This window comes from Aquarana catesbeiana, linkage group LG03 (genome assembly GCF_042186555.1).
Source record: "Aquarana catesbeiana isolate 2022-GZ linkage group LG03, ASM4218655v1, whole genome shotgun sequence".
NCBI classification, from domain to species: domain Eukaryota; kingdom Metazoa; phylum Chordata; class Amphibia; order Anura; family Ranidae; genus Aquarana; species Aquarana catesbeiana.
Window position 1 is genome coordinate 314,092,613 of NC_133326.1, and position 144,179 is coordinate 314,236,791.

Genomic DNA, 144,179 nt, shown 5'->3' on the forward strand with positions numbered 1-144,179 from the left:
ACTGTACAATCTCCTTTAGATCTATCAAAAGCTATGTAGTATGAGGGCCTGCCCTATTGGATACAAATAAACTACTTAAGGACCAGGCCTATTTTTCAAACTTCTTGTTTACAAGTTAAAATCATTTTTTTTTTTTGCTAGAAAATTACTTAGAACCCCCAAACATTATATATATTTTTTCAGACACCCTATAGAATAAAATGGTGGTTGTTGCAATACTTTATGTCACACCGTATTTGTGCAGCGGTCTTACAAGCACACTTTTTTTTTTACAAAATACACTTTTATGAATTAAAAAATAAGACAACAGTAAAGTTAGCCATTTTTTTTCTATATTGTGAAAGATAATGTTACGTAAAGTAAATTGATAACCAACATGTCATGCTTCAAAATTGCGCCCGCTCATGGAATGGCGACAAACTTTGACCCTTAAAAATCTCCATAGGCGAAGTTTAAAAATTTCTACAGGTTACCAGTTTTGAGTTGCAGAGGAGGTCTTTGACTAGAATAATTGCTCTCACTCTAACGATCGAGGCCATATCTAACATGTGTGGTTTGAACACCGTTTTCATATGCGGGCATGACTTACGTATGCGTTCACTTCTGCACGCGAGCGCGGCTGGACGGGGCTCTTTAATAAAAACATTTTTTTTTTTTTTTTTACTTTTTATTTTTACACTGTCTTTAAAAAAAAAAAAAAAAACATTTTTAGGTCACTTTTATTCCAATTACAAGGAATGTAAACATCCCGTAATAGAAAAACAGCATGATAGGACCTCTTTATTGTGAAATCTGGGGTCAAAAAGACCTCAGATCTCACATTTACACTTAAAGTCAATAAAAAACTAAAAAATAAAAATGTCTTTTTTTTCAATAATAAAAAATTTCCCCTTTAAGACCATTGGGCGTAAGTAACGTTTGAGGTCGCTTCCATCAGCCAATGGTATGGAGCCGAGTGCGGGCCATCTTTCTCTCACTCGGGTCCATGTCTCAGAGGGGAGAGGACTACCAATGGCTCCGGTAAGCGGCGAGGACCACCGGGGAGCGAATCTGCCCCAGAGACCACTTTTATCTGAAAGCAGACCGCCCGCTGCTTAAAAAGATACCAGAGTTATGGCAGCTATGTGCTGCCATAAAACCGGTATTCAATATCAAACAGCCGAGGTACAATGATGGCAGGTGGTCCAGATGTAGTTAGGAGGAACTGCTGTCTGCTCACATAGTTTGTAATAAAAACATCTTTGCCATTCTGAAGCTTCCCTCCAACCACTTTGTATATTATTTTATATATACTGTGATTCTGTACTTGCCAAATATGCTGCAGAAATCTCCCTCCACTGAGTCTGGCTGCAACCATTTTAACTGTGGGCAGCTGAAGCTGCTGCCTGTTCACTTCCTGGATTAACACAGACACACAGAGGCACACCTCCAGCTCTGCAGCCCTGCAGCTCTCATTGGCCCTCTTCTGACTCACCCCCCCTCCCTTCCTGGCAAACTCTCAAAAGATTGAGAGAGAGCTGTGCATGATGTCATAAGCCTTGGCTAAATACCAGACAAGAAATAGGAACTGGGCTGTATGAGGTATTTACTGGCAGAAAAAAAAATGTTTTATTATCCAAAGTTAAAACAACAAGGGCAGAAGATTTAATAGATGGAAAGATGAAAAATGACCGAAGATCTGCTTTAAATAGCTGTTCAAGGTGTTATTTTCACAGCCTTGGTTAATCTAAAATATGATTGTACAGATGTTGTACAGTAAAGCCACCCATAGACGGAGCAATTTTCTTTCCTGCAACCTGCAACCCTCCCATTGTGTTCTCCTGGCAGGGGGGTGGGGGGGAGCCATTCCTGCCAGGAGAACACCGTGATTACTGCTAGCAGCTATAATAGCCGCTCCCAATAATTGCATGTAAGATCCGACAGGCTGGTTGTACCTAAGTTGATTGATCGATCAACTTGGGTACAATCAGCCTGCCCATATATGATTTGAATCTTGGCCTGTCCCTGCTTAGGCAACCAAGATTCGAACTGTATATGGCTGACTTAAGGCTGTAATGTGTATGGTGTGATTTAAATTTCTATTTGTAAGCCTTAAAACCGTTTAAGACAGAGTTGCTTATTGCTTTTATTTGGAGATTTAACAAGCCTGCCATAAGATATTATAGAAAATATTTTGTCTAAACTGGAATTCTTCCTACATAATAACTCTAATACTGCATATAGGTCAATTATCAGGTTCTGCTGGCCTAATAATATATTGCTATATGCAAATATTGATGTACATTTAATATAGTGGCTTACTTAATTATTTGACGTAACAGGATGTACCACAGACACAGTCCTGTGGATTGACCTAAATGTCCACTTCACAGGTGTTTACTGCATCTTCATTACCACCAGTGGGGCTAGACATAATTAACATGCTATACCTATGACAGTGATGCATGTTTTTGCACTTTGTTAAGTAGGTTATTCACAGGGCTAATCCGTCTTTGTATGCACAACTCAGTATAGGTGTTCTAATAGGGCCATACAGATTATGTAAGTGGACATTATTCTGTTTGTGATATTCATCAATAAGTCATAACTGGTCTATTTATGCAGGACATGCAGCGTACATTTATATGCAAACTAGCTTGAGCACAGAAATATGCAACTAAGTAGTTCTTTTTAAAGATTTACCAAGTTCAGAGGCTCAAAGTCAAAACTCTGTACCAAATACAAGACCTAAATAGGAGTCTCGTGACAGAGGGGTTACTTCTGACTCCATGATCTTGGTGTTAAATGATCTTGGCACAGGAATACTTGTTATTTGTGCAGAATCTACCAGTGCAAAACAAGTTAACCATACAGAAAAATAGGGTCTGGCTCAGTTTCGGGGTTAGATTAGGGTTAGACAGACTTTAGTTTAAAAGAGAAGTATAGGATTTAAAAAAAAAAAGTATATTCATCTAGGTGGATGCAGCATCGATCCGATGCTGCAGCTGTTCATCGCCGTCTCCGCACTGAGAACTGAGCAATCAAAGTCTGCTGATCACTCAGTTCTCAGGGGACTGTCAGTCTTCGGCTCTCTGCTCGGCCCCTCTGGCACTCACTGGAGCGCTGTGCTGTGCAGGGGTGGGAGGGGCTTGCTCAGGTTCTCAGCGGAGCACAAACACAAACAAAAACTTCCTTTCACTTACCTAGTGAGGCCATGTGACACACTGGATCCAAAGTCTTCTACAACGTATCTGCTTCTCTGCAGAGGAGGAGGGTTCTCTTTCAGGTGTCCACATTACTATCTGGCTGATGTATACATATCCTGTTGGCTGTCCAGCAGCAGGATTCTCTCAAAATTTAAAAGACTGTAGGGATGTGATGATGTTAAGAAGAGGCAAGGGCACAAACGGGAGTACTGGTTCCACTGGTCATCACTCCCAGAATCGGCAGCAGTGAGAGACGTAGCAGAGTTAGGTGAGTATAAAAGAGGCTTTTATTTTAACCTGTGCTGAATAGATGAGGGGTATGGTGGTGAGAGGGAGTTCACTCAAAAATGGACGATGGACTCTAAAGTATTTTTTGTTTATTAGACTTTCACATTTTTGCATCCATCCAGCTCCTTTTTGTATTATTGTACTGTATTACACTATATACACATATATAAATATACAGAGGGGACGGAAAGTATTCAGATTCCCTTAAATTTTTCACTCTTTGTTATATTGCAGCCATTTGCTAAAATCATTTAAGTTCATTTTTTTTCCTCATTAATATACACACAGCACCCCATATTGACAGAAAAACACAGAATTGTTGACATTTTTGCATATTTATTAAAAAGAAAAACTGAAATATCACACGGTCCTAAGTATTCAGACCCTTTGCTCAGTATTTAGTAGAAGCACCCTTTTGATCTAATACAGCCATGAGTCTTTTTGGGAAAGATGCAACAAGTTTTTCACACCTAGATTTGGGGATCCTCTGCCATTCCTCCTTGCAGATCCTCTCCAGTTCTGTCAAGTTGGATGGTAAACGTTGGTGGACAGCCATTTATAGACCTCTCCAGAGATGCTCAATTGGGTTTAAGTCAGGGCTCTGGCTGGGCCATTCAAGAACAGTCACGGAGTTGTTGTGAAGGCACTCCTTCGTTATTTTAGCTGTGTGCTTAGGGTCATTGTCTTGTTGGAAGTTAAACCTTTGGCCCAGTCTGAGGTTCTGAGCACTCTGGAGAAGGTTTTTGTCCAGGATATCCCTGTACTTGGCCGCATTCATCTTTCCCTCGATTGCAACCAGTCGTCCTGTCCCTGCAGCTGAAAAACACCCCCACAGCATGATGCTGCCACCACCATGCTTCACTGTTGGGACTGTATTGGACAGGTGATGAGCAGTGCCTGTTTTTCTCCACACATACCGCTTAGAATTAAGGCCAAAAAGTTCTGTCTTGGTCTCATCAGACCAAAGAATCTTATTTCTCACCATTTTGGAGTCCTTCAGGTGTTTTTTAGCAAACTCCATGCGGGCTTTTATGTGTCTTGCACTGAGGAGAGGCTTCCGTCGGGCCACTCTGCCATAAAACCCCTGACTGGTGGAGGGCTGCAGTGATGGTTGACTTTCTACAACTTTCTCCCATCTCCCGACTGCATCTCTGGAGCTCAGCCACAGTGATTTTTGGGTTCTTCTTTACCTCTCTCACCAAGGCTCTTCTCCCTTGATAGCTCAGTCTGGCCGGACGGCCAGCTCTAGGAAGGGTTCTGGTCATCCCAAAAATCTTCCATTTAAAAATTATGGAGGCTACTCTGCTCTTAGGAACCTTAAGTGCGGCAGAAATTTTTTTGTAACCTTGGCCAGACCTGTGCCTCGCCACAATTCTGTCTCTGAGCTATTCAGGCAGTTCCTTTTGACCTCATGATTCTCATTTGCTCTGACATGCACTGTGAGCTGTAAGGTCTTATATAGACAGGTGTGTGGCTTTCCTAATCAAGTCCAATCAGTATAATCAAACACAGCTGGACTCAAATAAAGGTGTAGAACCATCTCAAGGATGATCAGAAGAAATGGACAGCACCTGAGTTAAATATATCAGTGTCACAGCAAAGGGTCAGAATACTTAGGACCATGTGATATTCCAGTTTTTCTTTTTTAACAAATCTGCAAAAATGTCAACAATTATGTGTTTTTCTGTCAATATGGGGTGCTGTGTGTACAATAATGAGGAAAAAATGAACCTAAATGATTTTCGCAAATGGCTGTAATATAACAAAGAGTGAAAAATGTAAGGGGGTCTGAATACTTTCCGTCCCCACTGTATATCCCCTATTTTGCAGACGCTATTACTTTTGCGCAAACCAATCAATATACACTTATTGTGATTTTTTTTTTTCTTTTTTTACCAAAAATATGTAGAATACATATTGGCCTAAACTGATGAAGAAATTATTATTTTTTGGATATTTATTATAGCAAAAAGTAAAAAATATTGTTTTTTTTTTTCAAAATTGTCGCTCTTTTTTTTGTTTATAGCGGAAAAAAAAAAAACGCAGAGGTGATCAAATACCACCAAAAGAAAGCTCTATTTGTGGGAAAAAAAGGACATACTTTTTGTTTGTGTACAATGTCGCATAACCGCGCAATTGTCATTTAAAGTGACGCAGTGCCGTATTGCAAAAAATGGCCTGATCATTAAGGGGGAAAAATCCTTCCGGTCCTTAACCACTTCAGCCCGGGACCATTATGCTGCCTAAGGACCAAAGGACTTTTTCCAATTTGGCACTGCATCGCTTTAACTGCTAATTGCGCGGTCATGCAATGCTGTACCCAAACGAAATTTGCGTCCTTTTCTTCCCACAAATAGAGCTTTCTTTTGATGGTATTTGATCACCTCTGCCATTTTTATTTTTTGCGCTATAAACGGAAAAAGACCGGAAATTTTGAAAAAAAATGATATTTTCTACTGTTAGTTATAAAAAAAATCCAATAAACTCAATTTTAGTAATACATTTAGGCCAAAATGTATTCGGCCACATGTCTTTGGTAAAAAAAATGTCAATAAGCGTATATTTGGTTTGCGCAAAAGTTATAGCGTCTACAAACTAGGGTACATTTTCTGGAATTTACACAGCTTTTAGTTTATGACTGCCTATGTCATTTCTTGAGGTGCTAAAATGGCAGGGCAGTACAAAACCCCCCCAAATGACCCCATTTTGGAAAGTAGACACCCCAAGCAAATTGCTGAGAGGCATGTTGAACCCATTGAATATTTATTTTTTTTGTCCCAAGTGATTGAATAATGACAAAAAAAAAATATTTACAAAAAGTTGTCACTAAATGATATATTGCTCACACAGGACATGGGCCTATGTGGAATTGCACCCCTAAATACATTCAGCCGCTTCTCCTGAGTACGGGGATACCACATGTGTGGGACTTTTTGGGAGCCTAGCCGCGTACGGGGCCCCGAAAACCAATCACTGCCTTCAGGATTTCTAAGGGCATAAATTTTTTATTTCACTCCTCACTACCTATCACAGTTTTGAAGGCCATAAAATGCCCAGATGGCACAACCCCCCCCCCCAAATGACCCCATTTTGGAAAGTAGACACCCCAAGCTATTTGCTGAGAGGCATGTTGAGTCCATGGAATATTTTATTTTTTGACACAAGTTGCGGGAAAATGACAATTTTTTTTTTTTTGCACAAAGTTGTCACTAAATGATATATTGCTCACACAGGTCACGGGCATATGTGGAATTGCACCCCAAAATACATTTAGCTGCTTCTACTGAGTATGGGGATACCACATGTGTGGGACTTTTTGGGAGCCTAGCTGCGTATGGGCCCCGAAAACCAAGCACCGCCTTCATGATTTCTAAGGACGTATATTTTTGATTTCACTCCTCACTACCTATCACAGTTTTGAAGGCCATAAAATGCCAAGATGGCACAAACCCCCCCCAAATGACCCCATTTTGGAAAGTAGACACCCCACGCTATTTGCTGAGAGGCATGTTGAGTTCATGGAATATTTTATATTTTGACACAAATTGCGGGAAAGTAACACATTTTTTTTTTCTTTTTTTGCACGAAGTTGTCACTAAATGATATATTGCTCAAACATGCCATGGGCATATGTGGAATTACACCCCAAAATACATTCTGCTGCTTCTCCTGAGTACGGGGATACCACATGTTTAGGACTTTTTGGGAGCCTAGTCGCGTACAGGGCCCCGAAAACCAAGCACCGCCTTCAGGATTTCTAAGGGCATAAATTTTTGATTTCACTCCTCACTACCTATCACAGTTTTGAAGGCCATAAAATGCCCAGATGGCACAAACCCTCCCCCAAATGACCCCATTTTGGAAAGTAGACACCCCAAGCTATTTTCTGAGAGGCATGTTGAGTCCATGGAATATTTTATTTTTTGACACAAGTTGCGGGAAAGTGACAAATTTTTTTTTTTTTGCACAAAGTTGTCACTAAATGATATATTTCTCACACAGGCCATGGGCATATGTGGAATTGCACCCCAAAATACATTTAGCTGCTTCTCCTGAGTATGGGGATACCACATGTGTGGGACTTTTGGGGAGCCTAGCCGCATACGGGGCCCTGAAAACCAAGCACCGCCTTCAGGATTTCTAAGGGCGTAAAGTTGTGATTTCACTCCTCACTACCTATCACAGTTTTGAAGGCCATAAAATGCCCAGATGGCACAAACCCCCCCCCAAATGACCCCATTTTGGAAAGTAGACACCCCAAGCTATTTGCTGAGAGGCATGTTGAGTCCATGGAATATTTTATATTTTGACACAAGTTGCGGGAAAGTGACAATTTTTTTTTTTTTTTTGCACAAAGTTGTCACTAAATGATATATTGCTCAAACATGCCATGGGCATATGTGAAATTACACCCCAAAATATATTCTGCTGCTTCTCCTGAGTACGGGGATACCACATGTGTGGGACTTCTTGGGAGCCTAGCTTCATACAGGGCCCCGAAATCCAATCACCGCCTTCAGGATTTCTAAGGGCGTAAATTTTTGATTTCACTCCTCACTACCTATCACAGTTTCGAAGGCCATAAAATGCCAAGATAGCACAAAACCCCCCAAAACACCCCATTTTGGAAAGTAGACACCCCAAGATATTTGCTGAGAGGCATGGTGAGTATTTTGCAGCTCTCATTTGTTTTTGAAAATGAAGAAAGACAAGAAAAACATTTTTTTTTTTCTTTTTTCAATTTTCAAAAGTTTGTGACAAAAAGTGAGGTCTGCAAAATACTCGCTATACCTCTCAGCAAATAGCTTGGGGTGTCTATTTTCCAAAATGGGGTCATTTGGGGGGGGGGGGTTGTGCCATCTGGGCATTCCATGGCCTCCGAAACTGTGATAGGCAGTGAAGAGTGAAATCAAAAATTTACGCCCTTAGAAAGCCTGAAGGCGGTGCTTGGTTTTCGGGGTCCTGTACGCGGCTAGGCTCCCAAAAAGTCTCACACATGTGGTATCCCTGTACTCAGGAGAAGCAACAGAATTTATTTTGGGGTGTAATTTCACATATTCCCATGGCATGTTTGAGCAATATATCATTTAGTGACAACTTTGTGCATAAAAAAAAAAAAAAAATGTGTCTTTTTCCCGCAACTTGTGTCACAATATAAAATATTCCATGGACTCGACATGCCTCTCAGCAAATAGCTTGGGGTGTCTACTTTCCAAAATGGGGTCATTTGGGGGGGGGTTTGAACTGTCCTGGCATTTTATGCACAACATTTAGAAGCTTATGTCACACATCACCCACTCTTCTAACCACTTGAAGACAAAGCCCTTTCTGACACTTTTTGTTTACATGAAAAAATTATTTTTTTTTGCAAGAAAATTACTTTGAACCCCCAAACATTATATATTTTTTTAAAGCAAATGCCCTACAGATTAAAATGGTGGATGTTTCATTTTTTTTTTCACACAGTAATTGTGCAGCGATTTTTCAAACGCATTTTTTGGGGAAAAAACACACTTTTTTAAATTGTAATGCACTAAAACAAACTATATTGCCCAAATGTTTGATGGAATAAAAAAGATGATCTTAGGCCGAGTACATGGATACCAAACATGACATGCTTTAAAATTGCGCACAAACGTGCAGTGGCGACAAACTAAATACATTTTTAAAAGCCTTTAAAAGCCTTTACAGGTTACCACTTTAGATTTACAGAGGAGGTCTACTGCTAAAATTATTGTCCTCGATCTGACCTTCGCGGTGATACCTCACATGCATGGTGCAATTGCTGTTTACATTTGACATAGTAAAAAATAAAACATTTAACGCAACCTGTGCCTACCTAAAATATATATATGCCAAAGCATGGGGGCATCCTCCCGCAAAAGGCAGGAGCAAATCGCTCCTCCACCCACTGCTGCCCCCACGCTTCGGCATATATGCTGAAGTATGTAACTGTGGTGGTGAAATCACCTCCGACAGCGCTGGAGTCACGGCTTTATATATCGTGGGAGCAAACGCTGTTGCTGTCAAGATAAATAAATCCGCGCTGCAACTGAATGGCGTACCTGCTAAGCAAATGATGGTTAACAATAAAACAAAGTAACATTACAGTATAACAGTAAGACTTACCATACCTGCAAAGCAAATACAAAAAAAAACTTAGTAAAAAATAAACCATTTAACGCAACCTGTGCCTAAAATATATATGCCGAAGCATGGGGGCATCCTCCCACAAAAGGCAGAAGCAAATCGCTCCTCCACCCACTGCTGCCCCCACGATTCGGCATATATGCTGAAGTATGTAACTGTGGTGGTAAAATCACCTCCGACAGCGCTGGAGTCATGGCTTTATGTATCGTGGGAGCAAACGCTGTTGCTGCCAAGATAAATAAATCCGCTCTGCAGCTGAATGGTGTACCTGAAAACAATAAAATGGTTACCAACAAAACACAGTAAACAGTAAAGTATAAAAAAATTGCATATCTGAAAAGCAAACATGGTAAAACATAATAACAATAAAACATTGCAGAATCGAATACAGTAAAAAAGAGCAGAACAATAGAGAGAGAATAGAGAGAGAGAGAACAATAAAACAACAACTATTTTTGTTGTTTTTATTTTATATTTTTTTTGTGTGGTTTTTTTTTTTTTTTTTTTTTACACTTTTTTTAGTAACTTTAACTTTTGTAAATGGTACCAGGTTTGGGTCTCTCAAAATGCGATGGCATCTTGGGAGACCCTGTGAAAGTGTGTCCTAGTCTGTGCAATGCTGTACCCTACGCTAATACTCAACTAGTGTATGGTAGCGTTCAAAACATTCACCCATGCAAAGACCAGGATTGCCAGGACAGGAGGGACAATAACACCGGGTGTCACGCCTAAATCCGCGCTTGCTACAGACACGACATCTTTTTGGGGGGGCTCGTTGGGTAGGGGTACTCGGGAGGGCATAAGGAAAATGCCTCTCATGCAGCCGGCCTACTGCATTTGGTTGGGGATGGTGAGGTGGAGCACCGTCTGGATACAGAAGGGCTCTGACGATCTCTTCCTGGAATTTAAGGAAGGATCCAGTCCGTCCTGAAGCTCTGTATAGCACATGAGCGTTCAGCAAAGCCAATTGAAATAAATAAACAGACACTTTTTTGTACCAGCGTCTGGCCTTACGGGCAACTAGGTACAGCGCCAACAACTGGTCGTTGAGGTCCACCCTTCCCATATTTTGGTTATATTCGTGGACACAGAGGGGTTTCTCCACAACACCAGTCGCCGTAGTAATTTGGGCCGTCGTGTCTGCATGAAGGGAGGTGAGAACGAAAACATTCTTCTTATCCCTCCACTTCATAGCGAGCAAATGATTACACTTCAAGCAGGCTCTCTCCCCCAGCCTAAGACGGGAATCTACAAGCCGCTGGGGAAAGCCCCGGCGATTAGGTCGCACGGTGCCACATGCTCCAATCTGCTGATCAAACAAGTGACTAAAAAGTGGCACGCTCGTGTAATAATTGTCCACGTACAAGTGGTACCCCTTTCTGAATAAGGGTGACACCAAGTCCCACACTATCTTGCCAGCGCTTCCTATGTAGTCAGGGCAGTTTGTCGGCTCTATGTGACTATCTTTGCCCTCGTAAACCATAAATCTACATGTATAGCCTGTGGCCCTGTCACAGAGCTTATACATCTTGACCCCGTATCTGGCACGCTTGCTGGGAAGGTACTGTTTGAATGACAAGCGGCCAGAAAATTTAATCAGGGACTCATCAATGCAGACAACTTGATGGGGAGTAAACAAGTCTGCAAAACGCTGGTTGAAGTGGTTTACGAGGGGCTGAATTTTGTAGAGCCGATCGTATCCAGGGTCTCCACGAGGACGACAGAGTTCATTGTCGTTGAAGTGCATGAACCGCAAAATCTGCTCGTATCGTGCCCTGGCCATGGAAGCAGAGAACACGGGCATATGGTAAATTGGGTCAGTGGACCAATATGACCGCAACTTACCCTTTTTATTTATGCCCATGTTGAGGGAAAGGCCCAGAAAGATCTTAAATTCGGAGACCGTAATTGGTCTCCAATCTCTGGCAGGGGAGGACTGGGGATTAGCGGTGATGGATTGACCAGCGTATAAATTGCTTTGGTCCACAATAGATCTATAGAGATCTTCAGTGAAAATCAGCAAATAAAAATCCAGTGGCGTAAAATCAACTGTTTCCACCTGAATTCCGGGTTGGCCAGTGAATGGGGGAAGTACGGGTGCTGCAGAAGTGGTGGGTTCCCAATTCGGATTGGCGAATGCAGCAGGAAGGGCACTATGGGCACGATGGGCCTGTCTTTGTCTTCTTGGTGGCAGCGGGACACTACTTGTGCTTGCCACCTCGCCAGCTTGAACTGCACTTATGGGACTCGCCACGTCACCAAGTGTTACTGCAGTGCTGGATATACGACCAGGGTGTACTAGGCCGCTGGTGCTTGCCAGTTCACCAGAAGGAATGGGGTCTGGTACGCCTGACCTTAGCAGGGACCACAACTCCGTCGTCAGAGCTATCTGTCATGGAGCCGCTGTCCTCTACAGGATCGTATTCTGTGCCTGAATCTGACAGATGAGTGACTTCCTCTTCACTATCTGTCATGCTCAGAAAAGTGTAGGCCTCTTCACTAGTGTACCTTCGATTTGCCATTTTGGGCTCTAAATTTAGGGGTATACTAGTGAGACTCACAAGCAAAAAAGCTCTTGACTGTCAGCGACTGATTCAGACCTTATCTGACCCTAAAAACTTAACTTATATCACCGCCGGGCAATTAGGGGGTTAAACCTTTATAAGGTAATAAACGGCGGGTGCCCTAAAACTATAAAAAACAAACTAACTAACCAGCGTCACCCGTAACACTTATACGGTGATCGCTGGTGAAAGGGTTAACTAGAGGGCAATCAGGGAGTTAAAACCTTTAGTAGGTAGTATATGGGGGTCCCTGTCGCTATAAAACACTGACAGCGAACCTATATACTTACCTCCCTAACTAGCGTCACCTGTGTCACTAATACGACGATCAGAAAAACAATCGCTTAGTGACACTGGCGACGGGGGGTGATCAAGGGGTTAACCTTTATTAGGGGGGGTTAGGGGGGTACCCTGGACCTAAAGGGGGTACCCCAGACCTAAAGGGGGCTAACCTAACTGCCCTAACACTTATAACTGTCACAAACTGACACCAATGCAAAAAAAAAAAAATGCTATTGGTGTCAGTGTGACAGGGGGTACAGGGGGGTGAAGGGGGGTGAAAAGTGTGCCTGGCGTGTTCTACTGAACGTGTTTTGTTGGTGCACTTACTTGGATGTCTTCTCTCTTCGGCGCCGGATCGAAAAGATCGAACAGAGGCACAGGAAGGATTTTCATTCGCCGGGAGCGATCGGGAGGGGGTGGCCACGAATGGATGGCCTCCCCCTCACCTCTCATCGTCCAGGAAGAAATGGCGACCGCCTCTGGCACCAGGGGAAGTCAGATCACGTATATGTATGTGATTCTGCCTGTCCGTGCCACCTTGCCGACGTACATCGGCGTGAGGCGGTCATCAAGTGGTTAAAATCCATACCAGACCCAAAGACCCTGGTATAGATTGGGGGAACCCCACGCCATTTTTTTTTCACATTTTTGTTTTGCCGGCAATGATTTGAAAGCTTGCAGCTGGGAAAATCAATTTAAATGTCATTTTTCTTTCTTTATATATGTCAGTTTTGCTGCAGCAGGTTCTATACACAGTACAGATGTGCCACTTTACAGACAGACTAAGGGGACCTCCCCCCCAGACACTATATTTTCATTTTTATTGGTTCACTTTAACCACTAAGCCACCGCCCACCGTCATATGACGGCGGGACGAGGCATCTCTTGTTCTGGGCGGACGTCATATGATGTGATCGCCCTCCCGAGCCACTAGCGTGCCCGCTGCGTCACTCGGGACCTGGTGCGCGTGCCCGGCGTGCCCGGCGGCCGCGATGAGCGGCCGCGATGAGCAGGATCCACGTACACACAGATCCACGTCCTGTCAAAGAGGAGAGGAGACCGATGATGTGTCCCTTGTACATAGGGACACCGATCGGTCACCTTCCCCAGTCAGTCCCCTCCCCCCACAGTTAGAATCACCTCCCTAGGTCATACATTAACCCCTCAATCGCCCCCTAGTGTTAACCTCTTCCCTGCCAGTCACATTTACACAGTAATCAATGCATTTTTATAGCACGGATCGCTGTATAAATGTGAATGGTCCCAAAAATGTGTCAAAAGTGTCCGATATGTCCGCTGCAATATCGCAGTCACAATAAAAATCGCAGATCGCCGCCATTACTAGTAAAAAATAAATAAATAAATAAAAATGCTATAAATCTATCCCCTATTTTGTAGCGCTATAACTTTTGCGCAAACCAATCAATATACGCTTTTTGCAATTTTTTTTTTACCAAAAATATGTAGAAGAATACATATCGGCCTAAACTGAGGAAAAAATTTGTTAAAAAAAAAATTGGATATTTATTATAGCAAAAAGTAAAAAATATTGTGTTTTTTCAAAATTGTCCCTCTTCTTTTGTTTATAGCGCAATAAATAAAAACCACAGAGGTGATCAAATACCACCAAAAGAAAGCTCTATTTGTGGGGAAAAAAATGATAAAAATTTCATTAGGGTGCAGTGTAACATGACCGCGCAATTGTCATTCAAATTGCAACAGCGCTGAAAACTGAAAAATGGCTTGGGCAGGAACGGGGTGAAAGTGCCCTGTATTGAGGTGGTTAAGCATCATTAAAATCTCTGTTCCTTCAAAAACAATCATATTTAAAAACTTTTTTTGCATTGATCCATGTTCCCCAGGGCAGTACCTGGGCCCCCATACCCTTTTTAGGGCCAATAACTTGCATATAAGCCTTCAAAATGGACACTTTTGATTCTTTAAGTTCGGGTTCACGGATTCATGAAAAACAGAAGTTGTCAGACAAATCTGATTTCTTTTTATGAGGCGGTAAGGTCCCCACACATGGCTAATGTGTAAGGTAAAGTCTACAGGCTTGGAAAAATCCGTTTGTAAATAGACAGAAATCTGGCTAAAAGACCAAATTCGGAGAGTAGTGGTTAATGATTCTTACTCTGAATGGTCTTAGGTTATCAGTGGTGTACCTCTAGGTTCAGTGTTGGGACCCTTACTTTTTAATATATTTATAAACAATATAGGGTCTGGGATTAAAAGTACCATTTCAGTGTTTGCTGATGACACCAAGCTATGCTGTGGAATAACGTCCTTACAGGATGTCTCCAACTTACAAGCTGACCTCAATGCACTGTTTCATTGGGCAACTATGTGGCAAATGAGATTTATAATTATAAAGTTATGCACTTGGGGGCTAGAAACATGCATGCATCATACATACTAGGAGGAGAACAGCTGGGGGAGTTAATGGTGGAGAAGGATCGGGTTGTTCTGGTAGATCATAAGCTTAATAATAGCATGCAATGCCAATCTGCAGTTTCCAAAGCGAGCAAAGTCATGTCTTGTATTGAAAGAGGTATGGACTGCAGAGAGAGAGATATAGTTTTGCCCACTGTACAAATCATTAATAAGACCCCATCTGGAATATGCAGTTCAGTTTTGGGCACCAGTTTATAGAAAGGATATAGGGGAACTGGGGGGGGGGGCACTCTTTATGCCTGGAAGAAAAGAGATTTCATCTCCAAATACGAAAAGGCTTCTTCACAGTAAGTGCTGTGAAAATGTAGAATAGACTCCTTCAAGAGCTGGCTCTGCCCAGCTCAGTAAATTGCTTTAAGAAAGGCCTATATTCTTTCCTAAATGTACATAATATAACTGGATACTAACATTTATAGGTAACGTTGATCCAGGGAATAATATATATATATATATATATATATATATATATATATAAAATTATTTTTGAATATGAATATACCCCTGTGAAAAGTGAAAATGTCCAAATTGGGCACAAAGTGTCAATATTTTGTGTGGCCACCATCAATTTCTAGCACTGCCTTAATCTTCTTGGGCATGGAGTTCACCAGAGCTTCACCGGTTGCCACTGGAGTCCTCTTCCACTCCTCCATGATGACTTCATGGGACTGGTGGAAGTTAGAGACCTTGCACTCCTCCACCTTCTGTTTGCTCCTCAGATGCTCAATCGGGTTTAGGTCTGGAGACATGCTTGGCCAGACCATCACCTTTACCCTCAGCTTCTTTAGCAAGGCACTGGTCATCTTGGAGGTGTGTTTGGGGTCGCTATCATGTTGGAATACTGCCCTGCGGCCCAGTCTACGAAGGTCAGGGGATCATGCTCTGCTTCTGTATGTCACATTTCATGTTGGCATTCATGGTTCCCTCAATGAACTGTAGCTCCCCAGTGCTGGCAGCACTCATGCAGCCCCAGACCATGACACTCCCACCACCATGCTTGACTGTAGGCAAGACACACTGGTCTTCGTACTCCTCACCTGGTTACTGCCACACACTTGACACCATCCGAACCATATACGTTTATCTTGGTCTCATCAGACCATAGGACATGGTAACAGCAATGCATGTCCTTATGCCCCGTACACACGGTCGGACATTGATCGGACATTCCGACAACAAAAGCCTACGATTTTTTCCGATGGATGTTGGCTCAAACTTGTTTTGCGTACACACGGTCGCACAAAGTTGTCGGAATTTCTGATCACCAAGAATGCGGTGACATGTACGACGAGACTAGAAAAGGCCATTTCAGAACCAAGCGCGGCACCCTTTGGGCTCCTTTTGCTAATCTCATGTTAGTAAAAGTTTGGTGAGAGACGATTCGCGCTTTTTCAGACTCGTGGTTTTCAGATCGTTTTCTGCTGTTCAGTTTGTGCTTGTGGGTTTGTATCTGCTCTTCAGTGCATTCAGCAAGCTACGCGTGACTTATTTGAGTCATTGTGTTCTTGTTCGTTCGTTACTGTTTTTCAGGTTGCTCTTCACAGGCCTTGCTGTTCTTCAGTGCGTTCTGTTATCCCGTTCTGAGCAGCCGACCGTTTTCTAGCCATGTTGCATATACGTAGAGTTAGTGCTGTGCGGGGGGCTTGGTGTTGGGGTCCTGACCTTGACACAAGTCCAGTCCATGAACAGGGTGGGGAGGAGTTCATGGACCAAGAATTGGTTGCTCCAGTGTGACCAGTTCTCTCATATGCCTTTGCTCTGTGAGATCCGTGAGAATAATCCTGATGATTTCAGGAACTTTCTCCGGATGACGGACCCCGTATTTCACCGTTTGTTGGCTTCGCTGACCCCCTATATCAGCAGGCAGGATACCTGCATGAGGCAAGCCATCACTCCGGAGCAGAGGCTTGTCGCCACCCTGCGGTACTTGGCGACGGGGAGAAGTCTGCAGGACTTGAAGTTCTCGACAGGCATCTCCCCCCAGGCTCTAGGGATCATTATCCCAGAGACCTGTTCTGCCATCATCCAGGTCCTGCAGAAGGAGTATATGAAGGTAAGATTTTTATCCTTTAATATCACATTTTATTGTATTTAATGTTTGATAATATATTGTATTTCTTTCCTTATTCTCTAATTACCATGATTGTAATATGCTGTGAATGTCCCCTTTATCCTCATTCATGCAGTATTTTTATCTAATTTTTTTTTTGTCCTTCATACATATTTGCCTTCACTGACCTCCCCAGCATGCTCTCCTGCCCCTATATTCACCTCATGTAGTCACTTAATAATGTATTTTATCAGCGCCATAGTAGTGCTTTACACCAAACACCCCCTAAAATGTTTTTTAATGTGATTGGTGCTTTAAATTCAGGCAGAGTGCCAGAGGCTTTTTTGTTGGGGTGTCCCCAAATCATTTTTAACCCTCCCTCCCCCCAACTACTAAGTCAGCTGATACCAATTCTCTATCAATCCTCAATCATCTACCTGCTGACTTTGCCAAACCCATACACACTATACCCATCTCTTTTGTGCTCAGATGTATGGATGAATTCCCCAAAGCATGTAGTGCAAGGGCCTGCCTGTATACTTTCAAATGGTACAGTTTAAAGTTTTTGTATCCTATTATTATCTTGATAGGTAATAGCAGAATGTCCAAATGTGCTGAAATGTGTACAATGTGTATTTATATCTTTGTATTATGACACTTCTTACCTGTCCAGTGGGCTGCCAATAGTGTAACTAAGGAGGGTCTGTTCAAAGTAATACCCATTATTTAGGCATTCATCTCTCAATGAAGTGGAGAGGGTTACCTGTCCAAGAGCTCCCCCCTATAATGTTAGAAATGGCCCATGAGAGGGGGTGGGGGAGGGGGAATCTGATAGGTGTACCTTATACTTTGGTGTTTAAAAATTCCCATTAATAAATGTTATCTTGATGTTGGCCAAGAAGGTTTGTTTCTAATCTGCTTTCCATGTTTTAATGTGCAAAAAGACTAATTTTATTTTTTTTCCCTCCACAGTTTCCTTCCACGCCACAGGAATGGCAGACTGTGGCCTCCCACTTTGCCCAGCGGTGGAACTTTCCTAACTGCGGAGGGGCAATTGATGGGAAACACGTCCACATCATCCCACCACCCAACTCGGGGTCATACTATTATAATTATAAAGGGTTCAATAGTATTGTGATGTTGGCGGTGGTGTCGGCTAATTGTGAGTTCCTGTATGTGGACGTGGGGAAGAATGGCCGGATGTCCGATGGTGGAGTCATCGCCCAGACGGAGTTTTACAGGCGTCTCCAGAATGGCAGCTTGGACTTGCCACCTCCAGAAGACAATGTGGAAGGACTCCCATTCGTCTTTGTTGCAGATGAAGCCTTTGCGCTAGGGGACCACCTTATGTGGCCATTCCCGATGAGGACCCTCACCCCGGACCAGAGTGTTTTTAATTACCAGCTGGCCAGAGCCAGAAGAGTGGTGGAGAACACATTTGGAATCATGGCCAGCCGGTTCCGCCTGTTTCTTACACCCATCCATATGGCGGAGTATAAACTGAATCATATAATCCTGGCGTGCTGTGTTCTACATAACTTTTTACGGTAACATTCTGTCAACTATGCTGGCTCAGTTGGGCCTGAGGCCGGAATTATAAATGAACCAACCCTGACGGCGCTTGAAAGTGGCCGTCCTGGCGTGCCCTCCCTGAGTGCCCATGATGTCCGGCTAAGATACCTTGAGTTCTTTGCGGGTAGGGGGGCCATCAATATGCCAGACAATTTGTGAAACCTTGATCAAATAAAAGAAAAATTAAGCAAATCTTTGGTGACATTTACTGCTTGTGTTTGTTTTAGATGACCCTGACCGAAATGTGGTGAGTCCTGAAAATGGCGTGATTGTGTAACCTTATACAAAGCACTGTTGGGTGTTATTTACTAAAGGCAAATACACTTTGCACTACAAGTGCACTTGAAAATGCACTGAAACTGCACTTGTAGTGCAAAGTGGATTTGCCCTTAGGAAATAATACCCATTCTCACAGAAAGCAGCAATTACATCACCAGAAAAGTGTTGTAGCGTTGAGACAATAATCCACACATTCTTGATTAACAATCTTTTTAATACCTTCACAATCACATGTGCATTTATAAAAGGTTTTTAAAAAAAACCAACATGTTTGTTGGATAACAATTTTTGGGGCGGCATTATCAAAAATAGAAATGTCCATTTAAGATAAAACAGGCATGTTTCAAAACAACAAGAAAGACACAAATCTTGAACTTACAAAGTTCACATTAGGTAGAACTTGAAGGCAATATCAGACATGAGTATTTACAAACTGTGTTTGATATTGCATTCAGATGGGGTGAAGTCACCCCAGGAAAAGCCAAATTTTGAAGATGCACACCAATTTACGAATGTCAACATGTGCTAGCTGCCATCATGGGGGATCAAGAGACGTGTTTTGGGGGAGCAACCCCTTCCTCTCAGCTACTTTATTAGGGAGGAAGGGGTTGCACCCCAAAAACGCATCCATTGATCTCCCGTGATGGCAGATAGCACATGTTGACACACTGTGTGCATCCTCAAAATTTGGCTTTTTTTTAAAAATCGCTAAAACATTTTAACATTGTACCACACAAAAAAACAAAGGGATTTGGAGGGGTTTTAAACTCTCCCCAAAACATCAATGATGTTATTATTTTTTTTGAATAACATCATTGATGTTTTTCTTGATGTTTTCCAATGCTAAATTACACCCCATGATCTCCCCGATCAGGATCTGTGTACTTTCCGAGGTGAAATGCCCTGGATCCACAACATTACGATCACCTAAAAAGATAGAAAACAACAAAAAAACAGGTATTATAAATATGCCGGCATCCATCTCTTACCTGAGCCTGGGGTCGCAGACGCTCACCTGTTGTGGTGACTAGTTCCACCACGTCTTCTTCCTCCTGCTCTTCTTGTGTTGGGGGTATTTCCCCTTCTTCCCGAGATGGGGGGTCTCTGGTCTCCCCGGATGAGGGGTGTCCTCCGAGTCTTTTCTCCCCTATGTAAAACAAAAATGGTATACTTAGCACACAGATATTTGATGGCAGAACTATAAATAGGAAACATTGCTTGGAAGTGGGGTACATTGTCTATTTTGGCAGAGTTCCAAGATGTAGAATTTTTAGTGTCCTTTGTCAAGCTTCAATACTTTACCTGTTTAGTACAAGCTTCACAGATGGAGACACCCCTATAGTATACACTGGAGCACCTGTGTGGGCCCCCTAATAAAAAGGGTGTTCTTGTGTCCCACACTAGTGCTCCAGGGTCCAGATGTGAAAACAGCTGCTGAGTGTCCTCTCCTTACACAGAATCTAGTTTGCATTTCATTCTAGTAACAAACCCATCTACACAACCAAATTATTTTCATACAAGTAGGCCCTAGAAAATGTGGGCAAATGCATATGGCCAAAACACTGGTGTTTTATAAGCCGAAAGAAAAATGTTTGATACGAACGAATAATGTGCCCATGAACATGAAAGTTGCCATTTTAAACTGTACAACACTTAAGAAAAGCACATGGAGCAGCACGAACGTAATAAAGACAAAAAGAATAGGAACACAGCACAACTACTTACTTTTTTGCAACACTCTCCGGATCTTTCTGTACTGCTCGTGTTCTCTTAATTTGAGGTCCGACCACCGCTTCCTGAGCTGATCTTTTGATCGACGTACCCCGAAATTCCGGTGCTGACTTTTGACCACTTTCGCCATGATCTTGGCCTTTCAGACATTGGGGTTGGGGTAAGGTCCATACTTTCCATCATAGTCGGCCCTCTTAAGGATGTCGACCATCTCCAACATCTCCCCAAAGGACATATTCGATGCCTTAAATCTTCTCCTTCTGGCTCGGGACGTTTCCGGATCCGGGCTTTCCTCCTCCTCGTTGCTATAATTAGCACGCACCTGCTGTGTCTCTGCCATGTGCTCTTCCCCCACTGCGCCGAACGAAAAGGGGCGGAAATAGACTAGGAAGAACGTCAGGGGCGGGCGGAGTTACACGCATGCGCAGTGTGTATAAAGCGTAACACGCGTGCGTAGTACGTACGATCTGTGAGCGGAGGAAGGAGCATCGGAGGCACCGATCGTGAGAACAAAGGTAAGATCTAAACTTGGGCCTATACTGCTTCTAAATTGAAGCCTATATTGTAACAAGATTAGGAGAGTTTGGCCTGACATTTGGGTTTGTCTTGTGTTGTGTCTTGCAGAGAAAATGGATGGCTTCAGCGACCACAATTTCCTCCCCCTGTTCATAGACAAATACAGGGAGCTGCCCTGTCTGTGGCACGTGAGACACCCCCATTACAACAATAAACAAAAGAGGCAGGCAGCGCTGGAGAAACTGCTGGAGTTGGTGATGCCGGTGGTCCCCACGGCAACCATCCCCTATTTAAAAACCAAAATTGGTGGCCTGAGGAGCACTTATCTTAGGGAGCGCAAGAAGGTCACGGATTCCCAGAGATCAGGAGCTGCAGCAGATGACGTTTATGTCCCCAGGCTCTGGTACTATGAGAGACTGCGATTTCTGTCAGACCACACTGAAGTCAGGGAATCCCTCTTCACTCTTCCTTCCACTCTTCCTTCCACCCCAGCTGAGGCTTCCGATGTCCAACCTGGGCCTTCCAGCCAGGAAGAAGTGGAGGAACCCAGCTTGAGTCAGGTATAGCATTCTTCTACAGATTTCTGGTCAATAAAGAAATGATGTTTACCAGATGTCATTATTGATCAATAATTGCTGATTGAAAAAAGTGTTTTACATATCAATAGACAGTAGTGGGCACAAAAAATTGGGACAAGAATGAAAAATGCTGGGATCAGAAGGATAGTCTGTTATATTTGTTAACATTCAATTTGCAACAGTCAGGAGGTGAAAATTGTGTGTGACTGATGAAGAAAAAACTAAAACTATGTCCCTTTTTCATACACAGGAAGACTTCAGCTAGGAGGAGGCTGTGGAATGTGGCAGCTAGGAGGAGGTGGGGCTAAGTTGCAGCCAGGAGGAGGCTGGGCTAAGTGTCAGCCAGGAGAAGCCTGGGACAAGTCGAAGCCTGGGACAAGTCGAAGCCTGACAGAATCGCAGGTTCCTCCCCTCCGCCTTCCATACAAAAGAGCGAGGAAGGTGACTCACATGCAGGATTCAGCACTCAGGCTCATTCAGGAGGCTTCTGCGTCCCTCAGAGCCTTACCCACTCCTGAAGAGGCCTTTGCCTGTATGGCTGCCACCAAACTGCAGGGCATGCAGGAGGGTCAACGCAAACTATGTGAGGACCTTCTTTATAAAGTCCTAAGTAAGTAGGTGAGTGGTGAACTAACACCCAATACCCACCTGAGTGAGTTGACCCCTCCTCCTGCCCCAACTCCACCACCAGAGCCACAGCGTGGAAGGAAGCGTGGAAGGAAGACCAGAGAGTGATGGCCCTGGGTTCAGTCTGGTCTGGCCAAAGATGCAGCTTCTTGTATGACCACAGCCTGGGGACACAGATGTCATCTGCTGCTTTCCGGATCTCTGGGACTTCTGGACCAGACTGCACTCCCTTAGATATGGACTCCTCAGGCCACCAATTTTGTGGGAAAATATTTGATGTCTGCCCTGGGGGTCCAAGGCTTCACCAATTTCTGCTGTTTCTCTAGTGTTACCTCCCTCTTTGTTTAGTTGTGAGCCCTTAATAAATGAAACTTTTGTTCAGTTATACTCTCCTATGTGTGTTTGCATTCAAAAAGAACAGTTTGTTTGTGAGGAGGCAGGTACATTTCAAAATACAATGTGAAATTAACAAGGGACACCAACACCAAGCAATTTCCTACAGATTATAAATAATACAAGATATCAATGGTGTTGTGGTAACTTGACACACAAAACACACACAAAAATATTATAGAGTAAAACACAACAAAAACAACAATAAAAACACAGCCTTGAAAAACAAAACAAACCCCCAAAAAATACAAAACCATCCTGGAATAAAACAAAAAAAAATGACAAACAACCAAAAACTAATTTGGTCAGATGTGACAAACTGAAATATATTGAGGGAATCCCAATAAATAATAAAGAAATAAGTTTGTGAGAAGTCTGTGTGAATATGAGCAGCAAAACTACTTCATTCTTCTCACATTATAAAGAAGAAGAGAGTGTGCTGTATTAAACCATTTTTGACATTGCAGCGTGACGAAAGTGCTGTAACCATTCCGAACGCTAATTTTACCCCACCGAGCTGTTCCGTCTCGGAATTTATTCTGAGCATGCGTCGGAACTGGCCACACACGGTCGGAATTGACGCGATCGGATTCTCTTGTCGGAAAATTTTATAGCCTGCTCTCAAACTTTGTGTGTCGGAAAATCCGATGGAAAATGTCCGATGGAGCCCACACACGGTCGGAATTTCCGACAACACGCTCCGATCGGACATTTTCCATCGGAAAATCCGACCGTGTGTACGGGGCATTAGTCTGCTTGTCTTCAGCAAACTGTTTGCGGGCTTTCTTGTGCATCATCTTTAGAAGAGCTTCCTTCTGGGACGACAGCCATGCAGACCAATTTGATGCAGTGTGCGGCGTATGGTCTGAGCACTGACAGGTTGACCCCTTAAACCTCTGCAGCAATGCTGGCAGCACTCATACATCTATTTCCCAAAGACAACCTCTGGATATGACGCTGAGCACGTGCACTCAACTTCTTTGGTCGATCATGGCAAGGCCTGTTCTGAGTGAAACCTGTCCTGTTAAACCGCTGTGTGGTCTTGGCCACCATGCTGCAGCTCAGTTTCAGGGTCTTGGAAAACTTCTTATAGCCTAGGCCAGGGATATGCAATTAGTGGACCTCCAGCTGTTGCAGAACTACAACTACCATGAGGCATAGCAAGACTCTGACAGCCACAAGCATGACACCCAAAGGCAGAGGCATGATGGGACTTGTAGTTTTGCAACAGCTGGAGGTCTGCTAATTGGATATCCCTGGCCTAGGCCATTTTTATGTAGAGCAACAATTCTTTTTTTCAGATCCTCAGAGAGTTCTTTGCCATGAGGTGCCATGTTGAACTTCCAGTGACCAGAGTGAGAGCAATAACACCAAATTTAACACACCTCCTCCCAATTCACACCTGAGACCATGTAACACTAAGATAATCACATGACACTGGGAAGGGAAAATGGCTAATTGGGCCCAATTTGGACATTTTCACTTAGGGGTGTACTCACTTTTGTTGCCAGCGGTTCAGACATTAATGGCTGTGTATTGAGTTATTTTGAGGCGACAGCAAATTTACACTGTTATACAAGCTGTACACTCACTACTTTACATTGTAGAAAAGTGTCATTTCTTCAGTGTTGTCACATGAAAAAATATAATAAAATATTTACAAAACTGTGAGGGGTGTACTCACTTTTGTGAGATACTGTATATAGATAGATAGATTAAATGGGACTAGCTTTTCCTTACTTCTCTTTTCTCCTTTAGATGTGACACATTTTATATCCATAGTTTAATATTGATTGCCTTGGAACGAATATATGGCACAAAAGTTTGGATTGGCTACTTCCGTCAAAGCCTAATCACACAAGTGCTTTGTTTCGTGACAGAGTCCCTTTAAAGGAAAAGCAACATGCGTACAATGTGCTTTTGTTTACATGATGGTCCATTGAAGTATTTGTGTCTTCTGTCAACAGGTTCTGCTTAACTCACTGTATCAATAATGGATTAGTCATAATGTTAATGTAGGCAGTTTTCATGTATTATGTAACAGTACATGTAACTGTTGTCTAGTAAACTAATGAAGAATTGATGATAACATGTAGGCAGGTGTTTAAACACTTCCTAAAACTGTTATGCATCACTGGTTTCTGTTTACGAAGATACTGGGATGAAAACTGGGATGATCAATTCTGTATTTTAATACACATACAGGTAGGTAAAGTGGAGCATGTAAAGTATGTTAGCCTCTCAACTTAGTAATTTTGTTTCCCTGATCTGTTTACAGGAAGCAGATATAGTTACATAGTAGATAAAGTTGAAAAAAGACACAGGTTCATCCAGTCCAACCTTTGGATATTAAGTATTTTCAGAGTTACTGAGCTATGCATACTAACTCATTATGCCTTTGACTTTGCAGGGTTTTTTTTTATTTTTTATTTTTTACCAGGGTTTACAACCACTTTAACAATGGATACCCTGACATTACTACATTCTGATTACTTGCAATGGATCACTGCACTTGATTATCTCTCCTTGCGCCGTTTAATTACATTGATAGTATTTTATTGTCTAATCATAAAAGCTAAAGTTGACCCTCCCTTTTAGCTTGTCCTACTCTATGAGGATAAGGCATATAGAATGTAAACAGCAGTGCTAGTGTATGTATATAGGTGGAGTGCAGCATGGTGCAGTGGCAATAAATCACACAGTCATGTGCAATAATGAAGTTGTTTTGAAACAGTGCAGCAAAACCCGGTGGGAATACTGCCTGGCTGTTTCGTGCCCAATCGGGAAGATGTACAGAGAGATGCGACCCTACACTTTCCCTCCTCGCCAGGAACCTTTTACTACCACTAGCACTGTCCCTAACGGAAGGGGTTCCTTTCCCTACACTACTCACTCGCATAAAGAGCACCAAAACCTGGAGGCAGGGCCTTAAATAGGCTCTTCTCAACCCAATATGGCCACCAGAGCCATGTGGGACACAGTATCCAACCATATCGCTTCTTTTGACCCAGGAAACCATAGAGGAAGTTCCTCCTGACCTCCTCTTCAGCTGCAGAGCCACTGCGGTTGAGAAAGTAAACTGTACCTGCCTACATGTATATTTAGCAACAAGAATTCATCTGAAAATATAAGTCATTTTATGGTTTGTGCCAACATTTCAGAAGATGTGGGCTTTGCATTTTCTAAGGCCCAGTGATATGACTGCAACATCACTATGATGTTTAAACAAGAATTTCAGGTATGGCATTTTTTACAGAGTTAAGACATAAAAACACACACAGCGGAAGGCACCATCTAAGTGCAGCATTAAAACATTTATTGTATTATAAAAACAAATAGGCAACTTACATGAAGTAAGTTTCTAAAGGCATGTAGAGCATAAGAAATCAGGACATCCAGGGATCTCTGTAGCAGAGGCATCCAGTCCGGGGATCATGCAGCATTGCCGCTGGCCGCGTAGCCTCTGAACTGTGAGCTTCCTATGCCTACTCGGCCGGCGGCAGTGATTTCTTATGCCTCCACAAACTTACTTCATGTGACTTGCCAATATGTTATTATAATACAGTAAATGTTTTAATGCTTAGATGGTGGCCTCCACTGTGTGTGTTTTTATGTCTTGATTCAGAGATTTCCTCCATCTCTCTGGAGCAGTTGCTTCTTGTGAAAGGAAGCTTACCGGAGTCTACCCCTGACATCCTTGATAAAGACTGGTTTATTGAACTCATGGTTATGCAACCCAGTGGTTTTTTTTCTGCGATAAGGAGGTTACCCATACACTACTTGTGTCATAAACTAATTTCTATTTAATTTTTTTATGTAACTACATATACCATACCTGTGAGTTCCCACTAGAAGCTGGGAATCATCAAGCCACTGCTCTGTTACATTTTCAACACAGGGAGTTGATCGCTTTGCACAGGCCCCAAGTGCTTTGCATTTTCCCCATGAATGCAATTAAGCTCCCTGATTGAATAAAATGGAAAGGCAGAGTGGCAATGTTACACTCTCTACCTTGTCCCATGAGAGATTGCATTTATTGAGAAAATTCTCTAAATGGCACCCATGCCAAAAGGCGGACCTCCTGTGTTCAGGATGCAGCAGGGCAGCCACTTAGCACAGGACCCAGAACCTAGTGGAGAACACTGGAGTTGTGGTGTCTACATCTGTGATTTCCAGCTTCTAAAGGGATCCCACAGGTATGGTATGTGCATAGTTACATCGTAACTATTTTAAAAAAATGCCATACCCGGAGTATTCTTCTTTAAAGAATTGGTGTATTTTAATGCATTTTCCTTAAAGCAGTTCTGTGGTGTCACAGCATACACTTTCATGTTATAACATCAGCATTGTAGTAGATTTGACAATCCAATAAAGTTTTACTTGAAAAAAACGTCTTTCATGTTGGAAGTCCTGCATGTCTGCTGTCAATCTGTTTTCACAACCTCCTGGATTCCCTCCATGCTTTGCAGCTTCACCTCTGCTGTTTACTTTCACTTTCAAAGGTGCAGCTGTGCTTGGTAGCCAATCAGTTTCCAACTTCAAGTTGTTCAATTAAGCTTTGGCAAAAAAAAACAAAACTGGAAGCTGATTGTCTTTTATTCAAAGCTGCACCAGATGTTGCACTCTCCAGGTTTAGTAAATCAACCACACTGTTTGTAAACTTAAAAGTGTGAAGTTTCATTTAAGTGCCATACCTGTAGGCTTATCTCAAGATATCCACAGCCTGGGTACTGATTGGAGAAATTTGTGCCATCCTGCCTATGATCTGGGATGCCCTGTACATCAGGCATGATCCCAGGATTACTAGAACAATCGCCTAGCCTCTTTTAAGACCCGTGGATGTTGGCATGTGTAAATACTGTACATTGGGCATCAATGGTGGCTGGTGCTGTATATTTTGGGGGGGGCGGCAAACAAGACATCCTGCCACTAACCATCTCCCCGGTCGGTCAGCCCCACCCGCACTTACCCCATCTAGGTTGCGGGCAGCTTCAGCTCCTTCCTGCATCTCCTCCTCCTCTGTGTCTCGGGCTTCACGGCGGCTTCCTCCTTGGCGGCTTCCCTCCTTCTTCCCTTGGCGTGGCAGTCAATACGATTGCTTTTCCTCTCGGCCAATCAGGTCTCACCTGTTTCCTGATTGGCCGAGAGGAGAACCAGGAAGACAATAGCGAATATTAATTTGCTATTGTCACACAACTGGGTGGGCTGAGGGCGCAGTGCTCTGCACCCCGAGCCCACCCTTTTTTTAAGCCAATTAGAGCCTCTGGCTCTAATCATGTGCTTCCAAAAAAAAAGCCCCATTGGAATCCATGCGTCTGGCATCCTGCATGTAGTTTAGGGGTCAGGCGCATGGATTAGGGGGGCAGCGCCCCTAATGGATGGGCCGCCACTATTGGGCATGCTTCCAGCATTACTAGAATGAGTGGCCTCCCTCTTTCAAGACCCACGCATGTGCAGTGCTTCCACTGTCACTGCAGCACTTAAGCTCAGTTTGGCTAAAAAACACTAATGGGAGAGTTGGTTGAAGCTTCACTAGAAGGAGTGCCCTACCTCTTTCAAGTCTCCCACATATGCAGTATGCATTCCTTCCACTGTCTTAACAGCGCTGAGTTCAATGAGTTCAACTGCTGTAGTGACAGGGAGCACTGTGCATGAGTGAGACTTGAAAGAAGTAGAGCACTCATTCCATTAATGCTGGGATCACGCCCCAACCCTCCCATTAGTAGTTAATCAGTCAGACTGCAATAAGCTGTGATGGGCCTGCAGGTACAGCACTTAAATGAAGCTCAACACTACTACTTTATAAAACTCTGGGTAGGCCACATCTGGAGTGTTCAGGTCACCAATCGTCAGGAAGGATGTGCTGGAGCCCGAGAGAGTCCAGAGAAGGGAAACAAAATTAATAAGGCGATTGGAGGACCACAATTACGAGGAACGACTACAAGCACAATTTTCTTACTCCCTGGAGAATAGACGCTTGAGTGGAGATATGATAGTGGTATAAATATCTCAATGGTGATCTTAGCGTAAGTAGGAAACTATTCAGGCTCAGGGGGTGTAAGAAGACACGGGGCAACTAAATTAAATTGGAGGAGAAGCAGTTTACTCTTAAAGGAGTTGTAAAGTCTCAAGGTTTTTACCTTTATGCATTAAGGTGAAAAACCTTCTGTGCTGCAGCTGCCCCCCCCAGCCCCCCCTTTTTCTTGCCTGAGCCCGATCGTTCCATCGAGGAGAACAAGCCCAGCAACTCCAGCCAATGTCTCGGGTCCTCATTGGATAGATTGATAGCAGCAGGAGCCATTGGCTCCCTCTGCTGTCAATCAAATCCAGTGACACCAGAGCTGATGGGCAGGGCTGAGTCCTGCTGTCTGTGTCAAATGATGCAGCATCAGGACTCGAGAGCGCGCCCGCCTGAGTGCGCCCATGGAATGCGACTCTTTGTGGGGGCACTCGCCGAAGAGGAGGTGCCAGCAGCGCCGCCGGGGGACCCCAAAAAAGGAGGATCGGGGCCGCTCTTTGCAAAACCCTTGCACAGAGCAGGTAAGTATGACATGTTTGTTATTTAAAAAAAAAACCCTTTACAATCACTTTAAGCTACGTAGAGGGCAGTAAGGATGTGGAACTCTCTTCCACAATCAGTGGCGTCAGCAGGAAGTATTGATAGTTTTAAAAGACTCTTGGATGTGAATCTTAGCAAACACAATGTACAGGGATATGGAAAATGATTATCTACATGAAGACACATACACACCCACACAGGTTGAACTGCATGGACTATTGTCTTTATTCAACCTTACCAACTATGTAACACTTTAAAACTGCATAGTGTTTTTAAAAGTACTGGAGCCCCTCAAGCGCATTTCATTTATTTTATTAACGTGAACTTAGCCTTTGAACCAAGTTATTATTGCATGTTCCTGTAATATGGTAAAGAGGAATTTCACCCCCCTCAACACCACCATTATTTCTTCCCGTTCTCGCTCACCTGATGCGGGTGTAGCGCTGGTAGATTTACAATCTACCGCAGGTTAGGTAAATTTAGTAAATTGTGTGTTAGGAAGGTTAAAAGTTCGCCTCTGTTCCAGCTTGGCTGACATTGTGTGTGCTTCCGTGCTGACCGGTGGGTGTCGCTGTTACCACTGGTCAGTGTTGGAAAGGCAACGTGTCGAAGTGTATAGATGCTCCTCTGTCTCGGAGACAAGCTCGGTGGAGGTGGTCCTCCGAGTTGCATTCTGGGAAGAGGGTATTTATGGGACAGACGCCATGTTCTAGGGTTCATTTTTTTTCAGCCACCTGCTGGCCCTCCTGGCTGACAGGTATGCGTTAAGGACCTACCTCGTGGTCCTCCGATCGGGAGGCCCACGATACAGCGGCGCAGGGGTGGGTCCAGAGGCTTGTCTGGGGCCTATTACCGCGGCCGAGGAATGGTCCTGAGCTGTCAGCCATGTATGACGAAGCTGAATGGCCGAGGAGATCCCAGGGGAGGAACCGTCTTGGAGAGATCATGCAGTGTGCTGGTCTATAGAGGGGCCTTGGTGACTTGGTCAAAAGACGTATCCAAAAGAAGTAACTATACAGCATGGTGTTGACAGTTCGGCTTAATGGTTCAGGCACTGTGACTGACTTTCACTGCAGAGAAAATCTGATACATCCTGTGGCAGAGGATCGTACGGATTTACCCCCCAAACGACTCTGTGGCAGAGACTTTTGATTTGTGCTGCGTACTGGCTGCTAGAGGCCTATCCAGACGAGCAAGGAGTGTGTCCCACAAAGGGAATGCATTCCACCTAATTATTTGAGTTCTACCAGGACATTTGTCGCTAAGATTCTATAAGAAGATATTTGAGTTTCTCCTGAAAGTTTCCTTTTTTGCCTCTTTCCTGTTACTTCCTAAAGTTTGTTTGTTCAATAAAGCATTGAAAAAGTACTCCAGTGTTGGTGCGTGTGTCGTCCAGAAGTAAACTCAACGGAACCCCTAGACCGGTGACGGTGAAACCAAGGGAAGCAAGGTGAAGGTAACAGACCCGCTTAAACTAGCAGCTCCACCGTCAGTTAGTGCTACATGTGGGGGCTCGTCCGGGATTTGTTGACCGACTATTGTTGCAACCCAGTGGAGTGTTTTGCCGGGAGTTTACAGAGAGAGCTGGACTTTGAGAAAAAATCTTTTCAGGAAGAGGAAAGGTTAAACTGCGGGACTTTGCTTTTGAGTGCGTAGACGCTGGGCACTAGAAGAGGCCCAGGAGCTACGTGACTGAAAGAACAAGTGGGAGGAGTTACCCTACTTGCTACCGCGTGGGACGCGTGTGTGTGCTTGGCGCCAGAGGAGAAGAGAGGCCTCGTGATCGTGCTGAAGGATCAGAGTGTGGCCATGTCTTTTCCGACGTTGCGATCGGTTGTGGGACCCAGAGTGTTCCCTGCAAGCACCGTAATGAATACTGTGCAATCTGGAACTCTGCTCACGGATAATGGAGTTCGAATGAAGTCCCAGGGGAAGTTTGTCCTGTATACCTCGGAAGATGTTGAGGGACTGGGCATGACCTGCCATCGATGTGGAGGATTGGCCGTGCATCTTCTTCCATTCGGCCGATGTCCGCAGTGTGGAGAGTACTTGTTTGTGGTGGAGCCACCTACTATGCCACCCCATGCCTATCGGATGGATTGGGTGACAGGTATCGCTACAGTGGAAGCTGCTACCACTGCAGAGAGAGAGCGACGGGCCGCTACTTTGCCTGTTGCTACTGAAAATGTTTCAGAGAGAGACACTGTTGCTGCTGTCTCATCAGGAGACATTACTTTGATTTCTGAGTCCACTATGCCTGTTCCTGTAGTACCTACTCAGAAGAAAGTGGGCTATGTGAAGGCTTCCCGCGGCCGTGGTCGAGGCCTACCCCGGAGGTTACCTGAGCCGGAGCTACCAGAGTCTACGCCTGGGACAGGTAAGCCACTGTTGGGGACTGTAAATAAATATTTGCCAGCGGAAGAATTAAGGGACTCGGAAATAGAATCCATGTCGGATCTTTCCGGGGATGATAACTTGTTTGAAACCATGTCGCAAGAGCTATTGTGGTCACAAGGCGAGGATGTTGCCTCCACAATGACCCTTCCTGAATGGACTGCCATTGGTTCTGGGAAGACGTCACCCTGTGTGGAGACGCACAGTACCGTTGCTGGAACTTTGTCAAAAGTTATTGATTCGCTACAGACACTGGCTGGGTCTACGGTGAAAAAGTCATTAGATTCCTGTGTACCGCCTGGTATGGGGAGAGACAGATCTTTGCCAAAACTTGCTCGCTTGCAAAGGATGTTAAACAAGCATGTGGCCGCAGAGTATGGATTGGAGTTCCCCTATGTGCCCCAAGATGTCATGCGGGAGATTGAAGCTAATCGGGAGCTTTGGTATAGTGACGCTGTTTGGGACTACTTGTCTGTGCCTAAGCCCTTTAGAAAGACTGGATGTTCCGTCCGGATGGATGAACGTTTCAGCGGATGCTTTGTACATTGGAACTATGGTCGGCGTGTCTATGCTGATAAAGTGGTAATCTGCAGACCGGGAAAGGACAATGCTGTGTACTATATTACCACTGTGGATAAAGAAGGAAAATATGTGACTTTACCAGATCCTCAGTTTTACTGGTAATTATGGACACTATCACTTTGAAGTTACCTAGTTAGATAGCGACAGGGTAAAGAGATCTGCGTAGTCAAGATCTACAGATCCTGTTCTGTGTTTAAATCCAAGGACTTCTGTTTGCTAGCCGGATTTCTTTGATAGAAAAAAAAAAAGTTCTTACCCAGGGATGGACTCCTAAAGTGTATATTTTTTCTAATGTAGATCATAGGAAGAGAGTCTCATTTTAAATGAGGCTTTGCTCCTGGTGTTGCGCAGGATGTATATATGTGTGTTTAAATGTGTTTCCTTTTCAGGGATCATCGGATCAAATGTATAGCTGGAAGGCTTTTCAGCTAGTTATTTAGTGAGGATGTGTAAAATTGTATTGTGGTTTTGTTTGCGGCTGTGAACAGAATGTTTTATAAGATATAAGTCTCATAATGTCTTTATACTGTCCTTTTTCTCTCTCTTTGCCTATCTAAAGTTATGAGAAACTCAAATGCTACTCTCAGGCTTGAGAGTTATTGTCACTGTGTTGGGACAGACGTTGGGGACAACGTCTATTGTAGTGGGGGGAGTATGTAGCGCTGGTAGATTTACAATCTACCGCAGGTTAGGTAAATTTAGTAAATTGTGTGTTAGGAAGGTTAAAAGTTTGCTTCTGTTCCAGCTTGGCTGACGTTGTGTGTGCTTCCGTGCTGACCGGTGGGTGTCGCTGTTACCACTGGTCAGTGTTGGAAAGGCAACGTGTCGAAGTGTATAGATGCTCCTCTGTCTCGGAGACAAGCTCGGTGGAGGTGGTCCTCCGAGTTGCATTCTGGGAAGAGGGTATTTATGGGACAGACGCCATGTTCTAGGGTTCATTTTTTTTCAGCCACCTGCTGGCCCACCTGGCCGACAGGTATGCGTTAAGGACCTACCTCATGGTCCTCCGATCGGAAGGCCCGTGATACAGCGGCGCAGGGGTGGGTCCAGAGGCTTGTCTGGGGCCTACCACCGCGGCCGAGGAATGGTCCTGAGCTGTCGGTCATGTGTGACGAAGCTGAACGGCCGAGGAGATCCCAGGGGAGGACCCGTCTTGGAGAGATCATGCAGCGTGCTGGTCTATAGAGGGGTCTTGTGACTCGGTCGAAGGACGTATCCAAAAGAAGTAACTATACAGCATGGTGTTGCCGGTTCGGCTTAAAGGTTCAGGCACTGTGACTGACTTTCACTGCAGAGAAAATCTGATACATCCTGTGGCAGAGGATCGTACGGATTTACCCCCCAAACGAGTCTGTGGCAGAGACTTTTGATTTGTGCTGCGTACTGGCTGCTAGACTGGTGAGAGAGGCCTATCCAGACGAGCAAGGAGTGTGTCCCACAAAGGGAGCGCATTCCACCGAATTATTTGAGTTCTACCAGGACATTTGTCGCTAAGATTCTATAAGAAGATATTTGAGTTTCTCCTGAAAGTTTCCTTTTCCGCCTCTTTCCTGCTACTTCCTAAAGTTTGTCTGTTCAATAAAGCATTGAAAATGTACTCCAGTGTTGGTGCGTGTGTCGTCCAGAAGTAAACTCAACGGAACCCCTAGACCGGTGCCGGTGAAACCAAGGGAAGCAAGGTGAAGGCAACAGACCCGCTTAAACTAGCAGCTCCACCGTGAGTTAGTGCTACACGAGGATGACCAGAGTTCAGATAACTACCCACAGCAGCCACTGCTGGGTCCTTTGCCACCATGTTTCTCTCTGATGTCATCAGAAGGCTGTACCAGCTCTTCTGGGTTCTGGTGCAGCCTTCTGATTAAGAACTGCTAGTCCCGCCCCCCCTCCCCTTTTAGTAAATGGCGTGACATGTGGGGCTCCCGGTGCCTCCTGTGTTATGAACATCACATATTCCTGGAGGCACCAGGGGCACTAAAGCCATTTGCCTAGCCGAATGGGGGAGGATTACGGGTGGGCCGAAAAGTAAAAAAAAACAAGTAAACCAACGAAAAAAAAACACGATATGTGTGCAGTGGAGGGGGGGGGGGGGGGGGGGGGCGGGAATGGAGAGGCAAGCCAAGTCCATTTATAGGTTTAAGATCCGTATTAATACAGTCAGGTCCATAAATATTGGGACATCAACACAATTCTAATCTTTTTGGCTCTATACACCACCACAATGGATTTGAATTGAAACAAAGATGTGCTTTAACTGCAGACTTTCAGCTTTAATTTGAGGGTATTTACATCCAAATCAGGTGAACGGTGTAGGAATTACAACAGTTTGAATATGTGCCTCCCACTTTTTAAGGGACCAAAAGTAATGGGACAGATTAACAATCATCCATCAAACATCCCTGGTGATGATCTGCCAGGTCTCTACTGCAACTATCTTCAGTTCCTGCTTGTTCTTGGGGCATTTTCCATTCAGTTTTGTCTTCAGCAAGTGAAATGCATGCTCAATTGGATTCAAGTCAGGTGATTGACTTGGCCATTGCATAACATTCCACTTCTTTCCCTTAAAAAACTCTTTGGTTGCTTTCGCAGTATGCGTCGGGTCATTGTCCATCTGCACTGTGAAGCGCCGTCCAATGAGTTCTGAAGCATTTTGCTGAATATGAGCAGATAATATTGCCCGAAACACTTCAGAACTCATCCTGCTGCTTTTGTCAGCAGTCACATCATCAATAAATACAAGAGAACCAGTTCCATTGGCAGCCATACATGCCCACGCTATGACACTACCACCACCATGCTTCACTGATGAGGTGGTATGTTTTGGATCATGAGCAATTTCTTTCCTTCTCCATACTCTTCTCTTCCCATCACTCTGGTACAAGTTGATCTTGGTCTCATCTGTCCATAGGATGTTGTTCCAGAACTGTGAAGGCTTTTTTAGATGTTGTTTGGCAAACTCTAATCTGGCCTTCCTGTTTTTGAGACTCACCAATGGTTTACATCTTGTGGTGAACCCTCTGTATTCACTCTGGTGAAGTCTTCTCTTGGTTGTTGACTTTTACACACATACACCTACCACCTGGAGAGTGTTCTTGATCTGGCCAACTATTGTGAAGGGTGTTTTCTTCACCAGGGGAAGAATTCTTCGGTCATCCACCACAGTTGTTTTCCGTGGTCTTCCGGGTCTTTTGGTGTTGCTGAGCTCACTGGTGTGTTCTTTCTTTTTAAGGATGTTCCAAACAGTTGATTTGGCCACACCTAATGTTTTTGCTATCTCTCTGATGGGTTTGTTTTGTTTTTTCAGCCTAATGATGGCTTGCTTCACTGATAGTGGTGGTGGTGTATAGAGCCAAAAAGATTAGAATTGTGTCAATGTCCCAATATTTATGGACCTGACTGTATTTCATGTTTGTAATTGAGTGATAACTGGTGATCCTTGCAGGAAGGTGTATCCATAGGCACTTCCTTTCATAGGTTAACAGCACTTATTCAGTTCAGAGAGTTCAGTGCAGCTTTGTGACCCTTTCCTGCATGTTCCTACATGTTGGACTGTAAGCAGGAAAGCATGCAAAATTGTGACATTCACATGCCGCTGAAGTGTGCACTCATTAACAAGACATTTACATTAAGCGTCTAAAGCATGTGAACAGTGCAGGTAGGGAAAACTGGAACAAAGTAAGGGAGAATTGTACTTTTTAGCCAAAAGTAAACCAAACCCATTTTATTTTGTTGATGTAGGTGTGTACACAATTGGACTAGTGATTGATTGATTGTATTTTGTTACTCATTATTTCACCTGTTTATAGACAATTACCATTTTGTACTTTGCAGTTTATTAAAATTTATTTAAAATGTATTTATTTAAAATTATGATGTATAGTACTTTACTTATATTATAATATAATGTGTAGTACACTTTTGTATATTGTGTTCATTTATCATAATATTTTCACTTTAGGTATTTAAATGATGTATAGCAGGACTGTTTCCTTTGTGAAAACACCTGTGGGGTTAAAGTCCCTCAAAGAACTTGAGCTGAGCTATCCACAGAAAATAGCGTTTGCATAAACTGCAAAAGGTTTCTGTTTGTCTGCTTCAATGACAATGTAAGGGAGTTCAAAATGAGGGGACATTTCAGCCTACTGTCTGTCTATAAACAAGCTGTCTCCATGGATCCAAACACAGCAGATTGTTGTTGCTATTTCCTTTGGTTATGGAGGAGAAGGTGGAAGCACAAATCTGTTTGACCTGCTCTACACTTCATTAATACTGCATAGGAATAGTATCCTATCTGTGGTCCATTACTATTGTCGTGTACACTTCCTACAGCAAACAGAATTAGAAACAGCGGGCTTAGTCACAGCTAATAATATGACCAAAATTCTGAATCATAAATTAGTTTGTAAATATTTAGAATGGAAAAGGATGTGAAAAACATAAAAAAATTACACGTATTAACAAATACCAGGTGTCCTGTAGACTAACGTTTCAGGTGAGATGCAATTTTAATACAAAAATGTTCAAGTCGTTTAATAAGCTATTTACAGTCGCCTCCAAGTATCCACTCTGATCTATTGCTTGAAAAATTCTAGTAATCTCTAATAAACTTATATCACTTGGGTGCAGTGAAGATGAGTGCAAAAAAGTCCTTAGCCCCTGCATTTGGTGCATACAAAGTTGATTTATACCCTATGTGGCTATATTTAAATACAAGTTTTTGTGCTGAAAACCTAGCTTTAAGAAATCATGCATTTGTAAACAATTTTGTAGACTGACTTGTGTGTGTGCTCTTGTGCTATTATCTTCATAACCCAATGTGTTGTTTGTGACCCACACTGTAGCTATGTGTCAGAAAGGTACTCACTGAGGACAAGATGCTGAGAGCAGTTCTCTCTTGCGGCTAAGCACACTCCACCTTTGGTGGTGGTACAGAGGGTGAAGGACACAAAGAGGCACGAGCCACCAGCAGGCTGGGCAAGTCTTGCGTGAAGGTCTCTGGGAAGCTAGCAGCCATGCAGGGACTGGTAGGCACTGGAATCCAATGGGGTAGATGAATAGCAGAGTCCAACAGCAGGCAGAGGGTCAAACACAGGTGACAGGTAGCAAGTCTTTAAACAGGCTGAAGAGTCTCATGCAGGAGACCGGTAACAAGTCCGTAAGCAGGCCAGGGGTCAAACACAGGAGACCTATAGCAAAGTCCGTAAGCAGGCTGAGGGTCAAGCACAGGAGAAGATCAGAGCAGGTCAGGGTCAATCCGGGTCACAACAGGTAATCACAAGGCAGGATACAAAGGCAGGGAACACAGGAAGCTGAGAGATAAACCAGCAATCTAAACATGGAACTGAGCAGCCTTTCATAGGCCAGCAAAGGAACTCACGTTATGCAAGCGCCAGTGCACATGCACGCGCGCGCCGTTCCATTGGATTGCACACAGGTATGCGCCGTATCGCCGCTCTGCCGCACATACTCGCAGGAAAGCGGCGATACTGGCGAGGCTGGTTCCTGTTTCTTCCCTGACAGTGCCCCCCCGAGGGGTGGCCTCTGGATGCCCGATTTGGACAGTAATTCTGGGTGCTTCTTGTGAAAGGCTTGGATCAAACATGGGGCATGCAGGTTACCTGAAGGTTCCCAAGAATTATCTTCAGGGAGGTAGCCTTTCCATTTTATCAGATACTGGAGCTGTCTACCCTTCTCCCTACAGTCTATTATAGCCTCCACCTCAAACTCATTTTTGCCATCAATTTCGACTGGAGGAGGAGGTGGCTCTTCTCTTCCTGAAAAAGGACTGGGGACCACTGGCTTCAGTAGGGACGCATGAAACACAAGGTGTATCCTGTAGGAACCGGGTAAGGCTTAATTCAAAAGCCACAATCTTGAAAGGGCTGATGAACCTTGGGCCCAATTTCCGTGAAGGGCACGGTAGTCTGAGATTGGTGGCGGATAGCCAAACCTCCTCTCCTACCTTGAAGGCTGGGTTACCCTTTCTTCCCCTGTCATAATGCTTTTTACAGCTGTCCTGAGCCTTCTGCATGGTTTCCTGGATCCTTTGAAAGTTTGACTGGATGGAGGTTATCCGGTCTTGTACAGCAGGGACTGAGATTTCAGGAATGGAATTAGGGAGAAAAGAGGGGTGAAACCCGAAATTAGACCAGAAAGGTGTTTGGTTGGTAGCTGTGTGTATGGAGTTGTTATAGGCAAATTCCGCATAGGGCAGAAGAGAAGACCAATCATCCTGGGAGCAGGAACAGAAACAGCGAAGATATTGCTCTAAAGTTTGTCCTGTCCGTTTGGCTGTTACTTTGGGGATGGTATGCAGAAGAGAGACAAACTTTGATTTCCAGTGATTTGCAGAGGCCTTTCCAAAACTTGGAGGTGAATTGGATGCCTCTATCGGAGACAATACTATCGGGCACCCTGTGAAGCCTCACTACTTCTTTAATAAATGTATTGGCTGTATCCAGGGCAGAGGGAGTGCCCACCATGGGTAAAAAGTGTGCCATTTTTGAGAGGCGATCGACAATGACCAAAATGGTGGTTGTGACAGACCTAGCTGGGAGAGAGACTTTTGGAGGGGACTGTATGCTAGCCTCTTGCCGATCGATCGGGGGCCCTTGTTTTTGGGGGAACGGTGCTCTTTGTGAGCTGTATGCCTGGGGACCCTTGAGGTGGTATTACTGTGGATTCGGGTCCTGGTCCCCCAGGACACACAGACTCTGGGGACACTGGATTTGCCATATTGGAATAGTGGCTGATTCATAATGCTGGGACAGATACTGTTAGGAGATGCTGATGTAAATTCCAGCACCTGTATGTCTGTTGTCTGCTAAAATGTGTATTGTAAATAAGTCTATAGTATGGGATCTAAGAGTCATTAGATCCCTATTGTTGTTTGTGTTAATTAACTCTGCTATTGTGTGAAGAAGAGTCTATGTTGATTGTGATAATGTTGATTGGATTTTCTGAACTACAAGACGGCCAGTCTTGCCTAAAAGTCATGTCTGAGTCATCTACGCTGTCTAAAGGGATTAGTTAATTAGCTCATGTTAATTAGGTTAATTAGGTTACAGCTGTATTGTTAGAGTAATATGAGCCGGAGGTCTGCACCTCCACTTTTAGTGTATAAAAGCCTGTATTTTGTCAATCAAGACAGATTCCTGTTTGAACTTACATACAGCCTGCCTGGTGTTTGTTCTGAGCTATCACAACTGGGTTAGAACGGCACATAGCGGTAGTTCTAATCCCGGAACATTGGATGACCGAACAATCAGATGTTGCGATCTGCAATCTGATTCTATAGCTGCAGAGGAGTGTCGGGAGAGTGGAATCGAGCGAGCAAGGGGCTCGTTACATTGGTTGGCAGCCGTGGGATTTGCTCTCCAGTTACTGGGACACTCCAAACCAGCCTGCAGGAGAGCCACGCTGAAAGACTTACTTGAGAGCCCTGGAGGGAATGGTGGGATCGTGCTTCCTTGCCGTAAACACATCCAAACCATCACCTGGATCCAAGGTAGCAGGATAGCAGGAGAGGAGAAATACCAGCCACCATGGATGAGGAATTCAGAAGGAGGTTGCGAGAGAAGGAGATACAGCACAGAGGACCAGTATCAGAGCAGGTCCCGCTAGGATGGTTTGATTCTATCCGCTGTGAACTCTGGAAGGAAGCGCTAGCCCGTGAGCAGCGACACCAGGGAAAAGTTCTCCCCTCCATCCATGTGAGGTACTGGTCGCAGTATGAAGTGCGAATGCTGTTTTTGGGGGAACAGCCGAACCAGGAGTGGACAGCCGAGTTAAGCAGGCTGATCCGGGCAGAAATGCGGTTGGACAAAAGCTACAGAGCCCTCCAGTGGTATGTAGCCCAAGTGTGCCCATGGACAGCGGATGACAGCCCCACGGAAGGCTTTGGCTACGATGGCCTGCGATTGTTATACTGGAGGCTGTCCAGGGACCCTGACTTTGGAAGTGATCGGGAGTGGCATTTGGAGGAAATAATGGAGCACAGAGAGCGGAGACTGAATGTCTCAGAAGTGCACTGGGCACTGGAATATTTGGAGTTTCTGGCCGTTCAGGAATGGGAGTTGGAGATCGCCTACAAACAGCTGTTGGACTCTGCTCAACAGCAGGGTGGTGCTCCTTTTGCCTGGGACTATCATGAAATACCAGTTGACAACTCCGAAATCCTGGCTGAAGAGTTGACAATGTGGCAGAGTAACGATGTGCTTTGCCAACCTGCACCCGCAGCTATGGAGGGGGAGGTCTTATGGCGGATGCAGCAAGTATTGACTGACCTTGATGAACCTGTTTCTGCATTGGATGATCTTGGATGGAGGAATGTGCCTGTCCAGCAGAATGCCAGAGAATTGGCAGTGGAAAATCTGAAGATTGCCGTTCTCAAACCTGAAGTGCTGACAACAGGGCAGGGCTCTGCTAACCTCTGCCCAGCACTGATAGCATCTTCTGGGTTCCACAGAGAGGAGATGGTGAACCTTTATCCCCAGACACCAGTTGCAGAGACAGGGGATTTGATAGACTTTTCTGCTGAGGAAGAACAACCTGGTGAGCCTCCAACAGAAGAGGAGCTGTTATTAGGGCCAAACTTCACTATGCTCTGCCCAGCACCAACAGAAGTATCTGTGAAGTTACAAGGAACTTCCCCAGCTGAAGCGCTGGCAACCGGACAGAGGGTCCAAGATCTCTGCCCTACACCTGCGGCAGTTCCAGAGGCTCAGGGTGAGAAGGAGATGGTCACTTCCCAGCAGCAGATCAGGATACAGGGGGAGAAGGGAGAGGAGGTGTTTGTCGTCCCTCCCCAACAGTTAGCCGGAGCAGATGGTGTGGGGTTTTCAGCAGAAGGGCTGGCAAGAGGGCCGAGTACTGCTGGACTCTGCCCTCAGCTAACAGAGGATGGATGTCCTGTGAAGGTGGATGGGACTTCAGTCTCCACCTGTATACCCCAGGGATGCTGGGCAGTCGGCCCAGATCCTCAACAGCATGACGGAGTGAGCTCAGACACCCTGTCTTCTCTCCAGCGGCAGAAAGGACTCCAGGGAGAAGGGCCAGTCCAGGCCTCTCTCCAGCGGCAGATATGTTCTCTGAGAGAGGCAGAGGTTGGCTGGGTGAGTAATACTTTGTTTGGAACAATTTGTTTGGGGTACTGTGCGGGTACAGGCATTAGAGGACTGGAACTACTGACTAACTTTGGAGTCAACCTGTCTGGGGTCTCCTCCTGTGTTAGTCTCCTGCCGAAAGGGGAGAAATGTGACAGACCTAGCCGGGAGAGAGACTTTTGGAGGGGACTGTATGCTAGCCTCTTGCCGATCGATCGGGGGGCCCTTGCATTTGGGGGAAAGGTACTCTTTGTGAGCTGTATGCCTGGGGACCCTTGAGGTTGTATTACTGTGGATTCGGGTCCTGGTCCCCCAGGACACACAGACTCTGGGGACACTGGATTTGCCATATTGGAATAGTGGCTGATTCATAATGCTGGGACAGATACTGTTAGGAGATGCTGATGTAAATTCCAGCACCTGTCTGTCTGTTGTCTGCTAAAATGTGTATTGTAAATAAGTCTATAGTATGGGATCTAAGAGTCATTAGATCCCCATTGTTGTTTGTGTTAATTAACTCTGCTATTGTGTGAAGAAGAGTCTATGTTGATTGTGATAATGTTGATTGGATTTTCTGAACTACAAGACGGCCAGTCTTGCCTAAAAGTCATGTCTGAGTCATCTACGCTGTCTAAAGGGATTAGTTAATTAGCTCATGTTAATTAGGTTAATTAGGTTACAGCTGTATTGTTAGAGTAATATGAGCCGGAGGTCTGCACCTCCACTTTTAGTGTATAAAAGCTTGTATTTTGTCAATAAAGACAGATTCCTGTTTGAACTTACATACAGCCTGCCTGGTGTTTGTTCTGAGCTATCACAACTGGGTTAGAACGGCACATAGCGGTAGTTCTAATCCCGGAACATTGAATGACCGAACAATCAGATGTTGCGATCTGCAATCTGATTCTATAGCTGCAGAGGAGTGTCAGGAAAGTGGAATCGAGCGAGCAAGGGGCTCGTTACAGTGGTGAACCCTTCAGAGGGTGGCAAGTCAATGATAATGTCCATTGAGACTTCTTTCCATGGTCGTTCCGGGATGGGCAGAGGTCTCAACAGACCCCAAGATTTATCATTTGACCCCTTGTTGCGCTGGCAGAGGATACAAGAAGAAACATAGTCTTTACAGTCCCGCATCCAACCAGGCCACCAAAAAGAACGACATATTCATTCGGAGGTTTTTTGTACTCCGAAGTGACCTGCCAGTTTATGGTCGTGGAAAGTCTCTAAGATCAGAGGTCTTACTTCCAGCGGGACAAAAACTTTATTCCGGGCCCAAAACAAGTCGTCCCGCTTCTTCAAAAAAGATAACTCCGGCTCAGTACAGTGGCTGGAAGCCCTTTTGATGGCAGCTGTTAGATCAGACTAGGTAAGGAGACAAAAATTTTGCGGGGATAGGATGGTGCTAGGTTCCGTTATCTGAGGAGATTCCGGGAACATCTGGGAGAGTGCGTCCGCTTTCCCATTCTTGGTACCAGGTGTGAGATGTGAAAGTTGAACCTGGAGAAAAAAAGTGCCCACCGGGCTTGTCGGCAATTTAGGCGTTTGGCCGTCCTGAGGTATTCCAGGTTCTTGTGGTCCGTGAAAATCATGATAAAATGAGACGCACCCTCCAGCAGATATCTCCATTCCTCCAAGGCGAATTTGATGGCTAACAACTCACGGTCACTTACATTATAGTTTTTTTCAGGGGGACTTAGCTTCCGAGATGCAAAGGCTACTGTATGAAGGAGGGCTTTGGGACCCCGTCTTTGGGGCAGAATAGCTCCTGTAGCTGTCTCTGAAGCGTCAACTTCTAATACGAAAGGCAGAGCCGGGTCCGGATGCTGCAGAATTGGTGCAGAGATGAACAGGGCCTTTAATTCACTGAAGGCTTCTTGGGCTTCCTGGGACCACTGAAAACGGCTCTGTTGGCGGGTCAACTGGGTGATGGGTAAGATATTAGACGAGAATCCTTCAATAAATCTTCAATAGAAGCTGGCGAAGCCTATGAACCAATGAACTCCTTTTTTATCCGCAGGGGCCGGCCATTCCTGAATTGCTGTGACTTTTTGTGGGTCCATTGCGACCCCTTCGGTGGAAATGATGAACCCTAGAAACTGGACAATGGTCTTTTCGAACTCACATTTTTCCGCCTTAAGGTAAGGTCCATGTTTTCTGAGGATTGGGAGAACTTTCTTTACATGAGCTTGGTGCAGTTCAATGGTAGCGGAAAAGATGAGGATATCGTCCAGGTAGACGATTACAAAGTTATCGAGGTATTCTCGGAAAATGTCATTTACCAGATGTTGAAAGGTGGCCGGGGCGTTGCACAGCCCAAACAGCATTGCCAAGTATTCGAAGTGTCCGAATTTGGACCTGAAGGCGGTTTTCCATTTGTCGCCAGCACGAATCCAGATGAGATTGTAAGCACCTCGTAGGTCCAGTTTGGAAAAGATTTGGGTGGTTCTGAAAACCGTTTTTTTAATGGTTATTTTATTGAGCTCTCTGTAATCTACGCAAGGTCTTAGGGAGCCGTCTTTTTTTTTCGACAGAGAAAACACCGGCTCCAGCCGGTGAAGATAATGAACGGATGAAGCCCTTCTCCAAATTCTCGTCAATGTATGCCCAGAGGGCTTCCAACTTGGACTCAGATAACGTGAATATACGACCAAAGGGGATTTCGGAGCCGGGTAAGAGTTCAATAGGGCAGTCGTAAGACCGATGTGGTGGCAGACAATCAGCTTTTTTCTTATCAAAAATGTCTCTGAATTCAAGATACACTGGAGGAACATGCTGAAGATTATCAGGTACTGGTTGTACGGTCAAACAGGAGGCTGGAACTGGAATAAAACAGTGCTGGGAGCAGTAAGCCGAGGAGAAGGAAATTTCTTTCTTACTCCAGTTAATTTGGGGATCATGAGGTTGCAGCCAAGGAAGTCCCAAGATGATGGGGAACATAGGGGAGCAGATAATGTCAAAGCATAAGAACTCCTGGTGGCCGGAGTCTGTGTTGGTAAGGATGGGTCTAGTCTCTTGTGTAACGGGTCCTGAGCAGGGTAGGGACCCATCAGCCAAATGGACCTGAAGGCATTGTTTCTTGTTTTGGAGAGGAATGTGTAGTCTTTGAGCCAAATATGCATCTAGGAAGCTACTGCAAGCCCCTGAATCAGTTATGGCCAGTAGCCTCTTCCGCTACCTGTAGGGAGACAGGGAGGATGACATAAGTTTGAGCAGGACCAGTGACCTGATAGTTTATAGCATATTGAGAGTGTGACTTACTGGGCCTCATGGGGCAGTTGCGTAAATAGTGTCCTGATCCCCCACAATACAGGCACAAGTTGGCTTGCCATCTCTGTTGTTTTTCATCAGGGGTGAGTGGAGACCGGACCAGTCCTAATTGCATAGGTTCACTCTCCGGAGCGGAGACAACAGCAGGAGCCGTGAATGGAGGGTGAACTGGAGAAGGCCTAGGTACCACCCAGGTGGGACGGAAGGACTGAAAGCGCTCGGAGCGCCGCTCGCACATGCGCTTGTCCAGCTTAATGGCTAATTGAATTGAGTCTTCCAAAGTGGTTGGAGTCTCGACCCGAGCCAGCTCATCCTTAAGAGCCTCGGAAAGACCCTGACGGTACTGGTACTTGAGGGCGGCTTCGTTCCATCCTGTATCAGCTGACCATTTATGGAACTTGACCGTGTAGTCTTCCACTGGGAAAGGGCGTGTAGGATGGCTTTGGCTGTGGCAGTGCACTGAGGGTCATCATGCAATTGGGCCATAGATTGGATAGAGTGGTTCAGCTCTAAATCCCCCCCCCCCGCCAAAAAAAAAAAAAAAACACTTAGGTCTTATTTCATGCAGTAATAAGCAAAGATTTTATCAAAATCTACTTTTACTTTTTTTTCTACAGCCGCAACTTACAATTCTTACAAAAAGAACATGCAGAAAGAATACAGTGGACATCACAGTCACTTATATACTGTATATTTGCAAATCTGCATGATACAGGTCAGATAAGTCACAACATTTCAGCACTTCAGTAACATGCATGTATTGCATGACCCAAAGCACATTGGAAATAGAAAAAGCTCAATTCGTCCCATGAATAACTTGCCAGCATCCCTCGGCAGTAAGCAGAAATCCTCAATAAATCCTGTAGTTTACAGGGCGGCTGCCACCTTAATCCAACTGAACTAAGAGTGTAATCAGCACTATAAACCGTCATAACTCCATAGGTGTTCTTAATAAATCCAGGGATGCCAACCCAGGGGTTTCAATCCATTTGCCTGGTTGCTTCCACTTGGTGATCTCCCATATGACATCATCTTTACAGCTATTATTTGATGATGCTGTCAGAACTCAATATATGTTAGAGCCTTTAAATATTATGTAAGACCAAACACTACAGTTGTTTATATTGCCTATTTTTTCTTGCAAAATTGTGCAGTTTAAAAAATTGGTCTGAGTACATGCTTAATAATAATAATATACGATAATCTTGCCTGTTTCTACTTTCTCTGAGGCCTTCTTTTAATAGGGTGACAATGCTGAGAGTGCATTGTCACCTTACTGCCTGAATTAGATGCAGGCAATCTACAGCAGTCAACGCTCCCTACTTGATTGAAGCTGGCTCAGACTATTTAGCAGCAAAGACTTGGACTTCCTGCTACAGTGATGTCACTAGCAATCTCAAGTAGCCTTTTGCCTATCACAGCCTTGGCCTGCAGGGACAGAATCACTGACATAGTGATCACATAGCTGCTTATAAATGGAAACAAAGAATGTGTTTAATAGAGTTACTTTCATTACAGAATCTACAGAGCATTAATAATGCATGCCGACACTACTTAATGCATTATTGTGATATGCAGGATTCATATGTATGTTATCTACTTGGGGTCTTTAAAAAACTGCTTAGTCTCCCTCTCCCCCAGCACTCCTTCTGCTTGTACTTTCTTACTTTTGCTGCCCTTAGAGACACTGCTGCCTTGCTCATTCAGGGCAAAGTGACACTGTCTGGGTTCCCCTGACAGAATACTCAGCTTGCCAACACTCTACCGCCATGCTTTCCTCTGTCACAATTAGTACCAGAATCCTGAATGCTGGCCTATGTCAGACTCTATGTGGAGTGGAAGCATCACTTGTCCTATGAGAATGGTTGAGCCAAGTGATTGGTTGCTAGACCCAAGTCTTGTCACAAGAGGAGGTCACACGCTCCCCCCATACCCAGTAGCACTGTATATTTTCATGCTGGTATCAGTGGGTTAAGGGGGCCCCTTTACACAGACACTATCATTTGCTCTGAATGTGCAAAGTGACAATGTCTTTTTCAAGCAGTAGCTCACCTTTATTTTATGACAAAGCTTTAGAAACAGTCTTCCGGATGGGAACAGTCAGTTCATTCTGTAAACAGCGTGTTTCCAAGGCGGAAGAGAGCCAAATGTTCACAATATTTCAATATGTTATCTATGGCAGAGTATACATTCATTTTTTTGTTTACATATAGGTCTACACCCACAACTTATCACTATTCTTTATCATATGTTTTATACTGGAGCTATTCTTCAGACATTTCCCTATGCACACATGACATTTGTATATTGAATCAGTTAAGAAGGCACTTGTACTGATAGCTTAGAAAATTAGCTGGCTGGGTGAACTTTCCAAGAGAAAAATAAAGTGAGTTTGAATATAGAATATTTGTTTTTATTAATGTTCCATTCAAGCAACCAGATTTATTACATACTAAACCCAGTGAGACTGCATCACAGTGTACTTTACCACTGTAGTAAACTGCTTTGCTACCAGTATTCCTAGTAATAATAGTTATAAGAAACGTGTCCAAATCAAGCATTCAATGTTACAGCAATATTCTGTAATATATAGGTACAGAGCATAAAAAAACCCATGTCTGACCATGTTAGGTAAAAAACATGAGGTTCTTTTTTTTTTTTTTTTGAGTCCCTGTTTTTTCTTCTTTAACAGTGCAGATATAGGGCGGGAAAAAAGTACATGGACTGCAAATGCACACTTCATATGAATTGCACCCCTGGCCCCAATTCATCCTGGTCTGTATTTAGAACTAAAGTGTGCTAATGCAGTTAGTAAACTGTATGGTTCTATGTAGACCTATTAGACTGTGCAGTCCACCAATCACTGCTGTACAGTGAAAGAGGATAGCTTTTGTTACCTGAGCTACAGGGAACCTTGTGAGAGCTTTTAAATAGCCCCAATCAACCCCTCCTCCTTCAATTTTGATGCTGAATTTCCTCACAAATGTCAAATAGTTCCCAGGTATGAGAAAAAATAAAAACATAAAATAAATGTGTGTGTGTGTGTATATATATATATATATATATATATATATATATACAGTATATATATATTTGGAAAAAGTGAACCCATGTAACAAAACAACACATCTTACTCACTGCCAGTCCTTTATCTATGTAGTTGGCTACATGTACTTGGACATGCTTAAGTTTGATCACCTGACACAAATAGGGCATTGCAGTACAGTATAAGCACTTTTCGTCATGTGACTAATGTTTTTAATATATTGTATTTATTATAAAATTTTCAAGTATTATTTACACTGGTTATAAGACTGCAGACTTCCCTCTGGATTCCCTTGTTAGTCTATTTGCCACCTTCTTCAACCTTCTGGCTAATAAAACTCTATCTGAGCTTCACGTGCCTCAACCTATGCCTGTCAGTCAGTTCTGTAAGAACATTATATGCCCTAATCTCTGCCTGCGTTGTGTACATTTTGGCTACAAACTGAGTATGCTATACAGTGAAATTCATGCTTTCTACATGGGATCCCACCCATAACAGTGGGGAGTCTATGACCTACATTTGATGATGCTGATGTGCATTGCCTGATACCTCTTGTTTTAATGAGAAGCTAAGCTGCATCATTTTATACTGGGATTTCAGTGCCTGTCCATCTATTTAGACTAGCCCCAAACCTCACTTGGTACTTCCTTGACTATTCCTTCTCCTCTACCTAATGGATATTGTTACTGTGGTTACTACTGATATTACCAATAAGGTATGAATACAACTTCAAAGGCAACACTGGAAAAACGGTGCTATAGTATGAAAAACAAAATACTAAATAACATGATAACTATAAACATCGATATATATCAAAAAAGTATCACAGTGAACCAAAGAAAAAATGATGTAGAAAATAAAAATAGTGTACATAAGTCCACAAAAAAGTGGCAAAATAAGGTGCAAAAGATGCCAAAGAGCATGGGAGCGATCCTCCAATGGGTGATAAGATCTTCACACAAACACCTCTCCCCATCAGTTGTAGACTTGCCAGAGCTAGTTGCCTCACACTTGCGTGTTTGGCAGAAAAGCAGTTACCCTCACAGGGTTAATAATTCCAACACGCCGCTCTCCACTTGATACAGTCAAGATGTAGTACTCTCATATGAGAGGGGAGATAAAAGAAAGCTCCTGTTAGATACCTGGTAGTAGAGCCTGACTTGTAGGAGAAGACCTCTCATACAGCGCTGGTTCAGGAGCCACTGGAATGGGAACAGTGGTCTCCGGAGCACAGTGGGGTAGGAGTGCCTGTTTGAGGTAAGTCTCTGATGCTGAGATGAGGGAGAGATTCCACCGGGATGGCTGGACTGCAGATCTTGTGAAGACTTGAAGACAGCAGGCTGGATGCTGGAGATGCAGGAAGTACTGGAGCTGAAGCTGAAGGTGCAACAGCAAGGAACAACAGCAGGCAGAAGCAAGGTCAAACAGTCCGGGTCAGCAGGTAGATAAACACAGGCAATAACGGCAGGCAGAGGCAGAGTCAGTAGGCAGGCAGAGATCGGCAACGGTATCAGGCAGGAGCAGTAGGATAGTCAGGCAAGCCGGGTCGGATTGGAGCAAGACGGATGGTCAGACAAGCCGGGTCAATCAGGAACAATCAGTCAATCAGATGCAGGTTACAGAGATCACAGAGCTGAGACGAAGCAGCAATGTGCCAGAGGCACAGGGGGACCTTTATGCGTCCTTTGGCGCCAAAACGGCGCTAACGCGAACGCGCATTCGCACGTGCGCACAAGCGCCGCGTACCCGCGCACGCCCGAGCGCCGCGCTGACGCCTGGGAACATCAGGATTCTGCTGAGGAACTTGCACAGGAGCGCGCCGGCGCATAGGCGCATAGGCGCATGCAAACGCCCAGGTCTGGCGCCGGCGGCTCCCTGACAGCTCCACTAAGTCTAAAACCATGATCAATTTATTGAATAAAATCTTCAAACATTGCACTTACAAAATTCACATGTAAAACGAGCATTGAGAATGAGTGATGTGGCGGTGATATTTTAAAAAAATCAGCAGGCAATGTCTCACCATGCTGGAAACCTCGCCAGAGCGTCTCTCCTGATACCTAATCATTCCTTCTAGTTGCCGTACAGCCACATACCGATGCGTTTCATCATAATGACTTCATCCTGGGATCGAGAAGGAACAATTAGGCATCGGAAGAAACGCTTTGGCGAGGTTTCCAGCATGGTGAGACATTGCCTGCTGATTTTTTTAAAATATCACCGCCACAGCGTGAGAGTGGGGTGTTGGAGTTATTAACCCTGTGAGGATAACTGCTTTGCTGTCAAATACGCGAGTGTGAGGCAACTGGCTCTGGTGAGTCTACAACTGATGGGGAGAGGTGCTTGTTACACTCACGGTGTTGTATGAAGATCTTATCACCCTTTGGAGTATCGCTTCCATGCTCTTTGGCATCTTTGCACCTTACTTTGGGACTTTTTTGTGGACTTATGTCCACTATTTTTATTTTCTACATAAGTTTTTCTTTGGTTCATTGTGGTACTTTTTTGACATTTATCGATTTTTATAGTTATCATGTTATTTAGTATTTTGTTTTTCAATACTTTAGCTCTGTTGTTCACTTTTTAGTATTGCATTTAAGTAATTAGGTTGATGATTTTTATATGTTATAAGTAGCGGATTTTTTTCATTGATTCCATATCAAAACCCACATATATATTAATTTTCTTCTCAGTGGTGCATGAGTATCTGTTGAATCACTTGTTCGTTTATTATTTTAACACTGGAAAAACACCAATTCTTTGAGTAACAGAGTAACATACTTGGGAGATGCTTTTAAGCTGAATGTGGTGTTACGGAACAGTAATATATATGGAAGTAAATACATATATTGTACAATGGCTGGAGAGTATGTAAGCAACTTGATTAGGTTGCAATGTTAGTGGAAGAGACAAGGCAGGTCTTATCATGAAACAAAAATGAGTGTGTATTATTTCAGAGACAATAGCTTCAAATATTGTATAGCCATCACGCAGTGTGTGAGCAGCTCGATCAAGCTGCAATGTATAATGGAGACATAAGGCAATTTTTACCATGAAATAAAAATTTGAGTGCATTATGTTAGAGACAATAGACAGAAATATTGTACAGTTACTGCACAGTATGTAAGCAGCTTGATTAGGCGACAATGTAGGTGGGAGAGAAGAGGCAGGTTTTACATAGAATAAAAATTAGATTGTCTTATTTCAGAGGCAATAGTCAAAAATATTGTACAGTTGCTGCACAGTTCATAAGATGGAGAGTTTTACTTTAACCACTTCAATACAGGGCACTTATACACCTTCCTGCCAAGGCCAATTCACACTCTCACATTTTGAATGCCAATCGCGCGGTCATGCAACGCTGTACCCAAACAAAATTTTTATCATTTTTTTCCCACAAATAGAGCTTTCTTTTGGTGGTATTTGATCACCCCTGGGATTTTTATTTTTGCGCTACAAATAAAGTACGAAAATTTTGAAAAAAAAGCTTTTCTTCGTTTCTGGTACAAAACTTTGTAAATAATTAAGTTTTTTTCCTTCACTGATGGGCACTGATGAGGCTGCACTGATGGGCACTAACGAGGCAGTACTGATTGGCACTGATGAGGTGGCACTTATATGCAGCACTGATGGGCACTGATAGGTGGCACTGATGGCCACTGATAGCTAGCACTGATGGGCACTCATAGGTGGCTCTGATGGGCACTGATAGGTGGCACTGATAGGTGGCACTGATGGGCACTGATAGGTGGCACTGATAGGTGGCACTGGAGGGCATGTATAGGCGGCACTGATGGGCACTGATGGTCACTGATAGATGGTACTGATAGGCAGCACTGATCAGAGGCACTGGCAGGCATCACTGATGCCAACCCTAATGGGCAATGATTGGTGGGCTCTAGTGGGCTTACCTGGTGGTCATGGGTGGACATCCCTGGTGGCCATGGGTGGGCATCCTTGCTGACCATGGGTGGGCATCCCTGGTGGTCCTGGGTGGGCATCTTCGGGGGAATCTGCACTGATAATCAATCAGTGCAGACCCCCCTGTCAGGAAAGCAGCCGATCGGCTCTCCTCTACTCGTGTGTGTCAGCACGAGTAGAGGAAAAGCTGATACACAGCTTTTCCTGTTTACAGTGTGATCAGCTGGAATTGGACACAGCTGATCACATGGTAAAAAGCCTCCATCAGAGGCTCTTTACCTAGAACGGAGATGCGGTGTGTCAGACTGACATACCACACCACCGATCGCCTCACTGCAGGCCCCCGCGGGAGTGGGATCGCAGCTTATCCTGCTGGATGTCATATGATGCCCAGTCAGGATAACTCAATTACTTCCCGGCCGTCATTTTGCTATAGGCCGGGCGGGAAGTGGTTAAATAAAAATTAAAGTGTATTATTTTAGAGAAAATAGTCACAAATATTGTACAGTTGCTGGAGAGTACGTAGGCAGCTTGATGAAACTGAAATGTATGAGAAAAAGACAAAGCAGGTTATATCATGAAATAAAAATGAAAGTATATTATTTTAGAGGCAAAGGCCTGCAATAGTGTGCATTTGCTGCGCAGTATGTAAATAGCTTGGTTAGGCCACAATGTAAGAGGGACAGTCAAGGTAAGTTTTATCACAAATCAAAAATTTGAGTGCATTATTTCAGAGACAATAGCCAAAAATATTGTACAGTCACTACACAGTATATAAACCGCTTGATTAGGCTGCAATGTAAGAGGCAGAGGCATGGTAGGTTTCATCATGAAATAAATATTAGAGTTTTACATTAACCACTTAAGGACCAGCCTTGTTTTGGATTGTAGGTGTTTACATGTTTAAAACTGTTTTTTTTTGCTAAAAAATTACTTAGAACCCCCAAACATTATATATGTGTTTTTTTTCTAACACCCTAGAGAATAAAATTGCAGTCATTGCAATACTTTTTTTTGCACCGTATTTGCGCAGCGGTCTTATAAGCGCACTTTTTTTGGAAAAATTTCACTTTTTTGAATAAAAAAATAAGACAACAGTAAAGTTAGCCAAATTTTTTTTTATATTGTGAAATATAATGTTACGCCAAGTAAATTGATACCCAACATGTCACGCTTCAAAATTGCGCCCGCTCGTGGAATGGCGTCAAACTTTTACCCTCAAAAATCTCCATAGGCGACGTTTAAAAAATTCTACAGGTTACATGTTTTGCATTACAGAGGAGGTCTAGGGCTAGAATTATTGCTCTCGCTCTACCAGTAGCGGCGATACCTCACATGTTTGGTTTGACCACCGTTTTCATATGCGGGCGCTACTCGCGTATGCGTTCGCTTCTGCACATGAGCTCATCGGGACGGGGGGTTTTTAAAAAAAAAATTTTAATTTTTATTATTTATTTTACATTTTTTTTTTTTTTTTTTTGCACTGTTTAAAAAAAAAAAAAAATGTGTCACTTTTATTCCTATTACAAGGAATGTAAACATCCCTTGTAATAGAAAAAAGCATGACAGGATCTCCTAAATATGAGATCTGGGGTCAAAAAGATTTTACACTTATTTACACTAAAATGCAATAAAAAAAAAAGTCATTTAAAAAAATGACATTTAAAAAAATATGCCTTTAAGAGGCGTGGGCGGAAGTGACGTTTTGACGTCGCTTCCGCCCAGCAGTGTCATGGAGATGAGTGGGCGCCATCTTAGCCTCACTCGTCTCCAGGCACAGGACGGAGACGGATGCGATCACCTCAGCCGCTACCGAAGGCTCCGGTAAGCGGCGGAGGGCACCGGATCACGGCGGGAGGGGGGGCCCCTCTCCTGCCACCGATAAAGTGATCTAGCGGTGAATCCGCTGCAGGGACCACTTTTATCAGAAAGCCGGCCGCCGCATGAAAATGGAGATACCGGGGTTATGGCAGCTAGCTGCTGACATAACAACGATATACCCCTTCAAAGTTTGGACGTACATCGTCGTGCAGCGGTCCGGAAGTGGTTAAATAATAATTAGAGTGTATTTTTTTGAGACAATAGCTACAAATATACATTCGCTGAGAGTATGTAAGCAGCTTAATTAGGCTGCAATGTTAAAGAAAGAGGCAGTTTTTATCATGAAAAAACTGAAGTGTCCATTATTTTATGGACAATAGCCAGAAATGTTGTACAGTAGATAAGCAGCTTGAATAGGCTGCTATGTAAGAGGGAGGGTTGAGGCAGGTTTTATCTTAAAATATACATTAGAGTATATTTATTTTAGAGCAAATAAAGCCACAAACATTTCTGAGTGCTGGAGCACTGGAATAAGTGCAAACTAACAGACACAGAGCATGAATTACCCTGCAGCAAACATTAGAAATTTTGCAATTGAAACCCATCTACGGGAACATTATGTTTGATGCTTTGACAGTGCCTGCGCATTAAAATGAGCTGCAAATGAAGGATTTACTGTGCAGCAAAGATTAAAAAATGTCAGCTGGGGGCACATGCGCAAGGCTCAACATGGCAGACGTACTCCACTAGAGCTCCGTGCTCCCCGCTGCATTCTCGGGACTTCATACAGGATCTGAGCCACCCTGCACACCCGCTCTCCCTGAGATCGCCAACCGGAACACCGCCAGCACATCCACGATGGTTCTGACGGGCCATCGGGGGAAAAAGTAAGCCCAAGCCAATCAAAGAGGCATTAGCCCGCGCCACCTCCAAGATGGTGGCAAAGGCCATGGCCCTGCAGCACGCATCACGCATAATGCAGCATCGCCGGGAAGATCCAGACTCACAGACAGCGATGATGAGGCTGATGCAGGATTTATTATCTCCTGCAGTACTGCAAACAGGTATGTCCCAGAAAGACTTCCTAAAACATATAGAGACAATGCTGCAGAAGGCTCTTAAAGCTGCCTCTGACCAGATCAATAATAGGCTCTTCCATGAGATTAGGGAACTAGGCCAGTGTACAGCAGACCTGGAAACCAGAGTGGATGATATGGAGCTCACGCTGCAGGAGCATGCCCAGGAGCATGAGGCGCTCCGCAAAGAAAACAACATGCTCCTCTCTCGCCTGGAAGATGCAGAGAACCGTTCACGCTGATCTAACTTGCAGTTTTGCGGTATCCCTGAGACAATGGATGACCTGACCCCCTTTACAACCGCCTTATTTCAAGAACTTGCTCCCTCAATACCAATTGAATGCTTAAAATTTGACAGGATCCATAGGGCCTTAACCCGCCATCAGGCAGACGGCCATCCACTGTCATATTACATTTTTTCCACACCAAGGAGCAAATCCTTTCTGCTGCTCGCAATAAAGACACTCTCCTATTCCAGGGTCATACGTTCCAATTCTACTTTGACCTAGCTCCCCTCACTATAGCTAAAGCTGTGCCATGAAGCCCCAGCTTCAAATCTTGCTGCAGCACCAACTCAAATACACATGGCAGTTCCCGTTCGCCCTACCCAGCAACATTCCTGCACTTCACCTGAAGCACCTGGATCCCTACAGCTGGCAGTTCCTGCCCAGGTATCTGAGACTTCATTGCCCTGAACGCCTGCTCGTTCGGCCGCTCACCCCTATACCACCACTCTGAAATGCACCCAACAGGGTCCATCCTCTATTTGGAAAGGAACTCCATCGTGTATCTACCACCGACTTCAGAGATCCCACAGCAGGCTGAGCAAACTGTGACATTCTTCGTTGTTCAGTGAACTATCCCTGGTTGTATTCCCTGAAGAGCCTTGTCCCTGTCCACCTATACCAGGTTCCATACAACTGGGGGGTTATTGGCTTAGACCCCATTGTGAACTTTCACAGCTGAATAGGCAGAAAGCCTTAGTCGACCCTACAACCCCACCTGGGTTGCACTGGTTCAGGTCTTATTCATTTATTTTTTATTACCTTGTTTTGTTTTCCCTCCTTCAGTTTTATGCTTTAAAATGTTATATTGTTTCCTGTAGTTTATAAGCTAGCTATTTAAGATTTCATGTTTTATAATTTGGTTGGGTAGCTGGGCTGTGCATTCCCCCACCCCCTTCTTTTTTTTTCTCCCTTCACCTTCCCCACCTTAGTCCTGTCCCCCCTGTGCCCTCACTCCCACCTATTTCCCCCCCCTCCACCTAATCCTATCTCAGGGTCATGCCCATTGGGCAAGTTATGTCACTGTTATAGCCTGTTATACTTGCGACTGTTATGCTTGTTCATATATCTAACTACGGATAGTTGATGTGTTTGTAGATGAATATGTGTCCATGTTTAGCTTATCCCGGATGCAGCGGGGAGCAGACACTGCTCCCCCCCTTTTTTATGACCTCACTCTGAGCACTATTTGGTCGGGCAATATAGTTCAACCATTTTGGTACATCTTACTGACTTGTTTGCCTTACAGAATTTCCTCTCTGTCCCTGGAAATTCTTCTCGTTTTTCCCCTTCTTTCCTGCTACTCTTCTTTTTTCTTGTGAGATCGGGGGGCTATACTGGGCCAGATGTCTCCCTGATCCTTCCTATTTTTCCGCATGGCCCCGCTAAACATCCTGTCCCTAAATGTCAAGGGACTCGATTCTCCTCACAAGCAGGTTTAAGCCTTCCAGGCATTTGCTTCCTTGAAAGCAGAGGTAGTAGCCCTCCAGGAAACTCACTTTGCGACCCGTACTACCCCTACATTTTTCAGGTCCCGTTACCCTCAAGTTTTCACTGCCTCTGCGACAACCAAGCACAGGGGTGTATTACTGGCTTTCCACCACACTCTACCATTCACTGCCCTTGTCGAGATCAAAGACCCTGAGGGACGCTATATCATCCTAGTAGGTCTTCTACAGGATGTTGAAACAACATTTGTGTCATATTATGCCCCCAATGATAATTCCAACCCTTTCTTCTCCCACCTCCTGCAGGTCATAAGAGCTCATTGTAAAGGGACTTTATTTCTGTGTGGCGACTCCATTCTAGTTCTCCACCCGAACCTAGATAAATCCCCATATGTCCCGGAGTCGCATTCACCCTCCTTACAGTTTTGCAAACAGCTCCAACAAGCTTCTCTGCTTGACTCCTGGAGAGAATGTAACTCAAAAAAGAATTACACATTTTACTTCTACCCACACAAGGCCTTCTCCAGGATAGACCATATTTTTATCCCAGTGGCGTCTTCACCGATCTTGCTGAGCTCCCGTATCCATCCTATCCCATGGTCTGACCACTGTGCAGTTATTACTTATGTTTCTTCCCTAAACCCCCAATCCAGAGACCGGACCTTGTGTATAAATGATACACATCTAATAATCTAATAAATCCTACTGCTTTGATATATAACTCGCCCTCAAAGAATACCTCTCGCATAACGCCACACCGGATATTTCACTGATTCTTTTATGAGTAGCACATAAACCGGTTATCCGTGGTACCTGTATCTTGGTCTCCACGCACCTTCACCGAGACAAAAACTTAAGCTGCAACAACTAGAATACAAGAATTGTCCAATACAGAGGAGGGACCAAAGAAAAGTGGGGCTCAAAGGAAAGGCAAACCAATTGAATATATAACCAAACTAGTGTTTATTGTGGTACAAAAACATGTAATACATGGGGATAGAAGAGCGTAGACCGATAATCAATAGGCCCTAATAAAAATTGATCGGTGACGTTAGAGCGACCAATGCAATTGCACAGACAGGGGGGACATTTAACATACACAGACAAACAATACAAAGCGTCCGGATGTCTAGGCAATTGATGTCTGTGCAGCCTGCTAACAATGAGGAGTATTCAGCTATACTGAGTGAGGCTGCTGGACAGACATCAATCCCCCCGGGGGATGGCTCGCGACCTGGATAGATGGGGGGTGAGAAAGGGGGGGGTAGACCCAGGGAAGGGGGGTGGAATGGAGTGGTGGAGGAAGAGGATGGGGTAGGACAAATGAGAGAGTAAGGAGCCGTGGCGTGGGGCGCTGTGAATGGGTCCTGTAATAAACCCTAATCAACCTAGATGGAGAAAGTGTGACCATGGATGTCTGAGGATCAAGCTGGAATGGCAGAAAGTCCAGATGCGTGTGCAGCAAGAAGTAACTTCAATGTGCCAGATGATGTTCTGGATGTGGTCAGATACGTACTGATAAAGCAGATGGACTAGTGGCGGGCGTGTAATGTGCTAAGCAATGAAGGTGATCATGTACATTACCACTTCCGGGTCCTGTATGGAAGTCCTCAGGTACTACCGAAGTGTGTGTCACCTGTGCTGTAATCTGCGCCGTTCGCCACTGCCTATGAAATCGGGTACTTTCTGCGAAGTTTCCGTGCTCTGAAGAGCACTCCTCAAGTTGATGGATGGCCGGCCATCTAGATGCGCCTCTTGCCTCCTACACGGTGGTTCCGTACACAGTCGGAACGCTCCCTCAGTGTATGAGCCGGATAGCCACTTCGGTAGTACCTGAGGACTTCCATACAGGACCCGGAAGTGGTAATGTACATGATCACCTTCATTGCTTAGCACATTACACGCCCGCCACTAGTCCATCTGCTGTATCAGTACGTATCTGACCACATCCAGAACATCATCTGGCACATTGAAGTTACTTCTTGCTGCACACGCATCTGCACTTTCTGCCATTCCAGCTTGATCCTCAGACATCCATGGTCACACTTTCTCCATCTAGGTTGATTAGGGTTTATTACAGGACCCATTCACAGCGCCCCACGCCACGGCTCCTTACTCTCTCATTTGTCCTACCCCATCCTCTTCCTCCACCACTCCATTCCACCCCCCTTCCCTGGGTCTACCCCCCCCTTTCTCACCCCCCCATCTATCCAGGTCGCGAGCCATCCCCCGGGGGGATTGATGTCTGTCCAGCAGCCTCACTCAGTATAGCTGAATACTCCTCATTGTTAGCAGGCTGCACAGACATCAATTGCCTAGACATCCGGACGCTTTGTATTGTTTGTCTGTGTATGTTAAATGTCCCCCCCTGTCTGTGCAATTGCATTGGTCGGTCTAACGTCACCGATCAATTTTTATTAGGGCCTATTGATTATCGGTCTACGCTCTTCTATCCCCATGTATTACATGTTTTTGTACCACAATAAACACTAGTTTGGTTATATATTCAATTGGTTTGCCTTTCCTTTGAGCCCCACTTTTCTTTGGTCCCTCCTCTGTTTGGGACAATTCTTGTATTGCAGACGTGTCAGGGGCTGAAGGGCAACCACGATTTTATGGTACCAATTGCATTTTTACATGATTATACAAGCCTCATTACATTTAACTTGATTTAACTGCAACAACTAGAGACAGATTACCACCACCACTTCTTCCAATTTCAATCTTCCCCTACTGAAATAATTAGACTCCGACTAGAGAAATTGAAGGCTGAACTAGACCTGCTTCTGGCTGCTTCAGCAGACAAGGCTATTCATAGGTCCAGCCACACAATTTAAACTACGGCTAACGAGCCCAACACTTTTCTAGCTATGTGACTTCATCCACCGGAGCAGGTTCACATGCGTATCAGACTCACGTTGGCTAAAGATGTTCATTCTAGTAACCCTCTTAAGGTACTCTCTGAATTTCGAAGGAGGCTGGCACACCTATATGAAGCCAAGGCTTCATTCCCCTTAAGCCAGGCTGAATCCTTATTTCATACCCAGATTGTCCAACGTCAATCGAGAGTCTATGGAGCATCCTGTTTCGGCTGAGGAGGTTCTCCTAGCAATCAAGACACTTAAACTCCACAAACGCCCTGGCCCAGATGGCCTCTCAAGCACGTACTTTAAAATGTTTGCAGATACTTTAGCCCCTCTTCTCACACACTCTTTCAACTCTTTCAACTCTCTGCTTAAGCAGCATACCTTTGGTTGGGACACGTTGACTGCCATAATCTCCATGATTCCAAAAACCAATACTGTAATTAGACCTCTGGTCTAATTACAGGCCTATCTCCTTGCTCAATTTGGACATCAAGCTACTAGCAAAGATATTAGCACCTGGACTCAACCTGATCATGGGGGGGTTAATTCACAAAGACCAAGTGAGTTTCATCCCACGACGCCGGGCCAGTGATAATATACACATAATCCTATTACAACACTTAGCTAGAGCCCGTAAGGTGCCCATGAATCTCCTTTCCCTAGATATTAGAAAGGCGTTCGACACAGTCTCATGGTCCTACCTGCATTTTATTCTTTAACGTTGGGGCTTTGGTCCTAAAATAATGGTGGCAGACCAACAGAGGTGGCAGAAGCTGGTTATGGTGGCAGGCCAGCAAAGGTGGCAGAAGCTGGTAATGGTGGCAATGGCAGGCTAGGAAATGGTGGCAGATCAGCAGAGATGGCAGCAGCTAGTGATGGCAGCAAGCGAACAGAGGTGGCAGTGACTAGTAATAGTGGCAAGCCAAGAGAGATGGCAGGAACCAATAATGGTGGCAGTGGCAGGCAAGAAAAGGTGGCAGGAGCCACTAATGGTGACAGAGCAATTAAGGTGTTAGGAGCAAATCTTGCTGGTAATAATGGCAGTGGTGGGGCAAAAGAGGGAGCAAGGGATGATAATGCTAGTGGGTCCAGTAGAGGTGGCAAGCGCTGGCAATGGTGACAGGCCAGCAGAAGTGGCAGGAGGTGGCAAGAATGGTTAATTGTGGCTTTCCAGCAGAGGTAGCACAAGCTAGTAATGGTGGGTGACATGCCAGTAGAAGTGGCAGAAGAAGGTAATGTTAGCAGGCCCACAGAGATGCATGAGTTGGTAATGGCCGAAAGTCAATAGAAGTAGCAAGAACTAGTATGGTGGCAGGCTAGGAGAGGTGATAAAAGATGGTAATTATGGCGGGCCAACAGAGGGAGGTGGCAGGAGCTAATAATGGAGAGGGGGAGGAGTAGGTATTGGTGGTAGCAACAGACCAGCAGAGACCATGGGGGCTGTTAATAATGGCAGAAGCTGGTAATGGTAATGAAAATTGGAAGGAACTGGTAGCAGTGGCAATTGTAGGTTAAAAGAGGTTGCAGGAGCTAGAAACATTGACAGGCTAGGAGAGGCAGGCATGTACTGGCCATTGGGACTACAGGGAGTTTCCCGGTGGGCCGATGGCTCAGTGGGCCGATTTCAGTGACAGTGGACCGCTGCCTCCCTCCAGTCCTCTGTCCGTCCCCCCCCCCCCGCAGTGCTCACCTCCTCTCCCTGGCTAGTTATGCAGCGCGCCTGAATACAGACATAATGCTCAGGAGTCAACACTGAGAAGCTCATCATACGATCTGGAAGGAGGGCGGCCTCACTTTCCTGCCTAATCTTGTCCCATTGGGGGGGGGGCGCCAAACTGATTCTTTGCCCCAGGTGAAATCATGTCTAGCTTCCCCACTGGTACTGCCTATAAGAGAAATAATGTAGAACGGCTAATGGCTAGTGTGTGTGGGGGGGGGGGCTTGGGTGGCAAGCCGGCATGGGAGAGACCTGTCAAAGTGGGCCAGTCTGGATGAAGTCCAGGGCCAAATTTTTGTCCCAGTCCAGCCCTGAGGAGAGGTGGCAGAATATGTTATTGGTGGCAGAGACTGCCAGAAGAGGTAAAAAAAATGGTGGCAGGCCAGGAAAAGTGGCAAAAGCTGGTAATTGTAGCTGTAGACGGCCAGAACAAACTTTGGCTGTTGGTCAGAAAATTAAGTCCTGCTAGATCACTTCAGGCTGGCCCCTATTGTTGGTATAGCAATTAAAAAATGTAAAAATAAGTGCATATACTGTTTAAAACCCAGTAATACAGTCTCACTCTCCTCTGCACATGCTCAGCTGCTCTCCATTTTTAGGCTCTGCCAAATTAGAAGAGGCTGATCTGCTGACAGCCTAAAGCAGAATTAAGCCCTCCTATCCATTACAGTCAAGGAAGCTGTTTCTGTTTAATTTGCAGCTGCCATGGGGCTGCACATGCGATCAGTTATGACACCAGCCATTTAATAGTTTGACAGTTTGGTTGAGGACACAAGCAAATGTGACAGTTAGCAATCCTGGCATTCCAGAAATGTAACTGTTTTTCAAAACTGTTAAATCAACTGGTTTAGTTCCGCTTTATGATTTACTGCTGTTCAAGGAGCTCTGGGCTTCATCAAAAAGTGACAGCCTCCAGCAAGAAGAAACGAGCAATGCTGGAGGTAATTCATGGCACACACTAATTTTGGTAGCGTAATTATAAAATATGGAATGTCTGCTCCTTGCTAAAGAATATTATTTTTAATCAAGTTGTTATGGCTTCCGCTTGAACAACCAATGACATCACTGGCCCCATTCACTTACGTAGTCCAGAATTCCTGGCCATGTAAAGAAAAGGGGCAAGGATAGTTTGTTAAAATAAAATGGTGTTGGCCCCCCTCCTTTCTTCTTTAATAACCAGACCATATGAGCCTGGTATCAGTGTTAAGGGGGTACCCCAGACAAAAAGATAAAAATTGCATGATCTCCTTCAGGAAATGCGTACAAAACCCTGCTGGCCTGCTGCTGCTACATCTGCTGTCCTACTAATATTACTAGCTCCTGCCACCTCTGCTGGCCTGCCACAATTTCCATCCCTGGATACTTTTCCTGGCCTGCCACCATTTTCAGCTCTTGCCACCTATCCTGGCCTGCCCCCATTACCAGCTCCTCTCACCTAAACTGGACTCGCTACCACTACAAGCTCCTGCCACCTTTCCTGGCAGCCGCTGTCACCATCACCAGCTCTGGCCACCTCGCCTGGCTTACTACTCTTGCTAGGTCATGCCACCTCTCCTGGCTTGCTGCTGCCACTATTATTAGCTCCTTCCAACTCTCCTGGCTTGCCACTTGTGATGAGCCAAGCTGACCTGGGTTTGGCTTAAACAGGGTTTGACGAACTTCAAAGATGTTTGGACACTGAACCTGAACCCAACTGAAGCCAATGTGAAATGAAAAAATATGCGAGAAACCCTCAAAAAACATAGGGGATTGTGGGGCGGGGGGGGGGGGGGGGGGGGTCACTAGGGAACTGCCCTTGGGAACTATAAATACATTTAACCAGGGGCATTCTTTTTGAATATGAAGGGTATATAACAAAAATACATAGAAAAACTTAACAAATGTACAATTGCCTTCCAATGGCATTGGTTTCACTTATACAATTCAATAGTACATCCACAATGTAGAAAAGTATATGTATGCGGACCTAAATTTACAGAAAGAAAAAATACTATAGTAGTTGCAAAGAGTTTTATGTGAGGGTCTGAATAGTAAACAAATAAGTCACCCAATACTTATCTGGCCCTGAGAGGTTCCATAGTATCCATAAAAAAATTTGATTAGATATTGTACTGTCCAACAGTAAATGGAAGGTAGGAGGAACAATAGACTCATCCAAAAATAATTAGTATAAAGAAATTAAACAGCAACAAGAAGGAAGAAAAAGCAGGTAGAGTGGGGTAAAACCAAGAAGAGAAATAAAATGGGAAAGGGTAGGGATGAGGTGGAAGGGTACCCATTTCCGTCATGGCCCCACTATGAATACAAGTCAAGTTCTAGGTCAGGAACAGGCAGAAGTAGTTTGAGAGAAAGAACTGGGAACACACCGCTCAAAGCCACCTGTGAGGATCTGATGAGCTGCTGAAGAGATCCGGGTGCCTGCCTGGTCCGCAGCCAGGGAAATCCAATGGAAACAAAGAAATGGCGGCACATGCGAAAGTAAAATCAAAAGAATTTATTGAAAGTTCAAAAAATCAAGTGAACATGGCAAACATCAATCCAAAAAGGTGCTTAGTGGACGCATTTCACACAGACGTGCTTACTCATCACAGGCAGAAGTAGTTAATGTGCTGGCAATGTGAGGTACCAAGTCAAGAGGCAGAATCGTGTTAAGAAGTTCAAGTAGCACAAGCGAGCAGCAGACATAACAGGCTAGGCATAGTTGGTTCAGGAAAAAGGTAAGCAGACGTTCGGGAACTAGGAATACAGAAACCAGAGCTAAGGGCTCCAGAACTGAAGCCAGGTAGGCCCTGGGTTTAAATAGGCCACCAGGCACCAAGACCTGTCCTTGCACATCTAGCTTTGATTCTCATGACCCTGCACATGCCCATGAAAATTAGCACATCCTGCACAAGAATGGGAATGAGCACTTGCTGTACAAGATGCGAGATGCTTGACACTGGTGGTACTGGGAGTCTGCAGGTGGGGGGTTTATCAGAATCTAATACCGGTCCCCCAGGTAAATGAGTATGGGATATATAGTACTCTCATGAATCCATTGTCAATGACAATAACCGCCAACACCCCCCAAAAAACCTGACTACTTTGATCACGCCACCAATCCTGATGGTAATACTAACCAAATAACCAAGGAAAAAAGGTGTACTATAGCAGTAAACCTAGGGCGGACTTTAGAGACATAGGAAACAATGAAGTATGAGAATAAACACTATTTATTGAAAAATACACAACATGAATAGAACAATAGAGAAAAATTAAAAATCATGTATACTGATACATAATGTGCAGTGAGCCCTTGTGTATCTACGCGTTTCACCGTTAGGCTTCTTCAGGATACAGTCAAGGTTCTACAGATAGCAAATAAAGAGAACGGACCTCACTGTCTGAAAATAGAACATATGGGTTTTAAAATGGTGATATACCACTGTACATTTAAAAAATTGATTTTCGTCAACAGGAAATAACCATAATGCAGGTGGATATATACAAGAAAGAAAAAAAAATAGATACATTTAAACAAACGACCATATCTTGCAGAGATAAGTCTCAATTATAAGTATCCAGAAACTGGTTCAGAGGGTACCATCCCACTAGAAACATGTTCTACTACACCACCGTCAGGATCTATGCACAGATAGGTCAGGCCAGCCCAATCTAGAAAACAATGTAAGATGATATAAATGTGTAACTACCAACACACAGAGTAGGCTCCTTTAAAGTATGCAACTATACAGCACCTAATAACAATAATCATATGAAAGGGGTACCCGCTAGTAAGAGAGGGGCAGAAAAAGCCAGACGGTTCCAGGGACAGGGGCAAAATAATGCACAAAGAGTGGACTCAGTACCAAAGAGAGAGGGGAGCCAACTATGGGCTTCAAAGCCCACCAAGCAATGAGGACACCCACCGGGAAAAATAGTCCAAATATGAGAATGAGAAATTGTCCACAATATGTAGCAAAATCTATAGAACATAAAACAAAACCAAGAAAAATAGTAAGCAAGAGGTTAAATAACCAAGTGATGCACGAAAAGTATCCATCTATAGCTACAAAGCAAAAGTACTTGAATATTTAGACAATGATGTATGGCCCCTGGGAGACAGCCTTGTGCTATTCACAACATGCCCCTGTGTGTGGCGGCCATTTAAAGACCAAATTCGCGCCAAAACTGCGGGAAAAATGATGCCAAAATGATGACATCATAACGGGGCGACGATAAAAAAAAAAAATTCTTTCTCTTTTTTTCCTTCCTCCTGTACAACATCGACGATACACTCAGCTAATCCCATGAGTAGACCAACATATATAAACATCCAGTGCATGTTCATTCATTGTCCATACAAGGAGTTTTAAACAGTGTTGTTTCGATAGATATGATTAATTCATTGTATATTTATATTCTAGCAACATAGATGATTATAATAATCTAATCCATAGGATAACCAAACCAAATAACAGATCCCTGAGCTGTCTTCAGCTATACAATAGAAGGGGTGGGCATAGTGGTGACATCATTGTCTAAATATGGCCATATTTGATCAATGTCACATCTTGCCAGTCTTATTTTGGACAAGATGATCACTATACCAAAGTGTACTGGTGAAGTTTTGGTGGAATAGACCTTTGCAAGCGTTGCTTTTCTGCTTTTGTTTTCCTCAAAAGAGGCCAGTGATAGAGGTTTTCCTTCTCTCTTCATAAGCTTAAATGGTAACACCCCCCACCAAAATTAAATTCCATGTTTGGCCCACTGATTTCCCCAGAAGTCTGGACTAAGATACAAGTCATATTTTGGGCATCCCCTGCACCAAAAATTTTACTTTTGGTGAGTTGCTCCCAAAGGTAATTCGTCTAAAGGGATGCAGACCCTGACACTTTTCTCATTAGAGCCCTGTAAGTGCAGCAGCTAACTGATAATTATAAAATCACTCCCATTAGATTAACTTTTCACTTGTACATGGACACAGACAAACAAACAGCTATTTCTTAAGAATAACAAAAGGTATGAATCTGCAACAAAGTCTGTTGAAATCCTTTCAATGTACATTGATCACCCAGAGGGGAATGTTTTTTTTCTCGACAAAAATCGTTTCTCTTTAAAATAAAACTAAAGCTAATTTCTTTTTTAATTTTGGAGAGAGTGGAAAGGGATTAGAACATCTTTTGGGATTTTATTGTTGTCTGTGCCCCCCATTAGTTATATTCACCCTCCCTATTTGTTTACAGTTACTAATGAAAGTGAAAGAAAAGCCCAAGTTTTTCGTTGTCTTTAGAAACAAAGTGGAAATCTTCCAGTGGTGAAGTGAAGAAAAATCTCCCCATTGGGACACAGATGGCACCCCCCCCACCCCCCCCACCCCCGTTACGCTATCCAAAGTGAAAAAAAAAGTTTTGCCTTTAGTTCTACTTTAGAATGCATACATACTCAGAGGATTTGTGTACATACAGAATGTGGCTATTGTGCAAAATATATATTTTTCATAACCATCAGAAACATAACAGACATGGCATTACATTTGATATTTCTCTAATGTGTTTCTCTTTAGACCCCATTCGAACTTGGCAATTTGGAATCGCCAGCAGAATTGCAATGATTCTGCTTGAGGTTCCAAATCGCAGTACAATTGCGGTGTGTGACATGCATTTGGGTGTTATAATTCTTAATGGCACCCCAAATGAGGACTGATTTTTCCGCAGTTGTTGCGTGACAAGGAACAAGGAACAAGGGTGAAAAGGGCAGGAGCTTCTTTTGAGTGACAAACATGCATAGGGCAGCCTATTGGCCAGCAATCCTTGGCCATGTCAGCAAAGAGGCAGTGATAAAGGGGGTGACAATTTTGCCAAAATATGGTCACCATACCATTGACCAAATATGGCCAAGTTACCTGCCCCTTCCCTTTTAATTGGCAATGACAGCTCTGGGAGCAGTGATTCAGGGAGTGGCTGTAGGTGTGTTTGGGTGGTCGGATTTTTTATTTTTGGTGTCATTCATCGTGGTTAATGAGGATCTACATTACTGGACGACAAGTAGATTTACATTGTGGACATTTTTTGGCTTTTATTTTTAAATAGAGGATTTGTCAAAAACTATTTTATTAGTAACTGTTTACTTTTTTGTATGTGAATGGACTTTGGGGAGACCCCATGCATTTTTGTATGGGGTTCTCCCTTGAAATCCATATGAAATCAAAAGGGCCCTTTTTGTCTTTCTTGCTCTTGGATCAGGGACATGCGGTGAGGTCAGTGGCTGGTGAGGAACTGGCTAGTATCAGAGCCAGATACACACAGGTTACATACGTCGCGATCATTAGAGTGAGAGCAATAATTCTAGCACTAGACCTCCTCTGTAACTCTAAACATGTAAGTGGTAAAAATGTTTACAGTGTCGCCTATGGAGATTTTTAAGTACTGAAGTTTGGCGCCATTCCACAAGTGTGCGCAATTTTAAAGCGTGACATGTTAGGTATGTATTTACTCAGCGTAACATCATCTTTAACATTATACAAAAATATTGGGCTAACTTTACTGTTTTTTTTTTTTTATTTTTTATTAATGAAATAAAAAAAAGGCGTTTGAAAAATTGCTGCGCAAATACTGTGTGACATAAAAAGACATAAACGACCACCATTTTATACTCTAGGGCAGTGGTTCTCAACTCCAGTCCTCGGGACCCACCAACAGGCCAGATTTTAAGTATTACCTTGGGGAGATGCAGACTAGAATACTGCAATCACTGAGCAGCAAATGATATCACCTGTGATGTATTTCAGTTATCTTGCAAACCTGGCCTGTAGTGGGTCCTGAGGACAGGAGTTGAGAACCACTGCTCTAGGGTGTCTGCTAAATATATACATATATATATATATACATATACTGTGTATATATATATATATATATATATATATATATATATATATATATAATGTTTGGGGGTTCTGAGTAATTTTCTAGCAAAAAAATGATGATTTTTACATGTAGGAGAGAAGTTTCAGAATTGGCCTGGGTGGCAAGGGGTTAATTACCGTAAGTAAGTAATATACAAATAATAATTATATATTGTTTTAAGGTAATTTACTATATTTTCAAAAACTGTACTCAAGCAGGTGGTTTAACGGACAAATTATTAAAGTTTGAAGTTATAACTTCCAATCAGTAATTTCACAGTAGATAGATAAATAATTGAATTATTATGTTATAACATATAGCATATAAATATATGATTTAGCTTGATTAAAACATTACATTTTCAGCAGGCAGCAGATTCTCATTCTCCCTCTTAACTGTGTGAGAAAAACATGGGATTGTGGGTAAATCTTATACACAAACACATGTTTTTTCCTTCTAGTTAGACCCCATTCACACAGGGGCAACACGACTTGCAGGTCGCCTCAGCGAGGCGACCTGCAAACGACTTCCGCGGCGACTTGCAAAACGACTTCTGTATAGAAGTCTATGCAAGTCGCCCCAAGTCGCCCCCAAAGTCGTACAGGAACCTTTTTCTAAGTCGGAGCGACTTGCGTCGCTCCGATTAGAACGGTTCCATTGTACAGAATGGGAGGCGACTTGTCAGGCGACTAGGTCGCCTGACAAGTCGTCCCTGTGTGAATGGGCTCTTAAGAGGGCTGGGCTGGAAGGGAGTATTTTTTGCCCCCTTCTATGACACCGCAGTGAGAGGCGTGTCTCCACTGCAGCATTTTTATTGGACAGCTTGGGCCAATGGTACTTTACCATTGGTCCAAGACTCCAAGCAGTCCATTGAGCTCAGTGCCTCTGACAATAAGTGAGGAGAGGCACTGTGAGCTCATCCTCTCAGTCTGCTGCAAACACAGTGTGCCAGCTTGTATTTAAACTGGCTGCTCTAAACCATAGGTCGTAGGAGCCCCAACCAGTGGTGGGGTAGGACTTCAGCTACCTACCCCCAAATTTGGGGTCTCTGTGACCCAAGGTCACCAAGCTATGATCCTTAGAAGCCCGATCGTTTTTTTTTCCTTTTTTTTATGTTTATGGCAGGTGAGGCTCCCCTGACTGCACATCCCTGTCTTGGATGTACTACAGCAAAAGTGACATTAACATAAAAAAACAAAGACTTTTAAATTGTCAGTAAATAGAGTTTCACTGTCAACATTTTTGTTAAAAACATGCACAGGGACCTCCCCAAAGGACCCCTAAAATACATACTAGATCCCTAATATTCCAAGCTGGCAGGGAGCTGTCATTTTGACAGTATTTATACAGTATTTTTTTCCTTTGTAAATGTCAGCTTTGCTGTATTAGTTAGTGTATACTCTACACATGTGCCACTTCACAAGCGGGTTTCGGGCCCCCCATATAGATCCACTTTAAGCTTACAACACATGTTCATCTATTAGGTTGATAAAATGTACTCATTATCTCTTAGCGATGTTCTGTTGACTAGAATTAATGTTTCCTACAGACTGCAATCGTCCAGCCCATTTGATAGTAAAATATCAGCATTTCAAGGCAGAGTTTTTTTTCTTGTTTTAAAATATATATAAATATAAATTCTATAAAACAGATAAACAAACTATTTCTCTGAATATTTTTAGTGGTCAGTGGTGGCTATTTTTATTGCTTACCTGTAAAGTAATGATCATTCAACTACATATTGTTCTGCAGTAGCCAAAATAAACAGACACTTGCAAAATTATTTAAATAATATATCTTCATGATGTGCGAATTAACTATTTTTTTTATTTATTTATCGTTTATTTATGTGTCTGTGAAAATAATCCTTTCTTACCACATTTCTTCAGGAGTTATATTGTAGTACATTTTTGCAATAGTGGACAAGCTACCCTACTTTAAATACTGATGCCAGTTTATAGGCTGAACCGTATCAAAAGAGTGGGTTTTAAATTGAAGAGATGAACAATCAGAAATCCTGATTATCCCAGAGGTCACTTGGCTTTTATCCAGGAAAAGTTAACCTCTGACTTTCCTGATTGCCATTCATGTATTTTGTGGATTTGTTACAGCATACATCCTGAAATAATGTGGAAAAGTCAAGCAATCTTTGGTGTTCTTTGTTTTGTCTTGGCCAGGGGAGAAGTAACATAAAGGTTATGTGTGATAAGAAACCCTGCTAATAAAAACAAATGATTTTACTAAAATTTCACTTCCACAGATAGATATAGTTAGAAAAACAAAACTTTAATTTTGCGTGCAACAGCTGTGAGGAAAACCATTTTGCCCTGTTAGAAGACAACTTGGTTGTTAAAAATAATTTAGAAACCCAATGCATACGTACAGTATACATGCATGCTCATGTACTTCTGTCAGTATGTGAAATTAAGCAGTAATGAAGCATGGTGCTAATTGTGTTGGCAAAAGAGAGCAGTAAAGAATTACTGGGCTGTGTGCATCTATAGTCACACACAGCATGGCTTGGCCCCACCCCACTCTCTCCTTTAGAGGATTTGATTTACAGCAGCAGGAGCCAATGGCTCCTTCTACTCTCACTGAGTCTGTAGGGAGAGGAAGAGAGAGCAGCACTGCTGCAGATGAGCACAGTCCTGGATTGAGAGAGGACTCAAGTAAGTATTTAGGGAGGTTAGGGGGCAATTTAGTCAACAGGACATTTTTTACCTTAATCCCAGAAATGCATTAAAGTGATTGTAAAGGGTATTTAAAAAAAAAATAAACATGTTATATTTATCTGCTCTGTGCAATCGTTTTGCACAGAGCATCCCCAATTCTCCTTTTCTAGGGTCCCCGCTGGTGCATCTGGCTCCTCCCTTCTACTCCTCCTACTCCTTTTGGTGTGCCCGCATAGGAAGTAGCTTCCTATTATGCCACACCTGTGGGCTCAATTCCAATTCATGCTGCCTGCATCTTTAGACATAGACAGTGCGGCTCAGCCTGCCCCCCGCCGCTACCTCATCACAGGAATTGATTGACAGCAGCAGGAGCCAATTAAGCTGCACACAGAAGGTGTTTTACTTTAATACAGAGAATGTATTAAGGTAAAAAACCTTCTGCCTTTAGAACCACTTTAAGGTAAAAAAAAGTCCTACCCTTTTAGTACCACTTTCATTTAAAAACATCTAACCATAATTATGGAACCTTCATACAGCTGCTAGGTCAAAGAAAGCTTTGTTTTTTATTCCCCCATAATGCCCCGTACACACGGTCGGACTTTGTTCGGACATTCCGACAACAAAATCCTAGGATTTTTTCCGACGGATGTTGGCTCAAACTTGTCTTGCATACACACGGTCACACAAAGTTGTCGGAAAATCCGATTGTTCTAAACACGGTGACGTAAAACACCTATGTCGGGACTATAAACGGGGCAGTGGCCAATAGCTTTCATCTCTTTATTTATTCTGAGCATGCGTGGCACTTTGTCTGTCGGATTTGTGTACACACGATCGGAATTTCCGACAACGGATTTTGTTGTCGGAAAATTTTATATCCTGCTCTTAAACTTTGTGTGTCGGAAAATCCGATGGAAAATGTGTGATGGAGCCTACACACGGTCGGAATTTCCGACAACAAGGTCCTATCACACATTTTCCGTCGGAAAATCCGACCGTGTGTACGGGGCATAAGAGTCAACAGAAATCCATCCAAACACAAATTAGATTGTATAGAGATGAAAAAAATAAAATAAAAAAGCTTTCAGTAATTTTGTATTTTCACATTTATTAAAAAAACCACTGAATAGATAAAAGCACTCACGTTCATAGGGTCTCCAAGCACTCAATAAATCGGTCAAAGATAATGCGGAGGGAGGCTCTGCATGCTGCTTGCTTTCAGGATTTGTTGCACTTTTATCTTGCAAGCACTACCCAGCACTTCTGCCTGAATAGCTGGCAGTGAAGATTCTTCCATCCACATTGAAAGCATGGATGGGGGAATCAACTGATTTCATAACTGAGTGCAACCTCAAAATTAAAGATACCTCCAATTATAAAAAGTTTTTATGTAGACCAGACTGTCGTCGGGACAAAAACAGTGTCAATGAATATCCCCTAGCCTCTATTGATTGCCATTGATTGATTTGTAAATTTTGTTTTCTTACTGCACAGTTCATTTGCAGTTTTTTGCTTTCTAGCACTAAAATGCATCAGGTAGATAAATCCTTTAACAGCCCCTTAAAGTAGTGTTCTGAGATACTGAATATCTGTTGTTACTGTTACTAACTCTCCTACAATTTCCTAGGACTGCCATGGTAAAAAAAAAAATGGATACACAAAGGGCAGTTTTATTGTAGCCTATATACTCACCATGCTCAAATGCAGGCCACTTTAATTCCTTTTCCACAGCTCCCTAGCCCCAGGAAGTAAACATTTCTCAGACTCCCTCCCTCAGCATCTCAGAGAGAACATAAATGACAAGCCAGAGGTAGCTGGACAAGTGATCTGCAGCCAGGCGAGAAGCCTTCCATTGCCTAAACTTGCATGTGGTCAGCCAAGCAGCAGCCTAATAGCATTCAGCTTTTCCAGTAGGCCCAGATACTATGGGGAGCACCTCCCCAATTGCTGCCAGAGTACCCCAGTTTCAGTGGGTAAACCTCCCCCCCCCCACCCCTGGCCTCGGATCCCTCCAGCTGGTCCCCTGTGCTACCAGAGCTACCCTGGACTTCACTGTGATGGATGCTGTTTTAAGGATACGCATAAACCGATGTATTGTGAACTGTTTTACTAAAGTTCTCAGCTATGCTCTCTGTTGTGTACAGGATGCCAGGGATGGGTCCTGGACAGCAGATATATTTCCCCACTATTTGGGTTGTGGTCCTTTAAGGAGGAGTTCAAGAGACATTTGCATGGGCACCCATGCAGGGTAAGAGGTTCCAGGGTAGCCTGCTTGGAGAAGAGAGGACTGATTTCAGTACTTTCATTGGTTAGTTCTCATGTGGGACTTGAGTTTTGTAGATTTTAGGTGGGAAAGAGTCTCCAAACCCTGATTACATGGACTTTGGTTAACCTACCTACAAGGAAGGCTTGAAAAGCATCAGGAAGGAGTCAGCATGCGTCTTTGAGGTCGAGTAGAGTAGTCCACAGCTGTGAGATTTGGTGGGGCTGTCTGGCGACTTAAGATTTGGCTTCCTGAAATAGATGGGAACTCTAAACTCAAATGTGGGACCTGTGAGACATTTTCTGTTTTGGTCTTAACTACACCAGGACTATGGAATGTTTGCCTATATGCTTGCTGAAGAAAGTTATTTGTGGTTAGTTGCTTTGAGAGACCAATAATGACTATTTACTTTTACAAACGGCTGGCTGGTGATCTCAGGCTCCCCATATTACAGTTGTTATAGTGTTTTATGCAGGGTACACACTATAAGGCCAGCTTCTGTTGGACAGGCTGCTGTACACGCTGGTTGAATGTTGGCCGGTTCAACAGAAACCGGCAGATATTCGGCGGGTGTGTGCTAGCCTTTAGAGAGATTGTATTATGCAGCCACATGTTACCCTGACTGAACCACAGACACATTGATGTGAATAGTTGATGTTTGTGCAGCTTTCATAATCTATTTTTTGTTATTCTGCAATATATATGCATGCTCTTTGCCATCCTAAACCTGTTTTGTACAATTGTTTCTAGCTTTGCACATGTTCAGTAACATGCAAGTTACAGTTACCCTCTAATCATTCAACCAATTATTCATACTGTTAACCACTTAAATACTGGGAACTTTCACCCCCTTCCTGCCAATTTTCAGCTTTCAACACTGTTGCAATTTGTATGACAATTTAGTGGTCATGCAATTCTGTGCCCAAGCAAAATGTTATCATTTTTTTAGACAGATAGAGCTTTCTTTTGCTGGTATTTACTCACCACTGAGTTTTTTTTTATTTTTTGCTAAACCAAAAAAAAGTTTTTCTTTGTTTCTGTTATTAAATTTTGTAAATAAGTAAATTTTCTCCTTCACCGATGTGCACTGATGAGGTGGCACTGATGAGGAGGTACTAATATGCAGCACTAATAGGTGGCACTGATATGCAGCACTGATGGGCACTGATAGGCGACAATGATGGGCACTGATAGGTGGCACTGATGGCCACTGATAGGTGGCACTGATGGGCACTGGTGGGCATCCCTGGTGGGCATCGCTGATGGGGCTGCACTGATAATCATTGCACTGATCATCAGCACAGATCCTCCCTGTCAGGAAAGCCGCTTATTGGCTCTCCTCTACTCGCTCTGTCAGCGTGTAGAGGAATGCTGATAACCAACACTTCCTATTTACACTGTGATCAGCTGTGATTGGACACAGTTGATCACATGGTAAAGAGCCTATGTCATAGGCTTTTTACTGTGATCAGACACACCACACCACCAATCGCACCAGCGGCATTCAACCAATGTCCAGTCAAAACAAACTACAGTTAAAGTATTAATAATATATTTTATTATTAGTTTATGTTCTTCCTGCTTGAAAATTATGTGGCACTCAGGCCAGTTTTTTGCTTTTGTTTTCAATAGGGTGCCCCCATTGGGGAATTTTGTTTATTACTTTCCTGCCCCAGAGGCATGACAGGTGAGAGGTAATATCTCCAAATTGAAGGAAAATCCCACCTTTCCTTGTTATCACCTTAACAGATATATCATATCACCTTTGGGATAGTTCCCCTCTGTCCTTCTTATTGTAAAGAATGGAATGGATTTCCTCTAACTTTCTGTTCAGGCAAAAACTGTTATTGGGACAGGAAGTAACAATAGATCCCCCAAACAGGCACACAAAATGCAGAAAGAACAACAACAGAGGTTCTACCCTTTCCTATAAAAAGTTTAGGCTGATATTCACACTAAGAGCACAAATCATGCAAAGTTTCTTAATTTAAACAAAAATTATATTATTAATATTATACAGGATTTATATAACAGTTTGCACAGCACTTTATTTCATGAGGGCAGACAGTACAGATACAATACAATTCATTGCTTGTTAAAATATACAATCTAAAAGGGAGGGTCAAGCGTTACAAAAGGTAATAACTGTGAGGGATGAGTTGATGGAGAAATAAAAGTACAGTTCTCAGGTGGAGGTAGGATATGATTCTCTGAAGAGAAGGGTTTTACAGGGATCGCCTAAACGTGGACAGAGTAGGAGATAGTCAGACAAATTGGGGTATTGAGTTCCAGAGGATGGAAGAGGCTTTGGAGACGTCATGGAGGTGAGCATGGGAGGAAGCGACAAGGGAACTCGAGAGCAGAAGGTCTTTGGAGGAATGAAGGGAATGATTTGGTTGGTATTTTGAGACTAATGCCCTGTACACACGATAGGATTTTCCGATGGAAAATGTGTGATAGGACCTTGTTGTCGGAAATTCCGACCGTGTGTAGGCTCCATCACACATTTTCCATAGGAATTTCCGACACACAAAGTTTGAGAGCTTGCTATAAAATTTTCCGACAACAAAATCCGTTGTCGGAAATTCTGATCGTGTGTACACAAATCCGACGCACAGAGTGCCACGCATGCTCAGAATAAATTAAGAGATGAAAGCTATTGGCTACCGCCCCGTTTATAGTCCCGACGTACGTGTTTTACATCACCGCATTCAGAACGATCGGATTTTCCAACAACTTTGTATGACCGTGTGTATGCAAGACAAGTTTGAGCCAACATCCGTCTGAAAAAATCCTAGGATTTTGTTGTCGGAATGTCCGATCAATGTCCGACCGTGTGTACAAGGCATAAGTGTCAGGAATCAGCAGCAGGGATTGCCAGATCTATGTGGCTACACTCAGGAGACTGGGACCAGACTGTGTATGCTTTAAGTGAGATATATTTACAGAGGAAATAAATCCATCCAAACACCAGCATACAGCAAACATAGAAATATCAGTGAACCAAAAACCCAGTGACAGAATACCTAATTAATCAACATAAAGCCTAACTAATTATAAACAATATATACAAAATGCAGAACACAGAAAAGCAGGGGAAAACTGGAGGTGCAGGGAGCAGATGGGAAGGAAGAACCAAAACTGGGATCAAGAATAAGGTTGATCAGGTACAAGGCAGCAGGGTACAGGGCGGGAGCAAGTTAGGGATCAATGGCAAACAGAATCTGGCAGCAGCAAAATACTGGAGTGAAAGGTATTAGTAGGGGAAGACCTAAACACCCTCTCTGCAGTCGACATCAGGTGGAAACTGATTACTGGAATATGCTGGCTGCTGGGAGACACCCGCTGGTGGACACCGAAACTACAACCTTCTGCTCTGGGAAGCACAGTGCCAACAGCAGGTGATCCAGGTCCTGACACTAGGTTAGTAATGTAGCTTGGGGCAGAGATGTTTATAGCTTTGTAAGTTGTTGTTAGTATTCTGAATTTAATTTCTTGGGTGAGCTGATGCCAGTGGAGGGATTGGCAGAGAGGGGTAGCAGACACTGAATGGTTGGCAAGTGGATGAGTTTGTCAGTATTCATGATGGATAGCCTATGTAAAGGTAATCCAATGAGGAGTTGCAGTAGTCAAGACCAGAGATAACCAGGGAGTGAATTAGAAGCTTTGTGGTGTCATTGGTTAAGAAGTGGTGTATTTTGTAGATATTGCAGAGGTTGAGGCCGCAAGCTTTGGACTGTGATTAAATGTGGGGCTGAAAGTTGAGTTCGGAGTCCAGGATTACAGCTAGCACCTAGGCATGCGGGGACAGGTTGATAGTTGTGCCACCAATCTTGACAGAGAAGTGAGGGGAAGGGTGTGACATCCAGACCGATATGTCTGTTAGTAAATTAGTGATGCGTGAGCAGAGTGGTGGAGTGAGCTGAGGGGTAGAGAGATAGATTTGGGTGTCATTAACATAGAAATTGTATTGAAATCCATGGGAGGCTGACCCAGAGAGGAAGTGTAGATTGAGAATATGAGCGGTCCAAGAACAGATCCTTGATGGACCCCGACAGAAAAAGGGAAAGGAGAGGAGGGGGCAGAATTGTAAGTGACACTGAAGGTACGGTGAGATAGGCAAGATGAGAACCAACGAACAGCATGGACATGGAGAGGAGGAGGAGAGGGAGGTCAACCATATCAAAGGTAGCAGAGAGGTCCAGAAGTGGGAGTACAGAATGGTGACCATTGGTTTTAGCCGTTATTAAATTGTTTGTGAATTTTAGGACAGCAGATTCTGTGGAGTGTTAAGAGTTAAATCCAAACTGAAGGAGATCAAGAAGGCTATTCTCAGTAAGTGGTACTTAGGCCTTCTAGGAGTTTGGAGAAAATGGGGAGCAAGGAGATTTAGGTTGTTAAGACTGGTGGGATCCAATGAGGGTTTGGAAGTATGGAGGTGACTAGTGCATGTTTTAGAAAGTCATATTGCTTGTTCAAAAATAAGTCATTGTGATTTGGTATTAAAATAGCTCAATTAGTGTAGAACAGAAAAAAATAATTTTTCTGATTTTAATCAATTGGCTGAACTAGAGATAATCCACATTGCCCCTTGCCCTATGCAAAAACAAGCACTGCTCCCATCCAGCTAATGAGCGGATTTGAAGAGCAGCTACAGCACCAACTCCAGTATCTTCATTTAATGAAATTAAATCAGCCTGCTGCCAGTGTAATACTATTGTCAAAGCTTTCTTTTCACTCAAATAATTTTTTTTTCTTCTTGTAACATTTAACATTTTCTCTTATGCTTCGTATCACATTGTATATTTGCAAAAATATCACAGCGCCATCAATTATTATAATTTAACATAAAATAGAACATTCATTCAGCATGACTAAGTTGCTCTACTTGGAAAATGAACTTTTTACCTGGGTAGTTCTATTTTCTTGGGTAATGAAATTATCCCATTGGAGCAGGCTCTGCCCATTGTAAATAAGCAATGCTCATTCAACTATTGTAAGCTTTTACTATTCAGACATTGCAGGACCACAGATACACTTACGTAAGGCCTAACGAACAGTAATTATCTTTTGGCCAAAGAAAAAGCCCAAACAAATGCTAAGCTGCATTATCGCTTGGCTTCTGACATGAGCTGATAATCAGATTTTCGTGTTTAAAACCATGATCCTTAAACAATGCTACTCACTGTCTGTGCTTTCCGATATTACCCTTAATTAGAAAGAACAGAAACACAAATCTGAATTATTTGAAAATCTGGTTTCTCTGGTCAGTGGTTTGAGAGGTTTAACTTTGTTACAAATGAGGCAGGCTTTGTGCGGCAGTGAAAGCTGAACCAGAAAATCGGAATCTTCACTTGTATCATAACAGTTTAATACAGCTGGATAACATGTTTTGAAAAATGGAATTGAGAGGAAATGTGTATAATGTCAGCTATTCCTGGCCACACAGAAATAAGTCACATACAGTACAGTTTACGGTTAAAAAATTAAACTGAATAAGGCACAGCTGTCCATTTCCGTTTTATGTGAAATTTCTTGATTTTATGCAGAGATATAAGATCATCGATTGTTTTATTCCATCCTATTTTCCTCTCTCTTCTAAAGAGGGAAATTGCAGGGTTTATTTTGCATGACTTGGCTGTGCTGTATGTAGAGTGCTAGTATATTTGGGAGACCGGATGACAAAAATACATAAATGGGTATTATTGGAGCCAGTCAACATTGGCTAATTTATTTGTTGTAACTATACAGTGTGTACTGCAATATGTCCCAAGATAAACCAAAACTCTTAATGCAATCTTCCTGCCAAACTCTAGATTTGCCAGTTCCCCCCTCCCTGTTTGCCTCTTCAATCTCTATACTTACCTTTTTACAGGCAAGTAGAATTCCATCTTTAACCTAACTAGTTGCCAAAAATGTCCCCTACCCCCTCCTAACACTTATGCTGACTAACCTGTGAAAAAAAAATGTATATACTTATGCTGTGTACACACGACCGGACTTTCGACGGACTGAATCACGTCAGACTTTTCAACGGACTTTCAACGGACTTTTCTACGGTAATTTAAGATACGCATACGTATACGCATACGTCTTTCCCTTTGATAGTCGATTTCCGGGTTTAGTCAGCAGGCGGTGGAACGCACGCTACACCGCGCTGCACTTCCCATACATTGACTCTGTATCAGTTAGCGGAGCACTGTCAGCTCCTTTTTAATCCACCTATTTGCAATAAAGAAGAGTTTTTTCGGATTTACACGATGGAACTTATTTTTGTTTCAATACATATGGATGTTGATATCGGGGAGTGATTGGAGGTGATCGGGATATCAGATAAGGAGAGGAGAACGGAGAATTGTCACCACGGACCATTACTGCTGGACACAGTTTACAGGCTTGATACCCCTGCAGGGGTGAATCTTTCCGGTGAGTGAGGGCACAAGTGGGGGTCCTTTTGGAAGGCTGGGAGCATTCACCACACCAGGAATATTGTCATGTGAATGAAGAGACACATTACTGCACTTTAAGGAGAACTTTTTATGGATTTTCTTTTTTGGGGACACTTGTTTTATGAACTGATCACTCACTTCTTATGGTTTAAGCACCATTGTGTGTACATATGAGCAAAGGAGTTTTACTAATATGTTTTAGCACTATTGTGTGTACTTATCAGCAAAGGATTTTTCAATTAATTTTTATAATATTTTTTTCATATTTATATATTCACCTTTTTGGAATGATTTAAATTTTTATCACTCTATTTTTTCAGTATTTGCATTCTATGTGGTACTACAGATTGTGGTTAGGTTATTTACACATGCACTTAAATTTTGTTTACACGTTCGGAACTTTACCATTTTTATATACACATAATTTTTTATTGTATTTTTTATTTCACACTCATATTTTTGTGTACATCATAGTGGACCCAGTCGAACAGCGCCAATCACCCCAATTTAGTACTCTACATGCACCATTTTGTTTTTAACTGTGGTGGTGAAATCACCTCCTACAGTGCTGGAATCATGGCTTTATGTATCGTGGGAGTAAATGCTGTTGCTGTCAAGATAAATAAATCAATGCTGCAGCTGAATGGCCTAAAAAATATATGCCGAAGCATGGGGGCATCCGCCCCAAATGTTAGAAGCAAATCGCTCCTCCTCCCTTGCGGCCCCCATGCTTAGGCATATATGCTCTTTTTTTTAACTGTGGTGGTGAAATCACCTCCTACAGCGCTGGAGTCACGGCTTTATCTATCGTGGGAGCAAACGCTGTTGCTGTCAAGATAAATAAATCTGCGCTGCAGCTGAATGGCGTACCTGCTAAGCAAATGATGGTTAACAATAAAACAAACATTACAGTATAACATACCATACCTGTAAAGCAAATACAATAAAACATAGTAAAAATAAAACCAAGAGAGAACGATAGATATAGAACAATAGTGAGCAAACAGTAGAGTGGAAAGTAGAGAGCGAACATAAGAGAGAGAACAATAGAGAGAGAGAGAGAAGAAAAATACAGCCACAACTATTTTTGGCTTTTTTATTTTTTATTTTTTTTGTGTTTTTGTGTGTGGTTTTTTTTTTTTTTCACTTTTTTCACTTTTATAAAAACTGTAAAAAAAAACTATAAACTGAACGTTGCAGATTAGGGTCTCTCAAAATGTGATGGCCATCACATCTTTCGAGACCCTGAGACCCTGTTTATGTGTGCCTATGACTGTGTGGTGCTGTACCCTACGCTAATATTCAACTAGTGTGTGATAGCGTTCAAAACAATCACCGATGCAAAGACCAGGTTGGTCAGGACAGAAGGGACAATAAAAGTGAATGTCACGCCTAAATCTGTGCTTTCTACAAACACAACATCTTCTTTGGGGTGTTCTTTGGGTAGGGGTATCAGAGAGGACATGCGGAAAATGCCTCTCATGCAGCCGGCTTACTGCATTTTTGTAGGGAAGTTGGGCCAGAGCACAGTCTGGAAACAGAAGGGCTCTGATGATCTCTTCCTGGAATTTAAGCAAGGATCCAGTTCGTCCTGAAGCTCTATATAGCACATAAGCGTTCAGCAAAGCCAACTGAAATAAGTACACAGACACTTTTTTATACCAGCTTCTGGCCTTACGGGCAATTAGGTACGGCGCCAACAACTGGTTGTTGAGGTCCACCCCTCCCATATTGAGGTTATATTCGTGGACACAGAGGGGTTTCTCCACAAAACCAGTCGCCGTAGGAATTTGGACTGTCGTGTCTGTCGTGTCTGCGTGAAGGGAGGAAAGAATGAAAACATTCTTATTATCCTTCCACTTCACAGCGAGCAAATTATTACATCTCAAGCAGGCTCTCTCCCCAGCCTAAGACGGGAATCTACAAGCTGCTGGGGAAAGCCCCGGCGATTAGATCACATGCGACAATTTGATGATCAAACAAGTGACTAAAAAGTGCCATGCTTGTGTAATAATTGTAATAACCCCTTTCCAAATAAGGGTGACACCAAGTCCCACACAATCTTACCAGCGCTCCCTATGTAGTCAGGGCAGTTCTCCAGCTCTACGGAACTATATCTTCCCTCATAAACCATAAAACTACATGTAGAGCCTGTGGCCCTGTCACAGAGCTTATACATCTTGACCCCGTATATGGCACGCTTGCTGGGAAGATACTGTTTGAATGACAAGTGGCCAGAAAACTTAATCCGGGACTCATTAATGCAGACAACTTGATGGAGAGCAAACAAGGCTGCAAAACGTTGGTTGAAGTGGTTTACGAGGGGCCTAATTTTGTAGAGCCGATCAAATTCAGGGTCACCCCGAGGACGACAGAGTTCATTGTTGTTGAAATGCATGAACCGCAAGATCTGCTCGTATTGTGTCCTGGTCATGGAGGCAGAGAACATGGGCGTATGGTGAATTGGGTTAGTGGACCAATATGACCGCAACTCACTCTTTTTAGTTACGCCCATGAGGAGGGATAGGCCCAGGAAGGTCTTAAATTTGGAGATCGTAATTGGTCTCCAATCTCTGGCAAGGGTCAGCTGGGGATTAGCGGCGATTAATTGACCAGCACATAAATTGCTTTGGTCCACAATAGATCTATATTGATCTTCGGTGAAAAACAGCGAATAAAAACGAAATGACGTAAAATCAACCTGAAATCCGGGTTGGCCAGTTAAGTACAGGCACTGCAGAAGTGGTGGGTTCCCAATTAGGATTGGCGAATGCAGCAGGAAGGGCACCATGGGCTCGACGGGCCTGTCTTTGTCTTCTTTGTGGCAGCAGGACAATACTTGTGCTTGCCACCTCGCCAGCTTGAACTGCACTTATGGGACTCGCCACGTCACCAAGTGTTACTACAGTGCTGGATGTACAACCATGATGTACTAGGCCGCTGGTGCTTGCCAGTTCACCAGAAGGAATAGCGGCGCTAGTACTGGCTCTCTGCTCCATACGAGGGACCTGCGGTTCTTGCACCTCAACAGCAGAAGAAAACGCAGGTGCTAGCAGGTATCTGGGCTGATCCCGCTAACACTGCGTTTTTTGGAACCCTAAACTGCTGGGGACGCTAGTATAGATCTGATCAGATCAGATATCGATCCGTTCAGACACTATACTGCTAAGGGAGGCGTTAGCGCTACTGGCACTAATCTGATGCTGCCTGGGGCAACGCAGACCCTATCTGATGCTAAAACCTAAGTTTGATCACCCGCCTGGTGATCAGCGAGTTAAACCTTTATTGGGTAAAATATGGTGGGTGCCCTGACGCTATAAAAATAAATCTTATACTGTGATCACAGGTGACAGGGGGTAATCAAGGAGGTAAACCTTTATTGAGGGGGTAAGAGGGGTCACTAAACCTTTCTGAGCCTAATACTAATTACCCTAACACTGATTAGTGTCACTAATGACACTAGTACAGCGATAAAAAAAAAATCTGATTGCTGTACTGGGTGACACAGTGACAGGTGGTGAAGGGGTTAATTGGGGGGGGTGATCGGGGGGTGAATTGTGTGCCTACGTGACCTGGTGTCAGTGTAGTGTTGTGCAACTCACTTTTCTGATGCTCTCTCCTCTCGGTCTGGAACGAAAAGACCGACACGAGGAGAGATGACATCACTTCCCCTGTCAGTGTTTACAGTTACACAGATTGGGGAAGGATATCATTCGTCAGGAGCGATCACCAGGTCCAGGCCAGATTTCATTGGCCTGGGTCTGGGGATTGATCAGTTCCTGATCGAATCCGATCGTTCGCCTGCCTGTGCCATTCTACCGCAGTATAACTGTGGCGGACGGTCGCCAAGCGGTTAAGTGAACTCTGCACATGAAAGAAAGAGTAAATACAATGCAACCATCATGTTGTTACATTGTATTTCTCTTTCAAGATTTTGATTAGTGTTCTGAACATTCTTCAGAAACCACCTTTTTAAAACTGCGCCTGGGATCCAGAGCAAGTCCTGGTTGTTTGAGGTCCGGGGTTTGCTGGTAATAGAGGTAGTTTGGGAGAATAGGAGCAAGAAAGGGCACTGAGCATAAAAAGTGAACATACTTGCAGGCAAACACATTCCAGTACCAGCTCAGACACAAGTCACACTAAGGGGGTTATTTACAAAAGGCAAATCCACTTTGCACTACAAGTGCACTTGGAAGTGCAGTCGTTCTAAATCTAAGGGGTAGATCTGAAATGAGGGGAAGCTTTGCTGATTTTATCATCGAATCATGTGCAAGCTAAAATGCTGTTTTTTATTTTTCTTGCATGTCCCCCTCGGATCTACAGCGACTTTAGTTCCAAGTGCACTGGTAGTGCAAAGTGGATTTGCCTTTAGTAAATAACCCGCTTAGTGTTTATTCACACCAGCCACTGCATTACAACAAAGAAGCTGGTGTGTGGTGAGATGTAGTGGGATGATTGCAATGCCGATGCGCAGATCACAGATCGCAGTGTACAAGTGGTTGTAAAGGCTGAAGATTTCTTTCCTTAATGCATTCTATGAAAGATCCCTCCAGACCCCCTTATACTTATCTGAGCCCGGCAGGGCTGGTGCCAGGTTTTTTAAAACCCTAGGCAAAACCTCATTTTGCCACCCCCCCCCATTGGCTCCACCCCTGTCTCCACTCCCTTTGCCCTGCCCATGTATACCCCACCTTTTTAATGAAGTGCTCATCAAATGCAGCCTCACCAGCACCCATCAAATGCAGCCTCACCAGTGCCCATCAAATGCAGCCTCACCAGTGCCCATCAAATGCAGCCTACCAGCACCCATCAATGCAGCCTACCAGTGCCCATCAATCAATGTTTGCATGCTTCCATTCATTCAGGAGTCGGGACACAGACGCAGTCTTCCACCGTCTCTGACACTATGTGCGAACGGAGCGGCGGCTGCCTGCTGCCTGCTGCTGAGACTTAGTTGCTTACTGCAGAGAGAAGACAGTAGGAACAGCAGTGGCCGGGCGCCCTAGGCAGCAGTGCACCCTAGGTGGCTGCCTAGTTTGCCTAGTGGTAGCACTGGCCCTGCTGAGCAAAATCTCAATCCAGCAATGTGCATGAGAGCAGTGGTTTCTCCGCTCTCTCTCTCTTCTCACTGGGCACTTTGATAGAGCGGGCAGAATCTAGTAGTAAAACCTGTGTCATTTGTTATTGTGCCATTACATCTAATTGAAGTCACCATAGAGTGTTATTTACATCTCAATGAATTGGCTATAGCGATCCATTGCATCTGAATGGATTGGGCATAGAGTTGTATTATATCTGAATGGCTTGTAATAGCACTCTGTTACATCTAAATGGACTATACAGAGTGCCATAACATCTGAATGGATGGCTTAATTTCAGATTTATCCACAGATGGTGCTGCAGGTGAAATCTGTGGTGGCAACTTCTGGTTTCAAGAAAACTGGGGAGCCATGGAAAGCAAACAGAGCTTTGTGTTTTGTTGTAGGTGTCACTGCATTCGCGTGTGCCGTATTTTAGAGTACTTAAGTACAGTGTTTTCTTTTGAGCACAGGAAACAAAAAAACTTTAGTCACTACTGTAGTTACAAATAGACATAAAGGGCTTTCTGTAAATCCACAGAAAATTTGGCCAACACACAATGGAAAAGTACAGGTGCAAGGAGTGTGCTAAGACTCAAAGTAAACACCACTGGCTTTTGTGCTTTTTTTTAATGAAAGAAGTTACCTTTCTGACTGAGAAATTTATTACCTTTAAATATTTGCAGCTCTCAGCCCGCAGTACAGATCTCCACTTTGTATTATTTCCGGACAAAAGGACTGGCTTGTGGTAACAAGCAGATGCTTGAGTGGGCCGTGTGGCATAAGGTATACTATCAATCAAGAAAGCCAATATTTGCTGTACTGGTATCTTTGTGGCGTACATTCATCCTGCTTGTAAATTGGGCAGTGTACTATATGATATGTAAGCCTCTTACTGGATTTACTTAGTCATTTCTGAAGTGTGGTGTGTGTGTGGAGAATGTTAGTTCTTCCTGCTTTAGAACACTTAACTCTTGAAACTCTTTAGTCACTGGGTAGATAACATTATAAAAGTTTGCCTGTTTCATTACACTAGAGTAGCCTCAGCTTTAGTTGTAGAGCAACATCAAACTACTGTGAGACATTTAAAAAAAAAATGTAACCTACTCTAAGCACAAAGATTTTAATATTATGTGTTTGTTTAATGCATTAAAGCATTAAATGCATTGATGATGTTTATAGTTTAATTGGGGTATTTGTGTTTATTAACTTTGTTTTATGTGAAATTCTAAAAGAATTTTTACGTTTCAAATAAAGTGGAAATACATTTTTAACATGGGCAGTTGCCCCTGGAACAAGAGTAGAGGGGGAAGTGTTTTAGTAAAACCTGTCAAAGGTATAATTTTCACTCACTTTGGGGAGATTTCCTCTAATTTCCTGTCATGTCAGTAGAAGATAATTTTTATCTTAAATTTCAACCAAATTATTTCCTATTTCATGTGGCCATATTGGGGACATTCCTTACTAAAGTTGCCCATACTAAACTGTACACTAAAAGTATGGCTGAGTGTGTGGCTATTAAGATTTACTCTGTAACCTTTTCTCCCCCAGCATACGTAATGGTGGACAACAAGGCATATCAAGTGTACAATTAAAAGTATGAAAGTATCAAAAGAAAGTATCAAACTACTGAAGCTGTATAAATATTGGTTAGACTTTCGCACGGGAGCACAGTATGGGCATATTGAACTCATAGGTTCCACACCTTGTGAAATTTTTTTTGTGGGTGTCAGTGAGAATACTGGTGAGTTTTTTGTTGATGAAAAATGTTTCTATGCGCTGACTTTTGTAAAATATACAAACTGCTTCTTCCAGGCTTTGGCAATGGTTTGTTTTGACACCAGCAGCACATACTAGGTAGGTTTAAACTGGAATTTGATAGGGGAGGGTTTTAGTTGGATAAATGCATAACATGGGTCCCTCAGGAGAGAGCAATGAAATAGATGGAACTACAGTAAATAGAAGTGAACATTTTGGTTTAGAATCTACTTGACAATGGGCAAGTCCACAAGATGTGCATAACATCCCCTGTGCCATTGCCACCTGAAAGCACAATTGAGAGTGTGAAAGATGGAGGTGTTCAAGTATGGTAGGTACCATGTACCACAGGATGATGAATTTAATGGCAGATTCTGGTGAAGTTATATTGAAAGAACAAGAGGTAGATGTGGACCAAATTTAATAACATGGTCTAGTTTTCAATGCCTCAAGTGGGACAATTCAGGACCCGTATAGTTACTCTAGTTAATGGCCTAAAACTACACACAAGAACTTCTTTGCAGCTTAACAATATTATGGAATAAACACGACTTTACCACAGTTCCATCTTCTCACAAGGAGGCTGATGCAAACTCTAGGATCTCAGCACCCAGTATTACAGATTTTACCTCATTATTTTATGCTGTCCCCCTAGGCTTCCACCATGAAAAACCTTTAATGTATTGTATGTACTGTAGCAGCTGTTGCATGTTAAGACATTCTTTATTACAATAGATATTAGAAGCATTTATATTGCTATATACAGTACATATTAAAGCTCTCCTAAAATATATTTTACATTCCATTAACCAATAGCCGACCAGCCGCCGTCGTTGTACTGTAGCAGGTTGGCTCTCCTGAGCAAATCGCCATAGCTGTATGTCGGCCCTTTAAACAGCTATAGCAGGCGTGCATGATGCATGGCGGGGGACCCGGTGCGTGTGGCCGGCAGGCGCGAAGTCCGCCGACCTCGCACAATCGCGGGCACGGGAGCCAGAACAGGGATGTGTGCGCGCAGACCCAATAATGACCAACTGAAAAATGCATGCCTGCTCAGTCTCCCTATAAATTTAAAGCAGCCTATGGGGTGGACAAGACATCATGGCTCTTTCCTGAGTGGCTCTGTCACGAGTGATATGCAGTTTCACTGACGCAGTTTAACGAAAGCGGATAACTAAAGCTGGATGAAGATACAGCAAGAATTCTGCTCCACTCTGCAAGACGACAAGCAAACCAGCTTTTGACATTTACAGTACCTGACCACGAGATTGTGTTTCCAGCGCGATACCATCGCGCTGGTTCTCGGCGACAGGGTACTGTGCATGTCACGCTGGCTTGCTGATCGGGAAAGGAAAACTCTTTTTTCCTTTCGCGATGAGCAACAGGCAGTGCTGACAGCTGTCTGGTATGAATCCTGAGGGGGAACGCCGTGCCAAATTTTAAATGAAAAAACCGGCATGGGTTCCCCCCAGGGGCATACCAGGCCCTTAGGTCTGGTATGGATTGTAAGGGGAACCCCCTACGCCGAAAAATCGGTGTGGGGGTCCCCCCAAAATCCATACCAGACCCTTATCCGAGCACGCAGCCCGGATGGCCAGGAAAGGGGGTGGGGACGAGCGAGCGCCCCCCCCTCCTGAGCCGTACCAGGCCGCATGCCCTCAACATGGGGGGGGTGGGTGCCTTGGGGGAGGGGGGCGCCCTGCGGGCCCCCCCACCCCAAAGCACCTTGTCCCCATGTTGATGAGGACAAGGGCCTCTTCTCGACAACCCTCACATTGGTGTCTTCTATCCTCAAATTATCTTTACTCTACCCCTCCTCTCTTCCCTGCAGCATGTACATATCACCCTCACTCCTACCCTCTCCCTACTATGGCACCCATCATCTCCTGCATTTGCTGCACCCAGATGCTGACATAAACACCAGGGCCACTAGACACATGCGCTCATGCACATCCCACTCCCACCTTGCCTTCCTCGTCCTCCTCCTTCTCCTAGTTTCAGATGACATTTCTCCTAATCCTGGTCCGCCATTTTCCAACTGCACATATCCAATACCCCTCCCCCTCTGGCAACCACCGCAATCCACTCAGTTTAATTTCTATCCCCCTGCTTCCTGAAAGCAGCCCAGAAATCTCATGCGCCCTTTGGAATGCGCGCCTTTTGGAATGCCTGCCCCATCTGTAACAAGCTAACATCTGTACGTGACCTCTTCATCTCTCATGGCTTTAACATACTCACCATAACAGAAACCTGGCTTCAAAATTTTGACTCAGCTTCTCCTGCTGCCCTCTCCCATGGTGGTCTCCATTGGACTTACTCCCCCAGACCCAACAGACAGAAAGGAGGTGGAGTTGGCTTCCTTCTATCCCCACAAAGCACCTTCCAAGTCCTTCCTGTCCCTCCCTCTCTTCCTTAGAGATGCACTGTATTCGTCTGTTTTCTCCCATTTCTCTGAGGATTGCAGCAATTTATCAGCCTCCTGGACCGGATGACTTTGCTGCCTGGCTACCCTACTTTCTCTCCTCTGAAATACCCACTATCATTCTTGGTGACTTCAACATTCCTGTCAATGTAACAGCCAAACTACAGCTAAACTTCTTGACTTAACCTCATCTTTTGACATAACCCAATGGACACATACTTCCACTCACTCCAATGGTAATACCCTTAACCTTGTATTCTCCCATCTCTGCAACCCTGGCAGCCTCACCAACACCCCCTTTCTTCTCTCTGATCACAACCCCATTACCTTCACTGTATCCTTGCCTCCAACCACCCATCCCTCCAAGGAGCAAACAATGACTGTAGAAACCTTCGCCACTTTAACCCTTCTCTTCTCTATTCTGCTACTGACCATCTATATGACATAATCTCTCCCCTGTCCTGTCCTGACCTGGCCACCTCTGTCTACAACAGTTCACTCTCATCATCACTAGATGCACTTGCTCCTCTAACCACACGCAGAATCAGGTCCTGACCGTTACAACCCTGGCAAACTGACAACACTAGAAATCTCAAGAAACATTGCCGTGCTCTTGAACGACTGTGGCGTAAAACCAAATGCCTGCAAGACTTCACCCTATATAAATCTGCCCTTCTAAAATACAATTCCTGCCTCCATGCTTCTAAACAAGCCTACTTTGTCTCTCTTATTAATTCCTTGTCATCCAGTCCCCGTCGGCTCTTCTCAACCTTTAACTCTCTGCTTCGTCCCCCACCCCCTCTACCCACTAACTCACTCACTGCCCAAGAGATTGCCAGTCACTTCAAAGACAAGATTGATGCAATTCGTGAGGACACCTAAACTGTGCGTACATCTTCCCCACCCAACATACCTTGCCTAATGCAGCGTACACACGAGCAGACTTTTCGACCGGACTGGTCCGACAGACTTTCCGGCGGACTTTCGACGGACTTTTGACGGACTTCCGACGGACTTTTTAATGAATGGAGTTGCCTATACACAATCACACCAAAGTCCGATGGATTCGTACGTGATGACGTACACCGAACTAAAATAAGGAAGTTAATAGCCAGTAGCTAATAGCTGCCCTTGCGTTGATTTTTGTCCGTCGGACTAGCATACAGACGAGCGGATTTCTGGGTCCGGCGGAGTTACGACGTAAAGATTTGAAGCATGTTCCAAATCTAAAGTCCCTCAGACTTTCGACAGAAAAAGTCCTCTGAAGGTCCAATGAAGCCCACACACGATCGGATTGTCCACTGATTTCAGTCCGTCGGACCAGTCCGGCCGAAAAGTCCACCCGTGTGTACACGGCGTTACAGCACATTCAACACTCTCCTCTTTTGAATTGACTACTACTGAAGAGGTTACAAAACTTTTCTCAGATGCCCACCTAACCAATTGTCCCTTGGATCCTGTTCCCTCACAACTACTATGGTCACCCTCTTCTTCTTTCCTATGCTCCCTCTCTCACATCTTCAATCTCTCCCTCTCTAGTGGCACCTTCCCCTCCTCTCTAAAACATGCGCAGATCACTCCCATACTTAAAAAGCCCTCACTGGTCCCTACCAACCTGAACAACTTAAGACCTTCTCCTTGCTCCCATTCACCTCTAAACTTCTAGAACGCTTAGTCTACAACTGTCTTAGCTGCTACCTCAGTGAAAATAACAGTCTTGACCCCTTACAGTCTGGCTTTCGCTCGCAGCACTCCACGGAAACTGCCTTATTAAAACTCACTACCGATTTACTAACTGCTAAAACCAACAGCCCAGTACTCCATACTCCTACTACTTGACCTCTCTGTGGCCTTTGATACTGTTGGCCACCCGCTCCTTCTCAATAAACTACATTCCCTTGGCCTCCGAGATTCTGCTCTATCCTGGTTCTCTGCCTATTTATATCAGCGCTCCTTCAGTGTCACCTACAACTCTGTCTCCTCCTCTCCATTGCCCCTTTCTGTGAGGGTCCCCCAAGGCTCTGTTCTTGGACCCCTTCTCTTCTCTATCTACACCTCCTCCCTTGGTCACTTGATAACCGCCCAGAGCTTCCAATACCACTTATACGCTGATAACACCCAAATCTATCTGTCTACTCCTCACCTCACTCCTTCAGTCTCCTCTCGCATTACTAACTGACATATGAGCATGGATGTCGCACCACTTCCTTAAACTAAATCTCTCTAAAACTGAGCTATTAATATTCCCCCCGCCCGTGCCCCCCTCCCTGACTTTTCCATCAAAATCAACAATGCAACCATCAGTCCCTCCCCTCACGCCAGGGTACTAGGTATAATCCTAGACTCTGACTTGTCATTTCAGCCTCAAATCCAATCATTGTCAAAAGTTTGTAGAATTCACCTCTGTAACATCTCTAAAATTCGCCCCTTTTTAACAAATGAAACCACCAAGCTCGTCATTCACTCCCTTGTTATCTCTCGCCTTGACTATTGCAACTCCCTTCTTGGCCTGCCTCTCCATAGGCTATCCCCTCTTCAGTCTATCATTAATGCTGCTGCCAGACTTATACACCTTACCAACCGCTCAGTGTCTGCCAACCCTCTCCTCCAATCCCTACACTGGCTCCCAATCACCCAGCAAATTAAATTCAAAATACTAACCACAACATACAAAGCCATTCACAACTCTGCCCCGAGCTACATCACCAATCTTGTTTCCAAATATCACCCAAATCGTCCTCTCCGCTCTTCTCAAGACCTCCTACTCTCAAGCTCTCTCGTCTCCTCCTCTCATGCTCATCTCCAGGATTTCTCCAGAGCCTCTCCCATCCTCTAGAACTCGCTACCTCCACCTGTCCGGCTATCCCCTACTCTTGCTACCTTCAGGCGATCCCTGAAAACTCATCTCTTCAGGAAAGCCTATAACATCTCTAACTAATCTTTTACCACTTCCATCAGCTCATTCCCTACAGTTACAACCTTTTGTACCACCTGCCCCACCCTATTAGATTGTAAGCTCTTCTGAGCAGGGCCCTCTTAATCCTCTTGTATTTTATTGTATTATAACTGTATTGTCTCCCTTTTATATTGTAAAGCGCTGCGTAAACTGTTGGCGCTATATAAATCCTGTATAATAATAATAATCCCTGTTCTGACAGGAGAGGAGAGACAGATCGTCTGTTCCTACTAGCTCGGAACAGCGATCTGGCTCCTCCTCTAGTCTGTCACATCCCCATACTGTTAGAAACACTCACGAGGGAACACATTTAACCCCTTGATCGCCCCCTAGTGTTACCCCTTCCCTACCAGTGACATTTACACAGTAATCAGTGCATTTTTATAGCACTGTTCACTGTATAAATGTCAATGGTCCCAGAAAATGTGTCAAAAGTGTCCGATCTGTCCACCACAATGTCACAGTCCTGTGAATTTTACAAAATAAATCATTATTCTGGCCAATTAAAGAAATTAATGCCCAAGCACTTGATGTCTGTAAATGCGCCTAAACATTAGACACTTTTATAAGAATCAGGGTTTTTTCTGCCAAAACGCTGCTGCCAAGAGGAAAGGCTTCTAGGAGAGTTTTCAAAACGTGTATGCATAAAGCCTTACACCAAACAATTTGGTTGCTATGAAGAAAAACTCCACTATTTTCCAGTTTTCATAAATCAATCAAAGACGGCTGAGGACAGACACCCATTTAATTTGTATTACCAGAATACCCCAAAGAGCATGTAGGTTAATTCAAGAGAATGCTAGTGATAAATGTTATTAGTATAACTGATTTTCATCCTTTGTAAACCTAACATCGACTTTTGCCATTGTAGACCTCTTTTAAAGATCTATTGGCTTTGAAGGTTCACCTTTGTGATGCTGTCATCTTCAAACAAATTGTTAGATTCATAATCCATCTGCTTAGTATGACAAACAGTTTTCTGTCTTAAAGCAGCTACGCTTTATATGTGGGTTGATGTCTACACATTGTATATTAGTGTAAACCAAAAAAAAATTAAAGAATTGAGAATGATCAATTACCAAAAACACTATTCTTTTACTAAGTATGTTATACAACCTTTTATGTAACAATTTATAAACTAAGCGTAGATGAAACAGCATATGTTGCTAGTGAGCATTGTTGCTTATGACAATGATACAACATAAATTTAAAAGCAGAGTTCAATGAAGGGTGAAAAAACACCATTCACTCACTCCCATAGAACAAATAGATCCTATTTATAAATTCCACATGCATTTGAAGAGTATATTGTTTAATTGGGGTGGCTAAGGAAACTACATATGATATTATAAAATCAAAAGTTAAAGTGAGGTAGTGTGGGACTTTGTAGGGTTTGAATGAAGATATATACCACAAAATGAAAAAATATATATTTAAACTTTATTTTTCATCTATTAGTTAAAAACGTGCTACATTTGTACAAATAAAGTTACTGTTAACTGGGTCCAGGACGTGCTGATCCTGGTAAGATGAATCAAAAAGTATGGCCTATGCATTTTGCAGGAAACCCTGCTTCGTCAGGGCCTTAGAATAGCACGAGTACAAAAGAAATATTGCAGTAACCTAAGAATACAATATTGACAGAATTATAGATTGGTGTTAACACATATTAACATTTTTTAATATATAAAAGAAATATAAAATTTCCAAAACATTAACATTGTGAGTTTATAAAGTATTCACAATTGCCCAAATATTCTTATAGCGAAATGAATATAGAAATTCATTTTCTATCGAGATAGAGTTCCGTACAGATTATTTGATGTCCAGCGTTATCTCATTGACTAGGGGTAAGCCAAGGAGGCATAGAGTTTTTTTTTTAGGTTATAGAGCTATAAAATAAAAACGTATCTTTCAACTAGTTTGCCTTATCAGTATAAGACAAACTAGTTGAAAGATAAGTTTTTATTTAGTTAACCGCTTCAGCCCCAGAAGATTTTACCCCCTACCTGACCAGAGCACTTTTTGCGATTAGGCACTGCGTCGCTTTAACTGATAATTGCGCGGTCCTGCGAAGTTGCACCCAAACAACATTGACGTCCTTTTTTTCCCACAAATAGAGCTTTCTTTTGGTGGTATTTGATCACCTCTGCGGTTTTTATTTTTTGCGTTATAAACAAAAAAGAGCAACAATTTTGAAAAAAAAAGGCAATATTTTTTACTTTGCTATAATAAATATCCCCCAAAAATATATAGATAAACATTTTTTTCCCTCAGTTTAGGCTGATATGTATTCGTCTACATATTTTTGGTAAAAAAAAAAAAAAAAAATCGCAATAAGCGTATATTGATTGGTTTGCGCAAAAGTTATAGCGTCTACAAAATAGGGGATGGTTTTATGGCTTTTTTATTATTAATTTTTTTTTTACTAGTAATGGCAGCGATCTGCAATTTTTATTGGGACTGCGATATTATGACAGACACGTCGGACAATTTTGACACATTTTTGGGACCATTGGCATTTTTACAGCGATCATTGTTATAAAATTGCATTGATTACTGTAAAAATGTCACTAGCAGGGGTTAAACACTAGGGGGCAGTGAAGAGGTTAAGTGTGTCCTTGTGTGTGTTCTAACTGAAGGGGGGGGGGGACTGTGCAGGGGAGATGACAGATCACTGTTCATACTCTGTATGAACAGATGATCTGTCTGTTCTCCCCTCAGAGAACCGGAAACTGTGTGTTTACACACACAGATCCCGGTTCTCGGTGTGCCCCGAGCGATCGCGAGAGCCCGGCGGTGATCGCGACCTCCGGGCACTCACATTGTCTCTGTGGGTGGGCAGGGGGCGTGCGTGTGCCTCCGGTGGCGCGCACGCGCCCCCTAGTGGCCGTCTATGTTACCGACGTAACATGACAGCGATTCACGCAGCCAAGCCATGTTGCTGCAGTACAACTGCGGCGGCTGGTCGGCAAGCGGTTAACAGTAACTGTACTTGTACAACTGTACCACCGTTTTATCTAATAGATAAAAAAAATAAAGGTTAAATATATTTCTTCTAAATGTGTGGTATATATCTTCATTCAAACCCTACAAAGGTACATACAAAGTCCCACCCTACCTCACTTTAACTTTTGATTTTATATCCTTCTTTTGAGTAAAGTGGAAATATTGTGCGTTAGCGTCAATGGAAATAATAGTGCATCACTGTTGGTGTTGGTGAGAGGAATAGTGCCCCAACAATGGTGTTAGTTGGTGGAATTTTGCCCCAAAGTTTAAGTCAGAGGGAGGATTTATGCCCCAACACTGGTGTCAGTGGAATAAATGGTGCCCTATCATTGGTGTCAGTGGAAGGAATAGTCCTTCATTGTTGGTGTCAGTGGAAGGAATAGTGCCTCATCATTGTTATCAGTGGCAGAATTATACCCCATCATTTATTTTGGTGGGTGGAATAGTGCCCCATCATTGGTGTTTGTGAAAGGATTAGTGCCCATCACTGAGGAGGAATAGTACCCCATCATTGGTGCCATTGAAAGGAATAATGCCCAATCATAGCTGTCAGTGGGAGGAATAGTGCCCCATTAATGGTGTCATTGGAAGAAAGTGTGGCCCATTGATGCTATCACAGGAAGGAATTGTGCCCCCCATTGTTTGTGTCAGAGATAGGAAGGGCCTAAGAGCTGGTTAAAGGCAAGCAAGGGGCTGCAATTTTAGGATTACTGTTTAAAGTGATCAGAAACAGCTATATTGCTAAAGTAGCATCGCTTAAAGTTACCACCTGTTCAATAGTAAGTATTGTCTGTAGGTAAGTAAGTAGGCCTGTATGTCAGCCAGGACAAAATATTTTACAGCGCACACATACAAGAATGACATTTCCTGCAGGGCTAGTTAAAAACACCTGAACATATTCAAAAAATATGGGGGTTTGGTCACACTATATGATCATATAGTGCTAAGCCCACTTACTGCCACAAAGTACCCCGAATTAGTGGGTCTTACTCTAGTAATAGAATGGAAGATCCTTTGTCTCAACCATGGGAGCTGAACTCCTCTATGTGGAAGAACTGAAGGGGATACATCCTAACACTGGTGGCCACTAATTAAGAGGTAATGTGGAGGAGGAGGGGTGCTCCAGCCCAAAAGACCTGGTCAAAGCCTATTACAATATACAAGAACATATTTGGGGGGCACACCATACAATGCGTTTAAATTCAAGATGGTGCTGCTATAAGACCTACAAACAGTACAAAATATTTTACAGCGCACACATACAAGAATGACATGTATGTCAGCCAGACATATAGCATTTTCTGAAGAAAAGATACAAAAAATGGCAGATTGGTTTCTGTTAATAGTTCGATATACACAAGTTGAGGTATTGAAATAACTTAGCTGTTGTTTTTGTATATAAATATGTATTTAGGCGCTTATTAGTGGCTTGATGTCCATGCACAGATCACCCTGCTTTATGATTTTAATGGAAAAAAATCATCACTGCCCCTCACTTCTCATATACAATTATGTAATAGGTGGATATGTTGTGGGCTAAAAAAAATAAATGAGACCATCTATTTTAATGCAGTTCCTATTTTTATTTACACAGCACAGACCAGAAAACGAAAGACAACCTGAACTGTGCCCAAGATTTATCTCTCACATGGCACCATCACCACAACAACAGCACCATGCCAGAGCAGCAAGCATCAAATCAGCTAGCCCTTCAGGGAATGTGAGATATAGGTCAGGGAAAATATTGCCTAATGCCAATAGCAGATGGAATACTTCAGGTAAGAATGATTTCGAATATACGTAACAGCAAATTTGGTTATTTGATTATAAAAGAAACTCAATTAAACTGAATTCTGTCCAGCCACTTTTTTCTGGTTCAGTTTTGCAGGCTTCAGTGTTACCTTTTCACCTCTAGCTTACTCACTAGGGATGAGCCGAACACCCCCCGGTTCAGTTCGCACCAGAACCTGCGAACGGACCGAAAATTCGCACAAACTTTAGAACCCCATTGACGTCTATGGGACTCGAACGTTCGAAATCAAAAGTGCTCATTTTAAAGGCTAATTTGCATGGTATTGTCCTAAAAAAGGGTTTGGGGACCCAGGTCCTGCCCCAGGGGACATGTATCAATGCAAAAAAAACTTTTAAAAACGGCCGTTTTTTCGGGAGCAGTGATTTTAATGATGCTTAAAGTGAAAAAAAAAAAAAAGTGAAATATTCCTTTAAATATCGTACCTGGGGGGTGTCTATAGTATGCCTGTAAAGTGGCGCGTGTTTCCTGTGCTTAGAACAGTCCCTGCACAAAATGTCATTTTTAAAGGAAAAAAAGTCATTTAAAACTGCTGGCAGCTTTAATGTAATGTCGGGTCCTGGCAATATGGATGAAAATCAGTGAGACAAACGGCATGGGTACCCCCAAGTCCATTACCAGGCCCTATGGATTTTGCCCCTCACAGATACTCTAGTTGGAGCGCAGGAACTAGCCCTGCTGCAAAGAATTGCATCAAAAATTGTAATTACACGCCCCTGTTAAACAGGGGCTGAAAAATTGGGCCTTAGGCACTGGTGCTGGTGCCACAACACTGCAACCCCTCACAGATACTCTAGTTGGAGCGCAGGAACAAGCCCTGCTGCAAAGAATTGCATGAAAAATTGTAATTACATGCCCCTGTTAAACAGGGGCTGAAAAATCGGGCCTTAGGCACTGGTGGCGAGACTGACGGTGCCCAGAACCAAAAATGTTCTTACAAGCTATCATCATGATCATTGAGGAGGAAGAGGATAATTACTCAGTATAACAGGATAGTCACTCAGCATCAGCATAGGCAGTCTTTGAAGGGATCTGACATTTCAAAAAAATGTATTCGGTTACATCAGCATCAGGTGCTTGGTAGCTGGTGGTGATCCATTTCAATGGCTGATTCATTTTTACGAAGGTCAGTGATCGGTTACAAAGCCTCCAGCAGCACTGAATGTGCGTTCCGAAAGAACGCTGCATGCAGGACAGGCCAGTAGCTCAATTGCATACTGTGCAAGCTCTGCCCAGTGATCCATCCTCAAGACCCAGTAACCCAGAGGATTTTCGGTGGGAAAGGTGTCCAAGTCAGATCTTGCCCCTAGGTATTCCTGCACCATGTAAAACAGACACTGGCGATGGTTGCTGGAACCGATCATACCTTGGGGCTGCGGACTAAAAAATTGTCTGAACGCATCAGTCAGACGGCCACCTTCTCCACCGCTCCTTCTTTGACTGACCGAAGCCTCAGCAACACGTCCAGAAACAGGAGTTTGTGACCTCCCAGTCTCTGGGAACGCGTTGCACAGACCTTTCTGCAAGGCCTCCCGAAAATGTTTAATCCTCTGCTCCCTCCGCCGATGGCAAGATAAGGTCCTGCCAGATTGCTGCATGACTGCCAGATTGCTGTCCTTCTTGTGCACCCCCTCTGTCCGTGCTCATGTTACTGCCTTCATCTAGCTCAGTATCATCATCAGAGCCTTCTAAACGCTGGGCATCCTCCTGGAGCATTTACCCAACACTGTGGTCAAACAGTTCGAGGGACTCCTCAGGAGGACATGGTGGGGCTAGGGAAGGAGTCACTGATGCCATTAAGCCGAGGGAAGAGGCTGCGTTGGCAGCTGCTTTGCCAAAGTACCCTGAGCATGGGTGGGAGAGGATGAGGAGGATGAGGACGGCTTGGTCATCCATTCGACAAAGTCATCCGCATGTTGTGGCTCAACACGGCCAGCTGCCGAACAAAAGGCCAATCGTGTCCCATGGCCACGTGCTGATGAGGATGCACCGTCTCCACGACCAGCACTGTTGCCTCTAGACACAGAGCCTGCTTGCCCTCTTTTATTGGCTTGTGACTGTCTGCCTCTCCTTGTTGGCCTTCCAGACATACTAATGGCCTGCAGTGAGATGTAGCTGCACTAAGCTGGGATATATATATATATATATATATATATATATATATACTCTGATACTGCAGCTAGAAAAATCAACTGCCTGCCTGTAGTATGAGAACACCACCAATCTTCTACAGGTAGCTTTAGATGAACACTGTGCAGAGGTCGCACTACACTAACTTGTAGCTTTAGCTGAACACTGTGCAGAGGACGCACTACACCACCGTTAAAATAATGTAGCTGCCTGCGGTAGTGATAGGATCAGGAAAACACCACCAACCTTCTACAGGTAGCTTTAGCTGAGCACTGTGAAGAGGATGCACTACACTAACGTTAAAATAATGTAGCTGCCTGCGGTAGTGATAGGATCAGGAAAACACCACCAACCTTCTACAGATAGCTTTAGCTGAACACTGTGCAGAGGACGCACTACACTAACGTGTAAATAATGTAGCTGCCTGCGGTAGTGATAGGATCAGGAAAACACCACCAACCTTCTACAGATAGCTTTAGCTGAACACTGTGCAGAGGACGTACTACACTAACGTTAAAATAATGTAGCTGCCTGCGGTAGTGATAGGATCAGGAAAACACCACCAACCTTCTACAGGTAGCTTTAGCTGAACACTGTGCAGAGGTCGCACTACACTAACGTGTAAATAATGTAGCTGCCTGTGAAGCCTCAGCAACACGTTGTCCAGAAACAGGAGTTTGTAACCTCCTAGTCTCTGGGAACGCGTTGCACAGACCTTTCCGCAAGGCCTCCCGAAGATGTTTCATCCTTACCCTTGTAACGTGGATCAAGGAGGGTTGCCAATCAGTATTGGTCCTTCTCCTTGATACCACGAATACGAGGATCCTTCCGCAGACTTTGCAGGTTCAGGGAGGCCATGCAGCGTAGGTTTGCTGAGGCATTCGGTCCAGAGTCCTCTGGGTCACTAAGGACGACATGGTCCGCAGCCACCTCCTCCCAGCCATGTACAAGTCCATGTGTTTCTTGGGACTGATCCCTTAAAGACTGCTGCTGATGCTGAGTGCCAGGCTCCACCTCCATACTGACACAATCCTCCTCCTCCTCGTCCTCTTCCTGTGTGATCGGCGGGCACGCAGGAACACTGTCTGGATAAAGGGGGCCTTGAGAGCTAAGGAAGTCCTCCTCTACCTGCCTCTGTTCTGCCTCAAGTGCCCTGTCCATTATTCCCCGCAGCGTGTGCTCCAACAGGTGGACAAGGGGGAGAGTGTCACTGATGCATGCACTGTCACTGCTCACCATCCTTGTGCCCTCCTCAAATGGTGACAGGACAGTGCATGCATCCCTGATCATGGCCCACTGGCATGGGGAAAAAAAAACAAGCTCTCCTGACCCTGTCCTGGTGCCATAGTCGTACAGGTACTCGTTGATGGCCCTCTGCTGCATGTGCAGCCGCTGCATCATGGCCAACGTTGAGTCCCACCTGGTGGGCATGTCACAGATTAGGCGGTTCTTGAAAAGGTTAAATTCCTTTTGGACGTCTGCCAGCTGAGCACTGGCATTATATGACCGGCGGAAATGCACACAGACTTTCCTGGCCTGCCTCAGGACATCCTGTAAGCCCAGGTACCTGCCCAAGATCCGCTGAACCACCAAGTTAAGGACGTGAGCCAAACAGGGCACATGGGTCATTTGTCCCTGTCGGAGGGCAGAGAGGAGGCTGGTGCCATTGTCGCAAACCACCATTCCTGCCTTAAGTTGGCATGGCGTCAACGACCTCTGAACCTTCCCCTGAAGAGCTGACAGAACCTCTGCCCCAGTGTGGCTCCTGTCCCCCAAGCACACCAGCTCAAGCACCACATGGCATCTTTTGGCCTGCATACTTGAGTAGCCCCTTGAACCCCTACAGAGCACCACTGGTTCTGAGGACAAAGCACAGGAAGAGGCCATTGAGGAAGAAGAAGAGGAGGGGGTGGAGGAGAGAGGTGTGTCAGAATCATTAGTAGTGGCATTTTGAGGCGTGGTGGCGGAACAACCTCCAACACTACTGCACCTTGTCCTGCATCCTTCCCAGCTGCCAGCAGAGTCACCCAATGCGCCATGAAACTTAGTTAACGTCCCTGTCCATGCCTGCTGGACCACGAGTCAGCGGTAATATGCACCTTACTGCTGACCGCCCTGTCTAACGAGGCATGGACATTGCCTTCCACATGCCAGTAGAGAGCCGGAATCGACTTCTGTGCGAAAAAGTGGCGTTTGGGTACCTGCCACTGAGGAACCGCACATTCCACAAACTCACGGAAGGGGGCAGAATCTACCAACTGAAAAGGTAGCAGTTGAAGTGCTAGCAATTTTGCTAAGCTAGCATTCAAACGCTGGGCATGTGGATGGCTGGGAGCGAACTTCTTTCGGCGGTGCAGCAGCTGGGGAAGGGAAATTTGCCTGGTACAATCTGGCGTTGGTGTACCGAAAGCAGATTGCCCACAAGTACTTGCCTGTGACACACCTAATTCTACACCTTCATTCCTCTCAGTGCAGGTCTCAGAGAGGACTGAAGGTATAGTGAGGTTGGAGATCTCAGCTGATGAGGAGCAAGAAGAGGTCCTCTTTGTTCTTTGGTGTGGGTCTTTTAGATACACTTGCCAACGAACTGCATGGCAGGTCAACATATGTCTGGTCAAGCATGTGGTGCCCAAGCGGGAGGTGTTTTGGCCACGTGAGATACGCTTGAGACATATGTTGCAGATAGTAGTGGTGCGATCTGATGCACTTGTCTCAAAAAAGGCCCACACCAAAGAACTTTTGGAATAACGCGCAGAGACAGCAGTGCCCGTTGCAGAGCTTTGTGGTGTGATGCAGTCAGTGTGCTGCCCTTAGGCTGGCCCCTGGAGGGCATCCTGCCTCGTTGGTGATGTGCCTCCTCCTCCTCCTCCTCCTCTCTCCTATCAGGCACCCACGTTGAGTCAGTGACCTCATCATCCCCTCCCTCCTCATCACTGGAGCAAACCTGGCAGTATGCTGCAGCAGGGGGAGCATGACTGCCAAATTGCTGTCCTTCTTGGGCACCACCTCTGTCCGTGCTCACGTTACTGCCTTCATCTAGCTCAGTATCATCATCAGAGCCTTCTAAACGCTGGGCATCCTCCTGGAGCATTTACCCAACACTGTGGTCAAACAGTTCGAGGGACTCCTCAGGAGGACATGGTGGGGCTAGGGAAGGAGTCACTGATGCCATTGAGCCAAGGGAAGAGGCCGCGTTGGCAGCTGCTTTGCCAGACAAAGTACCCTGAGCATGGGTGAGAGAGAATGAGGACGGCTTGGTCATCCATTCGACCAAGGCATCCGCATGTTGCGGCTCAACGTGGCCAGCTGCCGAAAAAAAGGCCAAGCTGAACACTGTTTAGAGGACACACTACACTAACGTGTAGCTTTAGCTGAACACTGTGCAGAGGTCGCACTACACTAACTTGTAGCTTTAGCTGAACACTGTGCAGAGGTCGCACTAAACTAACTTGTAGCTTTAGCTGAACACTGTGAGGAGGACGCACTACACTAGCTGTAAATAGTCTAGCTGCCTGACTGTGGTACTAATAAGATCAGAAGAACACCAGCAATTTTCTTCAGGTAGCTGTAAATACTGTAACAACACAAGCCTGCCTGTCACTAGGAAGATAACAGGAACAGATCTAGCTAAACTGAATACAGTGTATATATATATATATATATACAACACCTGGGATGCATATATATACACAATACACTGTAAGTGCAGCTAACTGACTGACTGTCCTGCCTAACCTATCTAACTTAAATCAAATGACACTGTCTCTCTATCTCTGTCTTTCAACGCCGGAACACACTACACAGGGCCGCTGTGCTGGCGGCCTTATATAGTGTGGGACGTGTACTGATAATATATCAGTCAGGTCCATAAATATTGGGACATCGACATAATTCTAATCTTTTTGGCTCTATACACCACCACAATAGATTTGAAATGAAATGAACAAGATGTGCTTTAACTGCAGCCTTTTAATTTGAGGGTATTTACATCCAAATCAGGTGAACGGTGTAGGAATTACAGCAGTTTGTATATGTGCCTCCCACTTTTTAAGGGACCAGAAATAATGGGACAATTGGCTGCTCAGCTGTTCCATGGCCAGGTGTGTGTTATTCCCTCATTATCCCATTTACAAGGAGCAGATAAAAGGTCCAGAGTTCATTTCAAGTGAGCTATTTACATTTGGAATCTGTTGCTGGCAACTCTCAATATGAGATCCAAAGAGCTGTCACTATTAGCAAAGCAAGCCATCATTAGGTTGAAAAAACAAAACAAACCCATCATAGAGATAGCAAAAACATTAAGTGTGGCCAAATCAACTGTTTGGAACAAACTTAAAAAGAAAGAACGCACCGGTGAGCTCAGCAACACCAAAAGACCAGGAAGACCACGGAAAACAACTGTGGTGGATGACCGAAGAATTCTTTCCCTGGTGAAGAAAACACCCTTGACAACAGTTGGCCAGTTTAAGAACACTCTCCTGGAGGTAGGTGTATGTGTGTCAAAGTCAACAATCAAGAGAAGACTTCACCAGAGTGAATACAGAGGGTTCACCACAAGATGTAAACCATTGGTGAGCCTCAAAAACAGGAAGGCCAGATTAGAGTTTGCCAAACAACATCTAAAAAAGCCTTCACAGTTCTGGAACAACATCCTATGGACAGATGAGACCAAGATCAACTTGTGCCAGAGTGATGGGAAGAGAAGAGTATGGAGAAGGAAAGGAACTGCTCATGATCCAAAGCATACCACCTCATCAGTGAAGCATGGTGGTGGTAGTGTCATGGCGTGGGCATGTATGGCTGCCAATGGAACTGGTTCTCTTGTATTTATTGATGATGTGACTGCTGACAAAAGCAGCAGGATGAATTCTGAAGTGTTTTGGGCAATATTATCTGCTCATATTCAGCAAAATGCTTCAGAACTCTTTGGACGGAGCTTCACAGTGCAGATGGACAATGACCCAAAGCATACTGCGAAAGCAACCAAAGAGTTTTTTAAGGGAAAGAAGTGGAATGTTATGCAATGGCCAAGTCAATCACCTGACCCAAATCCAATTGAGCATGTATTTCACTTGCTGAAGACAAAACTGAAGGGAAAAGGCCCCAAGAACAAGCAGGAACTGAAGACAGTTGCAGTAGAGGCCTGGCAGAGCATCACCAGGGATGAAACCCAGCGTCTGGTGATGTCTATGTGTTCCAGACTTCAGGCTTTAATTGACTTCAAAGGATTTGCAACCAAGTATAAAAAAGTGAAAGTTTGATGGATGATTGTTAATCTGTCCCATTACTTTTGGTCCCTTAAAAAGTGAGAGGCACATATACAAACTGTTGTAATTTCTACACCGTTCACCTGATTTGGATGTAAATACCCTCAAATTAATGCTGAAAGTCTGCAGTTAAAGTACATCTTGCTCGTTTCATTTCAAATCCATTGTGGTGGTGTATAGATCCAAAAAGATTGTGTCGATGTCCCAATATTTATGGACATGACTATATATATATATATATATATATATATATATATATATATATATATATGTATGTATGTATGTATATGTATATATATATATGTGTATATATATATATATGTGTATATATATATATATATATATATATATATATATATATATACATACACGTTTAAGCTTCTAGCCAAAAACCCTCAGGGCAGCCCTTATCAACCCACCGGTATAATTCACAGCCATGGCAGAAGTAATACACCTGTCGGACAACACCAATTCAAGTAAATAGCACTGGTCTGCAAGTGCCCTTCAACTGGTACTTGTGCCGGGTTAAAGCAGGCTGTGAGGAAGCAATATGCTGCCATCTCACCACCTGTCAAATGCTCTTTGAAGAGTGATCCAAATGATGACTGTGCTTCAGAGAGCAGAACACCTGTGAACGAGTCCTTCATTTTTTTTCAATTATTTTTTAAAGCTTTAATTTTTTTGTAGTTTTTTAGAATTGTATTAAGTTTAAAAAAAAAAAAAATTAACTGCCCTGTTAGGGGTCTTTGGTAAAATATCAACAGACCTATGATGTATCACATTTGAGACAGAGAAAGGGAATAAGGACAAAGGTTCATCAGTCCCTTTCTTTGCAGCCTCAGCTGCTCTGGACAGTGAATGAGTGGGAAGCGCTCTGAGGCTTCCCGTTTATTCACAAACTGAAGCATAGTATACACCGTTGGATATGGTACCTATTGCTCACTGTGTTCATCCAGGAAGGGAAGGGGCTCTCCATCCTGAAACTATCCATCTCTGTGCAGTTGCTGGCTGGAGGGAGAGAAGGGAATCCACCAGTGTTGCAGGGGAGAGGGGCCCAACAGCAGGTGGAAGAGATCACAGTTAATAAAACCAATCCCCCTGCAGCACAGTTGGTGGGGGGAGAGAAGGAGAAGGAGAAGGTGGCAGTGCTCCTGGGGGATCCACAAGAGTCATAATTGTCAGCAATAAGGCAGTACAGCTGGCACTCTGGCTCAGCAGGTGCCTGGGCCCCCATTTTTAAACTGATGGGGCCTGGGCCCAGTACAGGAATGCTGGCTGTACTGCTTTATCAGCAGCCCTGAGAGGTTTCCTTAGGGTGTACCTACCTTGAGTTCTCACTTTGTGTGTGGCTTAGAAAATTTCTCCCCTAAATTTGGGTGCATTGCCAACATGGACCTCAGTTCATCTACAACTTTGACATTTGGCATGCCCACCATCCTACATTACTACACCTTTATATTGGCTTCTGAGGTTCCCTTCTAAGATAGTGGAAATTTTAAGTGGGGGTTCATGCCAATCTCTGTTTCGGAACTGAAGTAAAAGGGCAGTAATAGTAGTGTGCCCACCAGGTTTAGGGGACTTCAGACTAACTTACTGTGAACTTCAAGTACTTGCAAACAACTTTGTAGTGCCTAGTTTTAAGATATAGTGTTAGTTTAGATAGATTGTAATATTAGGGACCTTTTTGTTACTGTAAACAGCTATCTTTGTATACCCTTGTAGCGCTACCCTGGTAAGAGCTGATGGAAATTGCCTGGATCCTTTTTCCAGTGATGAGGGAAATGAAATTAGACTTAGATCTTAAAAATACCGTAAATAGATTTCAAAAGTCTATAACAATTTGAGATTTGGGCAATTTATGATTAATTATAAAATTTATTCTTTAATAATACAGGTAAAAAAAGCACACTTGCTATCAAATGCCTTTTAAACACTACGGGACCCTATATAACAACAACCTCTGTATAAAAAAAAACTTTTGTAAAATGGTTAATATTATATAACACCTCATTGTGTTTGAATGGCATATTAACACAATTCTGTTTTATTAAAGTTTTTCATAACTCATCATAGATTGCCCAGACTCAAATTATTGTAGATTTTGGGAATTATTTAGGTTTGAGCAGGATCTATGAAGTTTGTTATATTGCACTGAAATGTTTAGGTAGAGGCCCATGCAACACACTGTATATACTGTTTCATATTTTATAGAAAATGTATTTTTAAAGCAACTAGTAAGTATCTAAATGTGGCCAGGGATCAGCCTTTTGCGGTCACTGCACAGCAGAGTCTATAGGCTGCGAAATGTAGAAAAAACACAATGAGCCAATCATTTATGTCACAATGCTAATATGCTAATATTAAACATGATGACATCAGGAAAGAGTAGACTAACCTTATCAGTTTTGCCTGCCCTTCACTGTCCAGTCACAGGCTGGGACAGGGAGAAGCCATAGTTGTATTACTTAAAGCGGAGTTCCAACTGTTTTTTCTAAAACCCCTTGTACATTAAAAATCGGAATGTTCTGTTTATTATAGAGTTTCCGCCTTTGTGCACGTCTTAGGATTTATTTGGAACGCCTGTTAAATCAAGCAGCCACCCTAATTGTGGGCATCTGAAGCCCGCTGGTCTTCTGGGATTAGGTGCAGCTGGCTACCCAGGATGCACCTCCTGATCTCACGCATATGTAGTGCCCCATCTCAGTTTTCTCATGCAGTGCAATAAAAGCACCTCTGCTTTGCGATGTTGGTCCTGTTGCTGCCAACGCCAGTCGCTACCGATACCTTCGCTGCCGCCGAGTAACAATACAAAAAAGACGGAAATCCCCAATCAAAAATGGCGCCTATCTCCGCCTAGCATTGCGGCATTTCCAGTTGTAAAATACTGCGATGCTAGCAGTGGGAGATGGCCATTGACTCCTGGGATTGATGACACTCATATCCCAGGAGCCTATAGGTGGGTGGAAATTACATAATAATATAAATATAATATATATAAATATAAATAAAATAAAGTAGAAGAGGAACTTTCCGATGGGTCCCTTAAATATGATCATGAATGTGGGGGGGATAGCAAGCTTTAAATAGTGGGCGGAACTCCACTTTAACTCTGCTAGCGAAAAGTCAGGTATCCAGGCAAATCCTTTGGCAGGTAAAATGGCACTCAAATATGTAACTAAACGTTAGCTTTAAGTGTTTAGTTAGGCATCTCTGTGTGAATATACCATGGCTGACAGCACCCTAATAATACTTTGCCTCAGTCTGGAGAACTATGCAAATCCCTTGATTAACCTATTGCACCGCTAATAAGCAATTTACCAATATGCTGTGGAATGTGGTCTTGACTATATTACATGCCTTTACAGCGCTGTGATAAAATATAACATATTTGCTCATTATCATTATATACCTCTTCACTGCATATACAGAATGACACAGCAGTAGCATTGGTTAAGAAACTACAATACATTTTGCATTGCAATTAAACATGTTATTGTGTGTAACTATTATGCCATAAAAACATGCACAATAGACATCACAATGTTAATGCAAATGCTTTCACTGGCCCCTCTCATTAATACACATATTGATAGAGCCTGGCAGTGGCAGGAACATTCTACTGGAGTAAGGTCAAAAACTAATTATTCACCATATGGTGGCTGCCTCTACAACAATTGTGTAAGAGGAAAAAAGGGAAGTCCCCTGGCTGATTTCTTTGGGCAGTTTGCTCAGTGATGACTCTCTTGACACATGCCATTCATGCACTCACTGAATAACAGATGGGCTAAGACTGGGAACTAAGGGAAAAGCATGGCAGAACCCTGATACCAGCTTGGGTCTTTTATCCCAAAGAATGACTTTAAGTCACATGGTCCAAGAACATAACAAGTGGGGAATTGTACTTGCAGGATTTCCTTGCTTTTCAAACAGGCTAGACGTAATTTTGACTCCCTTTTCGTATTTTGTTTATTAAAAGGATCAGGGCTGTGGATGAAAGAGATTATTTGATTGTGGCATAGGCAGTTTTCTGCCAATGACCCTCTTCTCATTGTGAGCAGGGAAAAGTTGGTTGGCGGTTTGGCAGATAACAATATAGCCAAGTTCCAAATTAAAACTTAAACTCATTTCTTTTCTTTTCACTTGTAAATTTTCCCTGTACATGTCAAAGGAACAAACCACCAGGATTTCACGAATTCAGACATAAAAGCTTTAAATCTGTTGCCTTTATTTATTTTTTAACCAAGCATAGGTGTAAAATATGTTAGTTCTCCAAAATCCAATTATACTGTGTATAATGTTGCTCCTTTAGTTCTATTATAACTGATTATTCATAAAGTAAAATAAATATTCATAAACACTGCAGTTTCTTCATCACATGTAAAGTAAAGAAAGCTGTTGTGTTTGTTAAGATTCATAGCACAAGCAGCAATATTGTATTTTAATCCATGATTAATTAAAGCTAATTTCTCATAAATTGCTGTGGATTATTATGCATTATTGCTTGGCCATTATTGCTGTCTTTTATACAGCAATATACAAGTAACAAGTAAGATACAAGTAACCGTTGCCAGTTACTTGTATCTATTAAACAAATCAGGTTTTAGCAAAAGTATAAAGTCAGTATAATAGTTACAAGGGCCACCCACAGCTCGAATTTTGGTCGATTCAAACAAATGTGGCCCTAAAAAAGTCCTACATTACTGCACTATGTTATCAAGATAGAAAATAAATGGGTCAGAGAAACCTTTGACTGGAAATATATAATGTCACTTTATACAGTATATTAATGATCGTATTAGGTCTTTAATAAAATAAGAAAGTCCTATTTCTGATTTCAATTGGGGGAACAAAAAAGGGGCACACATAACACATGGGAAACAGAAACAGAGAACTACATAACACCATGACTATGACTCTGGTCCCCCAGTGGCAAAACACCAGTAAGACAGTGCAAGACAGACTCCCCCCACCATATTCAGACCTTCTTCCCACTCTCCTTTACCACACCTACTCCCTACCACAAATCCCTCTCAACATATGGCCAAACCCTACCAGTTTACCTTACCTTACACCCTCACACAACACCACCCTGTTCACTGCCCACTGCTCTGCTGGAGCTGGCCCCTTTTTTTTGCTAAATATTTTGTAGTTTCTTAATGTCAGTTATGATTAAAGCCATGTAGGCTGAAACGCGTCACCTCACTGTAACTGTGCCTTGTACATTGTGGCTTTTTCAATAAAAGCAAGATTTTAGAGCAGCGTCGGTTGTGCGGATCATTTCTATGGACATCTATTCTCAGCTGTGCCACTGCAGAGCGAAGACCCGTGAGCTCTATTAATGTTGGACTGAATGGGTAGCAGCACTGAACCTTTTGCTAATCCCACTAGAAATCACCAGGTAGATCAGCAGAGACAGCACTTCTAGTTAGAGATCTGTTAAGGTAAATTGGGTATCTGGCGCTCCAGGAGGCAATGCCCTTGTAATTTTTGTACATTTGATTAGTCAGACTTTAGGTAAAAACAAAGTTGAACCACGGTAAGGGGGTAATTTAAAAAGAGGCAGCCATCCTCAGTGTGTCCAGCAACTCTGCAAAACATATAAGAGAAACAAGGGGGGGAGGCGCCTCTCTAAGTGTGGTATTAAAACAATATAATTTATTGAACAGGATTAAAAACACTTACAAGATATAAATGGGAGTCATGCTCGTCATAAGTATGTGGTTCTGGCAGTTCTACTGTGTCCCACAGGCTCCTCGCACGATCCAGGTAGCTGGGAGAGGTTCTGGTGTGATGTTGTGCTGAATAGCTGTACATTCAGGAAAACCAGGAAGTAGGCAGCTCCATGCTGTCCAGCTTGAACTGGAAGAGGAAATTATGTCACCAGCAGGGGGCAGGAGGAAGGGGCCAGGACTGTCTCTGTGGAATGAAAGGCTACGCGCTCGGAGCTCACAGCTCCTTCTACTGGCCAGTATGACGAGCATGACTCTCACTTATGTCTTGTAAGTGTTTTTAAGCTTGTGTAATAAATGATACTTTTTGTACTACACTTAGAGAGGCGCCCCCCCCCCCCATTGTTTCTTTTATAAGTTAGAGATCTTTGGTGCTGGGGTGGGCATTTAAGAGAGTTGAGTTTGCTTTGTATGTGTCAGGTGATCCAGGGCCAGGACCAGTGTGCAAGGGAGCCGAGAGTTAGAACTGGTGGGTGTGTAATAGCAGATCCCCAGCCAAAGATTGGGGATTCTGCATATGCTCCATACTGCTAGTGGTGGAGGCAGTGACAGGGTGGGCATGCGAGAGAGAGCAGTCTAGTTTGTTCAGTTCCTTTTATGTATGTTTTTGATCAGCCTGGCGGCAGAAAATCCTCTCCCCCAGCACTGTGTAAGCAGTTGAAATGGAGGCTACAGGACACTAGAACCCAGGAACATGACATGATGGCAGGAAGCCGCACTCACATCTCCCTTCCTTCCACAGTAGATTTACCCTTTAAATTTGTCTCCATTAGCACATCCCCTGCACAGCAGACTATCTGCACATCTCTCCCTATCAGCAACCCTCCAACCCCAGCACATCTCTCTCTTCCTCAGCAACATCCTCTAACTCAATCCATCACAGCAAATATCTGTCAAATCTATCAAAAACCCATCCTTTACTGCTCAGAGTGCTCGCAGCACATCCACATGCTAACACCCCTCCCTCCATGCTCCCACTTTGCCCTTATTCCTGCTTAAAGTATACACATTCCCCTCCCCAGCAAGCACACTTCCACCCCGGCCACCTCACATTACATATCACTACCCAGCCATTACACCCCCACTCACAGCATGCCCCCTCCTTCTTACAGTGCAATTTCACTAGCTACACATAGAACATACATTCGTTTCTGGCCACATCACTGTGCAACCCCCTTTGCCCAGGAGCACAGCACATCCCTAACCAGTAGGAACACTTCCACTCTCAGTATGCCCCACTCCTGCTCCCAATACATAGGCATCACCCCCACTGTGCACACCGCTTTATCACCAACCTACAAACAACCCTCTTTGGCTGCTTCACTCAGCTAACAGCACGTCACTCACCAGCCACCTAACCTCCCCTCACAACAAACACCCCACCTAACAGCATATTACAACTCATCTACACCTTGCCAGTCAGACCACACAGCCATGCCATTCCCTCCACCCTAGCCACTACAATCCCCCTGCTGACAAAAATTCTTCCCTGCCCATCCTACCCCTCCATATCCCTCCCCATTTGCCTCACACTCCCCAACACACATCCCTCTTTGGCTCCCTCATCTTCTTACCAATACATACCCTCCACACTTATCTCCCACACATTGTACATGCCATTATACCTTATATATATATCTTCTTCCGCCCATCCTGCCAGCCATCATATACCCCTCATTCCTTTCCTGAAAAAGCTACCTGCTGTCCTACCCTTACCACTTTTCTTCTGCACACACTTCCCACTATCATATGCTCTCCATTTCTCTCCTGTTATATGCACCTCCCTGGACATATTGCCTGCTGTCATACTCTCGGCACTCCTCTTCATCACATACAGCCCACCACCATACACTCCCCACTTTTCTACCACACATAGTGCCCACTGTCATATGTCCAGCACTCCACTGCAGTACATACTACCTGCCATCATACCACACTCTTCTCCTGCACATACTGGTTGTTATACCCTCTGTACTGTATCCTTCATATACTACCCGCACTGTTCACATCTTACCAAATAAAACAGTTATTCATTATTTCTAATATACCCAGTCTTGGCTGTTTTGGAACAGGCACAATTTTGCTAGTATATGTAAAGTATTGTGGTACAAAAAATATCTAGGTCTACTCCTGCATTGATAACAGTATTAAATCATATTAAATATTGTATCAGCATTCACGATAGGCAGCTCAGTGTCTTTTGCACCTGACAGATGGGCCCACGACAGTCTGAACAGGTAGTATTTTATAAAAAATATACAAACTATGTCAAGATCAAAATAAAACACCACTGTATCTTTTTAGCAGTGTAGTACAATAAACAGGAACTATATTTGTAATGAATGTGACTCACCATTTCTCCTGGTACTACTGATAACTCCTGGTTGCAAATGATCTGGCAAGTGGTCATTTGAGCACCATAAGACCTGTTCAATAATGTAGAAAAAAACTGTAATTGTATTTGTAATGAGTGCAGACCATAACAACCATTAACAGATGAAACCTCACTGATATTTTTAAGCTGAAACATATTTTCTAGTTTTAAAAAAATTTACAGAAAGGAGAGTATATACAAAGACCAACCAAAGAAATACAGATGCAGAGCACACCAGAATAATATAGCTACAACCACAGCAACCTATGAAAATTAGGATATTTTTCCATAGGGTGGGAGTTGAGTTGGAACCCCTGTCAATCTTTCCATGCAATCTGTGGGGAAGTACGGAAAGACAAATAAGAGAGGGCACACCAACCTTGAGCATTACCCAAGTGGTATCTTTAATATAATATGAAAAAAAGTATACTCACAAACAAATTAATGATAAAAGCATATCAAGGTCCATAGTAGACACAAAGCGACCAGGTCACCGAGACTGTTTCCAGCAAGTCGGAGGACCTTTTAGACAGCTGACGCGTTTCCAGGGGAGATCCGAGGATGAGGGGATCTCCCCTCAAAACGCATCAGCCATCTGGAAGGTCCTCCAGCTTGCTGGGAACAGTCTCAGTGACCTGGTCGCTTCGTGTCTATTATGGACCTTGATATGCTTTTAATAATTTGTTTGTTTGTGAGTGTACTTCTTTTTATATGTAGCACCCTAATAGTAGGCAGGGTTGCTAACAAATTTAGCTTGCTAGGTGGTAATTGATAGGGGATTCACTGGCTTTTTCTCTTATTCTGGATTTGATGCACCTCTCTCTTCTGCCACTAGGTGGCATTGTTGCCTGTGGCGGTAGAGTGATAAGGGCATAGGGAATCCAGACTAGGAGTGAATAGGTTGATTCAGCCAATTGACAGGGGTCTTTTTGGTCCCTTGGCCTGCTGGGAGCACCTATTTATTCAGGAGGAGTCAGGTGATCAGGGTTCTGTGCCACCTGGACGGCTGTCTGGGTGGACATGTGTCACAAGGCTCTGGGCTGCTAGGCCAGAAGCCTGAGGCCTATCCCGGGAGCACCTGGCTGCTAGGCTGACTGAGGCCTATCCAGGTTTAAGAGAGGCAGAACGGAGTTGGGGCTTCAGGCTGGAAGCCCAACCAAGTTGCAGAGGTTCCGCCGGACGGGCAAACTGAATCGTTGCCAGCAGTGAGGGAGAATCAGTTCCAATGGGACGACCACTCCTGTCGCATAGGGCAAGTGATGATCAAGGCCAGAGGTAAAGGGAGGAATAATCGCCAGGACAATCATTCCTGTTATCAGAGGCCAGTGTATGGAAGTCTGAAGGAGTACCAGAGTAGCCTTTTCACCAGCCAGGAATAGTTAAGAAGTGGAAAAGCTTCAGTGTTGTGCCAAGCCAGGAACCCAGCGGGTTAGCGTGGGTGAAGCTTGAGGAGTTTACAACGGGTTAGCTGTGGAAGAGCTCAGGGGATCCAGTGACATCTGGGATCTTGAAGTCTAGTGAAAGACCGGAAACTCAGTGAGTGAAGATCTACAATAGGATACTGTGAGATGTGAGAGAATATCTATAACGGGTTACTGTGAGTTACGTGTATGGATCTCTATTGACTGTTCAAAGTTCAGTTGCCATAGGAGACAGCAGTTCCACAAATACAGTTGGTGCATCCAGCTTAAAGTCCCTCTATTTGTATAGCTGTCTGCCTATTGTTCTGTCTTGGAGTCTGCCAATTACTATTGCATCTGCCTAAGGGTGTCCTGCCCTAACCCTCTCTCCCCCATTTCTGTTTAAGAGAAAATAAATCTCTTTTCTTGCATTCCAGTAAAGTTAATGGCGCTCGTGTTTCTCTCGAAGTCACCATTAGGCCTTTGGAGGTCGGGGATGACACTACATTTGGTGCCCAAAGTGGGGAAAAGGCGATGTTCCTGCAATGGTCATCCCTAGCAGAAGGTTACAGCTACGCTTCATCTGGCTCCATAGGAAGGTGGCAAGTAACATCTTTATTCCACATAGACTGTGTTATTATCCATTCTAACTATGTGAGGAAGAACCAACATGTCTCAGTGCTCATGGGAGAGTGTCAGCCTGGTCTTTTGTCATGTCCTGCCAGTGCTGCAGGGGTTAAGGCAGACTCCACTGAAGTTCTGGCGTGCTGTTGGGAAAAAAGTGCCGGGAGCTGAGGGTCCTGAAGAGCATGCAAATCAATCCCTTGGCAGGGGGAGGATTTGTCTGCAGAGGAGGAGAAGGAGACGCTGATGAGCACGCTGCCATTACTCACCCATGTTTTGCTATATTATTATTTAGTGGAGACGATGGCGCAGATTGGAGTTTCCATGGCAGGTTGGAAAGTGTGTGTCCTGGGCATGGGCGATAGTCTGAGTGGGCCAAGAGATGTCCTCACTGATACCGGAGTGCGGTACCTTTCAAAAGCTAGCCTCGACCTTTACACAATGGGAGTCTATGAAGCAATAGAGCTGTTATGCGCAAAGTGTTCCGGCCTCACCACCAGCTTTCGGCCCTGGATTACTTGCGGGCAGTGTGGAGAAGCACTACTGGAGGTAGTTTTGCCAGCCCTACCCCCACGGGCACTACAGGTGTATTGGGACAAATGTGTCACCATTCCAGCTCAGAAAACCACTGAGAACCCTACTGCTGTTGCTCGGCTTACAGAAGTGTCAGCTACTCCTTCCACTGTGGTAGCTGCTCCCAAGTCAGGTACTCCGGTTATCTCCCGGATCCATGGTTGGGCCTAGACATGTGCATTCGTTATCGTCCGAATGCATTTTCATCCGAATTTCGGGGATTTTCGTGTTCGTTTTAACAAAACGATTACAAACACGCAGAATCTGAAATCCGAAATATCCGAAATAAAAAAATGCTTTATTTTCGTATCCATAATATTTTCGTATCCTTGCGACAACAGTTTGATATAGACAGATAAAAGATATGACATGATGGTGACAATAGCGATCTGTGTCTATCGAACCTGCATTTGAATGTGCCTAACCTAACTCTATTAGTCCAAGATTATTCGACATAGAGAGAAAAGATTCGACATTATAGAGACAATAGTAAAAGAGCTGTTAATGGTCGCTGCTGGAATGGGTGGGGGATGTAAAATGATGATGATGATGAATGTTATTGGCTGATTGTAACCAAAGAGGAGGGGCAGTAAAATAGCTAGAACTAAGTACACACGTACAGCCAACTTACTTTCACTTACCATTGCTAGCAGAGAGAGACACACTGAATCATTTCAGACAGTCAATCTTAGCTGGTCCATTTGTTTGTTAACAGAGAACCTGAATTATGAAGCAATAAGCACAGCAGCAGAACAGATAGTGAAGCAAGCTATAGTTCAACTTAGCTTTTTCATTTCATCTGCTATTAATCTGCTATTGTGTTAGTGTTGAACTTGATTCTGATACCAGTGTTGTTGGTGTTGTGAAAGCCTCAGAGGCTGTCTGTGTTTTGGGGGGGATTTATTATTTATTATAGATTCCATATTATAGATTCTATATACCCTAATTTGTTACCAACTCTGCCATATTTATTGTTTTTGTTCTATTTCTTATGATCTATTTTTTATTTGATTTTACATCGTTACATGCTAGCAGGTCTAATCACTATCACAGTCCATTTTCTGTTAGAACTAAATATACAGCAATATACCATTCTAACAGAAAAGTGAAGGCAGGTAGAGGTCGTGGTCGCTGTCGTGGTGGACGCCTTGCTAAAAAAAGTGGCAAGGTCTCTGCTTATAGCTCTTCCTTAGGTACTTCTGACACTTCTCCCGCCACAAACATCTCGTCCACAACTGTGAGTGTCACCACCACTACCAGTTGTACTAGTTTTTCTACCAGACCACCAACATCCGCTGCCGTTTCCACTGCCAGTGCAGCTCCTTCTACTTCTACAGGTTACAGGTGTCATGGCTTCTTATTTTTATGGCATAGGCAAGAAAACTAGTATTAAACAAGTAGAGTTGCCTTTACACTCACCACCACCAATGACACTGCCAGTGCCACTGCCCAGCCCCCCAAAGAAGCAATTGAGGGAGACAGCAGCAGAGAGTGAGACTCCTGGCTGCTTGGCTGACTGAGGCCTATCCAGGTTTGAGAGAGGCAGCACGGGGTTGGGGCTTCAGGCTGGAAGCCCAACCAAGTTGCAGAGGTTCTGCTGGGCACTGAATCGTTGCCAGCGGTGAGGGAGAAGCATTTGCCACAAGGGACGACCATTCCTGTCGCCAGGGGCAAGTGATGATCAAGGCCAGAGATAAAAGGAGGAATAGTCGCCGGCAAGGGGCAATCATTCCTGTTATCAGGAGCCAGTGTATGGAAGTCTGAAGGAGCACCAGAGCAGCTTTTTCACCAGCCAGGGACGCTGAAGAAGTGGGAAAGTTTCAGCGGTATGCCAAGCCAGGGACCCAGTGGGTTAGCGTGCGTGAAGCCTGAGGAGTTTACAGCAACATGTTAGCGGTGGAAGAAAAAAAAAAAGTGACTGGTGCCCTTGCAATACACCCACTATGTCTAATAACCCACACTACAAGGAAGGATGTCAGCTCTCCCTGACTCTGGAGGTCACCATTAGGTCTTTGGAGGTCGGGGATGCCGCTACATATATATTATTAAAGATACCACTTGGGTAATGCGCAAGGTTGGTGCTCCCTTTTTTTTGTCTTACAGTGTTTCCATTGGGGTTTTCCCCTTAGAAGGCAGCAAAACCTTGTTTGAACCGCCAAGTACCTGTAATACATCCATCACCATTATATCACCCTTGAGCACAGGAGAATATTGTTGTACCATCTGTTGGGAAGTGTTGGAACTCCTGTCAATTTTTTCTTGCTGTCTGTGACCCTGAAAAAAAACAAATGTATTATCCCACGCTACATAAAAATGACATACAACTGGGCTAATAATGGGTGGCCGCATCCAACCTAATTGTGCTCCCACAAAGTGAAATAAATGAAAAAGTGCAAATGTTGCTGCGCCTATACCCTGTCAGGAAATGTTCCATCCGCTGGTAAGACCTGTTATTTGGCATGCAGTACTGAGGTCCACCAGCAGGTGTCTCCTGGCAGTTTGGAACTGTCAGGAGAGCTTTTCCCTGTTAATAGTATATCATCTTTGGGCCGTGGTACTGGCGTCCACCAGTGGATGGATCCTGGCAGTGTGGAGCAGACAGTACCTCCTACAATCAGGTGTCACTTGAGGCCAATCACAGGCCTATAAATACCCGGAAAACATTCACATGTTTGCCTTGATTTCTTCATTGCCTCTTGACCTGCTAGCAATCTGATCCTGTGCCCTGATCCTGTGCCCTGATCCTGTGCCCTGATCCTGTGCCCGAACCTGATCCTGTCTCCCTGTCTCGGACCCTATCCTGTCCCACCTGTTACCTTGCATCCCTGCCTGCAGTCTGACCCATCCATCCTCTCCCTGTCCTGTGTTCCATACCCCATCTGCCGACCTCCCTGTGTATGACCTTAGCCTGGCTTACGTTTATGTCTCTGGAACATCCCCTGTCCATCTGCTGATCTGCTGTGTATGACCCTGGCCTGGCTATTGTTTATGAACCTGGTATTTCCCATTTATTGCACTTATCTGTCTGTTGTTATTTGTGGGTCTCTGTCTGTGGTTGGTTATTGCACTGTGTCATATTGGAGTTGGTTGTATTATATTACTCACTTTCTTTAATAAATTATTATATTTTCACTTATATACGTTTGGGTGTCCTCTGTCGGAGATCACACGGTTCTGGTCACACCTGTTCATGAAATACCCTCTGTGCTATGGGTATTAAACCATCAACATTTAAACTTTATACCATAACTTGCATAAAATATCATTAAAGTGCTTTTGCATGTATAACTTTCTCCAAACAAAATTTTCAGTGCAAAACGATTAAAGTATAGTCCTTCAAATAAGTCCTTAAACTTTTAAAACCATATAGTGCAGTTCATTTAGTGGTTCTCAACAATATGACCCAGATGACAGGTGCTGGTGCATGCATTAGTTAAGTGACTCACCAGCAATGGGATCTAAATAAAAAAGTGCTGGTGCTTCAGTGATTCCAAACCCTCTTCCAAACTATGCACTCACCTTGACATATGTGCTGTATGTATTAAACCATCAACATATATGTACCATGATTTGCATACAATATCGTTAATGTGCTTTTGTATGTATAACTTCCTCCACATAAAATTACCAGTGCAAAACAAATAAAGTATAGTCCTTCAAAAAAATCCTTAAACATACCATATAGTGGCATATGATTTTCCCACCTGTACCAGCCACCTGTGGAGATGTGGTGCAGTGGAGGGGAAATATATGCACATCTGGTGGGACTGCAGCAGGATCAAGCTCTTTTGGACTCAAGTTTTCACAGTCTATAACACTATATATAACGACTCAATAAAACCTACACCAGAAATAGCACTATTGTCCATGCTCCTGGGTTCGGTGGCATCTCAAAAACGCAGCTTTCTATGCTTCTTTCTCTCTGCAGCCAGGCAGTTACTGTAATCCTCTTGTTTTGGAAGACAGATGCACCTCCTTCCTGTTCTTGTGGGTTTCTACTGTCAACGATATAATGAGGATGGAGGAGATGCTGGCGATAGACAATGATTCATTTGAGAAGTTCAACATCTTATGGTACATTTGGCTTGATTTCACCACTTCTACTACCCTTAAAGACATGTTGTGATTAATGTATTCTATGTGACTCTCTAATCGTGATTCTTATCTACCTGGCCATGCGGGTTGCTCAAGATCCCCCCTTCTATCTCTTCCCTGCTTTCCCCTGACCTCGCTTATCCCCCTTTCCTCTCTTTACTTCACCTTTCTTGCTCCTAAAATGTTTTGAAGCTTTTGTGTTTATCATTCATGCACCTCGATTTTTTACCAACATGTGGGACGTTTGCTCACCTCAAGCAAACTCATGTATTCTTGTTATGGGCCTGGTTTAGCCCTACTATTTGTATCAAAACCTTTATATCGGACAAATGTCACTACCGATATTATTGCTGTATTTTTGTCTTGAGGTAAAACAATAAAAACGTATTTACCTCTAAAACCATGTACTGCAGTTCATTTAGTGGTTCTCAACAATGTGATCCAGATGGCAGGTGCTAGTGCTTGCATTAATGAAGTGACTCCACAGCAATAGGATCCAAATAAAAAGTGCTGGTACTTCAGTGATTCCCAACCACCTTCCAAACTATGCACTCACCTTGACTTATGACCTCTCTTGCTAGGTTTAGCTGGGGTGAGCAATCTTAGACTCCCCATGTCTTCTTCCACCTCTTTCTCACTCTTTCCTTGCCTTCTGACCCTCTCTTGACAATCGTGTGTATGGCCCTTTAAATTTGCACTCTCTTTTCCTTATAGTAGCTCATGCAAGAAAAGGTATCCTCATAGTGCAGTATTTCATTAAAAAATTATTTATTAAAATGTGGTAACTTACATAACAGTAAAAGACTTTAAACTCCTAAAACTGACAGCAGGGCTCAAAGGCTCCGGCGTCACTTCCAGTTACGGCAGCATCACCTGGCTCCACTCCACGCGTATCGTCACGGTCATGTGACTTCCTCAGAAGTATGACCCTGCTAGGGACCCTGCTAGGTTAATTCGCCTACTATGTTTCTCATTTCAGTAACTTTCAGTAACTACCACCCCAGCTTGCAAATGAACTGGAAAGAGGTTCTTTGCGCTCATTTGCCAAATAGTCAATGGTCATGGATAGAAAATATTGGCATCTCAGAAAAGTTACAATATTGACCAATACAAAATAATTGTGTACAGGGTTTGAAAATAAGTGTCCTTGGAAAAAAGACATATTTACACTGATCTACAGTAAGTTGACAAAAAACAATGCAATAAAAATGACCCGCTGGAGGCACGTGATGAAAAAGGGATTGGAACAGAAGCGTACTGGTTTCATTTGAAAGTTTCTGATAAAACAATTGCTTTCTCTAAAATGTTCACAGTCTAGCTACTTATAGTGTGTATTGTACTGAAGCAGCTAAAAGCTAGTATATCATAGCATTTGAAACACCACAATATTTGAAAATATGTTCTTGCTGTACTAAATTCCTATTAGTACTAGATGGTGGGGGGAAATAGTTTCTTTTAATAGCAATATTTAAAATGTGGGCAATTTACACATAGGTGTGTTTTCTTTGTGTGTTCTTTGACTTATTATTTTTTTATCAAACATCCTTTGACTCAAAGCTTTGGCTCAATCAGCATGCATTTGCATATATGTCTGATAGGTGCATTTTCTGAGTGCAGATAAGCCACTCTGTTTGCACAGCAGACTTGTACTTTAATTAATATCTGGTTGATATATGAAAAGATGTAAAATTACTTTATTAAACTCAGTTAAAGCACATTATGTATTAATCATGCTGCCAGAAAAACAGCAACCAATGATAAGACTAGATACGTTGTTATATTAAGTCCAACTAGGCAAAATCAACTTTTAAACCCCAGGCTGGGTATACGGTATTTTTTAAACAATTCAACCCATGGTATAAATCCAAATACTTCTTATGATGGCACAGATAGTAAACAATGGATTAGTGTGATATGTGTCTTCTATACATTGTAAAGCTGCAAAGCTGAAAAAGGCTTCTTATTATCAGGATTATGAAATCACACTGAAGTAGGGAGAGAAAGTGATTAATCAAAACTTTTGTTCCATTTCTGTGTCAGCAGACATCCGTGTGCATATGACAATGGCAGCTTTTGGCAAAATGTATGCAGTGTTCTTCCTCTGATTTTAGATATGATGAATGTGCCATATAGGTGACCCATATAGAAGGCGACATGTAAATATTCAAGACCTTCTTTTGTTCATATTGAACAATGACTGTCATTAAGAAAAACACTTGGTTTGCCAATATGTCCCTCTGTGAGGATGCGGGGCTATTCCTGATTGGTCACCAGGACACATCCATGTGCCTTTGATAGGAATGACATGGAAGATGTATGGTCAAAGTGCTGCACTCAGCACCACTGCTGAGATGTAAAGAAAAACACAGTGACCCAAACAGACCTGTACTCAAACAATGTCGCACCAACCAAAGACAACATATTGAGAAGAAAAATGCTTGTAAGCGGTGTGTGCGGGAAGATGTATTGGCCAGACAGCCATAGGGCAAACTTTGAACTATTGAAATCTTTAGAAATATAGTCTAGTTTAACAACAATACTTACAAGCCTAATTAATCATGCGTAGATAGTTATTTTAAATCTTTACATAGTATATCATTTTCATGTTACAATAGAGATGTCAAGTTTGGATAACTGACCATTATACAGGTGCAGAATAATATAATTCGATTTTTTATATGTAGTTGATGTAATTTTGTTTAACCAATTTAACTTGTATGGGATAATATATATAGAGTGAATATATTATTATAGACTTGTCTATATTCCTTTTAGCCAAGCCAAATGGTCAGAATGATTTAAAGAGCAAGAATATGGGAAGATTAAGATAGATGATGAATTAACATTGTGACACGAGGTAACAATTTGTTGTTTGCACTAAAGGTAGATTTTGTCTGAAGCATGGAATATCATTAAGTAAATGTTTATTGTGAAAAAAAACAGTGTGAGCTAGATTTATCAATATTTTTTGCTTGCTGCATTGTCCTAATTTTTCTTAATTGAAAAATCAGCAATACCCCACGTTATCTTACCATTTTTTATCAAATACCAGAAATAAATGAATTATCAAAAGCTTCATGTAATTTTCTGTCCACATTACTGATCTAGTGATTTTATTGGATTGACTACAGAAGAGCTAACATTTTAAAAGTATTTTTTACATTACAAAAAAAAAAAAAGTGTGGGTGCTGGTATACCTTGTGGCTATAATGCCAAGAGTTCACAGTTTTCCACTATGCTGGTGCCACTCAACATACTCTTCAGCATTGGGGTTGTTCACAAAAGATATTGTTGCAAGTATAGATGGATTGGACTCTCTGGCACACCTCTTGCCAAGGTTAAAGAGACCCTGTTACATCTTTAACAAAAAGTCAGCTGTCCCCTGCAACACAGAAGCTGAATACCTACCTATGTGGTGGGTGGTGAGTGTAATTTTTACTGCCCTTATGAGCTGCAGGTGCGATTGCTATCTAGCATGTACCCATCTGGTTGACATGGTTCTTCCTGCTGGCTGCTATGTCACTATAGGGTACAGCAGCTGGTGGGAGAAACCACTTTGACCAGAGGGGGCATTCTTACTGACTAGGGATAAGCCGAACACCCCCCCACCCCCCCCCCCCCGGTTCGGTTCGCAGAAGAACATGCGAACAGGCAAAATAATTTGTTCGAACACGCGAACACTGTTAAAGTTTATGGGACACGAACTTGAAAAATCAAAAGTGCTAATTGTAAAGGTTTAAAAAGTAATAAAAAGCCATAAAAAGAGTTTGGGGACCTGGGCCCTGCCCCAGGGCACTTGTATCAATTCAAAAAAAGTTTAAAAAACGGCTGTTTTTTTCGGGAGCAATGATTTTAATAATGCTTAAAGTGAAACAATAAAAATGAAATATTCCTTTAAATATCATGCCTGGGGGGTGTCTATAGTATGCCTGTAAAATGTTCCCGTGTTTAGAACAATGCCACAGCAAAATGACATTCCTAAAGGAAAAAAAGTAATTTAAAACTGCTCATGGCTGTAATGTATTGTTAGGTCATTAATATTCATACCAGACCCCCTTTGGGTCTGGTATGGATATTAAGAGGAACCCTGCACCCAGTTTTTTTTTTAAATGGCGTGGGGGGCCCCCAGGCACTTTATACTCTGAACAGCAGTATATATACTATACGGCCTGCCCTATATACGCTGCAGAAAATTGGGCCTTAGGTGTTGGTGGTACCAGAACACTGTAAGCCCTGACAGTTACTCTTGGTGAGCGCAGGAACGGGCCCTGCTGTGAAATACTATATCAAGATTTGGAATTACATGCCCCTGTTAAACAGGGGCAGAAAAATTGGGCCTTTGGTGGTGGTGGTGGTGGTGCCACAACACTGTAACCCCTCACAGATACTCTTGACAGGCACAGGAATGGGCCCTGCATTGAAATATTATATCAAAAATTGTAATTACATGCCCCTGTTAAACAGGGGCAGAAAAGTTGGACCTTGGGTGGTGGTGGTGGTGCCCTAAACCAAAAACATTATTGGAAGCAAGCATCATCAAGATTGAGGAGGAATAGGATAGTCACTCAGCATAGGCAGTCTTTAAGGGATCCCACATCTATAGAAAAATCAATCAGTTACATCAGCATCAGGTGCTTGATAGCTGCTGATCCAAGACTGATTCATTTTTATGAATGTGAGCCTATCAACAGAGTCTGTGGACAGGTGCACTCTTTGATCCATTACAAACCCTCCAGCAGCACTGAATGTGCGTTCAGAAAGAATGCTGGATGCAGGACAGGCCAGTAGCTCAATTACATATTGAGCAAGTTCTGGCCAGTGGTCTATCCTCAAGACCCAGTAACCCAGTGGATGCTCTGTGGAAAGGTTTCGAAGTCTGCTCTTGCCCCCAGATATTCCTGCACCATATAAAGCAGATGCTGGCGATGGTTGCTTGAACTGATCAGACCTTGGCGCTGAGGACTGAAATTGTTTAAAGGCATCGGTCAGCCGGCCACCTTCTCCACCGCTCTTCCTCTGACTGAATGAAGCCTCAGCAACACGTTGTCCAGCATCAGGAAATTGTAACCTCCCAAGGTCTGGAAATGCATTTCGCAAACCTTACTTCAAGGCCTCCTGAAGATGTTTCATACTCTGCTCCCTCTGCTAAGGCAGGATGAGTTCTGCAACCTTACCCTTGTAACATGGATTAAGAAGGGTTTCCAGCCCGTAATGAACCCTCTCCTTGATACCACGAATCCTAGGGTCCTTTCGCAGGCTTTGCAGAATCAGGGAGGCCATGCAGCATAAGTTTGGTTAGCAGAGGCATTCGATTCTGAGCCCTCTGGGTCACTAAGGATCACATGATCCGTAACAACCTCCTCCTAGCCACGTACAACTCCTCGGGTTTCTGGGTACTGAAAACCATCCCTTGAAGACTGCTGCTGATTGTTATCCTCCACGTCTATGCTGACACAATCCTCATCCTCCTCTTCTTCCTGTGTGTTTGGTGGGCCCGCAGGAATACTATCTGGATAAAGGGGGCCTGGAGAGGTAAGGAAGTACTCCTCTTCCTCCCTCTGTTCTTCCTCAAGTGCCCTGTCCATTATTCCATGAAGCATGTGCTCCAACAGGAAGACAAGAGAGACAGTGTCACTGATGCATGCATTGTCGCTGCTCACCATCCTCGTGGCCTCCTCAAATGGTGACAGGACAGTGCATGCATCCTTGATCAGTAGCCACTGGCGTGGCAAAAAGAAGCCAAGCTCCCCTGACCCTGTCCTGGTGCCATACTCACACAGGTACTCATTGATGGCCCTCTGCTGTGTGTGCAGCCGGTGCAGCATTGCCAATGTTGAGTTCCACCTGGCGGGCATGTCACAAATGAGGCGGTTGGTGGGCACGTTGCATTCCCTTTGAATGTCAGCCTGCCGAGCACTGGCACATTGTATGACCAGCGGAAATGACCACAGACTTTTCTGGCCTGCCTCAGGAGATCCTGTAAGCTTGGGTACCTGCTCAAGCACCGCTGTACCACCAAATTCATGGGACATGGGTCAAGCGTCCCTGTCTGAGGGCGGAGAGAAGGTTTGTGCCATTGTCACATACAACCATTCCTGGCTGAAGCTGGCGTGGCGTCAACCACCTCTGAGCCTGCCTCTGCAGAGCTGACAGAAGCTCTTCCCCAGTGTGGCTGCTGTCCCCTAAGCAGACCAACTCAAGCACCGCATGACATCTTTTTGCCTGACTGCTTGCGTAGCCCCTTGAATGTTTACGGAGCACCACTGGTTCAGAGAACAAATCTGCAGAAGATGCCATAGAGGAAGAAGAAGAGGAGGGGGTGGAAGAGAGTGCAGTGGCAGAATCACCGCTAGCATTTTGGAGGTGTGGTGGTGTAACAAGCTCCAACAATACTGAACCCTGCATCCTTCCCAGCTGCCAGCAGAGTTACCCAGTGTGCCATGAAGGAAAGGTAACGTCCCTGCCCATGCCCGCTTAACCATGAAAAATAAAACCAAAGAATTTCCAAGCTCAACTTACCAACCAGCCTGCGAACAACCGAATTAACCTGCCAACAGTATGCGTTAAAAACAGGGGGTTAGTTGCACACATTTGCAAATACATGCATAAGCTGCAGGCCACGGCAAGGCACCCTGTATCCTGCAGACCCTAACTCTAACTTTGAAGAGTCTCCACAGTGGGAGCACATGTATTCCAATGGATAGATGAAGAGCAGATGACTGGAGGGAGCCCAACCCTCCTTAAAGTCGCAGGAGCACACTGAACACCCAGCACATTGCACATTGGCAGCAAAGGTGTCAGTGCGTTGCCTGACCAATATGTCAACAATACAAAAAAGGTCACTGACTGCCCCCACCTATAACTGGTCTTCTCAGCAAGGAGCACTGGAAGGGCAAACACATGTAAAATAAAACCAAAGAATTTCCAAGCTCAACTTACCAACCAGCCTGCGACCAACTGAATTAACCCGCCTAACAGTATGCGTTAAAAACAGGGGTTAAGGACCATGAGTCAGCGGTAATAGGCACCTTACTGCTGACTGCCCTGTCCAACAAGGCCAAAACATTGCCTTCCACATGCCGGTATAGAGCCAGAATTGCCTTCCGTGAAAAGAAATGGCATTTAGGAAATTGCCACTGAGGTACAGCACATTCCACAAATTCACGAGAGGGGGCAGAGTCTACCAGCTGAAAAGGCAGCAGTTGCATGCTAGCAATTTGGCCAAGCTAGCATTCAGACGCTGAGCATGTGGATGTCTGGGACCGAATTTCTTTTTATGGTTCAGCAACTGGGGTAGGGAAATTTGCCTGCTAAAATAAGATAAATAAGTGTACTGCTAGCAGATTGGCTACAAGTACTTGGGACACCTATTGCTATACCTTCATTCCTCTCAGTGCACGTTTTTGAGAGGACTGGAGGTATAGTGGGGTTGGAGATCCCAGATGAGGATCAAGGAGAAGTCCACCTTTTTCTTTGAGTGCTGTTGCCAACGGACTGCATGGCAGGTCGTCATATGTCTGGTCAAGCATGTGGTGCCCAAGTGGCTGCTGTTCTGGCCACACTTGATCCACTTCAGACATAGGTTGCAAACAGCAATGGTGCGATCTGCTGCACATGTGTCGAAAAAGGCCCACACCACGGAGCTTTTAAAAGTCAGTGGGGAGTCAGCAGTGCGCAGCTCTTAGTGTAATGCAATAGGGTGGCTGCCCTTAAGCTGCCCCCTAGAGGACATCCTGCCTCCTTGGAGTTGTGCCTCCTCCTCCTCTCTTCTCTCAGGCACCCAAGTAGAGTCAGTGACCTCATCATCCCCTCCCTCCTCGTCACTGGATTAAACTTGTCAGTATGCTGCAGCTGGGGGAACATAACTGCTAGTTTCTTGTCCTTCTTGGGCACCCCCTCTCTCTAGGCTCACGTTACTCCCTTCCTCAACTTGGGAACCAACATCGGAGCCTTCAAATTGCTGCGCATCCTCCAGCAGCATGTACCCGACAGGTAGGTCGAATAGTTCTGGGGACTCCTCCGTCCATGATGGTGGGGCTACGGAAGGAGTAACTGTGGACAAGGAGCCAGTGGAATAGGCCGCTTTGGCAGCTGCATTGGAAGGCAAACTACTCTGAGCCTGGGTGACAGCGGATGAGGAGGATGAGGACGGCTTTGTTATCCACTCCACCAACTCTTCTGCATGTTCTGGCTCAATAACACGGCCAGCAGCAGAAAAAAAGGGCAAACATGCAGAGGATGCATCGTGTCCAGGAACAGCACTGTTTACTGTAGACACAGAGGCTGCTTGCCCTCTTTTAATGGCCTGTGAGCGTCTGCCTCTCCTTGGTTGCCTTCCGGACATGATGTATATTTTGTTTTGCAACACCACACTACACTGTATTAGATACTGTATACACCACCAGAAGTGTAGTAGAAACTCTACACACTGTATTAGATACTGTGTACACCACCTGCACTGTATTAGCAACTGTACTACAGCTGCACTGTATTTTATACTGTGTACACCACCAGAAGTGTAGTAGACACTGTACACACTGTATTAGATACTGTGTACACCGCCTGCACTGTATTGTGTACTGTGTACACCACCAGAAGTGTAGTAGAAACTGTACACACTGTATTAGGTACTGTTTACACCACCAGAAAAGTAGTAGAAACTGTACTACGGCTGCTCTATATTGTGTACTGTGTAGTGTATTGTGTTCTGTGTAGTAGAAACTATACACACTGTATTAGATACTGTGTACACCGCCTGCACTGTATTAGCAACTGTACTACGGTTTCACTGTATTTTATACTGTGTACACCACCAGAAGTGTAGTAGACACTGTACACACTGTATTAGATACTGTGTACACCGCCTGCACTGTATTAACAACTGTACTAAGGCTGCACTGTATTGTGTACTGTGTACACCACCAGAAATGTAGTAGAAACTGTACACACTGTATTAGATACTGTGTACACCACCTGCACTGCATTAGAAACTGTACTACAGATGCACTGTGTTTTATACTGTGTACACCACCAGAAGTGTAGTAGACACTGTACACACTGTATTAGATACAGTGTACACTGCCTGAAGTGTATTAGAAACAGTACACCACGGAATGCACTGTAGATATAGGCTACACTGGATGCAGAATATATATATATATATATATATATATATATATATATATATATATATATATATATATATATATATATATATATATATATTATCATATACACACTGTCACTAACTGAATAACCTGCCTGCTTAATCTAAATCAAGCTATCTCTCCGTACACCAACTACACTACACAGGGCTGCCGTGTAGGCAGCCTTATATAGTGTGGGACGTGGCATGATTGGCCAATTATGGCCAATTATGCCTCTCTTAGCAGAGGGCACTGGGATTGGCCAAAGCATGCAGGGTCAGGTGCATGCTTTGGCCAATCATAATACAGCAATGCACTGTGATCTCTTCAACGAACAGGCGAAGACCCGTTTACTGACACACCCAGAAGAGTTGGAAAAGAATGCCACGTGAAGCGAATGAAGACAGCAACGTTTTTACTCTCCGCCCATGGTAGATTTTTTTTAAAAGATGTGATGGGGCCTTTTTAAAGGTGCCAGTTGGAAAGCAGGGTTATGGGGTTATGTGTCACCTACATGTCTCCCATGACATAACAATTTTAACATCCTAAGAATATTATTGGTCAACAGTAGTTTTACACCTGCTTAGCGCAGTTGATAAGGTAAAGTGATCTGAACATCTACATTTGCTTTTTACATTTTCGCTTTTAAGAAAAACCATTTCAACTCAAAAGGCAGAAAATTCCAGGTGTCATATCAATGGAAACTGTTCCCAATTCTGGGGAGGGTTCTAGAACCAATGATCACTGTGATTGGTCTCTGTGCTGGGGGAAAGCCCAACGCTATGACATTGTATATATGTGTTACCGTGGTGGGAAGGGTTAAAAGAAATGTTATAAGTGATAAGATCATATGATATGCCATGTGTAGGCTTCAAGCTTTGTTACATTGCACTGGATGCAGAAGAGAATTCAGCACAATGAAGAACATTTATCAATTCTGACACACAGCAAAACAGTGCTAAACAGGAGCAGCAGACAGATTATAGAACTGTCAGATAAACAGGCTAACTGAGAGGCAGCCCGATTTGCAGCTAATTGTGTTCCTAATTTGCTTGGTAAAGGTCCCCCAGTGTTTTTTTTTAGCAGTGGTCTGCCCACAGTTTGACCAACATGGACAGTACAATTATTAAAAGCTGTATTTAATATACATACATTCCCTATATAACAGATACAGTATATAGTGATCTGCTGAAATAAATACAGCACTAAAATGTTGCTGTATAAATTCTGTTCTATATGGAACTCATGCAGTCATCGATTATATATTGCAAGGCTTTAGACATTGATTTACCAAAATGAAAACTATAACAGGCAATACAATAGAATAGTGATGGAATATTACACATTATTTTGAAAACATTTCAAGAATCAGTCATCCTAAAACTTGTATTTCAGTTTTTTGCTCACTATTTGCTGCAGAGGTTAGACCACTTAATTGTTGCTATTATCACTTTGGGACCTTTCCTTTCATTGCCATAACAGCATTTCCCCCTTTCCCTTGTCCCATTTTCCCTTTTGTGTTCTTAGCTCATGTGTTGATATAGAGATGGCAAAAGAACAGTAAGAATACCCCAGTTTGGGTGGGAATATCCAAAATTTGAAGGTGTTGGAGGAGGTGGCGCAAGGAGGAATAGAACACAGCTAGACACAGTGGTAGAATGTCCTTATCACTTGATTCCCAGTAGGTTTCAAAAACCTAGCCCTTCAGATTCCAACCACAATGAAATAATGTTTTCCATGGGCTTACTCTTTAAAGGGTTTTAGTTTTACTAATAATTATTAGGAGTTTTATTTGGTTTATTTTCTCCCAAAACTCTTCTATGTTTCTATAAAAAAAACCAGGCAGACTGTACGAAACACCTAGTCTTTTTCTGCTGTCACACTGCTGTTTCTGAGGCTGGTTTAAAAATAAGTTAATCTGAGGCTTGGACGGTCACTTTAATGCCACATACACACGGTCGGATTTTCTGATGGGAAATGTTCGATGTGAGCCTGTTGTCGGAAAGTCTGACCGTGTGTATGCTCAATCGAACATTTGCTGCTGGACTTTCAGCCAACAAATGTTTGATAGCAGGCTCTCAAAACTTTGTTGTCGGAATTTCCGATTGTGTGTACACAAGTCCGACGCACAAAAGTTCACGCATGCTCGGATTCAAGCACAAGGAGCTATTGAACTTCCTTTTTCTCGGCTCGTCTTACGTCTTGTAGGTCACCACGTTCCCACATTCGTAATTGTTGGCCAAGATTTGTGTGACCGTGTGTATGCAAGACAAGTTTGAGCCAACATCCTTCGAACAAAAATCCACGGTTTTGTTGTTGGAAAGTCTGATCTTGTTTACGGGGCATTAGCCTCATGTCTAGAAAGTCCCTGTATGCAGTCATTATCATCTTTTTCTTATTTATTGCTTGCCTGTCAAGCAGTGCTGAATTTGGATCACTTACTCTCAACCATATTTTCAAGTCCTCGTCCCCATCAGCCCACTATTGCCACTGTTTTTTGTATAAATGTAGCTCCAGGGGCAAAGAGCTGGTGACTAAAATCTCAAACAGAAACTCCCTTGTGTATAAACTGGAAACCCCTGTGCCTGCTATATGAGCAGTCTCTCATACTATGATGCCTGGTCTCTTTAGAGTTTCTGTATGCTTGCTGTGTCAGTTGTTCTTTTCTTTTAACAAGGGTTTGCCCAAACATTTGCCTTTTTGGCCGTTCGCTGAACACCCGAATTTGCAGGGTGTTTGCCGGGGGTTCACCCTGATGAACACTCTGCAATGCACTGAGCACTGCACAGTGCATTCTGCACCCTAATTGGGCAAAGCTTTGACGTGACATCAGAAGGGGGTTGTACCACTGGTGACGTAGCCCAGTGGCCCCACCCCTTGCTCATATAAGAAGTGTCAAAGCGCAGAGCAGGCATACGGCAGGAGACCTCGCAGGAGGCGAGAGCGTTTATATTTTTTCTATTTTTCGGGTCCGGCGGGCGTCATGATTGATGATGGATTTACATTGAGGGACAGTTTTTTATTTATTTTCTAAAAGGGACTTGTCAAAAACAGTTTCTTGTGGTTATTACTTTTTGACATTTTTTTTGGTGAATGGGTAGGGGTACAATGTATCTGATATACTACCCGCAGACCCCGACAACCACAGCCCAGGGTTGTCAGGAAAAGGCCTTTGTCCATGGGGACAAAGGGACAAAGCACCCACCCCCCCCATGTTGAGGTCATGTGGCCTGGTATAGTTCATGGGGGGGGCGCTCACTCATCCCCTTTTCTGACCTGCCAGGCTGCATGCTTAGCTATGGGTCTGGTATGGATTTTGGGGGGACCCCACACTGTTTTAAAAAAAAAATTGGTATGGGGTTCCCCTTAAAATTTATACCAGACCTGAAGGGCCTGGTATGGACTGTTGGGGGGGCCCCACACCATTTTTTTCTTTATTTTTTATTCTTTATTTTTTCAATAGCCAGGTGCCGGAAATTGTAACCGCGAAGCCCGAAAAACAGGGCTTTTTTTCAGCCAGAACTCACCGGAACTGCGTTCCGGGACCTCTGGCAGCCCTCTCCTTTCCTCTCCAGCCTGTCATATAATACTGAAGCCCAGGGCCGGTACAAGGAACTTGCCCTGGGCGGAGTCTTTTGAGGCTGAAGGGGGGGCGCCAGATTGCAAGTTTCACCAAATCCCTGCTGTTACAGTGCCTGACTCCGCCTCTGCTTAGTACCATCAGCGTAGATTAGGGGCTTCCATTTACAAATGCCCATTCATTATCTCTGCTGCTGCGGCTGATTCCTAATCAACAGCGCCCTTGTCTGTGCAAATCTGCTGTGTGACAGCATCCACCTCCCGCGCCACTGCTCACCCTGTCAGTGCTTGTGTCTGGTTGGTAGGATCACCGGCGTCCCATCAACCAATCAGGTGTTTGCCCTGCCCCCAAGCCATGGTCCTTCATTGTAGGAGAAGAACGGAACTTTCTCCTCCAAACTTGCCTGGTTTCAGTGACCCAGCTTCCTGGTGTATATCCTGTAGCTGCCCTAAGAAGACAGGGACCATAATGAAGGTAGGATTTCTGGGGACCCTGCTATGAGGGGGATCACTGTGGACCCTGCTGTGATGGGGATCACTGGGGACCCTGCTGTGATGGGGATCTCTGGGGACCCTGCTGTGATGGGGATCTCTGGAGACCCTGCTGTGAGGGGGATCTCTGGGGTCCCTGCTGTGATGGGGATCTCTGGGGACCCTGCTGTGATGGGGATCTCTGGGGACCCTGCTGTGATGGGGATCACTGGGGACCCTGCTGTGAGGGGGATCTCTGGGGACCCTGCTGTGATGGGGATCTCTGGAGACCCTGCAATGAGGGGGATCACTGGGGACCCTGCTGTGATGGGGGTCAGTGGGGACCCTGCTATGAGGGGGATCACTGGGGACCCTGCTGTGAGGGGGATCACTGGGGATCCTGCTGTGAGGGGGATCTCTGGGGACCCTGCTGTGAGGGGGATCACTGGGAACCCTGCTGTGAGGGGGATCACTGGGGACCCTGCTGTGAGGGGGGTCACTGGGGACCCTGCTGTGATGGGGATCTCTGGGGACCCTGCTGTAAAGGGGGATCTCTGGGGACCCCGCTGTGAGGGGGATCACTGGGGACCCTGCTGAGGGGGATCACTGGGGACCCTGCTGTGAGGGGGATCACTGGGGACCCTGCTGTGATGGGGGTCATTGGGGACCCTGCTGTGAGGGGGATCTCTGGGGACCCTGCTGTGAAGGGGATCTCTGGGGACCCTGTTGTGATGGAGGTCATTGGGGACCCTGCTGTGAGGGGGATCTCTGGTGACCCTGCTGTGAGGGGGATCACTGGGGACCCTGCTGTGAGGGGGATCTCTAGGGACCCTGCTGTGAGGGGGATCTCTGGGGACCCTGCTGTGAGGGGGATCTCTGGGGACCCTGCTGTGAGGGGGATCACTGGGGACCCTGCTGTGAGTGGGGTCACTGGGGACCCTGCTGTGATGGGGATCTCTGGGGACCCTGCTGTGAGGGGGGTCACTAGGGACCCTGCTGTGATGGGGATCTCTGGGGACCCTGCTGTGATGGGAATCTCTGGGGACCCTGCTGTGATAGGGGGTCTCTGGGGACCCTGCTGTGAGGGGGATCTCTGGGGACCCTGCTGTGATGGGGTCACTGGGGATCCTGCTGTGAGGGGGAACACTGGGGACCCTTCTGTGAGGGGGATCACTAGGGACCCTGCTGTGAGGGGGGTCATTTGGGACCCTGCTATGAGGGGGATCACTGGGGACCCTGCTGTGATGGGGATCTCTGGAGACCCTGCTGTGAGGGGGATCACTGGGGACCCTGCTGTGAGGGGGATCTCTGGGGACCCTGCTGTGATGGGGATCTCTGGGGACCCTGCTGTGATGGGGATCTCTGGGGACCCTGCTGTGATGGGGATCACTGGGGACCCTGCTGTGAGGGGGATCTCTGGGGACCCTGCTGTGAGGGGGATCTCTGGGGACCCTGCTGTGATGGGGATCTCTGGGGACCCTGCTGTGATGGGGATCTCTGGGGACCCTGCTGTGATGGGGATCTCTGGGGACCCTGCTGTGATGGGGATCTCTGGAGACCCTGCAATGAGGGGGATCACTGGGGACCCTGCTGTGATGGGGGTCAGTGGGGACCCTGCTATGAGGGTGATCACTGGGGACCCTGCTGTGAGGGGGATCACTGGGGATCCTGCTGTGAGGGGGATCTCTGGGGACCCTGCTGTGAGGGGGATCACTGGGAACCCTGCTGTGAGGGGGATCACTGGGGACCCTGCTGTGAGGGGGGTCACTGGGGACCCTGCTGTGATGGGGATCTCTGGGGACCCTGCTGTGAGGGGGATCTCTGGGGACCCCGCTGTGAGGGGGATCACTGGGGACCCTGCTGAGGGGGATCACTGGGGACCCTGCTGTAAGGGGGATCACTGGGGACCCTGCTGTGAGGGGGATCACTGGGGACCCTGCTGTGATGGGGGTCATTGGGGACCCTGCTGTGAGGGGGATCTCTGGGGACCCTGCTGTGAAGGGGATCTCTGGGGACCCTGTTGTGATGGAGGTCATTGGGCACCCTGCTGTGAGGGGATCTCTGGTGACCCTGCTGTGAGGGGGATCACTGGGGACCCTGCTGTGAGGGGGATCTCTAGGGACCCTGCTGTGAGGGGGATCTCTGGGGACCCTGCTGTGAGGGGGATCTCTGGGGACCCTGCTGTGAGGGGGATCACTGGGGACCCTGCTGTGAGTGGGGTCACTGGGGACCCTGCTGTGATGGGGATCTCTGGGGACCCTGCTGTGAGGGGGGTCACTAGGGACCCTGCTGTGATGGGGATCTCTGGGGACCCTGCTGTGATGGGAATCTCTGGGGACCCTGCTGTGATAGGGGGTCTCTGGGGACCCTGCTGTGAGGGGGATCTCTGGGGACCCTGCTGTGATGGGGTCACTGGGGACCCTGCTGTGAGGGGGAACACTGGCGACCCTTCTGTGAGGGGGATCACTAGGGACCCTGCTGTGAGGGGGGTCATTTGGGACCCTGCTATGAGGGGGATCACTGGGGACCCTGCTGTGAGGGGGATCACTGGAGACCCTGCTGTGAGGGGGATCTCTGGGGACCCTGCTGTGAGGGGGGTCATTGGGGACCCTGCTATGAGGGGGATCACTGGGGACCCTGCTGTGAGGGGGATCACTGGGGACCCTGCTGTGAGGGGGATCACTGGGGACCCTGCTGTGAGGGGGATCTCTGGGGACCCTGCTGTGAGGGGGATCTCTGGGGACCCTGCTGTGAGGGGGGTTATTGGGGACCCTGCTGTGAGGGGGATCACTGGGGACCCTGCTGTGAGGGGGGTCACCGGGGACCCTGCTGTGAGGGGGGTCACCGGGGACCCTGCTGTGAGGGGGATCACTGGGCACCCCGCTGTGAGGGGGATCTCTAGGGACCCTGCTGTGGGGGGGATCTCTAGGGACCCTGCTGTGAGGGGGATCTCTGGGGACCCTGCTGTGAGGGGGATCACTGGGGACCCTGCTGTGAGTGGGGTCACTGGGGACCCTGCTGTGATGGGGATCTCTGGGGACCCTGCTGTGAGGGGGGTCACTAGGGACCCTGCTGTGATGGGGATCTCTGGGGACCCTGCTGTGATGGGAATCTCTGGGGACCCTGCTGTGATAGGGGTCCCTGGGGACCCTACTTTGAGGGGGATCTCTGGGGACCCTGCTGTGATGGGGATCTCTGGGGACCTTGCTGTGATGGGGGTCACTGGGGACCCTGTTGTGAGGGGGATCTCTGGGGACCCCGCTGTGAGGGGGTTCACTGGGGACCCTGCTGAGGGGGATCACTGGGGACCCTGCTGTGAGGGGGATCACTGGGGACCCTGCTGTGATGGGGGTCATTGGGGACCCTGCTGTGAGGGGGATCTCTGGTGACCCTGCTGTGAGGGGGATCTCTGGGGACCCTGTTGTGATGGGGGTCATTGGGGACCCTGCTGTGAGGGGGATCTCTGGTGACCCTGCTGTGAAGGGGATCACTGGGGACCCTGCTGTGAGGGGGATCACTGGGGACCCTGCTGTGTTGAAAGGTGAGCTGAAAAAGTATGTTTGTGGAGGAGGAGGTCAGCAGAGAGGGGAGCTGGGGGAACTTGTGATGAGAGAAGAGCTGGGGGATTTGTAATGAGAGGAGAGCGGGGGGGATTTGTGATGAGAGGAGAGCGGGGGGGATTTGTGATGAGAGGAGAGCTGGGGGAGATTTGTGATGAGAGGAGAGTGGGGGGGATTTGTGATGAGAAGAGAGCTGGGAGGGATTTTGGGGAATTTTCCTTATGTGATACACAGTTCTAAGCCTTAACTCATTACAATTTTTTGGCGCTGCTGTAAATCTCTCCTCTAAGGAAGGTGTGGCTGGGGGTGGGGTTTGGGTGTGGTTGGGGCGGAGTTTGGGCATGGTTGGGGCGGAGAGTTGGACAGAGAGGGTGAGTTCCTGTACCTATTCTCTGAGAAAAAAAGCCCTGTGTATATATATAGAGAGAGAGAGAGAGAGAGAGATAGATATAGATATATCTATCTATATATAGATAGATATATACATGTCCCCCAGGGCAGTACCCAGACCCCCATACCCCTTTATGGCCAATTACTTGCATATAAACCTTCAAATTGGGCACTTTTGATTTTTCCTGTTCAACTCTCATAGACATCAATGTGGTTCACCGTTCGGGTTAGAACATTTCCCCTGTTCGGGAGTTGTGCTGCGAACCGAACAGGGGGGTGTTTGGCTCATCGCTACTGTTAACCTTCTTCTTACCCTTTTCATTTCTAGGTGCTTTTTCTGCTTTAATCCAGATATTGATCTGATAATTTCTATATTCTGATCAGATCTAACAAATATCGATAGTTTCTTACTACCATTTCCATTGCTCTCAACTGGTTTTGCTGGATTGAATTAAAGACGAAAGCAAGTTAGTGGGAATTCCTGTTGGTTTTAAGCAGAACTTGATTAATTCTAAACTAATGACTTTCCCTTTTTGTTTACTATTTTCCAACAAACCTTTGCTATCTCCACTAAGGGTAATCCATTTCTCTGTGACTTTCTGTCAGTTGCTGGTGCAGCTATCTGGTCCTTATTGGGGTTAAATTTGTTTACCAGCTCTTTTCTGATAGAACATGTAAAAGTTTCCAGGCCACGTAACTAGAATATGAAATTCCCACTGATAAATGTTCATATTATCACTAGCTCGCATTCTCACAACCTTCTCCAGAAAAAACTGTCATTATCAATACATAACTCCAAATCCATCTCCCAAAATTATGCAGCTTTAGGCTCCATTCACACTAGCGCGTTTTTTGATGCATTTTGCATTTTGCAGAAATGCACGGGAATTTTTTAACATGGGTTCCTATGGAACATGTTCACATCAATGCCTTTTTGTATCTCTGCATTTTTGGAAAGGGTCAGGGACTTTTTTTCATGCAAAATGCAGCGTTTTGCATGTAATACAATTCAATGGACAAGTATAAAAAACGCACGTGCACCGTTTTTGCAGCGTTTTTACAGCGTTTTTGATGCGTTTTTGCCGTTTTTTTTTTTTTTTTTTTTAATTTTTTTTTTAGACTGTAAAAAAAAACTGTAAAAAAAAAAAAAAAAACGCAAAACGCAAATCGCGGCAAAATCGCGGCAAAAACGCTGCTCAAAAACGTGGCAAGCATGAAAAAAAAACCTCCAAAAACGCCCAAAAGCAACATGCATAGGTGTGAATCGAGCCTGAATCCTTACGAAAAAACAGACCAGATCTCCCAGTTCGACATAAATGGCAAAGTATATTGGCACAGCTCTCATAAGAGAATTAGAAGGACTTTAATGAGACTGACATCTTCTGTTAAGTAATATAAGGAATAATGTATACAATCTATAAATTGAAGGCCTTCCCCACTTGTGGGACAGGAAGCATGTGGATAGGAAGCTGATTTCTTTCATTCACTTTATTATCATTACTAGGTATATTTTTTTTCAACCACAATTGTTATTACCACTGATACTGTTGTATATTTTCCAATGAAAAAGAACACAAGCTTGCATTGCAATGTTTATATTGTTTTTTGAGAGTAAATGTTAGTTTGTTTAAATCCAATGTGCTTAAAAACATAACAAAAACTTTGATTTTAAAATTGGTCCAATGAATTCAAACAAATTTACTGTTTGTAATGCATCAAATGATGAATTATAACTCGTGGTTTAAACAGCCAATCATATACATATTTTTTTAATGAACATTAAATAACAGGATATGTATTTGTTTATTATATATTTATGCCACTTTTAGTTGAGTTATTGCAGCTTTATATCTTTGTAATTTCTCCTTCCAGTTCCAAAGCCACAGCTCTCTTGCAAGATTTTCTTTATCCTGTAGAAAGCCAGCATGTAACTGGTTTCTTCTTGGGGCAGAGGATACCAAGCTGTGGACATCCTGGTTTGGTGTCCCAGAGTTAAAAGCTGAAAACCTTAAGCCATCTTCCTGGGGGTCCACAGAACCTTCCACAGTTTTCCACACTTCTATGTAGGGGTATCCTACTGTCTACTCTGCCTAGATTATTTCTCCATTTTCTGGAGCCCATAGACCCTACCGTGTCACCATACATTTCAATTATACAGATAGCACAGGAAGAGTTGTCTGAAAAAGGTGCATGAGTAAGGTGTAACTAAAGCAATGTTTAAAACAGCTAATGCACACAGAAGAAAATGTAGATATGTTAGGCTGCATCATATATTTGAACTCAACTAAGCATCAATGTTTTGCCCTACCTTGTAGGATTATAATGGAGCTAGACCCTTTCCCTATTTGTATCCTGTAAGTATCATTAGAATTTTTTAAGCACTAGTGTGGGGCATGTAACTCTTTAAATCCCCCCACCAGAATCTGTGCACTCTTATTGACACTGACCCTCTTTCTCCCATGTCTTGCTTTCAATTGGTAAAGCTGCTCATCTTAGTGTCCAAAAATGAGTCATAGGAGGGAGTGAGCCAGGGCCATGGAAGCTGGTTGCTTTCTCTTCATCAAAGCTCCCCAATTTTTTTCAATTGTTTTTTATTATTTATTCAAAAGAACAAAAGGAGAAAAAGCACATCTAATCTAAGTATATTAATGAGCCTAAGGACTTATCGGTCTGGCAGAGAAATAGCAATATCAGTGAATGCTGAGTGTAGCAGGTAGAATTTTAAACAAAAAAACTTGGTGGATAACAACCATACCCATACAACCATACCCAGTCATAGACCCTAAGACTGCCTATGAAACATTTTCCAATAAGTCTCTTCAATAAGATCAATAATTATTTTAAAGCGAAAAAAAGAATAACAGAGAATCGGAAAATAACAGCGCAAAAAGATGCAGGAAAGATAGGGATAAAGAGATAAAAGAAAAGAAGGAAATGGTATGGCCATCCAGGAGACCAGCAATGCCTGTCTGCACGTCCACCTCTAGCTGTCTGGCACCTAGAAAAAGAGTCAGGGTATCCAAACATTGTAAAACAACGCCTGTTTATCACATAATATGCTTACAATTTTTTCATTGAGCATAATCCAGGTTAATTTGCACTTTAATAAAGCCAAGTCAACCACAGAACTTTTCCAAGCAGCAGCAATTTCGATCTTAGCCTTCAAAAACATAAAATAAATCAAAAATGTGTGTGTCTCGGGGCGTTGCCCACTGGCTCATTTAAGAGCGCAATCTGAGTGTCCTTGGCGATATTAAACATGGTCACAGAATATATTAAAAATGGACCTGCATCCAAAAACGCCTTGTGGCAGGTCCACATATACTGTATGTAAAACTATTCCCACCTACCCACACCCCCGGATGCAGGGGGGGGGGCGCTATACATTTTCAAAAGCCACTCTGGTACCAAATACTATCTGGAGTAGACTTTATACCCTGCCTCAATCAAGGCCACATTCATGATACCTTTATAAATACGAGTACTTCAGGCTCGCCAATACTCTTCCCCAATTTCCACATCAGGATCATTTTCCCCAAGCTATTTGACAGTTTGGAGGGTGAGGACATACATAACCTATACAACATTGAGATGTGCCCTTGTTGCATTGTATCCTGAAAGCACGTATTTTCAAATGCCGGTCTCAATACGAGATCAGGGCTTCATTTCTGAAGTAAATGCAGGTAGTTTAGAATTTGCTGTAGAAAAAAACTGCTCCAAGGGAGGCATCTATAGATGTTGCACATAATGGTGTCTGTTTATGAAGCAGTGATCAGTGGTGATCCCGAGGATCACCGCTGATCACAGTCCATAAACAGTTTATGAAACAGTGATAATCGGGGGAGAACATGTTTGAACTTGTTCTCCCGCCGATTATCTCTACACATGGAGAATCCTCATTGAATGACACAGTAACGGCCAGTTTATGAAGTGGTGATCTCACCGCTTCACTGGCGATCTGTGTCAGAATTCACACTCCCAGGTTCACCAGTTCAGAGATGGTGAATCGGGGAGTGAAGAGGAAATCTGGGGGGATCTGAGGGGGAAGGAGGAAGATTTTTAACTTCCTTATGCCTCGTTCAGACCCCCCAACACTGTAACCATGTCCCCCTGTCATATTTATGTGTATACATATACACATTATATGTATATATGTATATATATGTATATATATATATATATATATATATATATAGAGTGTGTATGTATATATAATGTGTGTGTGTGTGTATACATATGTATATAATGTAGGGGGACTCATTATTTTATTAACATTAATCGTCCGTGTATTGAGCGGTGATAATTTATCACCGCTTAATAAACTGACATCTCTGTATTTCTGGTGCTGTAATCTCGTAAAGTCTCACGAGATTCCAGTATCAGGGGCCGTTCTCCACTGTTTGAAGCATTTGTAGATCTCTTCACTCCTCAGAAGGTGAAGCGATCTACAAAGCTTCATAAACAGGCACACAGAGGAGAAAGATCTTCACTGTGAATGCCGGAGAATGAAGCAGTGAATAGATTTCACTGCTTCATAAACGGACACCAATGTGAGGAAGGATGGATACCCCTGTGATCAAGAAAATTACCAATACGATAAAGTCTCTCCCTTACTTTCTAAGGTTTAGGGACATTGGGCTACACAACTTAACTCATACAGACATGGAGCTGCCAACTTTACAAAGAAAGTTTTTGTCACATATCTGTTATATGCTTACGGTTTACTTTAAGTGATTTGCCCTGGAACACCATACTGGCAGCAATAGAGCACCAATCCATACGCCTGGTTTGATATTTTGTCTCTTAGGGAGGGGAAACAAAAAACGACTTTGCTTCTTAAATTTTACTAGAGACCTTTAAAAAGTTAAATTAAATAAAAAAGAACAGATTGAAATACAAGCCAATTAATGGATTCATTTTAGTGGATGGGTTTGTTTGATAGGGTCAGACACATTGGCGAAGAAGTGAATTTTTTGTTGTTCACTTATCTCTAATCATTACTGAACAAACCTTATTTCCAAGGTGTATAGACCAACCCAGCATTTGAATATCTTCACTCAGCACAATATTGCGTGCTGCTTATCAGGTGAAATGCTTGTTATTTTATCTATGTGTCATGGAGAAGGTTATTTGCAGAAAGCAGCTGCTTATACAACTGTCAACGTACTTTAAATGTATTCATATATGACTTCTATGAAACCAAGGTTTTCATTTATTAAAGTGTCTGGAATAAAAGCTGCATAAAAGGATTCAAACTTGCACTTGAAAATTAAAATGACAGTCGTGAAGGAAAGCTTGAATCTGATCGGTGGCATTATTTCAGGCCCATAGTGCCTTGGAAAAAATATCATTTGTGTGCTGGTCACGTCAATAAAACAAGTCACATTTTTGATTTTACTACATACTGTGAAATTAAACCATGAACCTCTAACTGACAAGAAATTCAACGCTGCTTACTACATTGTTTAACCCAATTACTAAGTTAATTTTAATTATTTTTATACATGCTTAAAGTAAAATGTTAATAACAAGTAGAAAATGTATTTTTAAAACCATGCATACTCTTAGGGGTTGATTTACGAAAGGCAAATCGGCAGTTCACTTTGTTAGAAAATTTTCCCTTAGCTTACTGAATGTGGTGAAAATCCACTTTGCAAAGAATATCCACTCACATGCCAGGAAAATGAAATAAAACAGGATTTTTGCTTGCGCATGATTGGATGATGGAAGTCAGCAGAGTTTCACCTCATTCACTAAGCTAAGGGAAATGTAATTGGAGCTGTAAAGTGAGTCACGTGACCGTCCTGAAGACAGCTGATATTCAGTATTTACAGCTCTCATTTTTAAATACAACTTACACAGTGTGCTATGCCAGCTTCTAATAGAGAGGCTGGCAGTGACAAATTTAATATTTTAATATTACAATAATAGCGGCAGGGGGCGGGCCCGGGCCGGAGACAGAGAGGGTGCTGACAGGGAGGAAGGAGAGGGTGAGGGGGGAGAGAGGAGAGCAGAAAGCAGGCAGCCTATCACGGAGGGAGGCACTTTGACCATGGTGATCAGGGCGGAGCTGCCCTGTTTATCGTAGTCTGTTTGGAGAGGGCATACAGGAAGTGGCAGATTTAGGTTGTGCTGTGTAATCTGCTTTAAGGGACCAGAATCTACATATTTTTTTTTGGATTGACAAACGCTTTAAGGCCTAATGTTCCTTATGTTTCTAGGCAATCTAGCTGTCATGGTGGTTATACTTACTGCGTTTCCTTCTCTGTGATACTTATATTTTTTTTCTTACCGTTATAAATCATAATGAATGGTCTTATAACTATGTATCAACATCTTTTTTTTTTTACTTTTTCTCTTAATGGGCTTTGATGGGAAAATGCAGCATACTTTTGACAACAGTTTGAAATGCTTCTGAGATCATTCAGAATTCATTACAGTTGACATGCATTTGACCAGTTTCAAGCAACTTTTGCATTCCCATAGACATTTATGGGTAGAAGAACAGGTCTGAAGCAAAGCAAAAGCCTTTTAACACTTGCCCTAAAGTTCACCATACACTATTCAATCTGATTGTACAATATCATTTAGACTTACTTAAAACTATGTAATATGAGGTCAAACCTAAAAATTCATTCAATTAGTATTAAATTAGACAGGCACTTTCGTGACAAGTTGATGGCAGAATTCAGGGCCATCTTAACGCATGGGCACCTAAGTGCATGGGGGCCCATGATAACCTTGCATTACACCATATTAACCAACTGTCCCGTATTTTCTGGGACAGTCACAGTTTTTGCTAAGCTTTCCCAGGATGGCCATGTCCAGGCAGCGTCCCGGAACCTGTACTGTGCTGTCCTGATCCCAGTATTGTGCCTTCATCATCCCTACTGTACTGAGCCCTTCTTTCTCCCCCTTTGTACTGTGCCCTTTGTGTTGATTAGTCTTTGATTTATGGCATGTTTTCTTATTGTTTAAATTAGATTTTATGAAAAGTACTAATAAATATATGTCTAATTCTATCCGCCATTTATACTTTAATTCTTAAGAGTAGGTGTGTAAATTGGGGCAGGCTGGTAGGGGCCCCAGTGCATTACTTTGCCCAGGGAACCATGATGCTATTAAGATGGCCCTGGCAGAACTATGGTCACCCTTAGTCTCACCAGTACTATGTATATAATATATATACAGTGTGTGTGTGTATATATATATATATATATATATATATATATATATATATATATATATATATATATATATATATAGTCAGTATATAATTGTGTTGTTCAGTGTAAGCTTGGAGTTTTTTGCTGGAATTTGAATCTACTGCTTGTCCACTGATCTTCATTAATGAACATGTGAACTGCTACACTACTTTAAAATTCCTGCATAATGTTATAATATTGAAATTAGAGTTATGGAGGCTCAAACGGCATACTTAGTCATTTGTTTAGAAAAAAAATGTATTATTTTTTCACTTTTGCTATCTTTTACAGCTTATACGGGTGGAAGACAAAGGCAGACATCCAATGTAATCTTGCCTAGGTGTACACTGCCAAATGTTTCCAAGCAGCCTGTACCAAGTGAGGCTTCAAGTGATGGAGAGCCCGATGCAACTGGGAATGATGTACATTGTGCAGTACTGCTTGGTGATGGTGTTATCTATGCTGAACACAAAACTGAGGAATGCAACAACTCTACTACATTAATAACTGCTCCTGAAATTTCAAGGTGTTCAAAAGCTGAGGAAACAGAAATACATAGTACTTATATAACAATAGAACATGATCAGCACCAGTCAATGGAACCATTGAATGAAAGTGGCAGCACATGCACAGCCCTAAAAGACCCAGGTAAAGTTTAGCTACTGCATATTATATAATATTTTTACCTCCTGCCTTTATTTTCTAAATTTCCACAATAAAGAAGTATCTCCCTTTATTTGTAATGATGGAATTCTAACTGTTGGAACTACATTCATTTCAGAATGTAACTTTCCATCATTTTGTGGTAAAACCTGTTTTGATTGTATTTCTACTTTTCATTGATCAAATCGTGTCTATCTTTGTTTATATTTTTCCATTTTATTTGTAGAATACATCATTATCATAAGAGAACACCACAACCTACTTTCTTACTCATTATTAGGGATGGGCCGAAAGGACTCCTGTTCGGTTCTGATCAGAAATTCTGAACACCGCGGACGTTCGGACCCGAACACCGAACCCCATTAAAGTCAATGAGACCTGAATGTTTCATATATAAAGTGCCCATTTTGAAGGCTTAAATGCAAGTAATTAGGCATACAATGGTTATAGGGGTCCGGATCCTGCCCAGGGGGGACATGGATCAATAAAAAAAAAGTTTGTGAAAAACGTCATTTTTAAATGAGCAGTGATTTTTTGATTTTTAAAGTGAAATCCTAAAAATGAAAAATTCATTCCAATATAGTGCCAGGGGGGTCCCCTTAGTCTAACTTAAAGTGGCAGATCTATACCATGTCTAGAATCTGCTGCAGCAATAATTGAATTTATAAAGCCAAAAAAATTACATTTTTCCTGCAAGCTGCCTTTATTTTGCTCAACAACAGCTGGGGAGCCAGTGTGTATGATGAGGCCACAATGTAGTGCACTGGGAACAAGATTAGAGATTTTTTGGATACATTCAGGTGTCACTTTGACTTTGTATAGAAGTAACGGGTGCGTTAAAATTGGTCTTTGGGTGTCGGTGGTGCCTTCCCACCGTAACCCTATTGAGATAATCTTGATGAAAGCAAGAATTTGCCTTGCTG